Source organism: Mesoplodon mirus, assembly GCF_964341445.2.
Source record: "Mesoplodon mirus genome assembly, chromosome: 4".
Taxonomy (NCBI): Eukaryota; Metazoa; Chordata; class Mammalia; order Artiodactyla; family Ziphiidae; genus Mesoplodon; species Mesoplodon mirus.
This window is the reverse complement of record NC_138979.1, coordinates 114,788,082-114,899,892: the sequence shown is the minus strand read 5'-3', so window position 1 is coordinate 114,899,892 and position 111,811 is coordinate 114,788,082. Positions and strand designations below refer to the sequence as shown.

At 51.7% G+C, this 111,811-nt stretch overlaps 7 protein-coding genes across 22 annotated transcripts; 1 reads left to right on the top strand and 6 right to left on the bottom strand.

Annotated features, from left to right (window-relative positions):
- Window positions 1–1,701: 1,701 nt before the first annotated feature.
- FITM1 (fat storage inducing transmembrane protein 1) lies at window positions 1,702–3,099 on the bottom strand (the record flags this gene model as incomplete). Its single annotated transcript, XM_082618449.1, has 2 exons — window positions 2,696–3,099; window positions 1,702–2,314 (listed from the first exon to the last, which is right to left on the bottom strand). Exons 1-2 carry the CDS (start codon window positions 2,959–2,961, stop codon window positions 1,702–1,704), a joined length of 879 nt encoding a protein of 292 aa, XP_082474575.1. The 5' UTR covers window positions 2,962–3,099.
- Window positions 3,100–3,905: 806 nt separating this feature from the next.
- On the bottom strand, window positions 3,906–13,719 carry DCAF11 (DDB1 and CUL4 associated factor 11). 13 transcript variants are annotated; one of them, XM_082619441.1, is made up of 15 exons: window positions 12,727–13,185; window positions 11,677–11,804; window positions 11,318–11,445; window positions 10,979–11,043; window positions 10,566–10,666; window positions 10,189–10,335; window positions 9,922–9,976; window positions 9,498–9,566; window positions 9,079–9,136; window positions 8,807–8,992; window positions 8,197–8,350; window positions 7,648–7,800; window positions 6,695–6,801; window positions 6,438–6,597; window positions 3,906–4,665 (listed from the first exon to the last, which is right to left on the bottom strand). In XM_082619441.1, the coding sequence occupies exons 1-14, from the start codon at window positions 12,879–12,881 to the stop codon at window positions 6,463–6,465; spliced, it is 1,641 nt and encodes a 546-aa protein (XP_082475567.1). In that variant the 5' UTR covers window positions 12,882–13,185; the 3' UTR covers window positions 3,906–4,665; window positions 6,438–6,462. The 13 variants fall into 13 exon arrangements, with proteins under 13 accessions (XP_082475567.1, XP_082475568.1, XP_082475563.1 ...); XM_082619442.1 differs by lacking the exon at window positions 3,906–4,665 and adding an exon at window positions 4,737–5,878; XM_082619437.1 differs by lacking the exon at window positions 3,906–4,665 and adding an exon at window positions 13,548–13,719 and having other exon boundaries at window positions 6,180–6,597; window positions 12,727–12,960.
- Window positions 13,720–21,072: 7,353 nt separating this feature from the next.
- On the bottom strand, window positions 21,073–29,864 carry PCK2 (phosphoenolpyruvate carboxykinase 2, mitochondrial). 3 transcript variants are annotated; one of them, XM_082618915.1, is made up of 10 exons: window positions 29,723–29,863; window positions 27,132–27,377; window positions 26,489–26,673; window positions 26,199–26,402; window positions 25,650–25,837; window positions 25,162–25,324; window positions 24,659–24,877; window positions 22,351–22,488; window positions 21,957–22,052; window positions 21,073–21,725 (listed from the first exon to the last, which is right to left on the bottom strand). In XM_082618915.1, exons 1-10 carry the CDS (start codon window positions 29,749–29,751, stop codon window positions 21,271–21,273), a joined length of 1,923 nt encoding a protein of 640 aa, XP_082475041.1. In that variant the 5' UTR covers window positions 29,752–29,863; the 3' UTR covers window positions 21,073–21,270. The 3 variants fall into 3 exon arrangements, with proteins under 3 accessions (XP_082475041.1, XP_082475042.1, XP_082475043.1); XM_082618916.1 differs by having other exon boundaries at window positions 21,278–21,393; XM_082618917.1 differs by lacking the exons at window positions 21,073–21,725; window positions 21,957–22,052; window positions 22,351–22,488 and adding an exon at window positions 22,536–22,698 and having other exon boundaries at window positions 29,723–29,864.
- An 11,258-nt stretch (window positions 29,865–41,122) lies between these two features.
- On the top strand, window positions 41,123–42,772 carry NRL (neural retina leucine zipper; the record flags this gene model as incomplete). Its single annotated transcript, XM_082619284.1, is given in 3 exon segments — window positions 41,123–41,509; window positions 42,441–42,741; window positions 42,744–42,772. Coding segments are annotated over 3 exon segments (711 nt in total). The 5' UTR covers window positions 41,123–41,128.
- Window positions 42,773–46,214: 3,442 nt separating this feature from the next.
- On the bottom strand, window positions 46,215–51,168 carry CPNE6 (copine 6; the record flags this gene model as incomplete). The annotated part of the gene is made up of 16 exons (XM_082618845.1): window positions 46,215–46,256; window positions 46,356–46,530; window positions 46,729–46,965; window positions 47,096–47,229; window positions 47,562–47,613; window positions 47,706–47,760; window positions 47,837–47,970; window positions 48,236–48,295; window positions 48,534–48,620; window positions 48,845–48,949; window positions 49,317–49,406; window positions 49,497–49,580; window positions 49,738–49,812; window positions 49,970–50,044; window positions 50,395–50,574; window positions 51,001–51,168. The coding sequence occupies 15 exons, from the start codon at window positions 51,166–51,168 to the stop codon at window positions 46,393–46,395; spliced, it is 1,674 nt and encodes a 557-aa protein (XP_082474971.1). The 3' UTR covers window positions 46,215–46,256; window positions 46,356–46,392.
- A 3,681-nt stretch (window positions 51,169–54,849) lies between these two features.
- Window positions 54,850–72,116, bottom strand: CARMIL3 (capping protein regulator and myosin 1 linker 3; the record flags this gene model as incomplete). The annotated part of the gene is made up of 40 exons (XM_082618816.1): window positions 54,850–55,014; window positions 55,138–55,248; window positions 55,420–55,594; window positions 55,686–55,804; window positions 57,250–57,339; window positions 57,444–57,510; window positions 58,726–58,854; window positions 59,190–59,505; window positions 60,136–60,236; window positions 60,630–60,838; window positions 60,957–61,020; window positions 61,300–61,437; window positions 61,579–61,666; window positions 62,452–62,627; window positions 63,079–63,192; window positions 63,390–63,518; window positions 63,952–64,050; window positions 64,139–64,232; window positions 64,443–64,511; window positions 64,754–64,926; window positions 65,007–65,061; window positions 65,211–65,307; window positions 65,436–65,517; window positions 65,956–66,025; window positions 66,120–66,224; window positions 66,304–66,380; window positions 67,166–67,243; window positions 67,383–67,492; window positions 67,702–67,788; window positions 68,015–68,109; window positions 68,557–68,645; window positions 68,726–68,801; window positions 69,036–69,109; window positions 69,213–69,283; window positions 69,513–69,610; window positions 69,815–69,930; window positions 70,016–70,075; window positions 70,182–70,232; window positions 70,541–70,635; window positions 72,077–72,116. The coding sequence occupies 40 exons, from the start codon at window positions 72,114–72,116 to the stop codon at window positions 54,989–54,991; spliced, it is 4,113 nt and encodes a 1,370-aa protein (XP_082474942.1). The 3' UTR covers window positions 54,850–54,988.
- Window positions 72,117–72,989: 873 nt separating this feature from the next.
- LOC309803223 (dehydrogenase/reductase SDR family member 4) lies at window positions 72,990–84,808 on the bottom strand. 2 transcript variants are annotated; one of them, XM_082619200.1, is made up of 8 exons: window positions 84,499–84,808; window positions 83,173–83,350; window positions 78,806–78,895; window positions 76,463–76,533; window positions 76,316–76,367; window positions 75,878–76,012; window positions 75,376–75,431; window positions 72,990–73,517 (listed from the first exon to the last, which is right to left on the bottom strand). In XM_082619200.1, exons 1-8 carry the CDS (start codon window positions 84,627–84,629, stop codon window positions 73,403–73,405), a joined length of 828 nt encoding a protein of 275 aa, XP_082475326.1. In that variant the 5' UTR covers window positions 84,630–84,808; the 3' UTR covers window positions 72,990–73,402. The 2 variants fall into 2 exon arrangements, with proteins under 2 accessions (XP_082475326.1, XP_082475325.1); XM_082619199.1 differs by having other exon boundaries at window positions 78,794–78,895; window positions 84,499–84,802.
- Window positions 84,809–111,811: the final 27,003 nt, after the last annotated feature.

The following is a 111,811-nucleotide window of genomic DNA, read 5'->3' as shown; positions in this document are numbered from 1 at the left end:
GCTGGAGCAAGACCTGGCCTCCCTTCCTTTCCCCTAACAGCGGGGACTTCTGGCTCCACAGGCATCGTCTGGCTCAGTGACATTCAGACTCTGGCATCGCCCCTTCAGAGGGTCATAAGAGAGGGTCAGCTCTCTTATGACCCTTGTGGGCTCCATTCCTCTGTAACCCACTCTCCACACAGCAGCAGGATTCCACCTTGCTCTTGCTTAAAACTTTCTCAGCTTCCTGTTGACCTTAGGATGAAATCCAAAGGACTTTCCTGGCCCAAAAGGCTTGTCTGGCACCTGTTCCCCTTCAACTTCACTTTCCACTGCTTTCTCCCTCTTCATTTCAGTTATAAATACCTGGACTTTCCAGCTGTTTCTCAAACCTGTTTGCAACGTGTTCATTCCTGCCTCAGGGCCTTTGTCCTTGCTAATCCCTTTGCCTGACACACCCGGTCCCCTGCCTCAGGATGTCATTCCGTTCTCAGCTTAAATGTCACTTCTTCAGAGAGAACTCTATCTTCCTTATAAAGTAACTCCTTCCAAGTCTATTAGAAAGCAGCCTGTTTTAGTACCTTCATAGCGCTCTCTCTCTGATATTAGTCAGTTTATTTTTTGGGGATAGTGTGGTTTAGACCAGGGGCTGGCAAACCTTTTCCATAAAAGGCCAGATAGTAAGTATTTTAGACTTTGTAGTGCCAGTAGGAACTACTCAACTCTGCCATTGTAGCAGGTAAACAGTTAAATGGATTAGCGTGGCTAGTTCCCATAAAACTTTATTTATGGACACTGGCATTTGAATTTCATGTAATGTTCACCTGTCATGAAATATTCTTCTTTGATATTTTTCAAGCATTAAAAAATGTAAAACCATTTCTTAGCTCTCAGGCCAAACACTGGCCACAGGAGGGCTGTTGTTTGCTGATCCCTGACTTAGAACACAGACAGCAGACCCATACTGCCTAGGTTAATAATTCTGGCTCCGATATTTACTAGTTGTGAAAAAGTTACTTAAACTCTGTGCCTCCATTTTCACAAGTGTACAATGGGAACACTACCAGCCCTAGCTCATAGTGTTGTTGTTGTGAGGGCTAAATATGTGAATTTATAGACACTTAGAACAGTGTCCAACACACAGTAAGCACAAGTGTTTGCTATTATTATTTGTGAGTTTATCATCAGGCAGTAGTAACCCATGGGCCCCCAAACAGCAGAAACCTTGTCTTTCTTATTCACATGGCAAGGAACTATGCTTGGCTTAATGAACATCTTTTAAGTAAATGAGCACATATAGACCCCCTACGGGAAGACAGGGTAGGAAGCGTCCGTGAGTAGGGTGCCCAGATAGGCAGGCCCCTGAGGATGGCAGAGGGGGATTCAGTGTTGGAGGCAGGGAAAACAAATCAACCAGGCTGGAGATGGAGCATCTGCTCAGTGGGAATGCCACCCATACCTAAGGGCACTGCTACTTGACCTGGCAGTGCCAGTCCTTGACATCAGAGCCCCAAAGAGCTTGATGTCTGCAGGGACTAGGAGACTGAAAGAACAGGAGGGATAGCGACCAAGCACAGGACATTCAAGGTCAGAGACAGCAAGGTCTGGCTGAGGAAACCTGGCGACCATCACACTCTCTTCTTACCCTTCCCACCCTTTGCAGGTCCCGCCAGCCCAATGATGAGCGGAGCCAGAGCCAGGCCTAAAGTGCCTTTATTTCTTTCAGTTATGCTTGTGGCTGGAGTGGGGGTGAGGGAAGAGCCCATGGCCTGGGATCCCAGGAGACCAGGGCTGATGATACCAGCTGCCGTAGGTGAGGTACCAGGCAAAGGTCCCCACCGCGGCGCCCACCACCTTGTGAGTGTATTGGTGGAAATAGATGACGGTGCAGAGCAGCAAGAAGTTCCAGAGGCCCAGCAGCAGCACGTTGAGCAGGAAGACAAGGCGCAGGGGTGCGCCGGCAGGCAGCCCGTGGGCCAGGTATTTGGCGAACACTGCTGCTTCCTCAGCCATGAGCAGGCAGCAGAAGGTGAGCAGGAAGGTGTGGGAGGAGACGGTGTAGCCCCGCCACTGGTGGCCGGCCGCCAGGCAGCTGCGGCGGTCCGGCAGCTCGCGGAGCAGCAGGCCCTGGGGCAGAGGCTCGAAGCAGGAGCCCGTCAGGTCCTCGATGAGCAGGAAGGCCCGGCCGGCACCCCGCCACACGGCTGCCCCAACCACCAAGCGGCTCAGGTGCCGGGCAGTCACTGCCACGCGCCGTGTAGCCAGGAACACCACCAGCAACACGAAGCCCCCCAGGAAGGTGCACGTCCAGCCCCACGCTGAATTCACAAACTTTCTGTGGCAGAGAAGAGGGAGGGCTGCTGAGACCCCCTCAGCCCCATCTCCCCACCCTGCTCTACGTTCCCATCATGGCTCTGCCTCCAGTCGCATCTGTTGTTCCCGGTTCTCTGTTTCCTGGGCCCTCTCCCCTCTCTCCCCCCATCCACTTGAACTTGGCCATCTCCTTAGCGGCCCATTCAGCCTTCTAGGGCCCATGTTTCCTCTTTGGCGCTGCTCCTGTACCCCCATGACTCTGTTCCCCTCCTCCTCTGACCTTCTCCTCAACCTCCTAGCCTATTTTTAGTGTCCTGGACTGGCAAGAGCACAGAAACCTGGAGGAGGGAGCTGGGATCCCAGAGCCCAGGGAGCCAGCGCCCATGGCCTAGAGTGGACTCACATGTTGAAGAAGTTGCCATGGCTGGCAAAGATGGTCCGAGGGTTGACATGGAACTGCAGAAGGGGCCCGAAGATGACCACTGCTGCCAACCAGGCATGGTAGAGGCGCCGTAAGCAGGGGCTGCCCAGGAGGCGGGCAGCCTGTTCGCTTCCAAAGTACAGCAAAGCAGAGGCCACCCAGAGCAGCACCCTGACCAAGCAGCCCAGCAGTGCCCAGATCTGGGCCCCGGCCCCCCGCCCTGCCCCCACCGCTGGCCCCCGCTCCATGTTCCCTCCCCTCCCCACTAACCGCTTGCTCTGCTGGGCAGCTGAGGAGGGGCTGATGGGGCTCCCCCTGGACAAGAACAGACAGTGACAGGTGTGGCAGATACAGGGCAGAGCCCTGTTGGCAGCTGGCAGGCGGGGGAGAGGGGCGGGGGGCAGTAAGGGGCTGTGGCGGAGGGCTGCCACGTCAGCAGTGTTCTCGCCTTGGGTGTGTGTCCTGACAGCAGCCTGTGTCCTTCCCTGTTAGTCCTGTGCCTCCTTGACCCTCTAGGCTGGAACCATGTCCTAGTTCATGTTTCAGGGCCACGACCGAAACATGGGATGTTTTTAGCCACAGCCTGTTTGGGTCTGCCCGTCTCTGTTTGGTCAAAGTCACCCCCACCCCGCCCAGGGTGGGGCTTCAGAGCCCCGAAGATCAGGTTCACCCCCTGGTGATAGTGGGTGGTGGAGACCCTAGAAGGAAGATCCCCAGCCTGGAGTCCATCAAATCCTAAGGTTGTGTCCCCCAACCAATTACCCTGGGACTTGGCCTCCCAGCCTGACCACTGAGGCTGGACCCATAGGGCGGTGAGCAACCTACCCAAGAGAAGTCCCTGATATTCAGTAACTGTTTGGAGATCCCTTTTTGTCTTCCTTCCTCATTCCTCAAAACTGGTGGTGGGATCTCAGAGCACAGTGGAGGCCCATGAAGTAGTGGAAGGAATGAGCAAGAAAGGGCACCTGGGTTCTGGCCCAACTCTGTGACTTTGAGAAAATCAACTAACCATCCTTGGTCCTCAGTCCATCATCTGCAAACTGACCGAGATGGATTAACCAATCAGGATCCTTGCAGATCCTACAGCCCATACCTTGACGTAGTCTGTGCTCAGGGATCCTATACCTGAAGACCTACAGAAGCACTCACACGTTTTTAAGTTGACACAAAATTTTACATTGTAATTTTAAATAGTTACAAAGGACATAATTTCCAGTGTATCGTATATGTTGACATTTCAAAAATAAAGCTATCTTTATCACTCTTTTAAATATATCCAATGGAATCTAAACACTACAGTGATTATATACCTCACGGTTTTTCATTTAAAAACATGTGACAAGATCTTAAGACTCAGAAATAACATTTCCATTCTTTCCCCACAGAAATTATCCTAATGTTTTTATGCCTGAAAGTCTTTCATTGATCACACTTCTCTGCCAAAAGGAGTAGATAATTTGAAACAATTTTTACACATTTCCTGTGATCACGTTAAACTTTTTTTTCTGTATTGAATTTCCTATTTTTTACTAGTACAAATTTCAAAATTGTTAGTACAAAATGTATTATTTGTACAAATATTTCACACAGTTTGATAATAATAAACTAAAATTGTATTAGAAATGCATTTTTTTCAAATGGAATTTATAGTTTTCTTTTTTAAAAAAATTATTTATTTTTTGCTGCATTGGGTCTTCGTTGCTGCACATGGGCTTTTCTCTAGCAGTGGTGAGTGGGGGCTACTCTTCATTGCGGTGCGCAGGCTTCTCATTGTGGTGGCTTCTCTTGTGGAGCATGGGCTCTAGGTGCACGCACTTCAGTAGTTGTGGCATGCGGGCTCAGCAGTTGTGGCTCGCGGGCTCCAGAGTGCAGGCTCAGTACTTGCAGCGCATGGGCTTAGTTGCTACACAGCATGTGGGATCTTCCTGGACCAGGGCTCGAAGCCGTGTCCCCTGTGTTGGCAGGCGGATTCTTAACCACTGTGCCACCAGGGAAGCCCGGAAATGCATTTCTTAATGAGAAGAATAGATAGCCCTTGGGGCCTTGACTAAATGAGGCTTTGAGGTCACTAATAATTTTAATTGGCCTCTACCTTTGGCATCCTGGAGGTAAAACAGTTCTGGGTGAGACAGGTTGGCATCTCTGGGTGAAGAGGCAGGGGGGAACGAAAAGGGCTGGTGGGAAAGGAGATCTGCATGACAGTTTCACGCAAGCGGATCAACTGGAGGAAAGAGAGCATATGGAGGCCAAGCATCTGGACAATTTATTCTTTTGTTTTTAAAAATTTATTTTTTTATGTATTTATTTAGGCCACACCGTGAGGCATGTGGGATCTTAGTTCCCCTACCAGGGATCGAACCCGTGCCTCCTGCAGTGGAAGCTCAGAGTCCTAACCACTGGACCACCAGGGGAGTCGCTTTATTCTTTCAAAACTACCTGCTTTGCTGCTGAATAGGTACATCTTTTAACCCCTTGCTGTGTCTTTAAGACCCCCCTGGAGGTGTGCATCCAGGTTCCTTAGAGATAATGGGGAAGATCAATCCAGAGCTGCTCCCCTACTGACCATACCATGGGTCTGCCCTGGGGCATGGTGCCTGACCTCTGCACACCTCCATTTCCTCACCTGTAAAAAAGGGTGGCTGTGAGGTAGATAAGGTTCTAAGTGTGAAGTGCCCAGATGGGACCTGGCATCAGTGCCCACCAGGTGCTCTCTGGCTCTGGGCTACTTCCTTCCATAGACTGGACCAGCTCCAGGGCAGAGCTGATGTGGGTGTTCCAGGTTCTCATCTAAAACGTGTTTATTTCCTGTTATCTCGATTTCTACTTGTTGGGAAGTTTCTGAGGTTGGTGAGGGACTCCCTGTTGCAAAGCTCAGTCAACTAATGATTTTGGTATTTTCGTTCATCTTGGGGCATCAAAGCAGTGTTTTCTCCCACAGAGAAGCATATCTGAAGGCTCTGTTGAAACTGTTTTCTTGAAGTGAGAGGATAAAAGATCTCAGACAGGAAAAAGAGAGAGACAGACGGACACTAAGCTAGGTTCCCACAGAGAGTTTATTGAGGGAGCCAAAGCCAGTGAGAAGACGAAGGAGTCCTACTTCAACATCCCTCCTCGAAGCTGCTGGCCTCCTGCACAAGGGAACACTCGGGGAGGGGAGGGCCCGCCCTGTGTGGGGTCACACGGAGCCTCTCACACCACAGCCTGCCTACCCCAAAGACCCAGACACGTGAGAGAGAAAACGTAATTCCCAGCCAGGGAGGGTGCTGAGGACACACCTTACCCATCCCCCCCTCCCCTGAGGGGCTAGAGCTCTAGCCATTAGGACCTCTGGAAGAAAGGCCAGGACACGTGGCCCTGACTGACCAGTTTAGTCCTCAACGTGAAGGCCTGGGCAATGGGCCTGGTTCAGTTCAGACCTGGCCCCAGGCATCTACTCTAGGAGCTAAGACTTAACATCCAAACAAGATTAAAAACACTCGGGACTTTATTCCTGCTGACCAGATAATGGCAGTCCTGCCAGACCCTGACCAGAGACAGAGACCCAAGCTGATGGGTGTGAGCATGTGAGAAGACCACTCTGCCCCAAGGGGAGGATCTCCCTCCCGGGGCTTAGCTAGAGGGCCGAAGCCTGGGCTTCTGTTTCTCCCCACCCAATGCCAGTGATTCCCCAAAGATCCCCCAGAAGGGAGAAAGGGAGGAGGCGGAGAGATGTCAAAAGGCTCACCCATGAATGGGGCTGGAAGTCAGATCTACTGGGGCGAGGAAAAGGCTGTAGAGGGGTGGGACACTGGGGCAGGGGTGCTCGGGTGTTCCTCAGACTCTGGCATGTCATCCTGGAAGTACTCAGCCTGGCGGTACTGCCACAGACGCAGGTTCCCGTCCCACTGCGGGGCAGAAGGTGGCAAGTAGTCAGGGGGCACTGCCCCCTCCTGGGTCCAAGTCCCAGACACACACTGGCCCCCCTAACCCCAGCATCCTCACCGAACTGCTGACAATCTTCTCCTCAAAGGGGTGCCAGCTGACGTCACGCACACAGGCCTTGTGGTTGGTCAGCTTCTTCACGATGTGGCCACTGAGGAGGTCGTACACTGTCCAGGAAAGGCCAGAGTGGACAGGGGCTGCCAGAAGACCTTCGAGCCACCCCTCATCTCTCTCTGAGCAGCACCACTTACCTGCCTCTCAGGCAACTTCCCATTTTCCCAGGGGAGCAAAGCCCATGCCCGAGGATGGTGTTAGTTTCTTTTCCCTACCTCAGGTTGAGGGTATGGTCTAGCAGAGCTTGGGTATCTCTGGCCCTTAGCTAAATGTCACAGGGTCTACAGTTAAGAAAATGAAATGTGGCTTTAAAGTAGCCATTTTCTTAAAAGCCCACAAGATATGGAAGACACTACAAAAGTGAACAATAGCCTGTCTCCAGACATGTGAACGTGCTGTTCCTTTTCTGGACGTGGGTGCACCTTTCTCTCTCCCTGGATAGGCCTCCATCTCAGGGCCTCCCTAGGTTTGGCACTGTCTTAGGCTCCTGTGACTGTGTTTGTGACTGTGTGTTTCTTTTCGTGCATTCCTCCTACTTCAGTGGCTGTACATCTTTTACTACTTGCTGCTGTCTTTTTGTGTCATTCTTTTTGTCTCTGTTCCCTCCTACCTTTCATCTGCAATCTCTTCCCTTGACTGGCTGAAAAACAGAACCGAGTATATTTTTGGTAATCTAGTATATTTACTGACTAGAATTCTGTGTTCCTTTTCTTAATTTAAAATGCTGATGAATAGAATGTTTTCTCTTTCTCCCTTTAAGCCTCCCCGCTCCAGGCTAAATGAAATTTCACTTGTAATTGTCACTGGGTTTCTTAAGGTAGTCACTGGTGGTTACAGGTAGAATGCCAGGGGAACACTGCTGCCCTTCCCGAGGCCCCCTGTTCAGACACAGTCCTTACCGACCACTTTGCCAGTGGAGCAGCCACTGTAGATGAACTGCTGGCCGGTGCTATGGGTGGGGGAGAATCGGCAGCGGATGAGGGTATGCAGCACCCCATGGCCCCGGTAGGTCATCAAGGAGCTGTCCCCTGGGAGCTTCAGCTTCCGCCAGGCTGGGGAGGGATGCAGGGTGAGCCCTGGGTTAGGGAGTCTGGATTCCCCTGTATCACTGGTCCTCAGCAAAGACTGATACTCAAAGACAATCGCCTTTCCGATTCCCAGCTGGTGGCTCTTTCCCCATCTAACGGTCAGCTGATACACACCAATATGGCTCTGCTGATGGTCAAGACGCTGAAATACTTTTGCATTCGTAGGTTTGGAGGGATCCCCAGCCCCTACACTGGGAACCCCTGGCTCAGCAAATGAAGAGTTAATGCCTGGCAAGGGGGAGGGCTCCAGGCTTTGGCCCATCCACGGTGCCCATGCCATGCCTTGCCAGGGGTTATATGTTTTAACTATCACCCCCGACCCTTCACTCTCCAGATCTCGGGTTCTACATCTGCTCTCACCTTTTTTGGGCACCTGCTGCCAGCGGTAGTCCCAGTTTTGCTGTGTGGCAGCCTGGCGAGAGGCTTCCATGCCTTCCCGGCTAGAAAAGCGTCGGATATCCCAGAGCTTGATGGTCTGGTCTTTGGAGTTGGAGATGAGATACCGGGCATCTCCCTGTGAATCCCAAGATGGATAATGAAGCATCGGAGCTTGCAGATGTCAGGTCTGTCAGTCCAGCTCCCCCTCCCCAGCTGAGGACTATGAACCCTGGTCTTTTGACTTTGGTTGCCTCTTTCTTCATCCAGGTGGGCCTCACCATTGGTTTCCTACCACAGACCCCACACCCTGGCTAGGTTTCCCCTTCTTTGCCTAGGGCGCTGGCTGGGCTCCTGTTCTATACTGGGTCAGATTGTCTTCTACTCTTCTTGTACAGAAAGCCCTGCTCCTTGAGGAATGGTGGGTACCGATGAACCTCATGTCTCGTGGCTTAAGCCTCTTCCCTAAACTCCAGCTCTTGCAAACCTTGGCTAATGAGGAGCTTGGCGAGTTCCCACACCCATCTACTCTGACGCCCTCCTGGACAACCACAACCTCAGTCTCCTGGCTATGCGGTCCTGACTCCACGCCCACCTTGCTGTCAATGAAGGTGATGCCATCTTGATGTCCAGCCAGTGCACCCACGGGCTTGGGGTCATCCTCCCGCATGGTGCGTCGATCCCACACTTTGCAGATGGCATCGTCACCCCCGGAGAACAGGATTTGGGAGCTGATGTCAGCAAAGGCCACCGCATTCACATCATCCTCATGGGACTCAATCTAGGGGAGAAGGGGGCCAGGTCTTTCTAGGTCTTTCAATAGGCCAAGGACCAGGAGGCAGAGGCTTGAAGTCTCAGGAGCAATACCTGAAGGGTACGTCGGTTCTGTTCTCGATCAAAGACGTACAGGCAGCCATCATTGGCCCTGAAAGGGAAGGGAAAAAGAGGGTTCTGGAGCCAGGACCGAGAGGACCCATGCTACGTGTGCTGTGGAGAGACTGTCGTCTTGAAGTCCTGCTGAGGGGAGAGCCCTTCTCTCTTCTTATACAGGAGGTGGGAGAAGAGTTAGCTGTGTTTGCAAGGAGGTTTGAGACCTCCCATCTCATGCTGAGGAAATGGTGAGTGAGAAGTGAAGCAACTCATAAGCCTTGGCCCCGGAGAAGGCCTGGTTGTTCTCCACAGCTGCCTAGGTACAGGTGTCCAGTGCAGTCTCTGTAACGGCAGAGCTGGTCTCTGGGAGAACTCCTATCTCATTAAATGACAGAGGCATCCCCACAAACACTCACCCTCCTAGCACTTCTCGCCCATCTGAGGAGACAGCGATGGAGAACACAGCAAAGCGACGCTCATCTGGCCTGAAAAGAGCAAAGGAGGAGCTGCGTTAAGTGGACTTCCCTTTAGCCCTGGTTAATCTATACAGAATCTGATGAGGGCCGTGGGGCACACTGCTGAGAGAAAAAGAAGTCGTGCCAGCACGTGCCAGAACGTGGAGCACCTCAGTGAGAAGCCGGGAAGAATCCTGCAGCCATCTATTTTACTCTGGTCCTCTGGCTGACAGGCTGGGTGATCCCCTCCCAGGAATCCACCAAGAGAAACTTGCAACCAGTGTACTTTCCCCTCTAAGCAGGAGTTCCAGTTCAAGAGGTTTGCTCCTGGAGAGCCTCCCTTGAGAAGTTTCTGATGAGTCTAACCAGGAAAGGAAGCCAGTACCTTAGATCCAGGGCAGTATGTGTGTCTCCCTCCCCGTAGATGTTGCAGATATGAACTAAGAGAAGCAAGAGAAACAAGAATCTTTCAGGGCTGAGGTTAGGAGGGTGGAAGTGAAGCTAGGGAGGAGACGGAACAAAAGGGAAGGATGTTGGACCCTGGGAGTGATCTGCCCAGGAGAAGGCGTGGAGTCATGGCATGGAGGAGATGGGCATCTGGAGACCTCAGGTCCCAGGCTGAAGAGATGATGGTGGTCTGGGGCACACTCACTGTAATCAGACCAGCTGGAGTAAAGGAAATGGTTCCCATCAGGGGTGAAGGCCACATCCAAGACGCTCCAGCCTACATCCCGGGCCTTGATGCTCTTGAATTTATGAAAGCGGCCATACCGGCAGTCATACAGTCGGATTGTCTGGTCTGTGTGAGTGGGGATCAGGCAGAATTAGGGAACACCCTCCTGGAATCCTCCCTAGATCAGACCTCTCTCACTCACCACTGATCTGTGGAATCTTCCCTTGATCATGGGACGTGTTCTAGCTAAGCATCCCTAAGCCAGGGTCTGAGCTCCCTGGGTCTGGGGCTTTCTAGCCTCAGTCAGGGAGAACGTCTGTTGTTCTAGGGCAGTTGGTAGGACTAGGGTCTGGTACCTTGGCAAGCAGACATGAAGATTTGACCATCTTTGCTGTAGATGCCACAGAAAGCCTTCTGAGAGTAGGTATCAGTGAAGCCCAGATCATTGGGCAAGAAGCTGGGAAGCAGAGGGAAAGTGAGGGTAAGGGGAGCTCAGGATGGGGAATGTCCCAGTTTGCAGAATCCTAACAGAGCTGGATGTGAGTACAAGGGCATTCTTCCCTTTGGCTTTGGGTATAAGCCCCTTTCTTTGAATCATCCTATCATCCTCTCAATTGCTATACTTTTCCACTTTGTTCACTCTCGAAGCCTCAACCCCACATAACCTAAACTTAATATCCCTGAGGATCCTTTAACACTGATCCCTTCACAGTTTAGGAAATAAGACCTATCTGGCCCTTGGAACCTCTCCACCAAGCCCCATACTCACTGAGACATCATTCGAGACCGTTCTCCAAGGGAGAAGCTTCCCTGGTGGCAGAGGCCCCGTTCTCTCTAAAGGAAGGGATTGGGGAATATTGCTAGCAGAAACAGAGGGCCACTTCAGCCACACCAACCCCCGTCCTCCAAAAATATTGCCCTTGCTACAGAAACGAACCCCACACACAGTAGTATGTCCCACCAAACTCCAGCTCAGGCTGGCTAAGAGCTCTCCAGCTCCAGCACTTGAGGCGTCCTTGGGAAGTTTACTTCCCTCTTCTCTGGGATTGTAGCTTCTGGCTGCATTGATAGGCCTGCGGCCAGGCTGGCTGGAAGTAGAGAGGCCTACCTGGTGCAGCATTTGAGGAAAGCTGTACTCCCGGGCTGCCCGCCTAAGCCCCAGCCGCCCTGTGGCCAATTCCACTTGTGTCTTGATCTCATTGCATTCCAGCTCCCGGGTGTCAGGGGTTGCATCCACTGTGAGTACCAAACAGAAGTCTCATCCTAGGTCTTTTCCAGCCTCAGAGGACAGTTAGCAGAGCTGTGCTCAGTCTACTCAATGTGGCTGAATACACTGGACTGCAAAGACTCCCTCATTCCCTGAATTATCTCATCTTTTTCTATCAATTTTTGCCGAAGTTAGTTTTAAAAAAACGCTTTCTAATGGAAGTCCTCTGATATTAGGTCTCAGTCTGCCTTTCGTCTTACCGGGTGGGTTGTATCGGTCTCCAAGACGACCATCCCAGGCACTGTCATGCTCTTCCTCCGAGTCCGAGAGGGCCTGGATGAGCTGTAAATTTGCTGCACCTCCTCCCTGCACCAACCTCACTTGGCCTCTGTGGAGAGACCCCCCCATGATAAAGGGGAGGATCCCTTCCCCAAATCAACCAAATTCAGAGTCAATAGCTATGTAATTCTTAGACCACCTTGTCCTCAAACCCTCATACTGTCCCCATTTTGAAGTTTGAGGCTGACTAGACCTTGGCTGTTATTTTGTCTCCTATAAGACACACTGGGAAACTAATTCTCACTCTTACAGCAGGAGTAGAAAACCCCAACATTGCATGCATGTTGACAGATCTACTAAATTGACTTCCCAGAGAGCTAAAAATTCTGAGAGCATTTCCTTCTGAGCCTCTGCCCAAGGAGTCCAGCATAGAACGTGGTTTTCTGAAGGGATTCCCAAGCTCGTCTTCTCCTCAGGGAGCCATAGCTAAGAACCAAAGCCAGCTGCACCCCTTTCCAGTCAACTCCTGGTGGTCACTTCCCTCAAAGCATTCTTTCCTCAAGAACAGGATTAGAGTTAGGTTAATTTAAACTTGTTTTTCAAGTAAATCCACGTGGCCTCATATCATGTGTCAATAACTTCACTTAAGTTCAACACCCACTTCCCTAACTCTTTTCTTCACCCCTCACATCACTCCCTTCCCACCAGGGAACCCCCCCCACCTCCCCCCCTTTTTTTTTACTTACTTGGAAAATAGGTTACATTTGTGTAGTCATAGGTAGAGAGACTCCCCTGAACAGTCCCCTCAAACATAAGAGCCAGACATCCTGTTGACCCTCCCTAGGCAAGAACCACTCTTACTGGGTATGAAGCTGAGTGCGGCGAGTGTCCAGCAGGGAAAGCTGTTCTGCTCAAACAGAACAGCTGTCCTGGGCTAATCTCATTCCCTATTCTCTGTAACTCCCCTGACTGGAGCTGGGATCAAGGGGCTGTGGTGGCACCTGGTGGGGAAACACCAGGGGGTAAGTTACCTGCGTAGGAGATAGGCCAGTACCTGGGCCAGATCCACATCTTCATCCTCCTCTTCCTCTTCCTCACTCCTACGCAGGCCAGTCCCTCTTCGGGGCAAGCCCTCGGAGGGGTCTCCGGACCCAGTTCCTGCGCTGCTGCTGTTCCGTGATCCCATGTCTGGTCACAGCATCCTTAAGTCCTGTGCAGGGACTCCTCCTGTCACCTCCTTGGATTTGGTGAAAGCAAAGCCTGCTCTAGAAACACCACAGACTCCTGAGATACGATAGTAGCTGTCTCTAGGAGGGCGACCCTTCCTAGAGACTGAGATCCCTTCTCCTTAGCCTGTAACAACTCCCAAGGCTTCGGGAACACAAACCTTTCCCGATCCTGTGAAGCAAAAAAAGCAGAGTGAAGCCTAGGGCACGACCCTAGCTCACCAGTGAGAATCCTTTGAAGAGGAATTTCTGTTTCTACCTCAAACTCACCTATCAAAGTCTCTGGGGTGGGGGTGGATTCCCAGGTAACCTCTCTGGCCGGCCAATCAAAACCCCTCGCGGAAGAAAGCGTCTCATTAGCTTACCCCATCTAACCAATCAGAAGCCTTAGGAGTCAGAGCCCCCCCCGACGCCCCCCTTACCGGCCAATCAGAGCACTCCCTTGCGAAAGCCGGCGGCAGCAACAACCAATGAGGTTAAAATTCGGCCTACACCCCCCCTCCTTCCTTGCCTAACGCCCACGTGGTGTACCGGGGGTGTGTACACTAAGCGGGGGTAGGCAGGGAGGAAGCCGAGAAGCACCTCCCACAAAGCCGGCGGTTACCGCCCCGCGCGAGACCACCCACCAGCCAGGAGCGGTCGCAGGGCCCGGAGCGGCGCGAGGCCTTGTTTACAACGACTGCCGCCGCGGCGTCGGCCAACCGCTTCTCCGTCACGCGCCTCCTTCGACACTCATCTCCCAGCTCCGCGGCTGGCGGACTGCAGACGTCACGCGACGCCCCTGATGGCCCCGCCCCCTTGGCCCGCTCACTGGACAGCTGAGCGCGGTGATTGACAGATGGGCGGGAGAAAGTGCGCAAGGGGTTTGAGGGGAGGAGAAAGCGCGCGACCCAGTAGGGGCAGTAGCTCCTTGTTGTGGGAGGAGTAAGTAGGGAACCGGCTGCTTCCTGAATCAGAGACAACGGAACTAGACTTAATGGACGAGGGGCGGGGCTTACAAGAGAAGTTGGTTTGCTTCCGAGAGGTGTCTTAGCAAGGGGTACAATTTGCTGTCAGTCCCTTAGGTTAATTGGGCTTCGCACTTTTCAGGCGATCTCTAAGGGCCTACTCTTTCCTCCCCTGGTCCCTGTCCGGCTTTAGCTTTTCTCTTTTCGCCGGCTGCAGCTACAGCCGTCCTTGCCCTAAGGGGTGCCCGGGGCTTTTGGAATGTGCTCAAGTCACAGGCCTTTGCACCCGCCCTTCCGGGCTTAGCTTCCGGAAGCCTTGTTCTTGTGGGGACCGCCCTTTCTAGACCGCCCGTTAGCCGCTTTGGCAGCCTTTTAGATGACCCCTGGCTTCCCTCCGCGCTCTTTGCAGACGCTTCCTAGTACCCCCAAGGGTCTCCGCCCGCCTTCCGTCTGTTCCACTCAGACTCCTCCTGGGCCTTCAGGGATTTGCGGACTTTTCTTAGACCATCTGTCCTTGGGGTGCTTCTCCGCCCCGGGCCGCTGGTCCAGGGTGTCACGCGCGGCGCCTCCTACCCCCTCCTCCGGGTTTATGAGTAACCCGGCTGAATCCAAGGCCAGGATTTGTGTACCTCTGGATCCTCGCCCGTGCTGGGTGGGGTGGCGGGGATGGGTCGAGCGACCGTGCCCGGAGCATAGGCCCAGGGTCCAAGCTGCACCTCAGCGCCCCCAGCCCGCACTCTCTTAGAAGTGCTGGTTGGGGGAGCGGGGGCCCTTGGATTGCCTGGCATCTCCTTCTGGGGCTCGCTCTCCCTCGGAGGGAGAGGGTGTGGTTAGTCCTTCGGGTGATGCCTCCTGGTTTCTAGATCGCTAGATCGGACCTTAGTATCTGTGGTTACCAGGGCGGCTTCAGGGGCCCACACTTGCCTTAATGTTCTGCCGTCACCCTTTGAAATTCTTAAAAGTCTTTGAGCAAGCGCCCCACATTTTCCTCTTGCTCTGGGCTCTACTAATTAGGTAGCCGGCTCTGCCAGTCAGCCATCTCCTATTGCCAGGTTACTTACTATCTGCCCTATAGTATTGTCTCAATAAATCTTAGCTTTATTTAGAAATAAATAAATTCTAAATTTATAAATTATAAAATAATTCTAAATTATGAATCACAGAATCTTAGGAGTCTGGTTTCTGGGTTGTCCAGCCTGGAAAGTATGGAATCATTTTCCAAAATGATCTTTCCCTCCTCTTTGCCCTTTTAATTCAGTTCTTCAAGTCCTATGGATTCTTAGCTGATTAGTTGAGGTGGTTTTTCAGGGTCATCACCCAACATCAAATTTTCATTATTTCACGCCTCTCCTAGTTAGTTGATCTGCTAGAAGTATTCTTCTCTAATAGCATTTAGTTCTTAAGAACCTACAAATGGTTCACTATTGTTTATTGTTTCAAATACAAATACAAACTTCCAAACGTGGTTGTCTTTTTTACTAGCCTCATTTTTTTGTTACTTCTGCCAAGCAAATATGGCCATAAATTCCTTGCTTGTTCCCCCTCTGCACCTTCCCAGGAGAATTTCTTATCTGGGGGAAGCTTTATCTCTACCAGTCAGACTCCCTTCCTTACAACCCAGTGGTGTCACTTCTAAGAAATCTAGCCCTGACCTGTATGCTAAGTCTAGCAAAAATGTTTATGTTCAGCAGAGCAATTATTGATAGTAGTAAAACACTGGAAACAAAATAGATCCAAACACACTGCTACGGGATGGGACTGGTTAAATAAATGATGGTCCATATGGTAGACAAAAATGCCAGGGAGCCATTAAAATGATGTAGTCTTCTATTTTTACGCTGTGGGAAATTGTGCAAGTTACATTTTTAGGTTTAAAAAAGGTGGTAGTTCTTCTGGTGACATGTGGTGGATGCAAAAACAATATGGTTTAAATTTGCATTTAAAAAGTATAAAAATACCTGGGCTCATTACATCATTAAACAAATAATAAAATGGAGAAGGCCTTGCATGAACTAATGACAAAGAATCAGTATGAACAAAACATCATGGTTAACACAATTCGACCACCTGAGGTCCACAGAAAACAAAAACTTCTGTTACACTCATGTTAACTCATTTTTATTATTTATTTTTAAATTTTTAAAATAAATTTATTTATTTTTGGCTGTGTTGGGTCTTCATTGCCGCACACGGGCTTTCTCTAGTTGCAGCTAGCAGGGGCTACTCTTCGTTGCAGTGCGCGGGCTTCTCATTGTCGTGGCTTCTCTTGTTGCAGAGCACGGGCTCTAGGCACGCGGCTTCAGTAGTTGTGGCACGTGGGCTCAGTAGTTGTGGCACCGGGGCTCAGTAGTTGTGGCTCGCAGGCTCTACAGCTCAGGCTCAGTAGTTGTGGCACACGGGCTTAGTTACTCTGTGGCATGTGGGATCTTCCCAGACCAGGGCTCGAACCTGTGTTCCTTGCATTGGCAGGCGGACTCTTAACCACTGAGCCACCATGGAAGCCCTTAACTCATTTTTTTTTTTTTTTTTGCAGTATGCGGGCCTCTCACTGTTGTGGCCTCTCCCGTTGCGGAGCACAGGCTCCGGACGCGCAGGCTCAGCGGCCATGGCTCACGGGCCCAGCCGCTCCGCGGCATGTGGGATCTTCCCGGACCGGGGCACGAACCCGCATCCCCTGCATCGGCAGGCGGACTCTCAACCACTGCACCACCAGGGAAGCCCCCCTTAACTCATTTTTAAATTAACCTCTTTCCTCTTCTCCTCCTTAGCTTACAAATCCTTTTAATTTACAAATGCAGTTTAAAACTGAATAAAATCTAAATTCAATCCTTTGAAATATGGAATTTGTATATTATTGAATAAGACATTTAAAAGTAATGGTGTTAAAAAGAAAAATCTGAGGTTTTATGGCCAAAACGAGTCTTTAACATCAAATTCTAAAGAATATAGGATTTTATCTCTGGATCCATTGGTTGATTTTTGAATGTAAAAAAGATTTTTAAGCCTATGAAGTTGATTATATCACTTGTGACTTACATTATTTTAAAAATGTATATGAGCTTTTATATGTTAGGCTATACTATGTGTTTCATTGAAAGACAATGGTGTTTCTTTAAAAATAATGAAGTCATTTTGATAAACTTTATTGGCCTTCCCTCTCGTGATTTTGAAATTTGGCATGTTGCTTGGTGACAATTTGTAAGTGCTTTTCATTTGGGCAGCCTCCACTCTCCCCAGCTACACTTAAAGCCACTTGAAGCCACAGAGAGGTTTTCTACCTTTAACACCCATTTTAGGACTGGTTCTAGTAACTGCTCTGTACATGTCGGCTAGTTGACTTCCCATCTGACCTGCCTTGGGCTGTTCCCGGCTCATTAGCATCTCCACCAGGGGGCGGGCTGAGCTTGAGAGGAGAGAAGGAAAGCAAATTTTTCTTTCTCTGGCTACCCCTGTCCTCTCTCTCCCCGGTCCCAGCTCCCAGCCTGGTGACTGCACAGAGCTCCTGGGACACGTGTACAGCTTCAGGCAACACAAGGGAAAGTTCTGTCTTCCGAAGTGATGGATGACGTGTTTATAACTTATTTTCTTGCAGCATGTTCGATGTAGAAGGAACGGGGGAAGTATGCTAATTTGCCCAGGACTTAAAATGTGTTGACTATAAAGAAACTGAGTAATTATGGGATTTCGAATACTCTTGTCTCCTATGTCCTTGGGAACCAGAATTTTTTGTGTGGTGATAGGAGTTACAAACGTGATATAGAAGTTAAATACCCTTTAGCCCTGAGTTTGAATAGGAACTATCAGTATAAACTCATGAGGTATTTTATCTTCCTATCCCTATTCACTGAAAAGATCTAGAAACAATCCAGTAGCAATAAACACTCCTACCACCTAAATCTTAAAATACCATTTCCCATGGAAAGAAACCAGAGCTTGGGGTAATGGTTGATTCTAGGTCTGGGGTAAGAAATGTACAAGATGAACATGGAACAACTTACCATTCCGGGTAGCAAAGAAGCAAGTAAACATCATCAGGGTAATGTCAAAAGGACTCAGAAGCCAAGCTTATGGCCAAAGATGGGATAATTTGAGCATTATAAGGATAATTTAATAAACATTAAGTATGTTTAAACCCATGAGTTCATAATGGGTGTGTGTGTGTGTGTGTTACTAATCGGTCACCTTTCTGAAGAATGATATGAAGCCAAATCATTATTTTGTAGATGGTAAATAAAGGAAAAGAATCAAGCAGTTACTTGCTGTTCTTATATAAACTGTACCTTTGAGTAATGAAATAGAAGATAAAAGGAGTGTCCCTTTGTAAAATTATTCCAACTATTATGACAGAGTTTGAGTACAGCTGTTTTGAAATCCCTAATAAATGAATGAATCTAGGCATTGAGCATCTAGGCCTGGATTCTTCAATGGTTAAACTGAAGGAAAATTAAAGAGTGGAGGGGGAACCTGTAGATTGAAAGAGACTTAAAAGGCATATACATTTTCTTTTAAATGTGCAAGACTATAACTACAAAAACTATAATGTCTAGGGATCTGGATTTGGGTAATACAACTCCGGGGGGGGGGGCGGGTAGAAAGCAAGGATGTGACTATCATGAACCATGGTGTCCATTTCCACCAGGAATGAGGGGCTGTGATGAAGATGAGGAGCATGGCAAGGGGGTGGGGGAGCTTTTAGTGTTTGGCAAAGTTGTTTCTTTTTCTGGGTAATGGTTTCAAAGTTGTTCCATTTATATTAGCTTATTAAGCTATACTTTTGTTTTGTATGGTCTTCTTTATCTGTGTTTTATTTTGAAATTAAAAGGTTAACTATATTTTATCATTTATCTGGAGCTGCAGGGCATGGAGCCCAATTTTATTCTCATTGACAGAATCACTTTTACTAGGGTTTTTCCAGACTTTTTATTTTTTTTTAATTTTTAAATTGAGGTGTAGTTGATTTACAATGTTGTGTTAGTTTCAGGTGTACAGCACAGTGATTCACATACGTGTGTGTGTATTCTTTTTCAGACCCTTTTCTTTTATAGGTTATTACAAAATATTGAGTATAGTTCCCTGTGCTATACAGTAGGTCCTTGTTGGTTATCTATTTTATATATAGTAGTGTGTATGTGTTAATCCCATCCTCCTAATTTATCCCTTCCCCCCCCCCACTCCCCAACCTTACCCTTTAGTAACCATGTTTGTTTTCTGTGTGTGGGTCTATTTCTGTTTTGTAAATAAGTTCATTTGTATCTTTTTTTTTTTTCAGATTCCACATATAAGCGGTATTATATGATGTTTGTGTTTCTCTGTCTGGCTTACTTCACTTAGTATGATAATCTCTAGGTCCATCCATGTTGTTGCAAATGGCATTATTTCATTCTTTTTTTATGGCTAACATTCCATTGTATATATGTGCCACATCTTTCTCCATTCATCTGTCGATGGACATTTAGGTTGCTTCCATGTCTTGGCTATTGTAAATAGTGCTGCAATGAATATTGGGGTGCATGTATCTTTTTGAATTCTAGTTTTCTCTGGATATATGCCCAGGAGTGGGATTGCTGGGTCATATGGTAACTCTATTTTTAGTTTTTTAAGGAGCTTCCATACTGTTCTCCATAGTGGCTGCACAAATTTATATTCCTACCAACACTGTAGGAGGGTTCTTTTTTCTCCACACCCTCTCCAGCATTTACTGTTTGTAGACTTTTTGATGATGGCCATTCTAACCGATATGAGGTGTTACCGCATTGTAGTTTCGTTTGCATTTCTCTAATAATTAGTGAAGTTGAGCATTTTTTCACGTGCCTGTTGGCCAGCTGTATGTCTTCTTTGGAGAAACAAAATCTTTTCTTTTTTTTTTTGGTTGTGCCACACGGCCTGCAGGACCTTAGTTCCCCACCAGGGATTGAACCTGTGCCCCCTGCCGTGGAAGCGTGGAGTCTTAACGACTGGACCACCAGGGAAGTCCCCAAAATCATTTTTAAGGCTAACACCTTCCTACCCCCTGTGCATTTAGTTACCAGAGAGGTGTCTGGAACCCCAGTTCCCTGCCTCTTACCAGGAAGGACTTATTTCCAAACCTATTTTTCTTTCTCCTCTAAATTGTGTTTACATTGCTCGTTTTCCTCTTAAACTGTGGAGCCAGCAATGTATAACATATGCCTACGGGGCCCACTCTAATCAGTGTAGAGTGGAAAGGTGAGGACAGCTGACATATATTCAATGGTTATTCCTTGTCAGGCATAGTTCTGAGTGCCTGGCTTCACTGACTCTTAATCCAAACAACACTGTTAGATGTAGGCACATCCCCATTTTACAGCTGAAGAAACTGAGAGGCACCCCTGGCCTGAGTCTACTAGGTGCCTAACATCTATACTATGCTGCCTCTGATCATATTGTTTCAGTTATCACATGCTATTTATGAAGCTGAGGATTTGACTAGATATTTTTAAGTGCAATGGACTCCACTGCTGTGTTTTAGCATGTGATCCACTCTGACCTTTAGATTCTTTGCTGCTGTTACACATTGTAACTGGTTATTGGCTGTTTTCTATGAGAACACTTGGTGTTTCCTCCTCCAGTGTTTTCTTCTGAGGGAATTCCCCATTTTAATATTCCCATTTTTTAAATGGTAATTTTAATTTTGTTAAAATTTGTCCTGATTTTCTGGGTACGTACTTCCCTTGTACCCATCTCAGTTTATACATTCACTCAGCCTGATCTAGATCCCGGGCGAAGTTATTCTCAGCTGACACCCCTGAACAGCACCTGGCACACAGAAGGTACTATGGAAGCTGCCTTAATATTGAATAAGCTTTCATGAATACTTTGCGGGTCCCAATTTCAGGTCAGGCAGGAGGAAGAACAGGTTTGAGAATCGACAATGCAACTGCTTCACTGGTGAGTGGGGTTATAGAGGCTTCTGTGTCTCTGATGGGAGACTGGGAATTTTAGGCCTGGAGGCTGTACTGAGCAGCTCACAGAGGCCCCGCCTTTTTAAGACCTCAGGACATGAGTAGTTACTGCCTTCTCCCAGTGGTGGTAGAGATGCCTGTGAGAGAGGTCCTTATACAACCAGGCTGTGCCAGGCCAGGCTGCACTGGGACACCAGCTACTTGGAAGGGTTGGAAGAAGATTGTGAGATTGGTGTTAAAGGGAAGCCTGTGAAGACAGGCAGGAAATGAAAACAGCACAGATGTTATATTAAATAAATGAGCATCTCATTATTGGGCAGCATGTGGGGGAAGGTCTGTGGCCTGGTCTCATGGCACCCAGAAGATGATAGTTATGTCAAGTTGCTCATATTTTCCGCAAGTCTGGTAGCTTGCTTATTCCTAGGAGGGTTGGAGCGGGGTTGGGGGGGGGGGCATGCTCTCTCGCTAGCTGTAGCCTCAGGTCACATTCTGCGCACGCGTCCCTCCAGGGCCTCCAGCTCAGCTATCACCTCCTTGGGCAGATCCTGGTTGACCTGCTCTGTCAGGTAGCTCCGAATGTCACGAACCTCCTGTTCCCAGAAGTCCTTGGGGAGCGAGAACAGCTGGGTGGTGTCTATGGCTCCCAGGCCGCTGAGATCCAAGGCACCTTCCTTTGGCACCAGCCCAATGGGCGTTTCTCGGGCACTGTCCTCCCCCTCTAGCCGCCGGCAGATCCAGTCTAGCACCCGAGCATTCTCTCCAAAGCCTGGCCACAGGAAGTGGCCTGCCTCGTCGCGCCGGAACCAGTTGACATGGAAGATGCGGGGCAGCCGGGCCCCCTTGAGCCCCTCCATGCTCAGCCAATGTTCAAGGTAGCGCCCAAAGTTGTAGCCAAAAAAGGGCCGCATGGCAAATGGGTCATGCATGATGACCTTCCCTGGGGAGGGGAGCAGGATGGGTAAGGAACCTCCTCTTACTGGAGAAGAGAAAGGTACCCCACCTCCAGCCGGAGGAAGCTGTGAAATGTTGGCGGTTCTGGAACATCCTCAAGGCAGGGTGAGGGGAAGGGAATGGGGAAAAGATACATGTGGGAAGGGGTGGGCAGGAGGAAGGTCTGGTTCAGGAAGGGAGAGAAGAGGCAAGCTGGGCACACAGGAGTGGAGCTCACCTTTGTGTTCAGCCGCGGCAGTGGCCTCCGAGCGCATGGCGCTGCCCACAAACACCCCATGGCGCCAGCTGAAGGCCTCATATACCAGGGGGACTCCTGGGACACCAGTGCACATGGTCAAAGGCAGCCCTTATCTTTGTACGATCACTCCATCCCTTCTGGTGATCTTGACTCTTACTCTCTCTCTCCTAGGACCTCAGCTGCCCATTTTCAAACCCCATGCCTCCCCACTCCACCTCGATTTTGCATTCTCCAGGGGGGTGCTCTAGAGGCAGACAGCTGTAGTTGGCGATCCAGGCTTAGGCTCTCTGAGCTTTAAGTACAAGAAGGAAGTGGGCCCTGATAGAGAGCCCAACACTTAACCCAGATGGCATGGAGCCCCCACGATGTTTACCTTTGGGTCTGCGGCCTCCAAAGATGATGGCGTCAATGGGGACACCCTCAGGGGCCTCCCAGGCTGGGTCTATGATGGGGCACTGGCGAGCCGGGGCACAAAAGCGAGAATTGGGATGTGCACAGGGCTCCTTGTCACCTGGCAGAGCAAATACAAATACTATCACTTCCAAGGGCACGTCCACCCCCAATACACAGAGACATTTGCAGACACTCTTGCACAGCTTCTTTTTGCATCATCAGCTCCCCACAATCTCGGGTTGGAGGTTGGTAAGGAGCAGGGAGAAGGGAGCCAGGACATCTCCCCTGAAGATCAGGTTATTTATCCATAATGGTACTGCCAGCTGAGCTATGGGAGAAAAGAGTGAGAGAGCAATTTGTGTTTAGCAGGACACTAATGTTTATGCCAAGCTACAGCCACTTGGCACTGAGCAGTGCTCAAGGGAATGGGGTTAAATATTGGCATAGGGTTATAATGGAAAATTTCCCCCAGGAACTCTTCTTTTAATTTATGGGATTATTATTTAAATAAACACTCAAACCTAAAGCAAAAACTGAAACAGGTCAGTATTTCAGACAACCGACTTTCTTCTTTGCTATTGTCTTTGTTGTCATGTTGTTTCTTCAGTTTACAGACAACTGACTTTCCATCAGCAAATGGCGGAAGACAGAATCTCCTGAGCTATCAGAATGCAAACAGGAACTGATTTTAAAGCTAGCGAGGTTTTGGTGGTTTCCCTGGGTCTGCTCAGACCCGGCTAGAGTGATAGGGCTTGAAGAACTCAGACAAGGACATAACCTGGGCAGTCATAACCTGAGAAGCCCAGGTCATTTGGCCCCTTCAGGTGCCTGGAGAGGAGTTGGGACTGAGTCAGTGGCATATGTATAAAGCACCATCACGGGGGCCCTGAATGGACACAGTGCTTTCTCTGCCAGAGGTTACTGGTTGGACCTGGGGGGCAAGGGAGTCTCGGAGCCAGCGCCCCCGCCCCCCTCTGACCCCCAGCTCCTGCCTCCACTTTCATGTAAGAACCATCCTTATGCTTCTCTCTTGCACTTTCATCAGCCCCCAGTTGAGGACCTAGCACAAGGTATTATTCTGAGAACTGAAGCTGGGCACAACATGCCCTCGTTACACCCCTGAATCCAGAGGTGATGAAAGGGTTGGGCAACTAGCCTGTGGTGAAATATGAAAGTTTCTTGGGTTTCTCAGTTGGGTGGGGAGGCTAAGGAGGGCTTAATGATGGTGTTAAAGAAAATGAAGGATGATTAAATGAGGGAGGTGACTGCTAAGCCAGCCTGGAAAACTTGAATGTAGGCTTCAGTGACCACAGGCCACCCTCCCCTGCTAGGCTCCTCTTTGCTCCCACCCCTAGGTCTGGGCTCACAGAATGCCAAGGGCCACTGAAAGCTGAAGGTCCAGAGTGCAGGGCTGGAGGAAGGGGCAGGGCTGCAGGGCACAAGGGAGTAATGACAGGGTTGAGAAACTAGCTTCTAGGAGAGGCTAAAGAGCTGGTCTGATTTTGTTCGGAAAGATTGGCATGTATGTGTTGGAGGGGCAGGGGAAGGGTGAGGGTAACAATACTGACCTTTAGACAATGGTTATTACATGGGGAGTCGGGGTGGGGTGAGGGTCCAAGTGGCAGGGGGAGGGGCAGGCTTCTTCCTTCCTAATGGGTCAAACTTTATGACTGTGCTTTGAGTCCAATTCTTTCTGTAATAATTTCCAAGACAACCCCCCCTTTAAAAATATCCAGCTTATATTAATTGAGAATGTACTATGTATTCAGCGCTACGTTGAATCCTTTGCATGCATTTTTTTTTTTTTTTTTTTTTTTGCGGTACGCGGGCCTCTCACTGTTGTGGCCTCTCCCGTTGCGGAGCACAGGCTCCAGACGCGCAGGCTCAGCGGCCGTGGCTCACGGGCCTAGCCACTCCGCGGCATGTGGGATCTTCCTGGACCGGGGCACGAACCGGCGTCCCCTGCATCGGCAGGCAGACTCTCAACCACTGCGTCACCAGGGAAGCCCTGCATGCATTATTTAATTTAACCTTCCAACACCTTATGAGATCAGTACTATGAAAACTACCCCCATTCATGTGATGGGGAAACTAAAGCTCAGGAGGTTAAGAGAGTCAGCCAGGCCACAAACTGAACTGGGACGTGAACTGAGATCTTGCTTAGGGTTGCATAACTCCCTTTGAGTCCCAGAGGTCCTGGCAGATGGCTGCAGGTTGAGGAAAAGGCTTTTACATCATCAAGGTGTTGAGCCCTGGGGGCTGACTTACACCCCCTCCCTGCCCCATACCAGGTTTCCAGGGTTTGCCCAGCCAGGAGGTCACGGTGACGCCGGGTGGAAGAGGCTGGTCAATGCCCTCCCAGTATACGCCGCCATCGCTGGTCTCAGCCACGTTGGTGAAAAGGGTGTTACTCTGGATTGTGGCCATGGCATTGGGATTGGTGGTGGCAGAGGTGCCAGGGGCCACCCCAAAGAAGCCGTTCTCAGGGTTGATGGCCCGGAGTCGACCTGTCGGGAGGAAAAGTGAAGAAACGGAAGGACTAACCAGGAAGAGTCGAGGGGTTCAGCCTCGGAAGGTCCTGCTCAGCCCCTCCCTGCCCCGAGCTGGACCCTAGATCTGAGGGGAAAGGTTTTGCATCTCCAGGGCAGCTGGGCTGCCAGGAGGCATGGGGGAGGGGTGGCTGTTCAGGAGAAGGTTCTCACTGACAAAGTTCACGCTGAGGAGTGGAGGCAGGAATCCTACACTCTGGTAAGAACCAGAACGGCGAGTACACGATCCAAGGGCCTCTCACCATCACTGTCAAACCTCATCCAGGCGATGTCATCCCCCACACACTCCACTCTCCAGCCTGGCAGTGCCGGCCGCATCATGGCCAGGTTTGTCTTGCCACAGGCGCTGGGGAAGGCAGCTGCCACATAGCGCTTCTTCCCCGCGGGGTTGGTGATACCCAGGATCTGCCAGGTGGGGACAGGGAGCAAGGAAGAGGTCACCAGAGGTTAGGCATGGTCTGCATGGGAAGGACAGCTAGGGGTCAACAGGGAGGACCAATGTTTATTCATGAAACAGGTGCACTGCCTTGCTACAGGGCCTGGGGTGGCAGCAAGGGGAAGCCCCCCCGCAACCTTCAGCAGCCTCGGCCCAAAGCTTCGGGCATTTGCGCAGAGTCCCTGGCCCGCCCGTTGGGCACCTGGCAGTGGAGAGGCGAGGCTGAGGCTGACTGGCCAGGCCCCACCCTTGGCCTGCCCCCCGAAGCTGCCCAGATCCTCACCAGGCCCTCACCAGCATGTGTTCCGCCAGCCAGCCCTCATCCCGGGCCAGCCGAGAGGCGATGCGAAGGGCAAAGCACTTCTTGCCCAGCAGGGAGTTGCCACCATAGCCGCTGCCGAAGGAGACGATCTCCCGCTGGTCGGGCACGTGGCCAATCAGGGTTTTCTCTGGGTTGCATGGCCACTGGCTCACCGGCTCCCCTGGGGACAATGGGGTCATGGGGCTGCTGGCAGGGGCATCAGGCACTGGGGTGTCAGGGGCCGGAGGGGTCAGGGGGTGGCAGGAAAGACACTCGGTAGCAGTGGTGGTGTCAATGGGTGGCTAAGGCCTCCTACCTCATAATATGCATCAGCTCCTGTGCCCCTATTCTTGGACATGGATCATTCACTCTTCTCAATCTTGAGCAAACTGCTTTGCCAACTCAGCCTCACCCCCAGCGCACTGCTGCCCTAGCTCTTGGGAATTCAGTATCTCACTAATCAGGATGGGTAGGATGCGGGGTTCCCTCTGAGTACAAGTAGGCCTCTGTGTCCCCCGGCTCCGGGCAGAGCAGGCGCTCACCTTGCCCAGTCAGGGGCTGGCCCACGGAGTGCAGACACTTGACAAAGTCGCCATCTCCCAGGGCCTGAAGCACGGGCGTCCCCAGCCGGGTCATAATCCGCATGCTTGCCACCACGTAGGCGGAGTCCGTGAGCTGCACTCCGATGCGGGACAGTGGGGAGCCCATGGGACCCATGCTGAATGGCAGCACATACATGGTTCGGCCTGTGGAGGAAAACGCCACCTGGCTGAAGCGTTCCAACCTGTTTATTCCTTCAGTGCCCCTGCCTCTGTGTCCCTTCCCTGGTTACCTTGCATGCAGCCTGGAAACCTCTCATCCACGGCTTGCTGGAACTCAGCTGGGGACATCCAGTTGCCCAGTTGCCCACGGGCCCCGCCAGCCGGGAGGGGCACCGTGTCCCGTTGAGAAGGAGTTACAATCACCGTCTTGCTCTCTACTCGTGCCACATCCTTGGGGTCTGTGCGGGCCAGCCAGCTGGGGGAGAGCGGATATCAAGAAGATAGTGGCCAGTAGATCTCCCTCAACCCAGACCCACTCTTTCAAGTCCAACTTTGTCTCTAGGTCTTCTGTTGGTCTTATTTTTTCCCATCCATTTGCATCTCAGTTGCTTCCTCCAGATTTTGTCCCAGTCTAAGGGGTAGTTCCCTTGGCCCCAGCCCCCTAATGGCCTCTGCCCTGGCAAAAACTCCCTGAACTTATAAGTAAAAAAAAAAAAAAAAAAAAGGCAAAAGCTTTTATTTGTATCAGCTTATTCACTTAACATAAAAATACAGACCAATCCCAATAATTCCTGATTGTTTCCTCCAAAGCTCCCATTCTCACTCATTCCATTGGGACGGTCTACTTAAATTTGATTTTGTCTTGGTAAACCCAAAGTGGCCTCTGTCCCCGCAGCTGCCCCCATCTCGCAGGTCACTGGGCTCAGGGCATACCAGTTGTTGTACTTTGGGAGCTTTCGGATGAGTCCCTGCTGTTCCAGCAGGGTTAGTGTGGCAGTGTTTTCCGCCTCGGTCCCATCACAGATGTGGATGCTCTCTGGTTGGCACAGGCGGGCACTGTTTTCCACGAAGTCTCGAACCCTAGCAGGCAGCTGGCCCAGGTCTCCACTCAGTACTCGCAGGGTCTGGATACTGCGCCGTGAGGGCCAGCCCCAGGGGTTCAGTCCACGCCATCTAAGCCTGCGAGAGAAGAAACAGAGAAGTAATGGGCCAGGTGTTCATGGAAGATGGGCAAGTCAAGGGGACAGAAAGCTGGGCTGCTGGGGATGTGCTAAAGTAGGTCTGGGTACAGGCACCATGAAGAGGTCGGAATAGGTAAGAAAGATGGGTTCAGGCCACGTCTGTCTTGTGGCCTTTATGAGGCTTAGTGAGGGTGTCTCCTGATTAGCAAGGGACAGGTATCACCAAACGAGCATAAAGACATATGCCTGGCTGTGTGGCTGTATGTAAAAGGCATGCTGATGTTATTGGAGGCTTAGCTCATACCCATTTTTTATTATGTCTGGTCAATGTTTGGAAATGAGCAGGTGTCCTATGGTCCAAATGTCAGTAAACTGTGCCCAGTTGACAGCTTCATGTGTCTGGTGTCCTTTTCATTCTCAAGTATAGTTTTTATAAGTCAAAAAGGCAGCTGTTTTCATTCTTTTCTTCTGATGTGCATGTTGTAAGACTGTGAAAGCCTCAAGCAGAGGACTAGGTCTTTGAGATGGTAAGTCCCAGGTTTCTAGATTTGGGCCCTTGCACAGAGAGTGGGTGATTGGATGTCAGGGTTCCAGGCACTGGATCTGCAGTTGCCCACCTGGGCCAACAAGGATCGCATAAAGTGCTGCCACTGGGTAGTTGTTTTTTTTTTTTTTTTTTTTTTTTTTTTTACGTGTGCCTCGCACTATTGTGGCCTCTCCCGTTGTGGAGCACAGGCTCCGGACGCACAGGCTCAGCGGCCATGGCTCACAGGCCTAGCCGCTCTGCGGCATGTGGGATCCTCCTGGACTGGGGCACGAATCCGTGTCCCCTGCATCGGCAGGTGGACTCTCAACCACTGCGCCACCAGGGAAGCCCTGGGTAGGTATTTTTGAACTGTGTAGAAGGCTGACTGTTGGAGAACATCACTGGCTGGGGTGCATGCCCCAATTCTTAGAACAGGGTCCCTGGAGTCTATCCCTTCACACCCCTAGGAGAGGGAAAAGTAAGGTCTTCTCCAGTTGGCCTGGACCCAGGGTGGAGTGACCCAGAGAGAGCAAAGGCCAAGAGAGAGAAGCTGTCCTCCTAATGCCAGGGCCTTGCCCGCCAGAAACTGTGCCCCACATGCCCAGCACCGCATGACCCTGTCCCTCCCTTGGCTCTCTTTCCTAGAGAACACATGCCTAGAACTTTGGCTTTTGGTCGTGGGGTGGAACATTAGACTGCAGGGCGCTCAGACTCACAGGGAATAAGCCTGGGGAAGGGAGGACGCTCAGACCGTGAATGTGGGGGCTGGGTGGCTTCACTGGGCAGGGCAGGGTGGAAACTCAGTGTGGCCCCAGGGGCAAAGGTGGAAGCCTCCTGGGACCTGGTTCTGTTCCCCCCTCAGAGAGAAATTTCCCGTGAGCATTAATTTTAAAGGCAGACAGCCTTGAGGAGAACCTGTCTCCAAGGGGAGGCTGGCTGAGGAAGTCTCCTAGGAAGCTCCCTCCCCCACTCCCCCCACCCCAGCCTCCTGAGTAGGACCTTCTCCTTTACCCCTTCTCCAGAGACCACCCACAAGGGCTGGCCAAGCGGAACCAGCTGTGGGAGAGACAGAGGGTCAGCTCAGACCCTGGGACAAAAGCTGAGAAGGGAGGCTACAGAGGGAAGACAGGAAGCTGTGAAAAGGGGGAGAGGGCAGACAAGCAGGGCCCAGGGGTTCCCGTCCTGGACAGGGGATGAAGCCAGCCAGGTAAGAATGAACGCACCTTGGCCCGCTCTTCCACCTTGCCTCCCTCCTTTCCCGGGCCCCAGGCCCCTCTGGCTGTGCTGGGCTTCCCGCCAGCTTCGTCTGCCAGGATCCAGTCGCGGGGGAGGCTGGGGAATGGCTGTTTACCTTCTACCTTCTTTGGGGAGCTCTGAGCTCAATCCCCAGGGGCTCATGCACCCTTGACCCCAAGGCCCTACTGCTCCTCACCGCAACCTGGGGCACAAGCGCTACATCTGTAAAGCAAAGGAGGAGACACGGAGACCGGGCCCAGCGAGGACGAGAGAGGAGGGGAAAGGAAGTTCTGAGGGTGGCAGACAGAGACGGTGTGGTCAGGGACCAGCAAAGCGGGGGGTGGGGGGTGGGGGGTGGGGACGGAAACCGAGAGACCCGGAGCGGCTGAGGCCGCGCCGATCTCCAGCGAGATGCACGACCCGAGAGGCCGTGGATCCAGACGCACTCGCCACCTGCCCGCCTCCTCCTCCTCGGAGGCGAAACCAGGCGGAGGAGGGCGAGCAGGAGAACGCAAATGGCAGCCCCGAGGGGGCGAGCGCGGCGGAAGGTGCGGGTCGGCCCCGGACTGGGGGTCACTCACCGCAGGCCGGGGCGGTACACAGCGGCCATGGTACCTGGGCCGGGGTTGCGGGGTGGCCGCGCGAACGGAGCGGAGCCGGGGAGACAAGGAAGGCGGGGAAGGAGGGAGCGCGGCGCAGAGAGCGGGAGCTCAGGCTAGGCAGGAGGCGCTTAAAAAGGAGGAGGGCGGGCGAAGGGGCGGGACCCAGCAGGGCCGGCGCGACCCTCTCTCCGCACGGGGCTCCAGCCTCAGGTCAGCCCAGCCATGGCCCCACCTCCTGCATCTTAGCCCCCAAACCCTTGTCTCCCATTGGAGGATTGGGTCCTCTCCTCGGCTGCCTCCTCCCCGAGGCCCCGCCCCACCGCTACGCCTCGCCCCCTGCACATGATGTAACTTTGAGGATTCTTGCTCCCGGGAGAGAGCGACTGGGAGACGTTGGGTGACAAACAAGCTAAGAACAAGGGGAGAGGCCAGGGGCTGGAGCCCACGGGGCGCTGGAAGTCTAGAAGCCGGGGGCTGGGCATTGCCTTTCCCCTTCTTCCCGGGGCTTGGGCACTCTTGAGCCCAGGCTCTTCTGTTGTCCAGGGCCCTAATGCTATGGTTCCCTCAGTCCCCAACTCCCAAATCCCTGTTTCTTCTCCCCGTGATGAGGGCTCTTTTCTGCCTTACCATGAAGTGGTGATGTCTCTCCACCCCAGAATCTCTTCTTTGGGCTTCTGGCCTGGTCATTCTCTCCACATTCCCCTGGAGAATGCATCTGCCCCACCCAACCACCACCACAAAGTCCTCTGGTAATTTCTCAAGTTATGTCTCCAGCCAGACATCTCTCTTCAGCTTGAGACCATGGGTATCACCCCAAAGGCCATAGCACCTCAAACTCAATGTGGCTATGGTAAGCATTGGCCCAGCATCCAGTCCCCCTTTCTGGTAATAGCACCCCGATGTTCCTTTGGGGAACCACCTCCTCAGTCTGTGTGGTCTTGTGGGTCTCCTACCAGTGGGCTCTTAGCTTGGCCAATTTGTGTGTCCGTCACTCTGGCCACAGCCAGTGGAAATGTTCAGGAATGGGCATGAGGTCTCTCTCTGGGGCTTTTTCTGTCAACTTTCAACATGAGATCTCCTTCTGCTGGTGTTGCTGGGCTGGTAGAACCTAAGCCTGATGCTGCTGGGTGTCAACTTGGCCCTGCAAAACAGGAACCTGCCTGAGATGGAAACCAGGCTAGAGGAAGCAGGCTGAGGGGTGGAGAGTGACAGATTCCTAATTCCGGGTATAAGAGTCAATAAATTTCTTCTCTTGCTCAAGCTAATTTCAAGTGGACTTCTGCTATTTGCAACAGAAACAACCTTAATTCTCAGATTTCTCAGAGTTCTGTACTGGAACATAATGGGACAAAAGAGTTGGCCTCCAGCCTTGGGCTTGCTGCTGACCCTCATCTCTTCCACCCAGGCTCCATCCTGGACTCAACCTCATGTGTATGTATTTGGGACTCTTCCCTCCAGTCCCTACACCCAAACTCTGTTCATACCCACTCCCCTGCAAACAGCTCCCCTTTGGTCACTCTCTGGGCCTAAAGATGTGCACACCAGTGGCATCATGGCCAAGCTATTGAAGGTCATCATCTCTTCTGTGATCCTGCACCTGCTCTCATGGTTCCCTATCTCAGCAAATGGCACCACTATCTAGCCAGTTGCCCTAGAGGAACCTGAATCAGTCTAGACTATTCCTTTCTTATCGTCCAGTCAGACACCAGGAACTTTGGATTTGTATTTCACAATTAGCTCTCAAGTCTGTGTCTGTTCCCCCTGGCCACTGCCTTAGTTCAGGGTTTATCTCTCTCTTGGCTTCAAACAATAGCTTCCAAGCACCTTGGCATCCCACCTCTCCAAATGCCACCCCCTCTCCCTCCCACCAAGTTATTCTCCAAACTCTGCGCATAAGTTCACTTTGGAAAATTAAGAGAGAGGAATATTTATTGTATGGACACCAGGTGCCAGGCTCTGAGCCAGTAGCTTTACATGCATAATCTCATTCAGTTTCACAATAGCCCTGTTTTACTGATGTGGACACTGAGGCTTAGAGGTTAAGTCATTTCTTCAAAGTCACACAGCTGATCAGCAGGAGAAATGGAATCTGAATCCAAGTCTTTCTGACTCTAATTACCAAGTTTTTTCCCCCCCTGCAATCCTATACTGTCTCCTTGATTTGTCTTTAAGGAAAAAATGAGATCATACCACTCTTAGGCTTAAAATTCCTTCAAGGCTTCCTACTACATGGCAACTGATGTCCTTCATAATCTGGTTCCCATTTATCCAATGGTATCACCCCCACCTCCCTACGTGCTGCCTTCTGTCCTATATATCAAACTCTGCAGTTCCCAGAGCACTTTTGTGAACCTTTCTGCCCTTCAGATTTAAATTAAACATCACCTTCTGTGTGAAGGTCAGTGTGCCCCTTAGAATTAACATCTGTCTCATCTATGTTGGTTCAATACTGTGTACATACCTATATTTTTGAATTAATCACACTTTATTGTAGTTGATTTTGTATCTCCGTAATCCTCACTGGAGTGTTAGCTACTTGAAAAAAGGACCCAAATTTCATTTTATTTTTAAAATATTTATTTATTTAATTTTGGTTGCGTTGGGTCTTAGTTGCGGCATGTGGGCTCTTCGTTGTGGTGAGCAGGCTTCTCTTTAGTTGTGGCACACAGGCTCCAGAGCGTGTGGGCTCTGTAGTTGCATCATGCAGGCTCACTAGTTGTGGCACAAGGGCTTAGCTGCCTCACGGCACATGGGATCTTAGTTCCCCGATCGACCTGGGATCAAATCCACATCCCCTGCATTGGAAGGCGGATTCTTAACCACTGGACCACCAGGGAAGTTCCAAAAGGACCCCAATTTTAGTCTTCTTTTTATTCTAGCTCCTAGAAGAATCTGGCCCATAATAATTAGGCACTTAATCAACGCTGGTGGAGTGAAAGAATGAATGAATCCCACATTTCTAATCCCCCCCCCATTCTTCCTTAACTTTAGGAAGACTGAACGAGGGGCTCCCTTGAGGGTTTCCTTATTCGATTCCCCTTATGTGCCTCACAGTTTTGCTCGGTTCTCTAGCCCTCCTCCTAGCCTGGTCCACCAGCTGGCCTAGTGTCCACAGCCACCACCAGGGGGCAGGGTGTGACCAGCCTTGCCTTGGTCTGCATTTTCTGATCCCCAGGGCCCTCTGGATCAGCCCTTGGATGTCTCACAAACCCACTGCAGTGGATGCTGGGGAGTGTGGCCCAGATCCCCCCTTCAGGATCACGGCATTCATTGAAACTGAGCAGGACCCCGTGGAGCCCTCACAGGTACAAGTCCTTTTTGTGTCCCCGGTTTCTTAGTTGTAGGAAAAAGGCTTCAGCCTCATAGACCTTCCCCGAGTACCAAAGGGCAGATTCAAACAGTTACTAATCAGGGAGGGGAGGTAAGGCAGAAACAGAGGAGGAACAGTCAAGAAACAATAGTGCAGCAATAAAGCAGGGCCCTGGTTCCTCCTCAAGGGATATACATAACAATATCTTTGAGCTCTTCTGCAGGAACTAACGTCCCCACTCAGGTGGAGAATGGTAACTTCAGGCTGAGCACAAGATCCTTGGAACACTGCCCTGTTATCTCATCACCAACCAGTCAGAAGAAAAGTCACATACCCTGCAGCTCCCACCCCAGATTTTGCCTATAAAAACTCCCAGAAAACCACTGGGAAGTTTGGGGTTTTTGAGCACAAGCCACCCTTTCTCCTTGCTTGGCCCTGCAATAAACCTTTCTCTACTCCAAACTCCAACGTTTCAGTTTGTTTGGCCTCACTGTGCGTTGCTGGGCAGCGAACTTGTGTTCAGTAACAGGGGCAGAGTGTGACCAGTTTTGCCTTAGCTTGCATTTTGTCCTCCCCAGGGCCTTCTGGGCCCAGCCATTGGACATCTCACAGACCCCCTGCAGTGGGTGCTGTGGTGTGCTGCCCAGATGCCCCCTTCAGGATCATGTCCCAGCGGCTGAGTGTTGGCTGCTGATGGTGCAAAGCTGAGCACTTCCCTGAGCACCACCTGTGGCTGAAGGGAGCTGTCTTGCCAAATGCCCCCTTTCCTGGGGCAGCTGGTATCCAACGACTGGTTGATGCAGGACTCCAAAGTCCTGGCCCCCTTGCCTCAATTTGTGACACTCTGAAGGTCCATCCAGCTCCAGAGCTCCTATGGGGTCGACTGAAGCCTCTGTTTCAGCTGTAATGCTTTTCAACTCTTCCCGCTGCCCAGTTGCACTTCTCTCACTGACTTGGAAAATCCTCCCAACAAATCACCTGTACACAAGTTTCCATCTCAGAGATTTTTTTGTTTTTTGGGTTTTATTCCAGCTTAAGATATCCCCCCAACTCGACTTGGATAACTGCATTAAACCCCTAATCTAACTCTGATTCCATTTTGGCCATCCTCCACCCTAGATCCAAAGTGATCTTTTCAGACACAATCTGATCATTCCACATCCCTGCTGAAAATCCTTTAGTAGCTTCTCATTGCCCTTTGAGTAGAGCCCCCACATCCTAAACTTGGCCTACAAGGCTCTGCATGATCTGGCCCCACCCTCAGCTACTGCCATTCTTCCCACTTTCCTTGGTATCTGCTTTCTGGTTACACTGGGTTTTTTTCAGTTTCATGAATGTGTCTACCTCTTCCCTGCCCAGAGCCTCTGCATACATTATTCCTGTGGCTTGGAATCTCCATCTTTTCCACACCACCAGGCATGGTCACTTCTTACTCCCTGACCAGTCTCAGTTTAATGTGACTTCTTAGGCGAGCTGTCCCTGCAATGCCACCCTCTCCCCCGCCCCCACGTTAGATTAGGTCCTCATGAAATAAAGTCTCATAGCCCCCTGCCCTTCTCCTGCATAGCACCCATCTTGTTATGTTAGGGGAACCACTGACCGAAACTGCCCACCCTGGCCAGGCACCACACTAACCCATTTGCATGAGCTGTTTTATGACAGGAGGTCCTGGTAAGGAACATGTAATAAACAAGCCACCACCAACCAGAAGAATTTAGGAAAGGTGAAAAGGTGACGCCAGTCCATATGTCCTACCAACCTCCCTGAATCCTCCTAGCTGGAATCCATCTTGGCTGAGTGATGCATGCACCACCAGGAAGGAACCTGTGTCAGAATGATGGCCAGAGACAGCCCAGAAACTAATCCCATCACTGTAAAACTCGAGACTGCGAGCCACGTGGCAGAGCAGTCCTCCTGGGTTCTCTTACCCTCCTGTTCTCCACCCAGGTACCCCTTCCCAGTAAAGTCTCTTGCTTTGTCAGCATGCGTGTCTCCTTGGACAATTCATTTCCAAGTGTTAGACAAGAGCCCATTCTTGGGTCCTGGAAGGGGTCCCTCTTCCTGCAACAGTTATAATGTTTTGTTTTGTTTTGTTTTTAAAAGATTTTATTTATTTATTTATTTATTGGCTGCATTGGGTCTTTGTTGCTGCATGCGGGCTTTCTCTAGTTGCGGGGAGTGGGGTCTACTGTTCGTGATGGTGTAAGGGCTTCTCATTGCGGTGGCTTCTCTTGTTGCAGAGCACAGGCTCTAGGCACGCAGGCTCAGTAGCTGTGGCACACGGGCTTAGTTGCTCCAAGGCATGTGGGATCTTCCTAGACCAGGGCTCGAACCCATGTCCCCTGCATTGGCAAGTGGATTCTTTACCACTGCACCACCAGGGAAGCTCTAATGGTTTGTTTCATTGTAGGCCCATCCCTAGCATATGTAGGGCCCGGGGAAAGAGTACAGATAGAGGCTCACAAACCTTGTGTTTAAATATTTTAAATGTATGATTCAAGCTAACAAACTATTAAACAAAATATATTCTACCTTGACAAATATACACACAGTGGTCTGGAATTTGGTTCAAATTTGGATTTTGTTTGGAATCCTCAAGATTCCACAGCAGAATGTGGTGGTGTGGAGAGAAGCAGCTTTCAGCCACTGGTCTTCAGGCCCACTTCTTTTCCCACCTATGACACCATATTCTACTTCTACACCTCATGTGCATGCATGTGGACCTCCTGTCTATACATCCCAATTCTGTACACAGCCTCCTGCAAACAGCCACCCCTTGGCCACCCACTGGGTTTAGAAATGTGTGTATGAGTAGTGTGATCTACCTTCGGGAGGGCAAACCCAGGAAAGAGGTCCATGTGGGCCCTAGAAGTGGGCTTGGGGATCTTTGGACAAGGAATTCCTAAGTATCTGGAGTGTCGTCCAGAAGGGGTTTGGGGTGTGGGCAGGGGATGCCTGGACCCCTCACTCCAAGGGACACAGCCAGAAGAGGGCCAGAGTGGAGCCTTTCAAAGCACAGGGCCTAGGGCACGGGCCACTCCTGCCTGGGCCTAAGGGCAATAAATTGACTTTTCTCTGGTTCATCAGTCTATAAGCTCCATGAAGACAGGGCTGGTGTCAGTCTGACTTACTGAGGTGTCCCTAATGCCCAGCACAGTGTCTGGTGAGTAGTAGGCGTTTAATCAATATTTGTCAGATGAATGAATGTATGAGGTAGACCAGGAAGAGGTTTGAGGATTTGGATCCATTACTGAAGATCTGGATTCCATAAGCCAGAACTAGAAATGAGAACGGGTGGTACAGGGCTGCAAAAATGGGGGTGCAGACAGAGGAGAACGGAATCCTGGATTACTGACTCTGTCTCCCGTCCTCTCCTTCCTCTTTGTTTTCTACCCCACTTCTCCAGGCCCTTTACCTGCCTGGCCCTCTCTCCCCATGATCCAGCATCCCTCTGTCCATATCCTTTGACCTTTTTGTCCTTTGTCCATTGCTCTTTCTCTATGGCCTGACCATCTATCTGTCTGTTCTTCTGTATTTGTTTCTAGTTCTCGGTCCCCAATTTATTTATTTATTTATTTATTTATATTTTTGGCTGTGTTGGGTCTTCATTGCTGTATGCGGGCTTTGCCTGGTTGCGGCGAGTGGGGGCTACTTTTCGTTGTGGTGCGCCGGCTTCTCATTGTGGTGGCTTCTCTTATTGCAGAGCACAGGCTCTAGGTGCGTGGGCTTCAGTAGTTGTGGCTCATGGGCTCCAGAGCGCAGGCTCAGTAGTTGTGGCTCATGGGCTTAGTTGCTTTGCAGCATGTGGGATCTTCCCGGGCCAGGGCTCGAACCCATGTCCCCTGCATTGGCAGGCGGATTCTTAACCGCTGCGCCGCCAGGGAAGCCCTCGGTCCCCAATCTTACTTTCCTCTCTCCCTTCTTCTACCACTTTTGCTCTTCTAGTCACTTGTTCCCATCACCTCTTACTCCCTCTTGATCCCCTCCCAGAAGCTTTCTTCTCCCTTTTAGTTCTCCATGGGCCTTTGCCCATCTCTTCCATGTGCCTATGTCCCTCTGTCTCCCTCAATCCAGATTCCTGGGGAGCCCCTGACTAGTTCTGCCCTCTCTCCCAGGTCTACACCTACAGCCTCCTTAGCTAAGTCTTCTTGCCTCCCTTCCTCTGTTTTGTCCTTCACAGAGTCCACCTGGTTTCAACTTTTTCATCCCCATTTCTCTGTCCCCAAATGTCCTTGAGCCAGTCAGTCTCAGCCTGCGTCCCCCTCCTGCCAGGAAAACCCATGAACCACTTCCTGGGTCCTCACTGACCAATGTGCTTCTTCTCTCTGTGTCCTTGGTCCTTTCCCCTGGTCCAGCCCTCACCCCTCAGACTCCTTTCCCTGGTCAGTGGTGCCTGGTCTGATCCCCGAGCAGCTCAACTCAGCCTGAGCTTGTTTAGTCTGACTCCTTCAGCCCATTAGCAGCTTAGCCCTCCCACCTCTCCCCTGAGCGCTCCAGTAAACAAGAGGATCAGCGCAGACCTGACAGCTGCTGGGGGGCAAGTGTCTGGCTAGACCAGACCAGGCCTGCAAAAGGGGCTGCAGTCAACACTTGCTATTCCTTCTTCACCAGGGAGATTCTGAGGTCTCTTTCCTGGGTATTTACCTTAGAACCACATTCTGTGTGCATGTGTTGGGCTCTGATCTCCATGGTCCCCATTCCCATTTTGTGACCTTGTTCCTAGGCCTTGGGCTTTTCGATTCTTCTGCGAAAACAGCACTAGATTCAGGCAATCACACCGAGAAGCCTTTCCACTTGAATGATGACAATGGTCTCTGCTCTATAAAATGGAGGCCAAGTGAGGGAAAAGAGATGTCCTCTGATGTTGGTCTTCTTATATGCGTGTAGAGAGCATGGTAGGAGAGACCAAACACACACATACACACACACCAAAGGAATCTGAGTTGACTATAGGCACTCTGTAGATCAGGGGTTCTCAAACTTCAGTGTTTATCAAATTACCTGGAGAGCTTAGTAAAACATAGATTTCTTTTGATCCCATCCCCAGAGTGTCTGATTCAGTAAGTTTGAGGTGAGGCTAGAGAATTGCACTTCTAGCAAGTTCTCAGGTGGTGCTGCTGGTATGGGGACCCCGGGCTGAGAACCACTGTCTTAGATCATCTGAATCTACCAGCTCTTTACCTAACACCTAAGGTTGGGACCAGGTTAATTTTTATCATTGATCCTTGGGGCTGATGGACACCCAGGTCTCTCTCTGGGTTGGGAAAGAGGACCTGTTAACCCCAGGGGAGTGTTTGGATGTCCTTAGAAAGTAGGAAATAGCTTTTAACTCCTGGAGTTCTATTCTAGTACAGACCCTATTTAAACAGCTTCAGACAGGTTTAAACATCTCCTTGGCTAATTCCTAGTATCTCTGTTCCAACTTCTACTTGGGGATGATAGCTCTAAGAAGTGTTAGGGGATTAGGCTGAAAATGTAGGTCACCCCCCAGCCATCTGGGAACCAGGAGGAGTGAGAGAGGAAGAAAGAGGGACAGAGACACACACAAGGAAAAGGTGAGGGGAAGCAGAGGGCAAATGAGGACAGTTACAAAAGTGTCTCTGATGGATAGGTGGTGATTGGATTTCAGTGTCTCGAGGTGTCCTGGAAGGAAGGAAAAGGGTTCCTCATTCCCCCTTCTGCTCCTGAAGCCAAGCTGGCCTGCCTGTCCTGGGGCTGGGTCCGCAGGAATTAGAGAGGCTGAGACTAGGATGGGCACGTCCTGGAGGGTTGTTTATCTTTCTGATGCCATAACTGTGAGGGGCATGAGGCCAGATAAGGTGGGAGTGAGGCAGGGAACAGAAAGGTGAGCGGTCCTGAAAACAGGAAACAGACCCAACAGGCCAGGTGAGAGTGGGCTTAGGAGAACTTATACTCCCCTAAAACACCCCCAGAGGATGCTGCGGAGCCTTGGAGGGTAAAGGTACTGGAAGCTTGTCTGGCCCTCTTTTCCAGTCCCGGGCTTTCAGTCACCAAGGGCTGAGGGTTGTGTCCTCATGAGGGTGCCGGCGGGGGCCAATGTGGCACTCTGTACTGGGGACCTGAGAACGGTGAGTCAGACCATCAGTGAGGCGCTTTGTTGGGGAAGATGCCCCCTTCCCTTCCTTGAGAACAGGCAGACTTGTCCTCTCCTCTCATTTCTTGCAAGCCCTCAGGCCAATGAGATATGCAAATGATCCCCTTACCTCATTGGTTGGAGGCCTGAGAACCATGGATGACCTCAGAGAGCTGGCCCTTTAAGAGTACCCAGTGGGCTCTGTGCCCACAGCCCCTTGTTCTGAGCACAGAGGCACCAGGCCCTGCTCAATGGGGCCTCCAGTCTCTGGGGAAGTTGTGCCTGCCTGGCTTTGACACTGACCAGTCATCTCTGCCATCCCTAAAGTGAGTATGTCTGAGGCCTACTTGGGTGCCAGGCCTCTCACCTAGAGCCCCCTCCTCTGACACCTGCTGTCTGCTTTCTGTTGTTTGTTTTCAGGAATCTGCACACTTCTGTCCCCTGCTCTACTGCCACCCTGACTGGCTTTATGTCCCTCACTGCTATCACGTCAGAAAGATAAACAGCCCTCCTCACTTAGCTTTTCATCCAATTCTTTCTGGACACCTCTCTCTATGTCTCACCTTCTCCTCCCTGCCAAAGATCAATTCCTTCAACTTGTGTTTTTGTTCCCATCCCCTCTGCCTTCTCAAGGGTGAGGGGCTCAGTAGATGGGGCAACACCTGGGACAGGAAGAGAGAGAGGACCTGTCCTTTCTGCCGCCTCTCTGGGCAGAGCCTGGGGGCCTGAGATGTGGTTGGAAAGTGGGTTACCTAGGTTTGGACATCGAGATGGAGCCAAACTCTAAGCCCTGGGGATGAGCACTCTCTGCCTTGTCCCTCCTGGGGCCGTTGGAACTGGGAGTTGGGCTCAAGCTTGGGACCTCCAGGCTGGGAAGGCTCTCCGAGGTCACCTAGCCAGAGGTGACTCAGGTGGGCACATGCTCCGTGGTTGATAACAGGGAGGAGGGTTCCTGGGTGACATAAGTTTGGGACACTGTGTTGAAGTTGAACAGATGGTTTACCGAAGGACTTCTCAGATTACTATGCTGCGGTGCTCTGTGAACCTGCAAGAGGCTCACAGGGATGGGAGGCAGCATTTCTCAGAATGATCTGCGCACAGACCCCTTCTTAGATATTTCTCAGACTTCATGTTTCACAGAACACTCCCTGAGAAATGTTAAAGTCTAACTACCTTCCTTGAACAGAAGGGGAAACGAGGGTCAGAAGGGGAAGGTGACCTGCTCAAGTTCATACAACATCGCAGGTCCTGGATAGAAGGAGGAAAACCAGTCTCGGTTGGTTTCTCTTGGAGACTAGCCTTGGGGAAAGATGGTCACCACTCTGTCCTGATCTTTCTAGAACTGATTCTGGGGCCTTTCTTTTTTTCCTTGAAAAGTCTCTTGCTTCTAGAAAAGGGATTCATCGATTAATCCATAGAATGAATGTGCATTGAGGGTCTACTATGTGCAAGGCTTTGGCCTGGGTGTTCTGAGAGAGAGAGATTACAGCATGTTATCCATCTATTTGAAAACCCACAGCATGTGTGCCTTTCCATTGCCCTAAAATATACACATACTCTGTCACAGTTAATTAAGCAACATTTTTTAATTGCTTGGAAATGAAATGATGCCTCTTGAGATGACAAAGATGCTCAGCATGTCCCAGAACTAGAGTTGGGAGTGCTGCCACAGTCTTTTGTTTTTCATAGATCCCAGAGGCACCAGTGGGCCAGAGGCTCTGCTATCCTCTTCTTCACTCAGGCTTTAAGCTGCATGCCCCCTGGTCAGGAGCCCCTGCCACCTAAGAAGTTGTCCCTCAGCCCGGAGGTGACTGTGCAGGGATCAGGCTGCGCCATCACCCCAGCTTTCCAGAACTCTGTCCCCAGGGCACTTGGGCTTTGGGGGAAGCGGATTTTGGTCAAGAAGGCTGGCAGGCAGCCTCCAGGTGCTCCAAACCTGTCCTCTTTTTTGCAGGTGCACCCCTCCTAATCCAGCCCCAGAATGGCACTGCCTCCCAGTCCCCTGGCCATGGAATATGTCAATGACTTTGACTTGATGAAGTTTGAGGTAAAGCGGGAACCCTTGGAGGGGCGATCTGGCCCCCCGACAGCCTCACTGGGCTCCACACCCTACAGCTCAGTGCCTCCATCACCCACCTTCAGTGAGCCGGGTACGGTGGGGGCCACCGAGGGCACCCGGCCAGGCCTGGAGGAGCTGTACTGGCTGGCCACCCTGCAACAGCAGTTGGGGGCTGGGGAGGTGCTGGGTCTGAGTCCTGAGGAGGCCGCGGAGCTGCTGCAGGGTCAGGGCCCAGTCCCTGTTGAAGGGCCCCACACCTACTACCCAGGGAGCCCAGAGGAGACCGGAACCCAGCATGCCCAGGTGAGTGATCAGCGAGCTGGTCCGAGGGAGGGCAGGGTGAGGGAGGAGGCCAGCCCAGAGAGGAAGGAGAGTCCCCGGAGAGGGTTACTGATTGGGAAAGGGGTAGAGGACAGGAGAAGGGAAGAAGGACTTTTAAAAGATATCAGGTAGAGAAAACTGTTTTCTGGCCCTTCTTTTTTCCTTTTTTCCAAATAGAGAGAAATGAGTAGGCTGAATCAGGAGGAAGAGGGAGAAGACAAGGTTAGAAGAGGATTGACCAAAAGGGGAGAGCTGAGAATTAAAGGGCGTCAGGAATGGTTGATTAAGGGAGGTATATAGATACTCAGTCTGGGGAACCACGGAAAGGGTTGTGCGTGGAATGGAGCAGAGACTGTGGGAACCGGAGTGAAGTTGGCCTTTTCAAGACTTCGTGCTGCCCCAGCCCCCAGCCTTCTCAGGAAGGATTGGGACTCATCCTATTAATTATAGACACAGACAGGGGTGTTGAGGGCATTAAGAAGTAATCCAAATCCTTGGAGGGTCACAGGGTTGCAGCCTTCAGGACAGGGGAGCGAGGTGTTCTGGAGGGGAAGGGTCTGTCTGGCCCGAGCCCACGGGACACACGTGGGCCAGGAGCCGTATGCTCATGACCCCTCTAGGTCAATGTGGGGTTCAGGGGCGCGACTGGCTCGCCCGACGGTGGTTGGGACACGCGGGGACCACCCAAAGGCGTCGGGGACCCGTGGCGGGGGTGCGGGGCAGGGGAGGGCGTGTTGGGACCTGGAAGGGGATCTAGACTGCAGGACAGATTCAGGGGAAGGCGCACATTCAGGTAAAGGTGGGAGCCGGGGGCGGAGCATTCCCGAGGGCGGGGCCGTGTGGGCGGGGCCACCCGAGCTTGGAGCAGGGCGGGAGCCGGCTCTGACTCGGGCCCTGCCCGTTCCCTCTGCAGCTGGCCGAGCGGTTTTCGGACGCGGCGCTGGTGTCGATGTCTGTGCGGGAGCTAAACCGGCAGCTGCGGGGCTGCGGGCGCGACGAGGCGCTGCGGCTGAAGCAGAGGCGCCGCACGCTGAAGAACCGCGGGTATGCGCAGGCCTGTCGCTCCAAGCGGCTACAACAGCGGCGCGGGCTGGAGGCCGAGCGCGCCCGCCTGGCCGCCCAGCTGGACGCGCTGCGGGCCGAGGTGGCCCGCTTGGCCAGGGAGCGCGACCTCTACAAGGCTCGCTGTGACCGGCTGGCCCCGAGCGGCCCAGGGCCGGAGGCCACGCCCACTTCTTCCTCTGAGCCACTGGCCCCGGAGTGGTGGAGTCGGTGGGCGGGTGGCGCGCACCACCCGGGAGGCGGCTGTACCATTCACTAGATGGTTACTGAGCGCCTTCTGGCGCCAGACACTCCTTTGGATGACCACACAAATATCCCCAAACTTCCTGGACCCTCAAGGCATGCTCCGACGTTAGATGCCAGTCATTTTCCGGAAGAGAGGTCCCCTTCCCTCACTCAGGACGTGCACAGAAACCCTTCACCTTCTGCTCCACTCTACATGACCAGGTCACTGAAGTCTGCAGGAGTCAGTGCCAGGCACTTGGGGAGAGCGGGGCGCAAGGAGGTGTGGATGATGCACAGTGAATGGGAGGTGAGGGAATGGTGCAGCTCCCGGCTCAGATTAGATTTTAATTCAAGGTTTTCAACCTGTAGTGCACTAAGGTGGTAATTAGCAATGAGGCTATGTTTTCATTCCAAGGCTTGTAACCTCCCCATTTTAGGACTACTGCATTTTCAAGATTTCAATTCCCAATATCAAGACAGACCAGGAACTCTACTCAAGAGGCTTTCTTGAAGAAAGCCCGTGGCCTGCAGGGCCCAGAGCAGCAAAGGCCTGAGGAGCTCTGGGGGTGGTTGGTGTGGGCTGGGAGAGAACCCTGGGCAGGAGTCTGAAGCCAGGGGTGCTAGTCTCAGCTCTGCCACAGGATACCTCACAGTCACCTTGAGCAAATCACTTGCTCCCTGGGTCTCGATTACCTCATCTAATCCTCATTTGAATTGGATGACTTCTGACACCTTTCCAGTTCTGGCCTCTCCGTAGTGTGGGAGCCCCAGTGGTCTCCCCAAGAAGCCCCGAATTCAGCCTCACCAAAGGGACTTTCTGTCCTGCTCCAGCTTCCTGACTGCAGCATAGGCCGCACTGGTCCTCTGTTGCTCCCTCCATGCTGCCTTGGCCTCCAGACCTGCATAGGTTGCCCCTGCTCCCTCCTGTCTCTCTGAGGGCTGAGGTGAGACTTTCCCCAGCCTGACAAGAAGCTGAGAGAATGCAGCTTTTGTGAATTAAACTTGAAGTCTAGGCACAACTGTACGCAATTGGCTAGATGTTCTTGCAATTTAAGAAGTGTTTATTCTATATCCTTGCTCCAGGCCTCTCTCTCTCTCTCTGTGTGTGTGTGTGTGTGTGTGTGTGTATGACAGAGAGAAAGAGAGAGGGAGAGGGAAAGCGAGAAGGAGAGGCTGGATAGCCCCCACCTGGGCGGAGTGGAGCATCTCAGTTCTGAAGCCCCAATGAAAATGGGGGAAGGGGTGGGGATTGGGCCAGATGGAGGCCCACCTCCACTGCATAGAAGCCCAGGAACAGTAGTGACCCAGCCAGGCCTGCCTGTGGCTATCCTGGCGGCTCACAGTCGCCATGGTAACCCAGCCCTCTAGTTCAGCAGCCTACAGAGAGAGTGGGTGAGGGCTCTGGGCTGGGAGCAGTTACCTGGGAGCAGCCTCTGTTGTAGGTCCTCTAAGGGAAATAATAAATGGGGAGAAGGAGTTGGGTGTGGGGGAAGAGCCTCCCATATGTCTCTCTTCCTTTCTGCCCCCTCTACCCACCCCCTCCCCAGCTGTCTCTTCCCATCCCCGTTCTTGTTCCCTCCTCCCCCTCCTCTAGCCGAGCTCGTCCCTCCTCCACTCAGGAGCCTGCCATGGGAGTCCTCTCCTCTATCTCCACCAGGATTTCTTTCTCTTCCCTTCTCCCTTTCCCACTGCTGGCTACTGGCCACCCTCTTTGGCTCTGGCTCCTCTCTCTGAGTGGCTCACGGCACCTTTAGCCTCTCCTCCTCCATCCCCTTCCACGTGCATTGTTGAAGGGAGAGGCTGGGGCAGGGAAGGTCCTTCTAGGAGCCCAGCTCTTCTTCCCTCACTCTGGATATCCCTCAGATCCTCACCTGCTCTCTACAGCTGTGATCCAGACCCACTACTGCTCTTGCCTGCCTTCCTTAACTGGCTGAGGCTCTGCACGGCACACATATGGGCAGAGACACCCATCCACACGCACCTACACCCGTACACACAACAGGGCTATGTTTACACACACTTGGGTCACAAGCTGAGGGTCACATGGATTCACCTCAAACAGAAGTTGCACACTCATGATTAAATGTGGGCCCTTTAGTCAGATGGGCCTGGACTCAAGTTCCAGGCTTACCAGTTCTTCTTTGACCATGGGTGAGCTTCAGTCAAGCTTCATTTGCTTTGTCAGGAAAATGGGGAAAACAATGGTAACTACCTAGTGAGAGTGAATGCATTTAAAACACACTAAGTACAAAGCTTCACACATGCTAAATGGCAATGTTTGCTATTGTTGTCAGTGTTATTAAGAGTACACAGGGGGCTTCCCTGGTGGCGCAGTGGTTGAGAGTCCGCCTGCTGATGCAGGGGACGCGGGTTCGTGCCCCGGTCCGGGAAGATCCCACATGCCGTGGAGCGGCTGGGTCTGTGAGCCATGGCCGCTGAGCCTGCGCGTCCGGAGACTGTGCTCCGCAACGGGAGAGGCCACAACAATGAGAAGCCAGCGTACCGCAAAACAAAAAAAATAGTACACAGGGAGTTCCCTGGCGGTCCAGTGATTAGGACTCAGAGCTTTCACTGCGGGGGTCCGGGTTCAATCCCTGGTCAGGGAACTAAGATCCCACAAGCCGCAAGGTGTGGCCAAAAAAAAAAAAAAAACAACAACAAAGTACACAGCTGGACTTCTGAACCACTAAAGGCCACACTCTGGAGAGTCAGGGATATGCAGAGCATGAACACACACACACACACACACACACATATGTACACACACACATTCACACACCAGGAAAACAAGGCTGCAAAGACCTTAGATACCCCCTCTGTATTCGTAATTCACTAGCAGACCTGCTGCCCTCCTTCAGTCCTGCACCCCATCCCTCCCGCCACTTCTCAGGCTGCCTCACAGCTGTGTGAGGGCTGGAGTTCAGCCCCTGGGAGGCTCAGCTGGGCTTCTCTGAAGACAGCTTAAGAGGGCATCAACTTGCCCCCTTGACAGCCCCTTATTACCCCTCTATCTCTGGTAATTAACCCTCAGGGGGCCTGGGCCCCCCTGGGGTTGGGAGGTGATGGTAGGGACTCCTCAGATCTCACTGGCACATAGTTGGGGTGAAACTGCAGAGCCACCAGGCTGTCTGGGGAGCTCTGGCTCAGAATTCAAAAGGTGCTGGTCCTCATTTCTTAATGGTGTGTGTGGGGTGCTATGGACTGCGCAACAGGCATCTGAGGCATGATGGGTAGAGGCTGAGGTGCTAGGAGTGGTTCCTTTTATTAATGGCCAGAAAGTCAGGATCACTGAAGAAAGTCACTGAGGGGCCACAAGGCTGAGGGGTATGGGGCCTGGAGAGATGGCGCAGGGCTCACCACTCACTTCCAGCACCCAGGGGACACGGCTGGTCCAAGAGGGAGAGGCACTGGTCACTTGAGTCACAAGGGTCAGGACAGGCACCTGGGGGAGAATGAGATAGTCATAAGCACCCTCGTCTACACCACACCCAGCCGGGATGGACTCCACCAAGATCCACCCCCCTAGTGTCCCAGGACTCACTGAGAGACTGAGGGAGTGTCGGTCCGGTTGTCGGCTGTCACAGGCTAGGGCTGGGCGTCGTGGCTGGCGTGCAGGACCTGGGAGGCCCGGGGCTGATGCCCTGGCTGGCGTAGTACTCCACCACCTGCCGGGGCACCTCGGCCAGGACGCACTTAGCTAGCGCAGAGGGTGCGGCCTGGGATGGGGACGGGGGTGTGGTTAGGGGCGGGAGAGTGGGGGAAGGAGGGGCTCAGGTAAGAGGCGGGGCTTCGGGTGGCCAGCTGAGCTCCATCGTCCTTCGCAGGACATCAATCAAGTGAGAGAGACGGGTCAGATTTGGGTGGCAGGAGGAGCTGAGGAGTCCTTCAGCTGGGAGGGGCCTCCGGGCACTCACGTCCTTGAAGTCCCGGAAGGGCACGAACTGGACGATGTCGCGAGCCGCGGGCACCCCTCGGGGGCAGCGCAAGGGACCGTCATCGCCGTCCAGCAGCCGCATGTCGGAGAAATCGGCGTTGCCCACGCCCACGATGATGATGGACATGGGCAGGCGGGAGGCGCGCACGATGGCGGCGCGAGTCTCGGCCATGTCGCTCACCACCCCGTCCGTGAGCACCAGCAGCACCGAGTACTTCTGAGGGCAGGCAGAGGGGGAGGAAGGGTCAGCTCTGCGGCCGTGGCACCGGCCCCAAGCCCGGGCCCGGGCCCGGGCCCTGGCCTCACCCGACGACACCAGGTTGCCCGCTTCGGCTGGGGCTCCTCACCGTGGCCTGGCCAGTACTCTGCTCCCGCTGGGCTGGCGCCGCCACGCGGTTGATGATGGGGGCCACGTTGGTGGGGCCATAGAGCTGGATCTGGGGCAGGCAACGGCGATAGGAGGTGATGACCCCCGAGATCTCTGTGGGCAAAGAGGTGAGGAGGGCAGAGATTAGCGGGAGCCCTTCCTGAACCCCCTTAAAGCAAGGAGGTGCTTCTCTGTCTGAGGACTGCCCTGCCACCAAGTTCTTCACTAAGCAGGAGAGTTGGATGGTCCAGGTGCTGGCAGAGTTGGGTGGGCAGATACTGGGCCAGGGGCTGGAAGTCTTAGCAAATGAAGGCAGGTGTTGGATGGGTGAAGGGGCAGGGAGCAGGGCCCAGGGGAATGGAGTCTGTGCTCCTACATGAGGTGTACAGGAGTAGGCAGCAAGCTGCATGCAGGGAGGCGGGGCTGGTGGGAATCTCCTCTCTTACCTTCACATTCAGGATTTTCCGGGTCAAAGTTGATAGCAAAGTCATGGGACACCTGTGAGGGTAGGGTGAGGCCAGCCAGGGGATGTTTTTCCTTCTTGTCTGACCCTCCCAACATCTGCTCCCTTCCCCTCGCACCCAGCCTACCTCAAAGTTGGGGGGGATTCGAGCCCCAAAGCCAAACGCTGGGAACCGTTTGTCACTGGGGAGAAGAAAAGTCTGTGGGGGCCCATTGGGCAAGGCGTCCCTGCCTGTCCAACACCCCGACCTCCTGCTACCTGTCGTAGTCCTGGCAGATGCCTCCCACTGCACGCAGGGCCTGCAGGTAGTGGTTGGGCTGGCGGGTGCTCAGGCAGTGCAGCGACTGGCTGCTCCTTGGGTCCCCGTTGGAGGCGGTGAAGTCAATGGCCACCTGGTGGAGACGCGGAAGGTGTTATGGTGCATCTGTGAGCGCCAACAGAGAGACTGGGCCAGAGCTAGGGCCTATAGGGAGGCCTAAGGTGAATCTAAACAAGCCCACAGGTAGTCTCATCATAGAGTCGGGTGAGGGGAACAAGCTGACCACACTAAGGCTCATGAGAGGTCCAAGTAGGGGCAGTGAGGATTCTGGGCTCTTTCTCTTCACTATGGGCCTAGCCCCTCCCCCTTGGCCACGTCCCTGTCCCCTGGGCCTTTACCGTGAAGTTGATCTGGCAGCCGCCCATGATGTAATCCAGGAAGGTGTGCACCTTCTCCACCTAGTGGGAAGAGGGGAGTAAGGTGGAGGGATGGTCCCTTGAGGATGAAGCTGGGTGGGGCTTCTGCAGGAGAAAGGGAGGGGCCAGAGTTTTTGAGGTTGAAGTTGGTGGTGGATAGGGCAAGGGTTCTCAGCTCCCAGGAGCAGAGAAATGATCTTTGAAATGAGGGCAGGGTTGAATCTGAGGTTGCCTCGGGGGTCGGGGTGGGGCAGGGCTTGAGGCGGGCACTGGAATTTACCGTGCATTGGGCCAGCACTACGGTCCCTGAGCTCTTGTAATTCTTCTTCTTGTCCCGGTACTTGGGGTTGATACAGTCCCACTGCATCTAGACCCCACATACCCCACAAGCCCAGGGTCACATCACGTGACCCTTCCTCCCCCTTCCAGCGGAGCCTCCCAGATTGAGACCGCCATGGCTCAGTCCTCAGGCTGAGCCCAGGGCTTTCCACCCTCTCCACCTCCTATCACGTGTGGGGGGGCTCTTCAGCATCACCCTCAGGATTCTCCCAGGGATCTTGGTGGGGTTCTGGCTGAGGGTCTTTGTGGCACCTCCTGCCCAGGGTTTGCTGTTCCTTCCTGCATCTCCTGGAAGGTGCTGGTGAACTCGCCGATGAAGTCATGCTTCCCGCTGGAGTCATAGTCATACACCAGGAACTGAGAAGGCAAGGGGGGTGGGGCGGTCAGGGTCAGGGAGACTTTGCAGAGGTTCCTGGGGGCAGGAGGAGGGACTCAGGGCGGTAGGGGTCCAACAGTCACTAGGCCCAAACAGATGTCCTCAACCTGCCAGAGAAGCCACTTGCTGGATTTCATCCTTTGGCTCAGTCCGGCAGGGACTTTGGCCTCTGCTAGAAGGCACACACAGAGGAACATTGAGCTGTGACTGGTTCTTTACCCGCACTGGGAAGGGGTATCACGTGGGGGAGAGGGAGGGGCTTGCCACACTCGGGGGTGGCGGTGGGGGAATGGTCTCTGGCAGAGGCCGGAAGCTCCAACAAGCCACCCTTGTTTGCGGGGGCCTCACCTTGAGAGGCCGGTGGACATCGCAGCTGCACAGCGAGTGCAGGGACAGACGGAACGGCTCCCAGCTGGGGTTCAGATTGTTCTTCACCACCTTGAAGAGGCACAGAGAGCTGGTCACCCCCGATCTAGTTTCCCCTGCTCTGCCCTTCCTCTCTCCTTCCCCCCAGCCCCAGGCACCAACCTCTGTCCTCCAGACCAGCTGGTCGCTCTGGTCCCCATTGGTCTTATAGATCTCCATGAATGGGTCAGACTTGCTGAACAGATCCTGGGGACACGGGGGAAAGCGTCCATGAGCCTGGTGAGGTCTGAGGGGGAGGCGGCTAACACCAAGAAGGGAGCAGAGCTGGACCTGGGGTTTGTCCTGAGGAGGGGGCTGGGCTCCCTAACACTAGAGAGGCGGACCTGCACTCTGGGTTTCCAACCTTGTTGTCCAGCTTGTGGGCCCTGAAGGTGAGCTGCACATAATCATTGGTGCCAGATACCTCTTCGGCCACGATCTGCAAGGAGGACACAAATGACAGGATTCCCCCGACCCACTCCCACAAGGCCCTTTCCCTTAGGTGGGAGCTAGCCCTGGGCATGATGTCACCATGGATGTCCATGCAGGGGCATTGAATGCCCCGCCCGAGGGTGAGTACAGGTGACTTTGCCTACCGTGATGGTGGACTTGCCCGCGTTCTTCCCATTCTTCAGTAGCAGCGGCTTAGTGACCTTGGTCTGTGACACAACCTGGGGATGGAGGGGGAGGGGGACCCAGCTGTGACGCCCCCCCCTGCTTTGGCCAGGGTACAAGGGACAGGGTAATAAGTGCCCTTTGAGCTCTCACAGGGGCTGCACTTGGGCTAGGATTGGACTTAATTTCCGCGGCAACCTTAACGGGTAGGCACTGTGACCCGCATTGTTTAGATGAGGGAACTAAGACTCAGAGAGGTTAAATATCTAGCCCAAGGATGCACAGCTGGTGAATGGTGGAGACGGGGTCCAAGCCCCGACTGAACTAGCTCCAGAGCTTATCCTCTGTCTTCTTTTGGCTTCCAGAGGCAGAGCGATGGGGGTGGGGGTGGGGTGGGAATGCAGACCTGGCCCAAGGTGCACTCGGTAGAGCCGAGGAAGGTGTCATTGCGGGGGCTGGTGGCTCCGTCCTCCGCGTCAAACACGTGGAACTGCAGGGGCTGCTTCTCCTCAAAGAAGTACTCGAGGGCCAGCACCCGGGAGAAGACAGGGCTGGAGCAGGAGCGCAGCACCTCTGTGCGCTCCACCTGCGGCAGAGGGGAGCGTGTCCTTTGGGAACCCGGGCTGCTTTATCTTGCCCTGGACCACCCCGGTCTTGCCTGCCTTCCTCAGGCTTCCGCACCCCAGCGACTAGCTCTTCTCTCCCTGGGCTGAACCCTAAGCTCAGGGTGCTGCCAGCCCCCAGGATCATCAGCCCGCTGGGGCTCTCATATTTGGGAGCGGTGCCACTGACTTCGGGGGCGATCTCGGCACCCAGCGGGACTCTGTGGGCTTTGGAATCTGTAAAATGGTCTGTGTGTGTAATGATGGCACCCCCATCCGCAGGGTTACCCACACAGCCTGGAAGAGGCCCCTGGGAGTCCTGACAGTCCCCCACGAGGCTGTCACTGCCCCCACCAGCCTCCTCCCTCTCAGTCCCGGAGGTGAATGAAGGAGATCCCAGCCGCTCTCACCTCCACCCACTGCTCATCGGAGTGGAGCTTGAGCAGCACGCAGGGGTGGGGCTTGGTGAGCGTGTCCCGGTCTAGGAGGCCGTGGCAGGACACCCGCAGCTCCACTCTCGAGGCCCCCAGCGTCATGGCTGGGGGCTCAGGCACCCATGCCATCTCCGGGTTGGACATGTCACTGTGGGGACAGAGCAGATGGCCTGGACGCTGGAAGGGGAACCCCTGCCAGGGGAGGGGTCTGCCTCTGGGAGCCACGGCCCCACCCCCTTGCCCTTCTCCCTGAGGCCCTGGCATCTCATGGACCTGCTTCCCAGTGACCTCGCTCAGCTTCCCCTGAGCACTGAGCTGGCGAGGGTGGAGGACCCGAGCCCCCCACTCCTGCACAGTCCAGTGCTCCTGTCACCCCTGCTGGCCTCATATGCGTGGATGGGGCTGGAGAGGGCTAGAGGGCTGGGGGGGTTCCTGGCAGCCTTGCTCCTGGGCCATCAATTGATCTACACTTTCTGCTACCTCAGCACCTTCTGCTATTTCCTGACTGATGTCTGAGTCAGCGCTGCACTCAGTCTCGGCTCAAAGGAGCTGAACTGGGGCAAGGGGTCCCTGCCAGTCTGAAGAGGATGGTCAGGAATGGAAGCTGCAGTGGGCAGGAGGAGGCAGATTGGAAGGTACCCTCCGGGGCTGTCCCCATCCACCTCCCCCGACTCACCTTCTGGTTGGCTGACAGAAAGGGAGGGATGGTGGGCTTGCAGAGTGAGAAACAGAGCCCAGTCCCTGCTGAAATCTCCTCCAGGTTCCTGGCAGTGGCTCCCACTATGACAATGCTGGCTTTCCTCCCCACCTCCCCTGTTCTCACACTTCTTGGCAGCACTGGCACTGTCTCTTAGCGACAGGATTTTTGGGGAGCCTCGGCCCCCTCCATGCTGCCCGTGGGATGCACGCACACCACCCTCCCCCAGCAGAGGCACCAAGCTTTGGGCAGCAGCAGGCAGGGGTCCGCTGGCTTGAGTTCATGGCGGGGCCATCCATCTATCTTTGTCTGTCCACATCTCAGGGTGAGGCTGTCTGATCCCATGTCGTGCTTCCCCAGCGAGTGTCTGTTGGTGTGTCTGAATGCCCCCACCCCGTGTCTGTCCCCTAGTCGGGTGTCTGTCTTCAGGAGGGTGTGACAGTTCCCGTACCTCCCTCAGAACTGGGACCCTTCCCTGGCTGGGTACTCCCTCCCCACAGCATGTGCCTTTCTGGATACGTGAGGGAGGGTCTGAATTGAAGGGGTCCTCTGCATTCCAGCCACAAGTCTCCCAGCTCTCACAGGTCCCCTGAGTTGGGCAGGGGCATGTGATGGTGAGGGTATCGGGCAGGACTAGAGACCTCTCTGGAGGCTGGGGGCGATGTTGTTATGGAGACTGGGCCAGGCTGGACCGGGCTGGGGCTGGGCTAGGAAGGAAGGGTGGGCTCACCTGGGCTCTAGTCGGGGGATCCTCTCTCCAGCTCTCTGGCCCTGGCCCTGACTCCTTTGGTGTTCCAGCCGCTGGCGCAGGCTCCGGCTCCGGCTCTGCAGCTATTTATGGGGCCTGGATGGGGAGGGGTTGGGGGGGGCCGCAGCACCAGCTCCCCCCCCCCCCCCGCACAGACCGGTTGGGAGGGAGAAGAGGGGAGGGGCAGGGCCACTGCCTAGGAGGAGCCACAGAGCCGGAGGAGGAGGGCGGGCTGGGGGTGGCTCAGACGCAGGACCCCTGCAGACAGTGACACACATCCTCCCCTTCATGCCACACCCACACCCTGCATCACAGAGATGCACACGTTGCAGTGGTGCGTGCACGCACACACATTCATGCCGGGAAGTGATGGAGACATATGCACACACAACTCACAGGCTCACACGTATCTTGACACAAACAGGTGCCAGCACATAAACTCACCGTGACACCATGACAGTTACAGCCCTACGGATACACATAGGGAAACACACCCAGTCTCACAACACTCTCTGTATCACATTTGTTAAGGACATTCACAGTCACATATAAAAGAACACTGGGCTATACTTGTCACACACAACATACTCTCATTCACGCCAACCAACCCGAATACGACAGAATGGAGATCTTCACGTGCTTCTTAAAAACCATCGTGTACCATGCTAAGGCTCATAGCTTTGAGAATTCAAAGTTCCCTAGCCACCTTTTAACAGGGAGACGAGGAAATGGACACAATTGCTTAAGGGCACACAGTGTCACATCCTGGTCGCGAAGCCCCCTGAAGATAGGGGGAGATGTGCTGGACTGATTCCTGAGGCATCTTCCTGGTACCCACAACTCCCCCCTCCACCCCGAGATTCAACTCATATGGCCACATCCTTGTGGGACGGGCCGTGCCACACACAGATCTCGAGGAAACAAGACAATCATTCTCTAGTGAGGCCAGGGGAAGTGAGCAATTGCCCGGGAAGCTGCACGCCACGCGTGAAGACATTTGGGTACGTGGTGATCTGGGATGAGTATGACAGAGGGGTCACCAAGACGTCTTCACCCGCCATCCCCAAAACTGCTTGTGTATTAAGATAGCAGCCATTTATTGAGCATCTCCTGGGTGCCAGGCACTGTGCCAGAGGTTGGGGCTACACAGGTTATTAAGACCCAGCTCCTGCCCCTGGGGGAGGTGCGTGTATATGGAACAAAAATCACACAGAGATGATCAGCCAATGCACAAATGCAATGAGGTATGACAGGTGCAAAGTATGGACCTATTCAGGATGCAGTGGGCCACAAAGAGGGAGGGCTCAATTTGGATGAGTCAGGGGAAGGCATCAGGAAGGGCTTCACGGAGGAAGAGGCTATTGAGCCCAGTCTTTTTTTTTTAATATAAATTTATTCATTTATTTATTTTTGGCTGCGTTGGGTCTTCATTGCAGCATGTGGGCTTTCTCTAGTTGTGGTGAGCGGGGGCTACTCTTCGTTGCGGTGCGTGGGCTTCTCATTGCGGTGGCTTCTCTTGCGGTGGAGCACGGGCTCGGGCTTCAGTAGTTGTGGCGCATGAGCTTAGTTGCTCCGCGGCATGTGGGATCTTCTCCGACCAGGGCTCGAACCCGTGTCCCCTGCATTGTCAGGCGGATTCTTAACCACTGTGCCGCCAGGGAAGTCCTTGAGCCCAGTCTTGAATGCCAAGCTGGTATTTGTTAGTACACTGATGAGAAACGATTAATTTTAATTATTGATCTTCTCCTGCCCTAGGCACTTCCGCTCACCTGCAGGCCACTCTACTGTTGAGATTTCTGACTACTGATGGTGTCCCCAGGATGACACAACACCATTTAATTCCACCATTAGTGAGCCTGCCTGTGCGTAAACACACACACACACACACACACACACACACACACACAGAGCACACTGCTCCCCAGTCTCTTCCTGGGACACTGGGATCTCCCCAATCCCACTGCACCTCCCCAAAGCCCCTGGTGTTTGTTCCCCCCCTTCTCCAGCCAGTTCAGCCAAGACCCTGCCCATAACAGCCACCCTGCTTGGTGACTTCTGAGTCCCCTCCCATCCAGCAGCTCTCCAGTCTTTCCTACCTCTCCCCTTAGAGCTCTAGCCCCATCTCTGGGGGGATGTTCCCCACTTTTCCCCACTGTGGGGCTTGAGGGAAGGGGAGCAGCTGGTGGGGAAAACAGCAGAGACTAGGGCAGGCGGTGGTTTTGGTTTTTTTATTCTATACAAGTGGAGAGAGAGCCCCTGGGGACAGAGGGACAGATCTGCCCTCCCAGGTGAGGAGACACCCCCCACCCCCCAGGTCTGCAGAGCAAGCAGAGCCTCTCTCTCCAGGCTGCTCCCTCCCTTCCTGTCCCCCACATCCTGTCCCCCAGGCCTCATCCTGCTGTACTGCGTCCGTGGGACAGGGGCTGGCAGAAGGGCCTGGAGGTGCGGGGATGGGTGGGGGTCTGAGTCCTTGTGAGGCACATGTTGAGAGGAAGGCTGGGGGGGTGTTGCAGCGGCTGTCACCCTGTTCCTGGCTCGCTGGCTCCTGCTGGGGGAAATCCAGGGAGTCCTGTTTTCCAGGCAGGGAGAGCCAGCCACGCCGTGTGGGCGGCCTCATCACATGGATGGGTGGGAAGGGGGACCACCCTCTAGCCCACCCCTCTGGCACCTGTGGGGTCAGGGGGCTGTCTTCTATCAGGCTCCAGCTTGTCACAGGACTGTGCCCGCCGTGTCCTCTTGGGCTTCAGGGGGGCAGTCCGGCGGCCTGGATCTGGGGGCCCTGAAATGACAGTCAAGGCAGGCCTGGCCCATGAGTGGGGCTCACAGCCTGGGCACTCATCCAGGCTATGACTTCTGGCTGTCTGTCACTCATCCTGTGCCCAGGAAGGGACCCGATGTGGGCAGCAAGGCCCCAGAGGTGTCCCACACCCCCTTTAGCCAGGTGGCAGACCTTGGACCTCAGGCTCCTCTTGGTCCTGCTGGGAGCCCAGCCTCAGTCGGGGTTTGTTCATTCCTGGGGCCGCACCCTCAGTCTCAGCCTCCTCCCTGCCCCCTGGCTCCTGGGGGAGCCGGCGGCCCCTGTGCACAGCCACCGGCTTGGGGGGCCGCAGAGCTAAAGGAGGGTCCTGCAGCCGGCACAGAAGGAAGATGCTCAGTCAGTTAGTTTGTCTTTCTGCCTCCTCAAAGTGCCCTCCCCGCCGCCTTGCTGGCTCTCACCTTGGCGTTCCTGGCAGGAACCGTCCTCTCTGGGAATAGGGCCCCCTCCTTCTCCTCCTCCCCATCTTGGGATGCTGGGCTGGGGCTCTGGCAGCTGTGGTTGGGGGCGCTCTCCTCAGCTGGGGGATGGGAAGAGAGAAGAAACTGCAGGAAAAGACGTTCTTGCCCAGCCCTCCCTGTCCTTTGTTCCTGTGAAGCCCTGGAGGCCAGGACCTTCCCCGCCAAGCCCACTTGCTCCCATGTCTCTGCCTCGGATGTCCCCTTCTGCTCTCACGGTCCCCAGGATCCTCCTGAGCCTGTCACCTCTGCAGGGGGCTCTGGCTCACCCTCTTGAAGAGCAGGGACAGAGCCAGGGCCCGCGGCCTGCCGGGTCCACAGGCATGGCTGCCCAGCCAGGGCTGCAGTGCCCCGGCGCCCTGCCAAGGCTGCAACCTGGCACTCCTAGAACTCTCTGCCAGTCTGATTTAGATGGTGAGTCTGGAGGAGAGGTGCCTGGCACCCTCACCATTCCCCCTACCCTGCCTCTGTGGCTTTAGGCACCCTGGACCCAAGGACGTGCCACGTGTTTGGGGTTGTCTGTGTGTGTATCTGTGAGGTGCGGGTGAGGAAGCCCAGGAGGGTGCCGGCGGTTAGGGCGTGTGCAGGGAGCACCCGACAATCACCGTCTCCTAAATGAAGGATGGAGCCCCTCTTCCGGTGTCTTAACTAGTCTGTGTGTGGGATGGGATCATCAGCGAAGATGACCCCGGCGCTGGGTCGGCCTTGGAAGGCGGAGCAGGAGCACAGGCACTGCCAAGCCTCAGGCCAGCCTGGCTCTGCACCGCGCCCTTATGCCCTAGCCCTGGGGTGGGAGTGGAGGAGGGAAGGGAGTGTCAACCTCTCCAGGGAGATTTGTCCCTGTCACTGTTGTTGGAGGGTCACATTCCAGACCTGGGGGAACTGAGGCTGATGCCGAGCTGACCGGCTTTCCTTTAGCTGCTCCCTAAATGAAAGGTGCTCTGAACCCAGCAGGAGGGAGGTGTCATACTATGATTCCCCCGCCCTTTACTCTGGAAGGTGAATAACCTGTCAACACTGTGGGTGGTGACTGAGCCAGCACTTAACACCCAGGGTGTCTGACCTCCGAGGCAGGGGGCTCTTGCCCCTGCTGTGGAGTTCCTTTCTGCATGAGCAGAGGATGGCCTGGTGAACTATTTTTGGGGGAGACTGGAGTGTTGGAGGTGGGCCTGGTATGGCTGGTACTGCCCACCCTTTCCCCAGCTGGGGTGCAGAAGAGAGTCCTTCCTTACAGAGGGTGCCATTCTGCTGATGGCCCCCGCTCTAGAGAATTCCCTGAACCACCCACAAAGTGTTGTTCCTTGTAGGCTAAGCCTGGCAAAGCCACTTCTGTTCCGTGGGACCTTTCTTCGGATTGGGTTGTTTGTTTCTTTTGGATGTAGTTTTGTAGCTATCCTAAAGCATTTGCACAGTGTTGACATTCTACTGCCCCCCCTTAGTTAGCTTCTGTCTCTTTGGACACAACCCGGGCCTTCAGAGCTGCTGCCAGAGAAGAGGCTTTCCATACCTATATGCCACGTGGCCTCTGCTCGGCGCATGGCACTGAAGCTCGGCTTGGTGCTTTGGGGTGGTGGCGGGGGCTTCCAGGCTCCAGGCCCTGGAGTGGAGGGAGGGGATGGGAAAGGGAAGAGGGGAAAAGGCATGTTAGCAGGGGCCCTGAGAGACGGGGCAAAGGAAGGACGTGAGGGCGATCATTCTCACCTGCATCGTCCGAGGAACGCCGTTTCTGCCAAGGCTGGACATTGCCCTCCAGGTCTGGGCCTGGGCCCTGAAAGGACAGTTGAGTCAGGTCATTAAAAAAGTCCCTTCTGCATGGGGACTGCAGTTAGCAAGGGGCTTCTGCTCTAGCATCTCATTAGTCCCTACACATTCGGACTGTTTTCCCCAAAGAGTGGCACTCATACCACCCCTAGGGGCATAAGAAATGGTTTACACGAATGAACATATGGTTATTTTAATATGTGTTTATTTTATGTGTAGTAGAAAAAACATGACTAGTACAACAATCCTGTGATTCTAAAGATGATAATGCTTAGGTAGGTCCAGACTGAGTTTAAAAAGGTGAGTTGAGGGATTTCCTGCTGGCTCAGTGGTTAAGAATCCCCCTGCCAATGCAGGGGACACAGGTTTGAGCCCTGGTCCGGGAAGATCCCACATGCCGCGGAGCAACTAAACCCGTGCGCCGCAACTACTGAGCCTGCGCTCTAGAGCCCACAAGACACAACTACTGAAGCCCATGCACCTAGAGCCCGTGCTCTGCAAAAAGAGAAGCCACCGCAATGAGAAGCCCGCACAGCGCAACGAAGAGTAGCCCCCGCCTGCCGCAGCTAGAGAAAGCCCGCGCGCAGCAACGAAGACCCAACGCAGCTATAAATAAATAAATAAATAAATAAATAAATAAATAAATAAATTTATTTTTTAAAAAAGGTGAGTTGATTTAAATAAAAATATTATGTAAATAATGTTGTGGGGGCTTCCCTGGTGGTGCAGTGGTTGAGAGTCCGCCTGCCGATGCAGGGGACATGGGTTCGTGCCCCAGTCCGGGAGGATGCCACATGCCGCGGAGCGGCTGGGCCCGTGAGCCATGGCTGCTGAGCCTGCGCGTCCGGAGCCTGTGCTCCGCAACGGGAGAGGCCACAACAGTGAGAGGCCCGCGTATCGCAAAATAATAATAATAATAATAATGCCGTGATATGTGGAGAAGGTGAAAAGCAGTCATAAAAGTGGTAATCAAGTCACCAAAATTTGGGAAACAGCTCTAGAGGTAAGTATTTTTAGGGCCACACACTTTATGAGGAAGCAGAGGCTCCAGAGTGACCTGTCCAGGGTTGCACAGCAAGTGTAGGGGCAGAACTGCAGCTGACACTTTCCACTCCAGAGCATCGCTCTCTCCACTGACCTGCCAACTGCAGGGCCGTGGGGAGGGGAGGGTGGTATGCAGGGACCCATGGACCCTCAGTTCGCCTCCCCAGGTTCCGCTCACCTCTCGTTTCCCATCGAAGCTCCAACCCTTGGCTCTTCCCAACCCAGGAAGGGCGACACTGTGGACCCTTGGCTGCTGTGCTGTCCCAGGGGCCTGGTCCCCCTCCCCAGGCTCTGCCCCGTCGGTGCCCTGGAACAAGGTTTCGGGTTTAGAATCAGTTCCCGATGGAGAAGGGGCTCCACAGGCAGCAAGGGAGCAGGGGAGGGCCCCAACCCCTCAGAGCCCCCTGCCTGGGGAAGCCCTATCCAGACCCTCTGAAGAGTCCTTCCACTGCCCTTATTTGCATGGTGGACTCCCAGCATGCGCTGCGTCACCAGGCTTAGCCCAAAAAGCCCAGGAGCGAGGAACTGGAATGACCAAGTTCCCGAGTCCTAACAGTCTCCCGTTAATTGCCTAGGGTGGGGTGCATGGATGGCCTATGTGTGGGGCAGCAAACCAGGACTCAGCACCCCTGCCTCACTTACCATCTTCCCGCGGAAGGAAGGCCCCCGGCCCCCGCCAAATGCAGGGAGGAGCCTGCTCTCCTCTTCTGGGCTCCAGCAGGGGGAGGAATTATTGCCGAGGCTGGGGGGATCTGGGCTAGGGGGGCTCTCCTGAGTCGGGGGCGGGGGCGGGGGCGGAGGGAGGAGGAGCCCGATGGTGGGGGACCCTGGACCCCTGTCCCCCTTGAAGCTCCGGGGCCGGCGAAAGTGAAACAAGCCTCGGCGCCTCTTCTTCTGGAGTGGAGGGAGTGGCGGCTCCAAGAGGCCTGGCCGCAGGGTCCTCAGAGTCCGGGGGTAGCTGGGTAGGGTTGGGGTGAGTTAGTGACAAAGTCGTGGGGAGATACCTAGGTCAGATGCCGAGGTCGTTCAGGGCCCAGGGTGGTGCCGGTGTTAGGCCAGTCCTGGCTCTCCAGAACCTCCAGCTGTCCTGTCTCATCTAGTCTTTCCTGCCGTTCCATAACCCTTTCCACCTATTCTCAGGGGATGGTGTCCTCACCTTCCCTGTCACAACCCTCCAGCAGCCTCTTCCCTCCCAGGCACCCCTCCCCCCATCTCCTCTCAGCCTCTCCAAGTGACCCAGTTCCTTCTGGAGAGATGCCGGGGAGTCTGTGCATGACAGTGACAGAACACACCCTCCAGGCCTGGTTCCACTAACTGTCACCCCATTCCAGGGCCTGCTATCCCCCCAACCCCAATCCCGCTGTGGTGGTTCACTCTGGCCCCATTCTTTTCTGCTGTTATGAGGGGATTCAGAGAACATGGGGACTAAGGGCTCGGTGTGGAGGAAAGAGAATGTGGGGGAAATCTCCCAGAGAGACTGGCTTTGGGGCACTGCCATTGGAGAGGCCTCTCTGGGAGATGGGTGGACACAGGAGCCCTCCAGGGCCTTGCAGCCTGCTGAAATTGGGGGTGTGCCTGGTCACCACACCTGGAGCTTTCATCCATAACCCTTCGGCTGAAGAAGTCCTCCAGCCCCTCATCCAGGCGGGTGGCCGTCCCGTTCTCCTGACGGGTCCCAGGTACTGGCGCCTGCTGGGAGGAAAGTCCTGTAGGATATACCATCTGGGTGAGGAAGCCCTCCTCCCATCCACTCAAGGCCTTCCCCTTTGGACTTGGACTTGCCTCTTTTTGGCCCCACGGAAACTTAGACTTCAGGACACCTGGGCATTTCTTAAACTTGGTGGCTCTTGACTCTCTCACCAAAATGAGAACTGCCACTGTCTAGCAGACAGAGATTTCCTATCTGTGACAAGGTCTAGCTCCATCCAATCCGGATAACTCCTCTTCTGTTCCATGGCCTGCCTGGGCCCCTGCCCGATCTCCCAAGGCTAGTACCTCTGGCATTGGTGTCCTAGAGCTAGAATCTCTGGCTCTGGCACTGCTAAGTGAAGTTGGTCCTCTTGTGAGGCTTTAGGGACTCACGCTGGGCCGACCAGGTCCCGGAGGGGTGGTCCTGGGGGGTCGGGGCCTCCCTTGTGTTTGATGCCTTAGTTTGTAGCCGTGAGTGGGCAGCTCAGATAGACCTTCCCAGGAGCCACTAGCTGTGGGCTGGCTGCTCCCGAGTCCTGAGAACCAGCCAGGAGGGATCCCCAGGCTCCCCAGCTGGCTTTCCACGTCCTGAGGGCTCCCACCTGTGGGGAGAGCAGCGTTTAGAGGGACTAGCAAGAAGGACAGGGAGAAAGCAGGCTGGAGAGGCGGAGATAAAAGCAAGGGAATCAGGGCCATCAGCGCGGAGGCTGGAAGACTCACTAATGAAGGCAGACACCGGCCGGATCTTGCGGCAGCGTTTCTGCTTTTTGATGGCCATGGTGTCCTGCAGAGATGGAGGCATACGGTGGGGCCAGGTGGCAAACCCCAGGAGCCTCGCCTGGAGCCTCCCATTCCTCATAAAGCCTTCTCTTTAGAGTCCATCCCGCTTCCCTGTCCTTAGGCGGCTGAGGCAATGGGACAAGGGAAGAGGCTGGGCGGGATCGGGGTGAGGGGATGAGACCCAGCGAGGGGCAGAGAGTGGAGTCCAGGGAAGTAGAAGGGGACAGCGTTTTGCAGGGTCAGGGGCAGGACCAAAGTTAAGGAGGGGAGTGGGGGTGCTCACGATGTTGGTCCCAAGTTCATCATCTGTGGTCTCGTCACGGTCATGGTTCCGGCCTCGGCCCCGGGAGGACGGATCCTGTCCTTGGCACGGCCCCCCTGGCGGATCTGACAGTGTCTTTAGCTGGGCCAGGTGTCGGGCCTAGGGAAGGACAAGTGTGAACAGGATCCCAAGGAAGCCGCCCACCGCCCAGGACCTTGACGGGGAGGGCTGGTGGGGGGAGATGTGGGTGATGTGGGGTGGAGGACATGTCTGGGCCTGGCTGAGGCTCAGAAGTCTTACCAGGCTCTTGTGGGAGTGGTACAGCTCCTGCAGGATCTCGTCTACTATGGAGTTGGTCAAGTAGGTGACGACTGAGAGCTTCACTTCACTGTGGGCACAGGGGGGTGGCTCAGCTCCTCCCTGTCGGCCCCTGAGCCTCTGCCCCAGCCTTCCCCAGACGCCCGAGGGAGCTGGCCAGCCGCCCTGGCTGCCCACGGAGAACACAGCTGCACGAGGCACCTGGGATCCACCACCCAGCTCCACCCACAGCCCTTCCAGCCTAGGGGTGTGGGGAGGGGGAGGGTGGACGAAGACGAACTGAGGGGGAGGGGCAGAGGGGCTCTGGGTCCGGCCCCTGGAGCTCCAGTGGAACAGAGCGAGGTAAACTGAGGGGTTGAGTGAATTCTGCCCGTCTCTGCTGTGAGAGCAGGAACCAGCACTTCTTGAGCCTGGCCATTTCACGGGTTTGTGTAATAACTTTCCTTCATTTTAGTGAGAGGTGGCACCCAGACTGGAATGAGAGAGAGCTCTAGGGGCCATGAAAACTTGGGGGGATAGGCAGCACAGTCCATGCACCCCTATTCTTTGTCCACACCTCCGAGGAGGCCGTGCTCTGTTTTTAGAGGTCAGTTCCTGGGCGTATGTGCGTGGCTGTGTGTACGTGTACATGTGTGTGCACTGTTCGGACTCCCAAACCCCAGCTCAGCATTTAGACTGCTAGGGCAAAGACGAGTCAGACCCCAAATAGCAAGGTTGCAGTTGTAAAGATTCATCCCTTGTAATGTAGACTGTGTCATTCATTATTCATTGCTGACGGCTGGGCCCCCCCCACCAAGTCCCTAAGTGCTCCAGGCCAAGTCCAGCCTCCCCTCCAGCCCCACCCCCGCCTCTCACTCCAGCTTGTTCTGAATGTCCTGCCCCGCCTGCTCCAGCAGCGCCCCTCGGATGAAGTTCCGGGGCACAGTGACGCGCTCAGCCACATTGCTCAGCATCTTGTTGTGCCCTTCAGCCACCCGCATGGCCACGGGGCATAACTCTTGCGTTAGGCTGACCATGGACTCCAGGATCACCTAGTACGTGGGGAAAGGAGGCCAGAGCCCCAAGGAGGGCAGGGTCAGGGCTGGCACCACAGTGGAAGAGACTCCAGCCTGTCTATTCCAGCCCCCCGTGGGGAGACTGAGGGGCCAGCCAAGGTCACAGGGCTGGTTAGCAGCAGAGCCTTGGACACTTGGGCTTCCCCACATCCTGGTCAGTGTCCTTTTCATCCTACCACATGGACACATGGACAGGGGAGGGTCAGTCCAAGGATCAGAGTCCAGAGGGAGAGCTCAGAGTTCAGGGGCTAAGGTTGAAACAAGCAGCAAATATCCGAGGCCGGTTCTCTAGCAATGCCTTGGCACAGTGGGAGTGTAGGTGGTCTCAGCTCTGCAACTCCTTCTTGCCCACGGTAATCTTCCCGTGCTGGCCTCGGCCCTTGGCTTAGGGCCTTGGTCAGCACCGGGCTCCCTCCCCAGGACTTGCCTGCAGCTCCTTGTCCACAGCCTTGGACACCTCACTGGCTACTGACTCCAGCCTCTGCCTCACGGGACCGTCGTTGGCCAGCATGTGGCCCAGCTCATAGAGGCTGGGAAACAGCTGGGGAAGAAAGGGGCTCTGATCAGAAGGTCAGAATCTGGCCTCGTTGGGTCCTTGGCCTAGGAGGCCATGAAAACTTGGGGGGATAGGCGGTGCCGTCCATGGGCACTCCTGGACCTGGACACTCCTGGGCTGGCACGCTGGCCTTCTTGGGCTCTCTAGACTGCCAGGGGAGGGTGGGGCTGCGGAGGGCTCACCGCCCGGGAGTTCTTGGCATCCTTGATGAGGTCCCGAGCATAGAGCAGCTCATCCTGCACGGGCTCCAGGGGGCACAGCCTCAGCGCCCGAACCTCCTCTTGCACCCGTCCGCACAGCCGCTGCAGCATCTGCAGCACAGGTGGCAGGGGTGTTAGCGGGGACTCCCGCGTCTCCACCTTCCCAGGTGGGCCCCCAGGCGCCCCATTTCTGGGCCCCCTTGGGCAGTGCCACTGGTGCTGGCACTGACAGGGGTAAGGGGGTGCCTCCCGATGGCCTGTCTCCTCTTCTTCTTGGGACGCCCTCTTGAACACTCAGTGGAGCTCCCATGGTCCTGGGACCCCTTGTCTGGGACCCCCGCTGTTTGCCCACGTGTTCTCTCATGTTTGGGGCCCACATTCTGCACGTCCTGTCTTTTTGCTCTCCCACATGCTCAATCCACTTCTGGGCACCACACGATGCCTCTCTCATGATCCCTCCCGCCCCGACCTGGGCTGAATCACATCAGCCCTGTGCCCTGCGTGCCCCACGTGTGCCCCCTGTGTCTCGGAGGGAAATGTTTACTTGCTCGGCGCTGCTGGTCACCAGGCCCTGCTGCAGCCTGAAAGCCTGTTCCTGCGGGCACGTCTGAGAATGGTTGTTCCTCACCAAGTACCACTGGATCTGGAGATGATGATGGGTGGGTGGGGTGAGGGCCAGGGGATGTGGGCTGGCCCCTGCCCCTCGGGTTCCACCCTGCTCAGGCCGCCACCTTCTGCCAGACGTCCTCGGTACGCTCCGGGGCGCTGCGGTAGGCTTGGGAGATGTCGCTCACGGGGAAGGACATGAAGCGCAGCGTATGGTTGCTGTGGGACAGAGTGGCTCAGCTAGGTGGGATAGAGCCTCCTGCTCCCCAGACCCCACCTCTTGCTGACCATTTCCCTCTTCTGTGGTCCTTCCTGACGTTTCTATGCAAGTAAGTCAGGTGGGCTGGGGTGGGGCTGGTGTCGTTCAGGCCTGGTCCAGGTACAGGGAAGCTGGGGGCTAGGATCAGGGCACTGCTCTGGTCTACTCACCTCTCCAGGGCCCTTGCAATGTCCAGAAAGCCTAGGGCAGATGTATTGTTCCGATCCCATAGGATAGTTCTGGGGAAAGGGTGAGCATCAGCATATTACCCCTCCCTCGGGGTCTCTCTTAGAGGCAGGGGACACATCCCCCTTGGGAGCCTTCCCTCCTTTCCTGGGTAATGAGGCTGACTCAGAGATGGTCCTGGGACTAAAGGTCTCCTGGAAGCTGTGGTACAGAGCAGCGAGGCAGCAAGGAGGGCATGTATGTGCGTGGGGGAGGGCTGGGGCTCCAGGTGAGAGGGTCCAGGTGTGGGCCCCACCTGAGGGAGGAGTTTATCTGCAGGGCCTTAGAGAGCATCTTGGCCCCGATGTCCTCCATGCCATTGCCGCTCAGATCCACCTTCGCCAGGCAGGTGTTGCTGCCCAGGGCATTGATGAGGATGCTGGTGCGAAGCTTCAGCCGGGAGTCTGCTACTGACAGTGACTGCAAGGACTGTGTGGGCAAGTGGGGGGTTTGGCCCAGTCCCTGCAGCCCCTGTCACTGCAGGTCCCCTCCCAGGCCCAGGCACTCACACAGTCCTCTTCCTGGATTAGCTGCACCAGCTTGTGGAGGATCTCCTCCAGGGTCCTGTGGGGAGTCGGGGCTCAGAGTAGGAGGGGAGGGGGCTGGGGTCATGTTAGTGGAGCAGCAGAGAGGCGGTCAAGGGTAACACAGTGAGCCACGAGGATTAGGTGGATGATGGAGTGAGGGTCTGTGGGTATAGGGAGGGGCCTCACTTGGCCTTGACGTTGAAGTTCTTGCCCAGGAACAGGTGCTTGAGGGACTTGTTCTTGCCAAGTGCGGGCACCAGTGTCAGGAGGTCCGAGTCGAACCCTGGCCAGTAGATGGGAGAGGCCTGGCCTTGAGGCCCGAAGCTCACTGGAGTCTCCTTAGGGCTTCTCTCTCGTGCTCTAGGCCCCTGTCCCCACCTGGCCCCCAGGAAGGGAAGTGCCCCCACTCACCATTGTCTGACAGATCCAGGCTGCCCACACAGGTGACAGCCCACAGCTGCTCCTGCAAAGCCTGGGCTCCAGCTGAGCGGAGCTGCAGGGACAGGGTGTGGGTGGAAGACAGGGCACCTTTAATGCTTAGAGATAAGAGGAGTCATGCCAGGATTCAAGATCATACCAGGTCTTCTCAGGTGTGAAATCTGGAGGCCCCTTCTCTACACCAGATCCTTCCCTAGGGCTCTCTCCCCTCCCTTCAGCCAGAAAAATCTCCAGGCCGCTGCTCTGGAGACAGCTTGCTCCTGCCATCTGGTGGGAAAGCCTGGTATCTCCCACCCCAAAGCGGTCAGCGAGGAGATCCTGGAGACTGAAAATGACCTCTAGAAAGAGGGCCGCAGACCACAGATGGAGAGGGGAAAGTGGGGGTGAGGTCAGGGCGGGGTGTTGCTGAGGGGTAGCACGGAGGCAGGACGGAGCCAGAGCTTGACTTAGGGAAATGAAGGGTGGGGTGATGGGTGGGGGACTGAGGGCTCACCTCACAGCTGCTGAGGTCCAGGTGCAGATCGCTGAGGTGACTGTTGAGGGAGAGGCCCTGGAGCAGCGCCCTGTGGGAGGAAGGTCAGCAGGCCCGCCTTTACCCCTCACCCCCTTCTCCCAGGGTTCCCCCTCGGACACCCCCCAACCCTGCACCCACCCGACCTGAGGGCCTCCAGGGGCAGCCTCGTGGCCGACAGGTTGATGTGGCTCAGAGTGTAGGTGCTGCTGAAGAACTGCTTGAAGGCAGGCGGGGCCTCCCGGCCCTTCCTACGGAGATGCCTGGGGTCAGCAAGGGAGGGGGTGCCCACGACTTGCCCTGCCCCTCCCTGCACCCCTGTGCTCCCACCTGTGGGAGCAGCTGTTGCGCGCCAGGTTGAGGTAGGTGAGGTGGGAGCAGCAGCCGTGGAGCAGGGCGCCCAGAAGCTGTGGGGTGGAGACAGGGTGCGTCTCACGGGGCTGGGAGGGCTGCCGGGAGGGGCGACGAGGACTCCCTCCTCCCCCCAACCAAGGTCCTGGCGCTTCGCCCTCTGCGGTCGATCTGTGCGAGCCCCGCTGTGCCTGCCCACTTAGCCTCTTCAAGCCTCAGTTTCCCCTCTGTAGAAAGTGGGTCTACTCCCACCTGCCTGGCCCCCAGGGTGTGAGAGGCTCATAGGCAGTGGATGTGTAAAGCCAGGGTGCCCACAGGCTCGTAAGGTGCCTGGTTCAAGTTAGGGAAGGAGTCCTTTCCTCCGGTGGACTCAGCGCTGCGCTGGGGCTCACGGCTGAGCGGCTGAGGAATGGATCCGGGCTGGCTTTTTTTTTTTTTTTTTGCGGTACGCGGGCCTCTCACTGTCGTGGCCTCTCCCGTTGCGGAGCACAGGCTCCGGACGCGCAGGCTCAGTGGCCATGGCTCATGGGCCCAGCCGCTCCGCGGCATGTGGGATCCTCCCGGACCGGGGCACAAACCCGTGTCCCCTGCATCGGCAGGCAGACTCTCGACCACTGCGCCACCAGGGAAGCCCCGGGCTGGCTTTTAGGCACAGCCAGCACAGCCTTGGCGGCACACGGATAAAGTGCTGCACAGGTGTGAGCTTTGGCGTTGATTTGTAATTCAACTGAACCTGAAGCCATGCTGCCAGCTCTGCCCACCTCTGTACTCAAGGAGGGGGTGACCCACCCCAGCCTCCCCAGATCACCACAGGCTGGCTCCCCCGTCACCAACCCCTCACCAAGTCGATGGCGCAGTCAGTCCCCGCCAGGTCCAGGTGCACCAGGGCATTGGGCTGGGCCAGGAAACTGTAGAGGGCCTGGGAAGGAAGGACAGAGGGGTTGCAGGTGAAGGGGTGACAGAACCCCTCCCCTCCCCAGGGCTAAAGGGCAGAGACCCCAGGCCCTGAAGCCCGAGTGGGCCTCTGCAGGGGCTTGAGGCTATATTCGTGGACTCACGTTGGCCTCATCTGTGGCGAGCAGCCCAGGGTTCTTGCTCAGGTCCAGGTATTGAAGGGAGCTGGCAAAGGCCGGATTGGCCCCGAAGGTCTGGCCCAGTGCCTGGAGCCCTGAGCACAGCGGGCACTGGGCTGGGTTGGCCACCCCCCAGAACTCTTCCCCTTGCATACAACTCTTCCCCACTCTCCAAATGTGGCTCCTTTCCCTTCTTTGATCCCTGGGATGCTGTGTGAGTGTACGGGTACACCTCTGGGACTCGACACCCAGGCAGTGCTGGGGGAGGGTCAGAGTCAGAGGTCAGGGGTCCCGGGGCAAGTACCTCGAGGGGAAATGGCAGTCTTGGCCAGGCACAGTTTGGTGAGGCCAGTGGGGAGGCAGAGGAGCTGCTGGCTCAGGCTGAGGAACCCTGGGGAGTAGAGAGAGAAGGGGGCCACTGAGAGACGGGCAGTGGGGGCAGGTGGTGCAGAGTCAGACTGGGCGCTTGAGTGGGGTATGGGCCTGGGGTCAAGGATGGCATATTGGGGCAGGGGCTGGCATCAGGTCGGAGAGCCCCTGTTCAGACCGGGTCGGGCTCTGGGCTGGGACAGGGGTCTGCGTTGTGATGGGGGGTAGGATTCAGGGCTGGGGCTCACCCTTGTCCTCGATGGGGTTGTGGGACAGAGTGAGGGCATGCAGCGCACAGCTCCCGTTCTCCCCAAATACCCCGGCCAGCTTCTGGACAAAGTCCCTTCAGGGAAGGGGAGGAAGGATGTGTTTGTCCCAGGCCCTGGGCTTCCCCTCCTCCTCCACCTGCCTGCCTGGCTGGGGCTGCAATGGTCGGAGGCCCCCGCAGGTGGGAAGCAGCTCGGGGCCTGCCAGGGAGCTTGCCGTCACTCCAGAATACCTGGGAAGCTGTGCTGAGACAAAGCCCAGCTTAGGGTCCTCGAGACTGGAGCAGCGCACTCTGCTCGGTGGCTGACGGCAGGAGGGGACGGGGCACGGAGGTACGGGGGAAGGCTGTGGAGCTGGGGGCCAGGAGGCTTGGGCATGGCTTGCTCTGTGCCCTCTCTGGGCCTCTTCTGTACGGTGAGGAGCTGGATGAGATGGTTCAGAGGCCCATATCATGCTCTGAGGTTCTGGGGCCCTAAGACTACATCAGGGGGGTACCACTGCCCAAGGAGGAGGCTGGCCTCACGTCTTAAGCCCGGCGTTGTCCAGCACCAGCTCTTCGAGGCTCCCCGACTTGCTCAGGGTGTGCAGCACCTGTTCTAGCACTTCAGAGCCCTGAGGACAGAGGGGGTCACGTGACCAGGAGCCAGAGAGGGCAGTACTCTCCCCTCCCCACCGCCCCTCCCAGACCCTACCAGCCGCAGGTCCTTGCAGTAGAGTTTGGTGAACCATTGGTTGTAGGCCAGGGCTGCCACCATTAGGGCCAAGTCTCTGTGGGGAGATTGAGGGCGGCAGGAAGGTGGTGAGCAGGTGGCTAGGGCCGGGAGGAAGAGACTAGGGCTGGGGTGGTTGGGCTGGGGAAAGCCTAGATGGGTGGAATGCAGGGTGGGTGGGGGCTGGGAGACAGAGCCGGGGCTGTGGGTGGGACCAGAAGGGAGAGCCTAGAAGGGCCAGGGCTGGGCTGGGGCTGGAATGGGGGCTTGAGTCTCTACCCCATCTGCTTACCGGCTCTCCAAGTGGCTGAAATCCAAAAGATTGAACTCCCGGTTATCCTCGGCATGATAGATGGTGTCCACATCCTTGGAGAGGTGGAACTGGCTCACACCTGCTTCCCTCCTCCTCCTCCTCTGCCCCCTCCCTCTGGGTCCCACCTGCCCGCCTGCCGGTCCGGGCCCAACGCACCCATTGCACCTCCTCGCGGCAGTGCAGCCCATTGTAGTCGCACAGGGCGGCGTAGGTCTCGGAGAAGCCACCTGTGGGGCAGGAGATGGGCTGGCTCCTTGAGCGGTAAGGGGGTGGGGAACAGGCTTGGAGTTCAAGGAAAGGTCAAGGTCACTTTATACACCAGTGTCCTGGGTTCATGAACCTCTGAGGTCTGGGAGCCGTGGAGTCTCAGGGCAGGCAAAGGCCCATACACAGAGGACTCTGAGCAAGGGGCAGGGTGGTGTAGGCCCCACTTTCCTCAAGTCTGCCCCTGCTCACCGCAGACGCTGTGAGCGGTGGACGTGGAAGTCTCAGAGTTAGGGGACGTGTCTCGGGGCCCTTCTGGGGTATCTGCATTTCCACGCCGGATTAGACTCCTGGAAAACGAACAAATCCATCCCAAGATGGGTGGAAAGAGGCTCTCAATTCTCACCCTGTTATAGCTTCCGGATCCCCAGGAAAAGCAGGAATAGGGACACAAGAGCTCTTCGCCTTGATGTCTCGGGGGCCCAGGGGAAGGAGGGAGGGAGGAAGGAGGTCTCCTTGTCTGACCCCTGAGAGACTCCTCCTTTGCCACTCACCCAGGGCCAGGGCAGACCTTGGAGAGGGCAGAGCTCACATGTCGTGTCACCTGGTCCACGCTCTCAGCCGATGGCAGCCGCATGCTCACCATGCCACGCTCTGTCTCCACTAGGATCTGGGGGAGAGGGAGCAGCAGGGCCTCAGATGCGGGCTTCCTCCTCCCGCTGGCCCAGGAGTGGGGCCCGAGCCCTGGCGCTCACCTGGTTCTGACTGAGCGTGTTGAAGGCACGGATCTCCAGGACATTGAAGGAGCTCTCCACCTGGGGGGAGGGGACACGGGGATGCCCAGCTCATGGTCAGGGCCTGGCTGCCGGGCTCAGAGGGGAGAGCACGCCAGGTGCTCTCCGGCTCATCGGCCTAACTCACCTTGGCTGGGACTTTAAGGGGGAAAAGGTGGAGGCGCCAGGAGGTCAGGGCCTTCAGAGAAGGGAAAAGAACATCAGCAGCAAATGGCAGCTTCCTGGGCCCTAGTCACCCTGCCCTCTGTTAGCCCCCGCAGCCTGTGTGCACCCCCTGCCAGCTGACCCTCTGCTCTGGAAGTCCCCCCTCTCTCACATGCCTCACCCTAGGCTCCTAGGCATCCACCCAGTCCAGCCTCCCCCTGCCCCCAGGCTATGTCTTCTCAGCTCTCCCCCCACTGTCTCCCCTGTCCCCCCAGGCTCCTTGCCCTCACCAGCCCAGGTGCTCTTGATCCCCCCTCCCCTCCCCCAGCCCAGTGTCCTCACCAGCACTCGGTCCTCGAACTTCTTGGGCTTCGTCTCCAGCTTGACACGATGTTGTTGGAGCACAGCCGCTTGGCTCAGGCACCTCCGGATGCTGTCTGCAGGTGGGTGGTGGGCTGCTCAGAGCTCCCCTGACCCTGGCCGCCCCCGCAAACCCGAGGCTCTCCAGGGGCAGGGGCAGAGGAGAGGAGAGAGAATCAGAGAGAGACCGAGAAGGACAGGGACCGAGACCTTTCCTTCTTGGGTGACTTTTCTCTCTCTATTAGAAAGGCAGTGGGGTGTGGAGAAAACTCTGGCTCCTGACGTTCCTGAGTCGGGGGACAGTAGCTGAGTGACACCGTGGGAGAGTGTGAAGGATTTTTCCAACCCGTGCACTCCAGCAGCTGTCAACACATACAGAGTGAGTCAGTGTGTAGGGGTGTGGAGGGTATCCCTTCGGCTGCATTCTAGGTGGTCTGGGTGTGAGTGTCTACCTTTTACTACGCATGTAAAGAAGATGCCGGGGAGCCCGTGTGTGGCATTGGTGGGGATGGGTAAGTGTGAATGAGTATGCTGTGTCTGCAGTTGTGAAAGGGGCACAGAGCCAGCCAGCTCTGGTGTGGGTGGGAGCTGTGGGGTAGGAAGGAGTTAGTGTTTAAATGAGTTCCATACCCATCTGCTGGCAGAATCATCCAGATATCCCAGTGTGTGTGCGTGCGTGCGTGTGCGCTTTCTGTAAAGATGTGTGTACACACATCTCATGATTGTGCTTGTGTGCCTGTGGAGCTGTGGGAAATCGCCACGGTGCAGCATGCCTCTGAGTATCCTTGAGCGTCCCGGTCTCTGCGTGGGCTAGCCTGTGCTCCCGCCTCTGGGGGTCAGGGTTGGCAGTGCTGGGGGGTCGGGCCTTGGTTTGGTCTGAGTCTGAGAACCAGGCAAACAGGAGAGGCCGTGAGGTGTGGGTGTGGGGTAGAGAGAAGGGGGTTAGGCTGGGCTGTGGGCTGTGGTAGATAAGCTTCAGTAGACCCCGCTCCTGGTTTTAGCTCCAGTCCAGGCCCTTTTCCCTGACTCCCTTCTTTGCCCCACTGGCCGGGGCGCTAGGGGGGCTCTCAAGCCAGTTCCGGGGCCGGGCCCAGAGGAGGGAGGGTGTTGAGGCCAGAGGAGGTCAGGACCTGGGGCAGCTCCCATCACCCGGCACGGCTGGCCTGGCCCCGCCCGGCGGGGAAACGGGGATTCTCCGGAGGGGACACTGGATGCTTCGCCGAGGGGTGGGCCAGAATCGCTGAAAGTCAGCCCCAGGGAGCGTGAAGGGACTGCACCTGTCACTGAAGATCAGGACGGGCGGCTCTGGGACACGTAGGTCCTGACGGGGTGAGGCGAGGGGGGCAGCAGAGGATGCTCTGGGACAGCGATGCCCCGAGCTGGGATGCAGGGGCAGGGAGCTGCCTTGGAACCGGATGCATGAGGGGCGGGAGGCACCGGGGTGTACCGCGGGGAGGAACGCACTGGGTCTGGGAGGCTCCCGGACGGGGCGTCCCGGAGACCACCGCAGCCTCGTACCTTGCAGCTCGCGGGTGAGCTCCGCGCTGGACTTGGCCATGGCGGCCGTTGCTGCCGCTGTTGCTGCAGAGGAGCCGCCGTCGCCACCGCCGGGGAGACGCGGCACATGCTAGACCCGGCTCCGGCAGGGCCCCGGCGCTGAGCGCTGCAGCAGCCGCTGAGCCCGCTCCTGTGAGGGGCGGCTGCGCGAGCGCTACTCCCCCCGGCTTCGGAGCGCCGGGTCTCCCACCCCGCCCGGGGAGGTGCCGGACTGAGCATGCGCGCCGCGCCTCCGAGCCGCGTGAGACCCTGAGAGCGCTCGCGCCCACCCCTCCCGCCGGCTCTAGCGTGCTACGCCCTGTGCGTGTCGCCTGCAGCCCGGGCCATCTCCCGGAAGGGGGGCAGCGTCCGCACTTTCCGTGTCACCCACTCCTCGGGCACCGTGAGCAGAACCCACTTCTTTTGTTCGTAGGCCTGGGTACCCCTCGCCGGGTCATCCTTGCAAGGCTCCTCCCTTTTCACTGCTTGCTCGGGACCCGTCCAGCGCGTCCTCGCTGACCCTCGAAGGAAGGAACTCTAGGCCGAGGGCGATGCCGGCAGAGGACATGGTTGAATGTGGGGGACGTCGTCCTTCGTTTTCCGCTTGCCCAGCCTCGGGGATCCCTGCGGTGTTCTTGGCACCATCCCCGCGGGTGTGAGGCCAAGAGCAGCACCTGGGAATTCCCGTGCCACCTCCTCCCAGCTGGCAGCTCTGCAACACCTCCACACCCAGCATTACGCTCAGGTCCTGGAGACAGGGAGGAGGGTTAGGAGGATCCAGACTTAGTATCTGGGGGGATCTTAGGGGAATCCAGTCCGCTCAGATTTATGCTCTCTGCTCGGCTACCACACCTATGCACCCTACACTGAAAAACGAACACATTGATTCAAAGCATCATGATCATCTGTATTTTATTTGGACCTCATTTGCGAGTTGTTAATTTCCAACCCTGTTCCTTCCACTCCAGGTTCCTTCTCTCCCATCTCCCTCAAATTCCCCTGATGCCCAGAAAAAAAAAAATATTGGTCTTTGCCGCGGTAGACTAAGCCCTCTCAGCAGGCCTGCCCTGTGCTCTCAAGGGAAGTCTTTATCCAAGGCCACAGCAACAGTGAGAATCCTCATAAGACCACACCTTGACCCCAGAGAATGCTGGAGCTTTTCACAAGGCAGAATTGATATGGGGGGGTGGTTAGGGTGTAAGGTGAGCAGTACGCTAGGCAGAGGTGGGAAAGGCCAATAGATGGATGCTGGAACAGGACCCAGGAGATGGAGCCCAATCTCTGCGCTGGTGGATGTTCTCCAGGTCCTCAGAGGCGGGATGGCATCCCTCCAGCCACCACCACTGTCTCCCCAGTGATATAGCTGGCGTCTTCAGAGCAAAGGAAAGATACGATGCCTGCACAGTCCTCTGGCTTGCCTATCCTGGGGAGGAGGGGAAAAAAGGAAGGGAGTAAAAATCAACCAGGGAATGAAATTTGCTTAATCAAGAAGTATCAGGTGATTTTTCAGGACCAGTGTACTGCCCATAAAATAGGGTTACCATGAATATAAGCTGTTATAGTTCAGTATAAGCATTAATACTGTACTCTGCAAAAACCACTGCACATTATATTCATATAATATAGAGATACTTTGTTTTTTAGAGAACTCAGGACACCAAAATCCAAAGTTATATAGATAACCTGGTGAGCAGCTATTTCATTCTTCAAAGAATTTGTTTCACATGTGTGCATACTATTCAAATGTCAGGGAGTCTGTGAGAGAGTAAATGATTTGCTTAAAATGATGCCATTTGTACAGCTTCAATTCACAGACACCTTTTTTCAGGAATCTATTTTTGTCCCTTAAAGTCATTTTGTGAGACTGTGCTAATTCTCAGTGTTTGTATCAGTGATTGCATAGTTAGGGAACACTTTAACCTAACTGCCATAGAATGCTCTAGAGGTGGGTAGAGTGGGTACCTCAAACCTAGAAGGCCTGGATTAGTGGTTCTCCATCCCAGCTGCACACTGTAGTTGTCCGAGAGGCTTAACCATCCCCACCCCCACCCCCGCCAAAGATGCCTAGGTTCTACCTTGGACCAATTAAAAAAGAATCTCTGGGAGAGGGGTCTGAGCATCTGTGGTTTCACAAGCACCCCAGCTAATGTGCATCTGAGACTGAGAAGCATGGGGCCGGATCATTCACTGTGGCTCAAGGGTGACAATACCCTGACTTATTAATGAGTTGTGAACTAGGCCAGCAGCTCATGCCTGACATCAGAATGGCTTTGGGAGCACTTGAGGGTGTCTCCCTCCTCAAGTAGGCATTGCTGGTATGTGTCCTTGAGGAGACAAGGTGGAGGAGCTAAAGACAAGAGAGTTCCCAGAAGCCAGAAGCTGGGGAGAGGCAGGGAACAGAGGAAAGAGAGCCAGATGAAGGTACCTGAACAGTTCGGCCAACCCTTTGGGGAAGAGGCTAGTTTTCTTAGGCAAGGGGAGTTGTGGGACTTGGTAAAGCTCTTCATTCCTTTTATTTGGATTGTAGGATCATTAACCTGAGCTTTGGACACATGACTCTTTTTATTCAAGGGGAACTAACAAAAGCATGTTTTGGTTTTGGTTTTGGTCCCTCATCCTTAGGGATGCCCAGAGGTGGAGGCAAACACCCAGGTGGAGAGGGGGGTCAGGGCCTCCCCCAGGGCTCTGCTCTGCTAAACCTGGATGCCTCTGTGTTTCGTTTTTGCAGTGGAAGCAGACTCCTTGCACACGCCACTGTAGTGATGCTGTGTTCAAGAACTTGTGAAATCTGTGTGTTTGAAGCAGAGGAGAGCATGCCTGTGTTGTCTTCAGGACCGAGAGTAGGCGAGCCGTGGGCTGTGGGGGACCATCTTTATCCCTCCTCGCCCTCCCCTGTGACAGCCTTACCTTTTTTTTTTTTTAAATTAATTTATTTAATTTATTTATTTTTGGCTGTGTTGGGTCTTCGTTGCTGTGCACGGGCTTTCTCTAGTTGCAGCGAGCGGGGGCTACTCTTCGTTGCAGTGCGCAGGCTTCTCATTGCAGTGGCTTCTCTTGTTGTGGAGCACAGGCTCTAGGCGCGTGGGCTTCAGTAGTTGTGGCATGCAGGCTCAGTAGTTGTGGCTTGCGGGCTCTAGAGTGCAGGCTCAGTAGTCGTGGCGCACTGGCTTCGTTGCTCCGCAGCATGTGGGATCTTCTTGGACCAGGGCTCGAACCCGAGACCCCTGCATTGGCAGGCGGATTCTCAACCACTGTGCCACCAGGGAAGCCCCCAGCCTTACCTTTTGATCTGCATGGTTTCTTTTAGGCTCTCCAGTCTTTCCTGGTCATCCCACAACTGCAGGAAAAAGGGAAATCTCTTCCTGTGAGGGACAGCGAGGGGAGAAACTGCCTGCCCTCACATCAATTGAAAGGGCGATGGAGAGGCACCCCCTTCACTTCCTAGTCCTTCCCAGCTCCCAGTCTCTACCCACTTCCCTCTTCTGCTCCATTCTCTTCAAGTTCTAGTGAGGCATTTTCCTGGGTCGCCCCAGGTCTCACCTACTTAAGGAGATAATGAAATGGCCTGAGTGATATCTGAATTCCTCAGTCTCACTGTGCACCTCAGGATAGGATCATGTGGGGGTCTGGTCTGGACACATGGCTGGTATGGAGCGGGGATATGGAAAAGTGCAGAGATGGGGTGTAGAAGTGGTTGGGAGCTCAGGACCCAGGAGCTGGGCTTTTCAACCTGAGAAGATGCCTTTTAGGGTCCCACTGGGATGCAGGAATCCCCTTCCTCACCATACGGCTGAAGCTAGTCTTGATGAGTCCAGGTGCCAGGCAGTTCACCCTAATGTTCTGTTGGGCCAGCTCTAAGGCCAGGTTCTTGGTGAGGCCCAGCAAGGCTGTTTTACCAACATTGTAAGGACCCAGGCCCTGGGGAAAGGAGAGAATGGGTTAGTCTCTTCAATTCCAGTTCATTCTTGGTTCTTAATATAAGATATAAAGGGTTATAAACAGATAATAGGGTATCTCTTGTAATGGAGGGTCCCAGTTAGAAAACTGTCTTGTGGTTAAACATCCCCTAGGTTAGCGTTTGTGGAGGCAAAGCCTCTATTTTGTTGGAAGGTACTTGGTGATGTGATTCCAAAAAGGGACACAAACTTCTTAGGGTGACTGGAAGGGTAGAAGGTACAGGATGGAGGAAGGGATAAAAGTAGCAGAAAAGGAGGTTCTTACAGGAAATGGTCTGTAGGCTCCTACGGAGGCCACAATCACCACTGAGCCGCCTCTGGAAAAAGAACAGAATGACCCTCTTCTCATGGACACCCTCCCCCCAGTCTGCATGGGGCCCATCGAACGCAGGCTCCCTCTTGCTCTCTGTACCCTCGTTTCTCCATCTCTGGCACCACTGCCTTTGTCATCAGGGCTGTGGCCTTCACATTAATGTCCAGAATCTGCAATAGAGAGAAGAGGGGGAACAGCATGAGGGAAGAGGGCTGCAGAAGGCAGGGCAATGGGGAGTTAGAGTGCGGTTCCCAGGATCTGTCTGTTAGGGCTGGCAGAGATCCTAGGGATGATTTACTTGGCCTTACAAGTGAAGAAACCGAGGCCCAGGGAGAGGTGGCTTTCCCCGGTTTATTCAGTTAGAGAATGACACATTAGGTTTGGGTGAGAAAGAATGGAGCCTGGTTCAGCTTGTTTCCTAAGTATGATTTGACCCAGAATGGGCCTGAACTCTCAGGGCTGCCTTGGACTTGAGCTGGATTTTCTGTGTGTCTTCCAACTAGGGAGAGCCTGGAATTGGATGGCTTCCTGGACCTGCCCCAGAGTGCGCCGTGTTTCTCAGGGGAAATGTGGCCTGACCTCAGGCACTTGGGGTTGTTCCAGCACTTTTCTGGCTTCTGAGCTTAGGGAGTGAGATGCTCTTGGCCCTCCAGGATGGATTGTCTGGCTGGACATGTATTGGCAAGTGGGATCATGAGGAGGCACTTCTGGGGGAGCTGGAACATAGTCTTCAATCAAAACCCCACATCTGTAATTTAAAACAAATGCATGACCCTTGTTTACATTGTTCCAGGCACTGCTGGGATAGTCCCCTCCCATACCCCCCGTGCAACTTCTTATTTAGAAAATTTTCACTCTTACAGAAAAGTTGAAATAGAAGGACAATGAAGATCCAGATATTCTTTACCTACATTCACCAACTGTTCACATTTTGTACCATTTGCCCTATCTATGTACCTATGCAGTTTTTTCCTTACCCTTGGAAGGTAAGTTGCAGACATTCTAATTCTCTAGCCCTAAAGACTTTAGCATTATTTCCAAAGACTAAGGATGTTCTTCCACACCACCATCCATTATCACACCCTAGAAATTTAACATTGATAATCATGATTTCACCTAATATACTGTCTATAATAAAACTTCCCCAATTGTCCCCCAAATGTCCTTATTTTTTTTAAAGTCCAGGGTTCAATCAAGGATCAACCATTGCATTTAGATTTGATATACTGTGATATTTAAAAAAAGCCAACTAAACCGGTTTGCAGGGCAGAAATAGAGCACAGATGTAGAGAACAAACGTATGGACATCAAGGGGGGAAAGTGGCAGGGGGGTGGGGGTGGGGGGGTGATGAATTGGGAGATTGGGATTGACATGTATACACTGATGTGTATAAAATGAATGACTAATAAGAACCTGCTGTATAAAAAAATAAAATTCAAAAGTTGAAAAAAAGCCAACTTAAAAGAAAAATTACTTGTTTTATAACTGATTTTCATGTGGTCTCTGTTCAGACTGCGCATGAAAGATGTTTCTCTACTTTGAAGAATATCAATCAGGAACTGATTCACTGAAGAGCATTTTGGCACTTTGGTCTCTATGTCTGTGAAACACTGATAAACTAGAATATTCTAGTATCCTTAAACTTCAGTGTTGAGAAATTATGGATGACGTCAGGGTAAAAAGCAAAACCATGGGAGATCATGAAAAATTTACCATTTTCAAATCAGGTGGGAATATTAACCTCAGTAAAGAAAGACAAATATTTTAATTAAGGCTTTATAATTAAATAATGTAGGTGTGTGAAATATATTATAAATATAATGTAATTGTACACATTCACATGAAAACTAATATTCTCGTTCTTGAATTTAGACATCTGGATCTCAGATGTTCTAGACACTGGAGTTAAAAAGGAAAAGGCACAGGTCTTTTTAAAAGGCTGTATGTTATAAAGCGGCAACTTAGTTAATTTCACCAGAATTGATATTTCACTTAACTAGCAGCTATTAAAGTTTTCCAACTAATGAAAAATCATTCTTTTTTGGCAGCTGAAAAGGGGAGGGGTGGTGTGTAAGTCTGAGCGTACTAGTTATTGGCATATTAGCTGCCCTGTCTGCTGGAAATAAACCAGGAAGAGGAGCCTGGATAAGCCCATGGGGTCTGGGGTGGGGTAGATGGGGGAGGGAGGCAGAAGACGGTTAGCAAGGAGCAAATGAAGACAAAACTGGGAAAAAGCAGACATGAAAGAGAAGGGCAGGGACAGAGGAAGCCCCCCACCCCACCATTCGCCCTTTACCAGGTGCACTGCAGGCGTGCGGCAAATTGCAAGGATTCCTCACATTTACACTGCACTTGACAAATACATTCTAAAAGCAGACTGCGTGTGTGTCTTCTGAAGCCCACCCCCTGCTGCTCTCATCCCCTCTCACCTTGTCCCATACCTCCTCGGTGACATCCATTAAGTTTCCAAAGAAAGGCATGACGGCAGCATTGGAGACCAGGATGTCCACGCCCCCGTGAAGGTTCACAGCCTAGAGAGGAGTAAGGTCTGAGTTAGGGCTGCAGGACAGTAAGGGAAGTGCATTTATCAGTGTCGATAAAGAATTCCTTCTTAGGAACAGTTGTCAAAATGATCTCTTTTCCTTAAAACATTTTCTCTCCAAAACACCCCAAGCTCTGCTGCTAAGACATTTAAGGTCGTCTCATTTCTTTGGCAGTCTTTTTTCTTGCCCCCACTTCTGAGGCTGTCACTGACCCTTTTTTCTTTAGACTTTCCCTTTGGGAGCTCCTTTATTCTCATGGCCTCAGCTCTCACCTCAAAGTCCATTTCTAGACCCTTCCTCTTTTTTTCCCAGCCCCATTTCTCCCAGTGCTTACTGTCCAGTTCTCCTTGAATGAGTTACCATTATCTCAAACTCAGCCTGTCCACACGTACCTGAACGGAGAAACAAGTTTAAATAGACCTATAGGGACTTCCCTGGTGGCGCAGTAGTTAAGAATCCGCCTGCCAATGCAGGGAACATGGGTTTGAGCCCTGGTCTGGGAGGATCCCACATGCCGCGGAGCAACTAAGCCCGTGCACCACAACTACTGAGCCTGCACTCTAGACTCCACGAGCCACAACTACTGAGCCCGTGTGCCACAACTACTGAAGCCCACGTGCCTAGAGCCCGTGCTCTGCAACAGGAGAAGCCACCGCAATGAGAAACCCATGCACCACAATGAAGAGTAGCCCCCGCTCGCCGCAACTAGAGAAAGCCCGTGCAGTCACGAAGAACGAACGCAGCCAAAAAAAAAAAAAAAAAAAATTACACCTATAGAAAGTTGCCACTCGGGCCTTTGAGATCACCTCGCCCAATGTCCTCATGGTGAAGGTGATGAAACTGAGGTCCAGGGAAGTTAATTCCTCAAGGTCATATAGCTCAGTAATGACATATCAGGGCCAGCAAAGAAGAGGAGGCCTGCTCATCGGTCTCTGGGAAGGGTGAAGTGATTTGCTCAGGGCACAAGGCTAGTTAGTGGTGGCAGAACTTACACTCTAACCCAGAGCTAATTCATAAGAGTCCTTCAAAAGTGAGTCGGGGTCACTATGAAACTGGCTACCCAGGAGAGCCATGATGGAGAGGATGCCGACCTGGGCTTAAAGCAGTTCCACACTCGGTTATGATGCCATTTCTCCCTTCCCCCCCACCCCCTGCTTTTATTTTTTTGGCCTGGAGGCATGGAAGATTTAAGGCAGAAACTGAGATTTAAACTGGGAAAACTAAGAGAGGCAACATCTCACCTCCTTAATAAATTGTAAGTAGGTGGTGAAGGCACGTGCTGGAGTAACGAGTAGCCAAACAGAATCTGCCAACATTATGCCATGCTGCAACCAGACTTCGCATTGGCTCAGAATTGGTAATTTTGATGCCTTGGGCAAGCGGCACTAAATGGGCCCTCAACCAACTTTGTGCTTCCGGATTTGGCACACAGAGGTGTGTTGTTAACAATCTGCTAGCTCCTGTTTTAACTAATTATTCTTGCTAACTAGGTGCTAAGCTCAGTTGCTTCCACACTGCTGAGGGGATGCCTGGGCTGTCAACATGTAAATTTAACAAATTTTAAAATCACATAATCTTTGCAAACCTGTATCAATAGTCTCTCGCACTCTCTAAATTTTGATGTCCCGGCACAAAGTCCCAGTCACCTGCCTTGGCTCTGTGTAAGTTTCATGATGAGGAAAACATGGTATGCGTTAAGAAAGTGATGTGTGCTGGGCCGTGTGTGGGTGTGTTTGGGGGTGGGGAGATAGTGGATTGCAGCAGAACCGCCTGGAGCGCTTTTCCACTTCTGCTGTGTATCCTGTCCCCTTCTTTTTCTAGGCCTATCAGCATAGAGATGAGGGAAGGCTGGCTTTTGCCTCAACAGACAGAGAACCCTGGAAAATTAATGGCAAAGCTACTATGACCACCCAGGTGTCTTCTAAGGCTTGCTCTAAATTGTGTGATTGCTACTCTGTGTTCTGACAGGTCTACTTTTTATTTTTTAAATAAATTTATTTATTTTTGGCTTTCTGGCGTCTTCCTTGTGGTGCACGGGCATCTCATTGTGGTGGCTTCTCTTGTTGCGGAGCACAGCCTCTGGGCGTGCGGGCTCAGTAACTGTGGCCTGCGGGCTCAGTAATTGTGGCACGCGGGCTGTAGAGCGCATGCTCAGTAGTTGTGGAGCACCGGCTTAGTTGCTCGCGGCATGTGGGATCTTCCCGGACCAGGGCTTGAACCCGTGTCCCCTGCACTGGCAGGCGAATTCCCAACCACTGTTCCACCAGAGAAGCCCAGTTCTATTTTTTTTAAAAAAAAGTAGAATCAAGTGGAAAAGCAGCTAATCTGGTTTTGGCTCACGACACCTTTGAGAAGCTTTGAGGTGCAGATTAGGAGGCCACTGGGGAGTAACCATCCTCAGGGCAGCAGCTTCCCTCATCACAGGTAGTGGCTGGCAATAGGCAGGATGCATCTCAAACTGCTAACAAGTATCCTATCATTCTCCACTTGACATTGGCCATTCAAACTACTTGAGAGTCCATTTTGATTCATCCCTCCTATTTCCCATTTCTTGACACCGGCCAGGAAAACAAAAATCTTGGTTGGTTCCCACTAAATGTCTCTTGGGCGCATGTGTTCTGGTCCTACTGCCACTGCTCTTACCTAAGTGACACCATCGGCTTCCTCCCTGATGTCCTTGGCTCAGAGCCTTCTTTTCTCCAGTATATCCTTCCTCCCAGTGCCAGGTTAGTGTCTTTTAATAACCATTTTCACCTTGCTCGAAACCTCACATGGCTTCTTATTTCCTCCAAGAATGTCTAAACTCCTTTGGGAGGCCACGGAGGCCCCTGTCCCCCATCCTTCCCCCCCGGCCCATTTCCTACCAGCCCTCTCAAGCCTGTGCTCTCTCTCTGCTGTGGGTTCACAATGCTCCCCTCTCCCCTTCCGTCCCTCCTTGGCTGTCTGCTCATTTTGCAGGGTCACCTGGAATCCCGGCCCTATGCCATCTGCCCAGCCCTACGCACTCTTCAAGGTCTAGTTCAAACCCCGCTTCTGGGCCAGAGCTGCAGGACGGGTAAAGTGGACCTGGTGAGGGTCCAGAGGTCATTTTCCTAGCAGGATTTTGACAGTAAGTGGCCACATGCATTTCATACAGCTAGTCACTAGTTGGCCCAGGATCCCAGGTGGCTCCCGCACCCTCAGGATCAAGGTCTCAATCTCAGGCTCTGTCCAGCTGCCTATGCCAGGCAGGGTCGCTTTCTTGGACCCCCATTTGGTTCTCTCCAGTGCACATCTGATCATTTGCCAAATGACTCCTGACAAATGGAATAACCTTATGCTGTCTACTATACCACCACCTACCATCATTTCATGTCCTCCTTGTCTAAGATTACCCAAATTATTTCACCATCTTTCATCCTGTTAGCACAATATCCTTTGCTTTCCATTCTTGGGCAGATTCTCCCTTTTACTCCAAGAAGTAAAGGGTGTGCCCTGAGCTTAGGGAAGAGCAGCCTCCTTTGCAAAATGTTCATATTTTCTTGTGCAGCTGGAAGACTGGTGACAAGCACCAACTCTGACACTGGCTTAGACACTGTCTTTGAGGCTAAAGTCCAAGTGGGCACCTAAGGCCTGACCTGATGGGGAAATGCCTGGTAGTCTGTAGGTAGCTTGGCAATTCTGGGTTGGCTCACAGCTATTCTCTTACTAACTGTGGGACCTTGTGATGTTGATCCAGCTTTCTGAACCAGTCTTTAAACAGGGAGACTAATCCTGGCCTTGCTTGGGTTGTTGTTTGGAGAGAACCTGTAAAAGGCTCAAAACAAAGTGCATGGCACACAGTAGGTGGTCGAAACCTGATGGGCTGCCTCCTGTAGGTTCCCAGAGACTCGACTTTATAAGCTGAAAAACAGGGATTGATTGTTTATTAGCTCAGAGTGGGAATACCTATTTCGCAATTGTATTTACCCTTTTTATCTGCCCAATTAGATTGGAAAGCCAGGACCAGCTGTTTTTTTTGGGGGGGTGCCCCAAGGCACAATGCAGTGTTGAAACAGTAGAGTCGTTTTTTGATTCTCTGACTGAGATGGGATGATTCTCGGAGGCAGAACAGAAAGGCACACAATAAAAATATGCTGGTGGACTGGAGTGCGTATGCAGATCGCACTGTTGTGTTTTAGTTAACAGTGCTGGCTTGGATTACACCCGTGTTGTCCAGGAAAGCCAGCTCAGGCTGGCTCCCTTCTGCTACCTCCTGGCTCTGCGCCCATATCCTTGCTGCTCACCGTGGCTACCAGCCGCTCTCGGTCTTCGCCCTTCCCCACATGGCACACGGTGCCTGTCACACTCAGCCCCTCCCCGTGCAGCGTTGCCACTGCCCGATCCACATTCTGCTGCTTCCGGCTGCTGACCACCACGTGGGCCCCATCCTGGGCCAGACGCCGGGCGATGGCGAAACCGATCCTGTGGGCAGAGAGAGATAAGGACTTTTAAGTTGATACAGGAAAAGAGGGTGAGAGCGTGGGCTCCTGAATCAGATTGCCTGGGCTTTGAATTCCAGCTTTCTCTCTGTAGGACCCCCATGTGTTAGATAGGGTTAAGGACACAGCCATTACCATACAGATGGACATGCTTAGCATATTTTTGGCACTGGTTTACTTATTTTTCTTATGGTTTTGGCCTTCAGTCTAGGTTCCCAGGAAGTGATATCACCTTCCACAGGTGCCACCATGGGTCACAGTCCCCATACCCTGTAGGGACTGAGGAGAGAGAGATGAGCTAGGCGTATAACAAGCAGCAGTTATTTCCATGATTGGAGGGTCTCACTCAGAAAAGCCTCCACCCTCAAATATCTTCCTTACTAGTCTACATCATCTCAATATTCTATCTTTAGTTACGTTTGGGGGTACATGTGAAACTGGGGGTCTCCGGTTACAAACGTAAATTTTTTACATACTCCCCTGGGAGAAAGGGTTACACATTTTGCACTTAGCCATTAGCATTTCCCATTCACTTGTATTTTAGATTTGTGAAGAGCTGGCATCTAGCAGGGTTCTGTGGGAGTGAGAAACAGGGTAGACAACAGTGGTTGGTGAGACACGGGCTGGGCAAGAGAGGCCAAAATGTACTGAACTAAACAGGAATGTGGACACATGGCTTTTGTGTCCCCTCTAGGTAAGGGCGCAGTTCTATGAGACTAGTGGGCTGCCAAAAGGGGTGTCTGGAACATTTCCACCGTCGGTGCAGGCAGTGGATAGGACTTTTGGAATCTGGACTGTCTTGGATTTCTGGTGTCTGGTCTTCCCAGACACTAGGTGGGGCCAGTTGACCCGGGCAGCCCAGAACCCTGGGAGATGGGATTGATTGGGGCGGGCAGCACCCAGGTGGCACAGCCGAGCCAGAGGCAGCAGTGACAAGAGGGCTGGCAATTGCAAGGCTGGGGGAGGAGGCGATTCCGAGGGGACTGCAGGCCAACCACGTAGTTCCTTTCTTCCCGGGCCGACTCTGGCCACACGTGAGGCCTGAAGATGGGGCACGGGAGGCCAAGGACAAGGGGTTAGTACATGTTTACAGACAGCGGGGGCCTCCGAGACTCGGGCTCGGGCACTCACCCGTCAGTGGAGGCCGTTACTAGGGCCACCTTATTCTCAAGCGGGTTCCGGCGCGCCACCGCGGAGCTGGCCATCCGCACCGACTTCCACGTCCGCGCACAGGGACCCAACAGTAGCCCTGACTTCTGCATGGAGGCGGCCGGTTCAGGGTTCTGCGCCGCCTAGGGGAGGTGACAGGGGGGCGGGGCGAGGGGCGGGGCGAGCCCGCTCGGAAGCCAGATCCCCTACCCGCTCCCAGCTCCCTACCGGTCCTAGAGCGGGACAGCTCGTCCTGCTTCGCGCGGGCCCTTGGCGCAGGGAGCCGGCTGTGGCCGCGGCGCCCCTCAGTCCCCTGCTCGCCCCGGCCGGCCGGTGTGGGACGGTTCCGTCGGTTCCGGTTCCCTGTAGGGCTGCTCCCGCCTCCGGGAGTCCGTAGACTTCCCTGTCCTCCCTCCCCTCCTTCCACATCTGCTTGCCCACGTCTTTTCTTGGGGGAGAGGGGACTTTGAGTTGGTTGCTTTTCCTTCCCAGAACCTCAAGATGGACTTTGTTTTCCAAGAAAGTCTGGGTCCACATTTGTGACAGCCCACAGGAGGGCAAATATTTTGAGATTGCCCATGGGGGTGAGGCCCATAGCCCCCATGGAGCCCACCACGTGAGGGTCTCAGGTGAGCCTGCAGGAGCCTGGGAGAGACACGAAGTGGGGAGCAGCTGGGTAGGCCTGCCCTGCCCTTCACTCTGGCTCAAGTTCTCCTCCATCCGCACAGGCCTGGAGGGCAGATTCTGATCACCAGTGGTAACCAGTGTGCAGAATTAAAGATCCTGACAGGACAGGATCTCTTATACACTCCACTGCAAGAGGACTTCTCCATTTTCAGGCCTAAGTGGTAGCAAGGAGGCTAGACAGTCCCCAAACAAGTGGTGGAAAATCGGAGAACTCAGGAGCCCTCGAGTTTTCCATAATCACTATGTCCCCAGGTCTTAGCCTCCATCCTAGTTCAATAAATATTTGTTGAATGTAAAAGCACGTTATAAACTGTAAACTACTAAACACATAAGCAATTATTGCCACCATAAAGTAATTATTATGGCCGCCACAGGCCAGGCTCTTCATTTGTAAACTGAGGGTGCTGGAGTAGATAATGGATAAGGTCCTCTCCAGCTATAAATTCTGTGTCCGAGACTTCAGCCTCCGCTTCTGCCAAGTGGGCTGAAATGATCTCCCTCCCGGATTTCTGGGAGAATTAATAAATCTGTATGGCTTATGATACACTGTAGAAAGGCCCCGACAGACCCAGTGTCAGCATCTGAATTGGTTTAACCCAGTGGCCTCCAAACGCCAGCCTGAGAAGTTGTGCAGATCCATGGCAAAGTTTTCACTAGTTCAAGGCAAAAAGAGAAAAAGACAATATAGTGTTTCATAAATCTAAGCTTATTTAACTTAACAGGTAGTCCTTTATTTTGGGATATGCTTTTGCTCCTTTTTTTTTTTTTTTTTGGTGTTAGTCTTTTTGTTAAGAGAAGATGATGAAAGCAGATGGGTAGGTTGAGAAAAGTGTTGTTAGTTGGTGAAATCACCAGTCTGGCAACCCGATGTCAGTCCCTACAGTTAGAGGAGAGAGAATCCTGGTTTGTGAAATTCAGTTCTGAGGATCGCTGCTTAATAAAATTCATACTTGCTAAAGATTCGTTTAGTATACGTGTAGGTCAACTGAGCAGCCAAAAAGGATTTCAGCATTCAAAAGGGGGTGCATGAGTAGCGAATGATATAACAAGCATGCACTGGATCTACAGTTTATTCCTCAAACTAGATGTTACAGCTGTGGTACTCAGCTCCTCCTGATGAGATAAGAGAGCTTGAGTATAATTGTCCCCATGTCTGGGGAAAACTGACTCTCTGACTGGTGCCCCTCAGTCTGAACCTCATGAATTATTGACAACAGAGGCTGGATAGCATGACGCTCCTCTTCCTGACCTGCTCGGAGCTAATGCACAGTGGGAACCCTTCCCAGTGCTCTGCACCTGCCTGCGGGGCTGGGGAAGGGGATGCAGGAGGCCTGGAGCAGAGCCTCTCAGGGCTTTAGTTCAAAGGGACAGGCCTGCAGGGTGTATCTGATCTCTCTTCACCTCCTGTCCAGAGGTGGGCAGCCAGATCCAGGGCTTGAGGTTGGCAGTGGGAGGCTGAGGGAGACCACACCCCAAAGAGCAAGGGGTTTGGGGAAAAGAGAGTTCTGGCCGGTGAGCTCGTGAACATCACACGGCCCCTCCCTGTCTGGGCGGGGTTGATATTTGGCCTCCAGCACCATTTCTTTTGGGAGAACACAGGGGACATTAGGGAGGGGATCTGTGAACAGAAAAGGGTAGAGGGAAGGCAAGAAGAGTGGGAGTCTCCAGCTCCGACGACCCATCAAGCTGGTTTGTTGGAGATGAGGGTAGGAAATCTTTGGGGGAAATACGTATGTGTGTAGGAGTCTCTTTGAAATGGGGATTTTAATAGGTAATGGGATTGTTCTTGTATGGAGGTGGTACCATCTGCAGATCTTGAGGAAATGCCTCCATGATTGAGGACTACACTCCCATCTTCTTCAAGGGCTGTGTTGACTTAAAAAAAAAGCACAACGTGAGAGTTGTGAGTTAAGTTCTATTTGGGGCAAAATGAGGACTGTAGCCCAGGAGACAGCGTTTCAGATAGCTCTGAGAAACCGCTTCAAGGAGACGAGTGGAGGAGCCAGGATATATAGGAGTTCTGCAACAAAGGGCAGGTAGTCGGGAATGTCAAAGGATTATTGTTAATTAAAGAAAACCAGATATCCCAAGTTAAGTAATTTAGCGCTTTTCTATGTATGGGAAAATGCAAGAGTCTGGGCTCACTGAAATCATTCCTTTGATATGCACCTCAGCTATCTGGGGCCGGTATCCTGTGTTTTCCTCAGGTCTCACCTGTAGGGAGTGGCTGCGGTCTGTTGGCTGCTAGATGGTATTCTTTTCAGCCCTGAGTTTCCTCAGGGCTCACCGGCTCATGTTGGAGGGCTACAATCGTTGATGACTGTGACATCCTTTGTTTACTGATATGGCTGGAAATATTCCATATATAAATATTCCATTCCATTTATCAGCTGACTGCAGTCTGGAAGGAAATTCACCTGGGTTGGAATTTAAGTCTTGCATCTTGCAATAGCCATTCCACATTGGTCATTTACTCATGCAATATTGACACAAGTCAGGCTTGGGTGGTGTAGGAGGGCTGTGTGATAACAACGACTTTTATTGAATACTTACTAAGTGCTGACAACTGTTGGGTGATTTTTATAAATTTTATTGAATGTGTCTAATCCAGTGAGGTAGGCAGTTTTATTTCTATATATGAAATCAAAGTGAGTTATGACAGCTTGACCTGCTGTCAATGTTGAATAGCTACTTTTTTTTTTTACATCTTTATTGGAGTATAATTGCTTTACAATGGTGTGTTAGTTTCTGCTTTATAACAAAGTGAATCAGTTATACATATACATATGTTCCCATATCTCTTCCCTCTTGCGTCTCCCTCCCTCCCACCCTCCCTGAATAGCTACTTTTAATTTTTCTGACGTTGTTAGAGAATGACAGTTTTCTTGGAACTTAATTTCCTCTTAATTGGAATTTTACTTTCTGCATCAATTCATTTTTGTTTTAATCATTATTTTTTAAATTACAAAAATAACACATGTTCACAATTTTTAAAAGAGACACAAGGTTATAGAGTGAAAAGTAAAAAAGTAACTCTTCCCTATGCTTCCTTTACCTGCTCCCCATATAGCTCTTGGTCTTGTGCATCATCCTTCCAGAAGTTTCCTATGCATTTACATGCATATTTTCCCTTTAAAATGTTTCCCATGAATGGAATGACACTATACATAATGTCCTTCAAATTGCTTGTTTCTTTTCTTTCTTCCTTTTCCTCACTTCTCTCTTTCATTTCTTAAAATACATTCTTGGAGATTGTTCTGAGTGGTATACAATAGATCACCTTTAGTCTCTCTCTCCCTTTTAAAAATAGCTGTACAGTATTCCATTGTGTGGATATTCCATAATTTATTTAGCCAGTCTCCCACCGAAGAACATTTAAGTAGCTTCCAGTGTTTTGCCATTTCAAACAACACTACAATGAACAACCTTGGATGTATATATATTTTGTATTTGGTGCAAATACATTTGTATCCTGGATCAAATGTTTTCAATTGATGGCTGTGGTCAAATGAACTTAAAAGAGATTTAACTGGTTCTGATGGAACTGGTTTTTCTGAACTGAATTTAGGGACTTCCCTGGTGGTCCAGTGGTTAAGACACTGAACTCCCAATGCAGAGGGCCTGTGTTCAATCCCTGGTTGGGGAACTAAGATCCCACATACCACAACTAAGCCCGCACACTCTAGAGCCCCTGTGCCACAACTAGAGAAGCCCGTGTGCTGCAACGAAGACCCAGCGCAGTCAAAATAATAAATAATAAATAAATAAATAAATAAAATAAACTGAATGTACCTGCTGCCCTACCCTCTTCTACACTGTATGTATTGATAGAATGGTTTAAACTGTGGGTGATGGTGTAAGCTCGGAGTGATAAGAGGTAGCGTGCCTTGGCCTCAGTGGCTGGGAACCCATGGGGATCGGTGGGTACTCCTGACCTGCAGCTTGCAGACCTGAGGCGCACTTAGTTTCACTCATGTTTGTCATTGACAAGGCCAGCCCAGCATTGCCAGATCTTAGGAATTTTATTTATTTATTTTGTTTGTTTGTTTGTTTATTTTGGCCATGCTGTGCAGCATGCAGGATCTTAGTTCCCCCAACCAGGGATCAAACTGGTGCCCCCTGCACTGGGCTCGTGGAGTCTTAACCATTGGACTGCCAGGGAAGTCCCGATCTTAGGAATTTTAAACAGAAGGTAGAAATCTGGGTTTTAATATGAAATATTTAATTTTTAAATGTTGGCAACAAATTTACTAAAACAAACAAACAACAAAACTAAACAAAAACAGTGAATGTATCTGTAGGTGCCAGAGACTGACACAGTCTTTGCCTATTTACAGGTAATGGATTATTAATTTTGTGAGTATTGCTCTATCTAGAACCTCATAACTCTATTGTATAGCTTATTCAATTTCTAGTTTTTCAAAAGTTTTCCCCAATTGCCCTGTATTTAGGCAGTTGTTTATGAACACTGTTCAGAAATCATCCACCCAGTGTTTGTACAGGTTCTTTTCAGGAACTCTGTACAGAAGCAGGCAGAAGTTCTTACAAGACAGGCATTGGCTTCTCTTTTCCCTCACGCCCAGGATTGCTTCCTTCTGTTGTATTTGGGAAGGGGTGGTAGTGGTGGTGGAGTTTTCCCCTTTTCCTCACTCAGAGGCAAGCCCTGTGGCAGATGTGGAGATGCAGATAACAGCTCAGATCCTCCTTCTAGAAAGGACTCACTCTGGCTGCTGGGAGTCTGATTAGCTGTCAGCTGCCAGCTGGCAGTTAACTCCTTCCAAGGGTGGTCCCAGCCAGTGACTGAGCAGGATGGTGGTACAAGAACCTCACCACTTCTGCCTAACATGGGGGTTCCTCTAAGGGGCCATCTTTGCTTTGGAGCTTCCTTTTGGGCTGGCGTTGGTCAGATCTGCGTCTCAGGGTCTCACAGATCCTCCTTCTCAATCCTGCTTCCTCCCTTTTCCTTTCACAGATGTTACTCCTGAAACCATGCACCTCAGATTGGGACTTGAACCCACGCAGCAAGGACTTGAACCCGGCCCAAACCCACAGTCTTCCAACTGACATCACACACCTGGTTTCAAGACTTAATGAAGCTCAGGTTCTTGATGTCTCATCACAGAAAGAATTCAGTGAGAGACAGTGATAGGTAAGAAGTGGATTTATTTAGAGAGAAACACACTCCACAGACACAGTGTGGGCCATCTCAGAAGGCAAGAAAGGCACCAGGGTATGGGGTTGTCAGTTTTTATAGGGGTGGGTAATTTCATAGGCTAATGAGTGGGAGGAGTATTCCAGCTATTTCGGGAAGGGGTGGGGATTTCCAGGAATTGGGCCACCACCCACTTTTTGATCCTTATGGTCGGTCTGGAGCTGTCATGGCACCTGTGGGTGTGTCATTTAGCTTGCTGATGTGTTACAGTGACCGTATACTGAGGCTCAAGGTCTAGTGGAAATTGATTTGTCTGCCATCTTGGGCCCACTTGGTTCTAATCAGGTTATGTCATGCCCTTGGGCTATGTCATTCTTTCAAAGGTTGTGTCCTGTCCCCTTTCCCTCTTGTTTTGCTCCGACTAAACCCTTTGGTCTCCTAATTCCATCTGAAACCGACAGGTGCCATGCTGGGGGGCCTCCAAGGAGCTCCAGTCCTTTATGTCTCAACGCAGAAAGAAGCCAGAGGGAAAGTGATTTATTAGAATAGACTCTTGTGAGGCTTACAAGTGGGTGGGCAAGAGGAGCTGCCTGAGAACTTAGTGGGCTACAGTTTTATAATCAAAGGAAAAGTGGGGAGGGGGAAAAGACCACCTTCTTCCTCATTCTTAAGTAGACGTCATGCTTCCATCATCAGCTCCTCCTCCAGGTTGGGCAGGGGAGTTTTCTTGTCCCTACATGGTCAAGCTAGGACTATCATGGCACTATGAAAAAATTATTTTAGGTCTCAGTACAATGAGAGCCTTTCACTTTGAAATGTCACCTTTCCATAAATTATTGCTTTTTTTTTTTTTTTTTTTTTCTGCGGTACGCAGGCCTCTCACTGTTGCGGCCTCTCCCGTTGCGGAGCACAGGCTCGGGACGCGCAGGCTCAGTGGCCATGGCTCACGGGCCCAGCCGCTCCGCGGCATGTGGGATCTTCCCGGACCAGGGCACGAACCCGTGTCCGCTGCATCGGCAGGCGGACTCTCAACCACTGCGCCACCAGTGAAGCCCAATTACTGCTTTTTATGTGTACAGAGAGCATGTCTTAAGGGTCATTAACTTACTGAGCTCACTGGGCAGGATGTGGGTGTCATGCCACCATTGTTTTATTGCTTTGGGGCATGTCTTGTGCTTCTGTTGCATGGTTTTGTTGTTAAGCAAGACTGTTTGGCTTTGCGCTTAAGCAAATCTGCTTTCTTGAGTAATCATTAATTTACAGGGGTGTCCCATACTTTTTTCTGCTTACAATCCCCTAGTGAGATTAACTATTTAATCACCTACTTTGTCCCTTTACTCTGTCCCTATCACAACCAGGCATCTGCTTTGCTGGGGACTCACAGTTTCTTTCCTTCAGAATCTTTCCAGTGCAAAACCCCACTCTCAACATACAGGGGATGTTCTCCTAGAGGATTTGTCCCTTCCCCCCCAAATCAGAGCATCAGGCCACTCTGAAGCAAGAATCCTCTGTAACTGCAGTTCCTGCCAGTTTAAATTTTTCTGTGGGGGCTTGAGTAGAAAATTGCAGGGTGGGCTTTGGCAGTGTCAGGCCAGCACAATAGTGCAAGCCCAGTCCCGGAACTCCACATGTTTTCCTTGAGATCTCTCCACTGGTATGAGATGAAGAAATGTTCCCTGCCCGCCCCCTGCCCCCCACCCCCGAAGTATTTCATTTTCCTGTAAATTTCTGGATCAACTGAATACACACACACACACATACCCCTTCCAAGAACCATCAACAATTCCTAGGGACAAGGCAGTCTAAATCCACAAAAGAAAGTGAACCATCTCCCTAGAGGTGCCAGCCTGCCCTCTCTGGAGATAACATTTGCCATTATTATGCAAAGCAGTTTCACTTACCCTGTCCTGCTTTTAGAGCAGCATAAGAGGCCTGTGGTATGAAATGAATAAGGCCTATCACAAACCTTGCTGAAAGGACAGAGCAATCTGCTTCTGAGGGCTCTCTCTTTGTTGGGCCAGATCAAATTCTTGAGCAGCATGCATTCTTTTTAATCTCTGCAAAGGAAGTAGGGGCACTTTAAGAATTTCTTATCCTTCTGTCTCAAGCAAACCCTTAGAAGTGAAGGGGGTGGGTGGGTTTGTCCTAGTTACATATGCTTTTCTCACTCATTTTGAATTTAATGACAAAGGGACTGTTCTTATTGTAAAAAAAACCAAGGAATCACACAATACACACTTTCTGCACCTTTTTTTTAAACTTTTTATTTTGAAGTAATTATAGTCTCACAGTAATTATAAACTCAAGAGTAATACATAGAGTCCCTATGTACCCTTCCCCCAACTTCCCCCATGGTGACATCTTACAGTGGGAACATATGTAGTACAATGTCAAGACCAGGACACTGGCATTGGTGCAATGCTGTTAACTAGACTATAGACCTTATTTGGTGTCCATCATTTTTTATGGGCACTCATTTGTGTGTGTCAGTGCATGAACGTTCCCTAGCTTGTTGGCATGTGTTGGAGATCTTTTTTTTAAAATTTTTATTATTATTATTTTTAATTTAATTTTTAGTTTTTGGCTGTGTTGGGTCTTCATTGCCGCGCGCGGGCTTTCTCTAGTTGTGGCAAGCGGGGGCTAATCCTAGTTGCGGTGCACGGGCTTCTCTTTGTTGTGGAGCGTGGGCTCTAGGCATGTGGGCTTCAGTAGTTGTGGCACGTGGGCTCAGTAGTTGTGGCTCGCAGGCTCTGTAGTTGTGGTGCACGGGCTTAGTTGCTCTGTGGCATGTGGGCTCCTCCAGGACCAGGGATCGAAGCCATGTCCCCTGTATTGGCAGGGAATTCTTAACCACTGCACCACCAGGGAAGTCCCTGTGTTGGAGATCTTTGATCAGCAGTCCATACTTCATCATTATTCCTTCTTTCATTATCTGAAGAGACAATCATTTATCAGTTACCCATTGAAGCCCACTTCAGTTGTTTATGCCTCTTCTCTGTCGACTTAAGAAATATTGCACAATGTGAGAGTTGCGAGTTGAGTTTTATTGGGGGCAAAATGAGGACTGGGAGACAATCCTCAGATAGCTCTGAGAAACTGCTCCAAGGAGGTAGGGGGGAAAGTCAGTATATATGTGATTGTGGTGAAGGGGGAAAACATGCAATCAAGCACATTTTTTTTTTTTTTTTTTTTTTGCGGTACACGGGCTTCTCACTGTTGTGGCCTCTCCCGTTGCGGAACACAGGCTCCAGACGCGCAGGCTCAGAGGCCATGGCTCACGGGCCCAGTTGCTCTGCGGCATGTGGGATCTTCCCGGACCGGGGCACGAACCTGTGTCCCCTGCATCGGCAGGTGGACTCTCAACCACTGCGCCACCAGGGAAGCCCCAAGCACATATTTTTTGTAGAAGTTTTCTGCTAGTCGCATGAAGGTTACTGCTAGTCATGAGGAGCAGACGTCACCACGAAGGATTTTAGTGTTTTTCTAGGTATGAGGAGATACAAGAATTGGGCTCATAAAATCAGCTCCTGAAAATATCTAACTATCTGAAGACCTGTTCTGCCAGTTCTTCTCAGAGCACAGGGGGCCTCATCTCTGCTCTCCACCTTCCACACTTTGCAGGGGGTGTTGAAAGTCAGCAGCTGCAGCAGCGCATGAGTAATCCTTGTAGAGGTGGATGGCGAGTGCCCATGGTGAGTGGCAACTCTAGTCGACATCGCCAATAAATATGATGTTGCAATAGCATCTTTGTTCACTGAGGTAGGAGAACTTGTCTGTACGGACCCAAATAAATAGTTGAAGCAATAGGGCAGAGGGTATGTGCCTTTGACATTTTGAGAGAAATTGCCAATTGCCCTCCAGACAAGCTGTGCCCTATTCCAGTCTCAGACGCCCATCCTGAGAAGGCAATTCTGTGTGATGATATCCATTTCATCACACCCTCATAGCATTCAGTTTCACCAAACATTTTAACTTTTGCCAATCTGGGTGAAAAAACTATTTTTGATTTATATTTCTTTATTAAGATTATTTTTTCATATGTTTACAGGTATTTGTATTTCTTGTTTCATAAACTACTTGTTCATGTCCTTTGTCCACTTTTATTGTTTTCTTATTTATTCTTATAAACACTTCCTGAAAGGAAATTAACTATATGACTGTCACGTATGGCAAATATTTTTCCCAGTTTGACTTTGGAGTCTATGTCTTTAATGTCATGTAGATGTTTTAAATCTTTATGGAATCAAACTTATTTATCTTTTCTCTTATGGCTTCTGAGTTTTATGTCATGCTTAGAAAGGCCTTTTTTACTCCAAAAATATAAAAAATTCACTCATGTTTTCCTATAGTTATTCAATGTGGGTTTTGTGTGTGTGTGTGTGTGTGTGTGTGTGAGAGTGTGTGTCTGTTAAAATCTTTGGGCCATCTGATATTTGCTCTTGTATGGGAAGTGAGGTAGAGATCCAGGTTAATTTTTTTTCCTAAAGGGTTAATCAGTTATCTCAGTACTGTTTGCGTTATCCCTCTATGCCTTGATTATTTTTATTATTCCCATATGTATTTGAGCCTATTTCTGGATTCTATTTCATTCCATTGATTTGTCTATTTGTTCCTATGTCAGGATTTTAATGGATACTGTAAAGAGGTAAAAGGAAAGTGGAATAGAGGTAAAAGTTTTATAGAATAATTTCAAATAGAATAGCATGTCAATTCAGAGGATTGAGGAGGGAGAGAGTGTTTTTAGTTGGGGTGGTCTGGAAAAGCTTCATGAAAGAGGGACATCTAAGACAAAGCTTGGACAATGAGCGACATTAGTCAAAGGGAATAAATAGCTAAGGCATGGAGTCAGGAGGTGGTGAATATTTGTGCAGATGCCCGTTGTATCTCTGCAAAGGAGCCCATACTCCAACACTTGTGTTTTTATGCATGCATGTCTTGAATACGTCAAGAACATACAGACATTTTTGTATTACTTTTTCCAGGTATTTTGAAGATATATTTTTTAATAATAATAGCTACAAGTGGAGCACCTACTGTTTGCTAGGGATATCTATATCGATTCTGATTTTCACCACAATGAACAAAGTTGATAGTTATTCCCATTTTAGGAATGAGGAAAAACCTCCAACAGGTTAAATAACAGCTCATAAGTGGCTGCACTGATATTCAAATCCATGGCCAACAAGTTAAAGAACAAAACAAAGCAAAACCAGAATAGAAAACATCTCAGATTATCACTCATGCTTAGGGTGTTTGGAGCAGGTGCTGTCCCTTCTGCGACCATGTCACCTGGGATTCCTTTAACCTTTTCTTTGTTTAAATATTTATTTATTTTCTTTATTTTTTTGGCTGTGTCAGGTCAACTGCAACTAAGGTTGCAGCACACGGGATCTTCATGGAGGCATGTGGGATCTTTTGTTGCTGCGTGTGGTCTCTTCATTGCAGCACTCGGGCTTCTCTCTAGTTGTGGTGTGCGGGCTCCAGGGCACGTGGGCTCTATAGTTTGTGGCACGCGGGCTCTCTTGTTGAGGCACGAGAGCTCAGTAGTTGTGGCGCGGGCTTAGTTGTCCCACGGCATGTGGGATCTTAGATCCCTGAACAGGAATCGAACCCCCATCCCCTGCATTGGAAGGCAGATTCTTTACTACTGGACCACCAGGGAAGTCCCCCTTTACCTTTCTTAAGAAAAAATTTTTTTAGAGTTTGGTCTAGGAGAGAAACTTTTTTTGTCTTGCCAGGGAATTCCTGGAAAGAATTATTTTTTTAAAAAAAAATTTTATCGAAGTATAGTTGACTTACAATGTCATGTTAGTTTCAGTCTCTTTATCCTCTTTGTGCGCATCAGCTGAATTCCAGTGTGCGTGGCCCTTGGCCATTGACTGTTGGAGACGGGGATGTACACACTCCAGCTCTATTGCCCTCTCATTGGGATGATTTTGACTGAAAGTCATTGTGACCCACAGTACCCCCCAAGCCCTCTGTGGGAATGAGTCAGAATTATCCTCCGTGTGACTTGGCTTGATATAGCACCCTTACTCGGCCCCTTCCTGGTCCAACTTCCTCATTCCTCTCTTTCCACTGGAAATATTTCCTAATAAATTACTTTCACATGCATCTTCCTCTAAGGCAGTATTGTTTCAAGAATCTCTTGTTTCAGTTATGTGGAGGGGTGTGCGTGTGTGTGTGTGTCTGTCTCTCTGTGTGTCTGTGTATTGAGTTGCCATAAAACGTGCATTTCTTACTATGAAGCTAAAAAGTTTGAAAGCCACTGTCCTTTACCACATTAAACTGTCTTTCTATTTGTGTATGGTTCGTAGAGATGGAAAGTCTCCTGGGCGCCCCAGGATCAGAACTACAGATCAGATTCTAGGTCTTATTGCCTGTTTGAGCACAGCGACTGAAAATATACTGGATAAAAAATATCTTAGTCACGTGTCTAGAGAATGCCATCAACTTTGACACAACTGGCTAAGCTGTTCTTTGAACTTCTTTGGGCAGTCAAGCCTGCCAATTAGCTTTCAAAGTCCAGATTTCCCTTTGCTAAGGTTGATAAATGTGGTATAAAGGTCATGATGGTTGATTATTAATTTTTTGTGGACTAGCAGAAGCAGGAAGACCAAGTTTGTCTTGTAGCAGAGCCAGATGGTGTGCCTGACCACGTGGCAGGGTTGCCATCCCAGAACTCTGGCTCTAGGCTTGGCTTAGATGGAGAGAGTGGGGTGTTCAGAATTGCTCTGCATTTACCCCCAAAGACAGTGCAGTTAAAAAGGAAAGAGAGGGCTTCCCTGGTGGCGCAGTGGTTGAGAGTCTGCCTGCCGATGCAGGGTACACGGGTTCGTGCCCCGGTCCGGGAAGATCCCACATGCTGTGGAGCAGCTAGACCCGTGAGCCATGGCTGCTGAGCCTGTGCGTCCGGAGCCTGTGCTCCGCAATGGGAGAGGCCACAACAGTGAGAGGCCCGCGTACCGCAAAAAAAAAAAAAAAAAAAAAAAAGGAAAGAGAGCACAACACACACTCACTAACAACCAATGAGACCTAGCTGGGAGGCCAGGCAAGTCTCTGTCGGTCAGATCTGCAGGAATCCTGGGGCAGGCCTGGCTGCAGGAATCCACTGGAGGCCATGAGTGGAAGGCAGAGAGCACCAATACCCAAAGTACGGTGGCAATGAGTTCTGGAAGGAAGTGCAGGGGAGAGGGCAAGACGCCCATCTTCCCAGGAAAACATTTCAAGCCCTGCCATCATCGTGTCAGCTGAAGATCCTTATTTGTCAGTACATATGATGTAAGATTGGTTGCATATTTAGAAAGCAACAAAAATATGTTGAAAACCCAATGGCATGATTAAGGAAAAAGGAGGTGACCTCAGCTTATCAAGTTTAGGATGAAGACTGCTGTGAGTTAAGGATTCATAGGGTCTCTAGTGTTGTCCCAGGGAAGAGCCGTGCTTTCTGGTCATTGTGACATTCTGGTTACCCCGAAGGTGTGCTTCAGTGTGGGGAGTGGTTGCTCATCAGCACGGTCAAGGTCTGGTTGGAGGACCCTCGGACCTCTCCTGATTCCACACTCACTCCGCTGCCTTCTGATTATTATTCCAAGTAGGAGGTACGGATCATGGACAACTTTTTCTTATCACTGCAAGGGCTTGTTCCCTACCCAGACTGAGTCCATTGGCTTTTGAGACTAAATCAATTTCATGTGTGTTTGGGGTATGAGAGTCAGTACCACATCCCCCCGAGGTGTTGACTCTCCAAGTTCCTGGCTGACCAGTCTGAGAGCCACGTGGGGCTCAGGACCCTGTGGGACTTAGACTAAAGTGGGCAGTCAGATCTCACAGGCTCCAAGACCATGGAGGAGTGCCAGCTCCTGCCTCATTCTGAGGCTGAGCTGAGACCCCGGGGTTAGGCAGTACATGCTGATTCCTGACTGGAAGTAGCAAACCTGGACTGTTGGTGAGACTCTGAAGTCCAGCACGAAAGGGGTGTTCACATGGGGGTGGGTGAGAGAGACCTTTGACTCTTGGTAGCAGAGCAGGAGTGGAAGGAAGATGGGGTGGGGTGGGGGTCAGTTTTGTCCTCAGTTTCTGTCTGGTCTGCCGTTCCTAGAAAGTTAGGTGAGAAAGAAGTCTTTGGGCTCTGTCTCCAGGGGAAACTCTGCTCAATTTCAGTGGTGATGAACTTCTCCCTTATTCAGGCTTCTCTGTCAGATGTCCAGGGTCAGGTGGGTGGCTCCTATGAGGCCCAGTACGGGGTGATGTGGGGAGATCCTTGTCTCGTAGCACACAAGTAGTCAATGTTTCATTTATTTATTTAGGGCTGTGCTGGGTTTTCGTTGCTATGCGTGGGCTTTCTCTGGTTGCAGCAAGCGGGCGCTACTCTTCATTGTGGTGCGCGGGCTTCTCATTGCAGTGGCTTCTCTTGTTGACGAGCATGGGCTCTAGGTGCACAGGCTTCAGTAGTTGCAGCACACGGGCTCAGTAGTTGCGGCATGCGATCTCTAGAGCACAGGCTCAGTAGTTGTGGCTCGCGGGCTCTAGAGTGCAGGCTCAGTAGTTGTGGCACACTGGATTGGTTGCTCCGTGGAATGTGGGATCTTCCCGGACCAGGGCTCGAACCCATGTCCCCTGCGTTGGCAGGCGGATTCTTAACCACTGCGCCACCAGGGAAGTCCCATATTCAATGTTTTAAATCTTATCATATTCATCCAGTACTTTCAAATAAACCTTACACTGTAATTGTTGCAAGGATACACCATTTTTTTCCCCACCAAAGCAGATTCTAATTAATCAACAGTATGCTGATGAAGCATCCGTAGGAGAAGCACTGCGCTGAACACTGTAGTAGATTAAAGATTTACAGCATAAACTTAGTCCTTGCGCTCAAGGAATTTACAATCTAGCTGCAGAGATCGGACATGTCAATGAAACACCTAGAAAACAACAGTTTAAAAAAGTACTCAGCTAAGTGTTATTTGCATCTCCTTTCCACCTTTTCCACTGCATCTGCCCTATGGGGAGGCTCTCCCTTGCCCCAGGTGGTGGAACCCTGGAGACAGTGGGCAGATAATAAGCATCTTCCCTCTGCACCCCACCCCCTCCTCATGCTGTGGGACTTAGTCCCCTATCTTCCCATTGAGCTTAGCACCCATGGCTGAGAGTAGGGTTTTGTGTGGAGATAATTCCAGAAAATGGACCCTGCAAAGGGGATCCTGCCCAGATGAAAATAGGTTTAATTCTTCGATCATTTTCTGTTAAAATTGGATGGGTTAGGTTAGTTGAATGGTCAGAGGGACAATAAAAGGCCATCAGGAGACCCAGGTGGGGACTTCTTGGGGACTCCTCTGGTTGTTTTGCCATATTCTCTCACTACGCTTTAATACCCATATTCTTAAAATTAACATCCCCCCTCCCCCACTTGTGCTAATGCTTGTGGGTGGAACCTTTTTTTTTTTGGCCACACCCTGTGGCTTGTGGGATCTGAGTTCCCATCCAGGGATTCAACCCGGGGCCCCAGCAGTGAGAGTGCCGTGTCCTAACCACTGGGACGCCGGGGAATTCCCCTGGGTGGAATCATTCGTGTATGATCCATTGAATCAGACAGGTTCAGGAGAGTGACCAAAGCATTACTGGGACCAGCTTCTGCTGTTGGGCCAGGCTTTCTCAACAAGGGTTCCAGGAGAGAATGAAAGTTTATAGAATATTATGAGAGTGACTATTTTCTCAATTCTCCCAAGGACGGTACATAGCTGGTACCATTCCGGAAGCATAAGAAATACAAGTTAATTCATTACATATAATAGAAGCCTTAGGGTTTAGCTCTCTCATGGAACCCAGATTGAGAAGGGCTGCTCCAGGCCCACGTGCCAGGGTCTCAAGCAACACCTGAGCTCCCTCCTTTTCTTGGCCTGCTTTGGTTGCCACAACTGACCCATAATGGCCTCTTGAGTCATGAGTTTTGATGGTGTAGACTAAGTATAATTGGAGTTCGAAGGAGAGACCAGAGACCTGTGGGTGGTAGTATGCTGAGTTACAACGTTTTTAGGTGTGCTAAGTTCCAGTATTGACCTACAGTAGGCAGTGAGCTGGGAGTGGGGAGCAGATCCTCAAACTTTGCTCTCTCCCTCCTTCCACACTGGGAGCTCCCGCAAGGCAGGGTGGCTCTGAACGGCTGTGCATTTGAGTCATGATTTTCCTCTATAGTATGAAATTGGAAAACCTCCATTTAAAAAACACACTTTAGGGCTTCCCTGGTGGTGCAGTTGTTGAGAGTCTGCCTTCCGATGCAGGGGACGCGGGTTTGTGCCCTGGTCCGGGAAGATCCCACATGCCGCGGAGCAGCTGGGCCCGTGAGCCATGGCCGCTGAGCCTGCGCATCCAGAGCCTGTGCTCCGCAATGGGAGAGGCCACAACAGTGAGAGGCCCGCGTACCGCAATAAATAAATAAATAAATAATAATAAAAAACACACTTTAGATCTGGTAAACAGTGATTTAAGTGGCAAAAGTGAAGAGAGTATGCCTCTCCCATCTGATACATAAATCCAGAGCTTTTATGATTTGGCAAGAGGAGTCCAGGTGTTGAGTAAATCTGGAATTCTTCAGGACGGAGGGGTAGATGGAGAGGATAAAAGTGCCATGAGCTCACCAAGGCACGAGTAGAAACCTGTTGGGACAAGAGAGCACAGCTGGCTGGCCCGCCTGCTGGGGGCAGTGCTAGGGTGGGAGGAGGCCCGGGAAATACTGGAATGTTGGAGCTTAAATCTTTGGGAAGGCATTTTCTCTGAATCAGGCTTGGCCTGGACATTGCCTTACTCCTGTGCTTTGGAGGTTGCCAGGGGGACAATACATTCCCCCAAGATTCTGGTTTCTCCCCTGCCTGGACCAGGCGGAGCCTAATTTTCTTGGACCCCGGAAGGCTGCCGGAATAACTCCATCTCTGCTTCTCTGCCACTACTGTGCACTGAATCCTGCTTGAAACCCCTGACTTTCTTTTTTCACTAGGGACCCTTTCTTTCTCCCCTGCTGGATCCAGGAAGGGTGAGAGGTAGCATTAAGACTTTCTGTGCTGTAGCCACAGCTCATGGGGCTATGTCTTTGTGTAAAGACCCATTGACTTAGGGTTTCTAGTGTCACCTATAGAACTATTCTTATTCTAGGTTAGGTCTCTCTGCTGTATTTTCTTATATACTTCTCTTTTGAAATACTTATCATGCTACTGATGGTTGGTTTAACATTTGTTTTCCCTGATAGACTATGAGCTCCATGAGATCTGGAATGGAGCCTGTTTTGCCCACTGCGATATCCTTACTACCAAGTACAACAAGATCATCCTGGGCATTTCAAAGAGGGAATTTAAAACAGGGAATTGACTACACAGGAAATGCACAGAGGTGAGAAGCTGAATGCTACTACCACGAGGGCTTGAAGGACACAGGAGAGGGATGGTGTCACCAGAATCAGAGGCTGAGGCTGTCCCATGGCTGGGACTGGCAAGAGTGCTGGAGGGAAGGTCTGTCTGATGGGGAGCTGGAACCACTATAGGAAAATGATGCTCAAAACAGAGAGAGAGGGCCGGCAAAAAGAATCTGGCTTCTCCTTACTTCTCAACCTCCAGTCTCTTGCCAGTGCCTCCTACTGGCCATTCTTGCTGGAAGATAGTTGGCAAGGATAAACAGGAAACTGTTTTTAGGAGAAGGACAGGGAAGAGATCTGAGAGCAAACAGGCAATGACTGGTACAGTAGGAACTAATAAGTATTGGTGGTTTGCATGAATGAATAGGCATAGAGACATGCATTAAACATTGGCTGAACAATAAAGTTGTCACAACTCTCCCATTCTAAGCCTGTCAAAATAATTCCATCCCTCACTTTTCTGCTACTAGTTGCCACAGATATCTTCTTGAGACATGAGTTTGGACAATGTAAACGAAGTGTAATTGAAGTTCAAAGGAGAGACAAGAGCCCTGAGGCTGGCAACTTCATTCTGAAGCACTTGAATTTAAGTGTTTTTCTTCTGCTGGGAGTAGCCAAAATACTAGTAAATATGTAGGCCATTTAACATTACCCAGTTTGAAATCCAGCCTAGTTTTCTTGAGCCTCAGATCTAAAGGCTGCAGGGATAGTGTGCCTCAGAATGACTCGAGGCACCGTTAGCAAGGCAAAGACCTAGGGTTTCAGGTCCTGGTGCCTTTCTGGATGCAGAGAAGGCTGCAGTTCCACAGTGTGTCCACGAGAGGGCCGCAGGACCTCCCCTCGCAGAGTCCAGAGTGAGCTGAGACTTGGTGCCCCATCCATGCCTTGGCTGCCTGTGGTGTCTACTCTTAGGTACCTCATGTGCTGGAGTACATCTGGGGATGCAGAGGCTGCCCTGATTCCAGAGGGAGGAATTTCCTATTTACTTCCCTTATTTTCCCTTTCACTGGTTCACTTTATGTTTAATAACAGTTGATTTGAAAAATGTACAAGTGGGGAAATCGAAGTAGGCCTGTGGGGTGTGTGTGTGTGTGTGTGTGTGTGCGCGCGCGCACATGCACACAGACCCATATGTACATTTTGAAGGTGGGGTATCAGGAAGTGGGGATAATTCTGGTTACCAATTCATGCTTGAACCTGCAGCTTAAGTATTATTTAATGTAGAAATTCAGAACTGGAAAAGGACCTTGGAAATAATTTAGCACCCCCCTCATTTATAGATAAAGAAACCAACCAGCCTTTGCTGCTTGCAAGATGCCTGGAAGGTTCAGAATGCAGTTAATAAGTAGAGTTATTAAGGGGTTCGTGGTAAGATTTTATTTCAATATTCCATCCTTGATCCCCCTTTCTTGGGCCCAGCCTGAGCCTTGACAGCAGCACCAAAGCACAAAAAGGCATCTTCCAGTTTTCTATTAAGAATGCTTGGCCCTCTGGTTTTAATCCCATCTTTCGTCTGTGGAGTCTTTCCAGACTCTATTGAACCAGAGGATAGAAAGATCAGACACGGTAGGAAAATTATCCAGGAAGACGGTTGAGCGAGTAGAAACCCAGTCAAACTCCTAATCACAAATTCTATCGAAATCAATCAGAAATTTTACTAAAGAATTTTCAGTAGCTGAGCAGACATCAGTCACTAAGGTAACTTAAGGGAGAATGCAGTAAACTGGAAAAATTAATGTGGACTCCCTGAAAAAGTTTCATTACTCCAAAAAGACCAAAGAGTGTACAGAAAACTTCTTAAAAATTAATTCTGCAAAAGAGCAACTGCAGGGAAACATGCAGAGAATTCAGAAACTGGTTGGAGCCTTTTTTCAAAGGAACAAAATGGACTCTACATCCTCTCAAGTGAGTGAAGGTCAGAATGAAAAAGAATGAAGGTGAAGATCAATGCAAAAGACAGACTGAAAATATTGTTTCAGCTGCACACAGCAGAAGTGGCACTTAAATAAGTAAAAAGAGGGGCTTCCCTGGTGGCGCAGTGGTTGACAGTCCACCTGCTGATGCAGGGGACACAGGTTTGTGCCCCGGTCCGGGAAGATCCCACATGCTGCGGAGCGGCTGGGCCCGTGAGCCATGGCCGCTGAGCCTGCGCGTCCGGAGCCTGTGCTCCGCAGTGGGAGAGGCCACGACAGTGAGAGGCCCGCATACCACCAAAAAAAAAAAAAAAAAAAAAAAAAAGTAAAAAGAAAACCTGAGCAATATAACCAGAATTTTAAGAAACTGAGAAATGAAACATTTCGGGAAGGCAGATCTGGGGAGTAGGGTTCAGCATTGCAATTTCTGAATAGTTCAGCTTCCTGACTAAGCAATCAAAATCAAAGGCACGAAATCAATAATTAAAGATGCAATAATACATTTTCCCAGAACCAGTAAGAGATTGGAGCTGAAATAGAGGAGCCATATGGTCTAATAGAACACGTATGAACATTTGAAGAGTGACTTCAATTTACAAGACAGTTCTCCTGTTGCAATGACCATATGGTTTTTTTTTTTTTTTTTTTTTTTTTTCTTTTTGCGGTATGCGGGCCTCTCACTGTTGTGGCCTCTCCCGCCGCGGAGCACAGGCTCCGGATGCGCAGGCCCAGCGGCCATGGCCCACGGGCCCAGCCGCTCCGCGGCACATGGGATCCTCCCAGACCGGGGCACGAACCCGTATCCCCTGCATCGGCAGGCGGACTCTCAACCACTGCGCCACCAGGGAGGCCCGACCATATGGTTTTTATCCTTCATTTTGTTAATCACACTCATACATCTTTTCTTTTGATCTTCGCAACAACTGTGTGAGGTGGACAGATACTATTAATCTCTCATTTTACTGATAGAAAATAACCTCCGAGTGGCTAAATGATTTGCTCGAGGGATAGAACTAGTCAGTGAAGAGCCCTAGGTCAGGTCCAGGTCTTGCTCTCCAAAGTGTGAGGGTCTTATACACATTTTAAACAATACGGAAAACACATCTGCGATAACAAACAAAAAGAGAAGAGTACTTTTAAAAGTATGAAAATTAGAAAGACTATTGCTTTTTCTAGTAACAAAAAAAGAGCTTGGTGGATATGGAACGTTAGCACCAAGAATGAGAAAGAGAGAGAGAGAGAAAGAGAGAGAGAGAGATGGTTCGTTCTTGACCTTGCCGAACTGCCCTTCATGTGGGATGCAACAAAGACTCTTAAGCTCTTCAAGGTCTTAGAAATCTAACCAGTCACTCACCTTATTCCACTTGGCTCTAGGGACTGCTTCTAACGGAAGTCTGCGTTAAACACAGAAACCTAAGTAGATATGGTGGCAATTGATGCACCTACATTGACACATCATCGCCTAGAACCAAAAACTACTCTAAAAAAATAAAATCTGGGCTTCCCTGGTGGCGCAGTGGTTGAGAGTCCGCCTGCAGATGCAGGGGACACGGGTTCATGCCCCGGTCCGGGAGGATCCCACATGCTGCGGAGTGACTGGGCCCATGAGCCATGGCCACTGGGCCTGCGCGTCCGGAGCCTGTGCTCCTCAACGGGAGAGGCCACATACCACACACACACACACACACACACACACACACACACACACAAATAATAATAATAAAATAAAATCTATTAATTAATCTATTAATTATCCCCCCACCTGCAACTGTAGACTTGTGTATGTTGTGTAAGGAAGTATGTGCAACTGTGTACTGCTGTGTTTTGTGGAGACAAGCAGCTCTGTATGGAGTGTGACTCTGACTCTGGGCCCCTCCCTCTGAGTTGCCTGGCAGTGAGCCAGCTCTCAGACTCACTGTCCCACAGGACTCAAAGTCTCCAAGGTCTGGAAACCGCCGAGGCATCCCAGAGAATCCCCCTAGACAGTGGGCACCTCAGATAAGAACTGCTTGGTGTACATAAATAAAGTGTCTAATCCCCAGGTGAGGCCACTTTCATACACATCTCATAAAACAGAAACGTCCCAGGGGTGTGTCCGAGCCCTCTGAGGCTCTTCTCCATGGCACTTGCCTTTCACTTGCCCCAGCACACCTCTCCACAGAACACGGGGATGCAGGGACCTGGCCCCGCTGACCCTGCTCCCGTTGAGTCCCACCCGCACCAGGGGACACTGGTGGGTGTCCATCCTGAGCCCTTTACAGAACAGCTGTGCTGTCTTAGTTCAGATCCTGAGGAAATACATGATTTCTGTAGGTAAAGGGACAAACTCTCTCCTGTGACTCGTGGTGTGGAAGTCCAATTCAGCTAGCAGAGGAGAATTTACTGTTTCATCTCATAACACATATATTTTAGTTATTCCCACTACCAAACTGAACAAAGCCCTAGAGTTAAAGTAGAACGAGGATTTTCTGAAGACCTTGTATAATAAGTGAAGTGAAATATTAAGTGAAGTGAGTCAGACAGAGAAAGACAAATATCATATGATATCACTTACATGTGGAATCTAAAAAAACAATATAAATGAACTTATTTAAAAAACAGAAATAGACTTGCAGACGTAGAAGACAAACTATGGTTACCAAAGGGGATAGCGGGGGTTGTGGGGGAGATAAATTAGGAGTTTGGGATTAACATATACACACTACTGTATATAAACTAGATAAACAGCAAGGACCTACTGTATAGCACAGGGAACTATATTCGATATGTTGTAATAACCTATAGTGGAAAAGAATCTGAAAAAGAATATATATATACATAATATATAAATACATATATATATAACTGAATCTTTTGCTGTACACCTGAAACTAACACAACATTGTAAATTAACTATACTTAAATTAAAAAATGGTTAAAAAATAAAGTAGCACAAGGATTTTCTGAAGACCTGTATAATAAGTTCCAGCCATATCACCCCATTCACAGAATCTGAATGAAATCTAATTACTTTTCTTACTATTTTCAATGGGAAAATTTTTTTAGATATCTTTCTCCTCAGGTATACTGAATAATGGGGGTGTATTTTCTCTCTAATAGCATGGAGAGGGCCCCTCTTCTGCTGACTTCATTGATTGGGTTTGAGCTAATGGTAGTGGTTTGTTTGAAGTAGATTTTTGTGTGTGTTTGTTTGAGGTGAAATTCATGCCAAGAGACAGGTGGAATAGTCCTCTGGGTTCTCGCTGTGACCAAGAAGGTTTTATCTTTTTTTATTCCCCTTTCTTTCCTTTGGGAATGAAAATAACACTTAGAAATCTTAGTTGGCTTTGTAGCTGGTCCAATTATTGGAGTTCAAACAAATCTCATCAATGACATTACTGGGTTTAATATGACTACATTTATATGATGACAAGGACCAGTTGTATTTAAAAAACATTTATTTTTGATGAAAACATAAATACTTTTTAAAGCACTCTGACTTTCTTTTTTCTGGTAACTACTACCTGAAAATATCTCTGAATACTATCCGTAAGGAAAAATATTTTGAAAAAAGTGAAAAATTATGTGAGAAGGTATAGAAATCACATGCAAATAAAAAAGAGCCAAATATATATAACCAGTATGTGTGTGTGTATGTTTGTGTATCTATATATAGATATACACACACATATAACTATATGTATATATAATATGCCATATACTTTCTTCCTTCTGCTCTGCAATAGAGAATATTATTCTTGTCTTGTATACTCAGGAACATAATTAGTAATAACATATTTCTAATGATCCCCTAGAAATCTTGATAAGGTTGACTAAGTGTAGGAACCTGTAATTAAGCTTTGTGTTGGTGGCACGAAATAAAGAAGGTGGCACAGGAAGCTGAGGGCAGGATCCACTCTCTCTTTCTCTACACTGTGATTCTATGTGATTCTTGCAAAGCCACCCTTAGGCTGATGACAGTAGTGACAAGGATGTTGAACCTGGAGATGAATCAGAATGAGGCCTAGAGACTGAAATATCCAGAGCTCTGCACCCAGTAGAACAAGGAGGAAAATGCCAGTCAACCCTTTCTTTTTCTTTTTTCAACTTCCCCACATTAAAAAAAAATATTTTTTAAGTGTTTTTCTGGGAGGAATGATTAGAATGTCTAGGGTGGAAATGGGTAGAGAAAAGTGGTAAAAAAGGCATTTACTATAAAGGGAGATGCAGAAAAAAAAAAAACGGAATTGCTCTGTGGTTGGTGGAGATCTTCCAGCTCTATGTATGATAAAGACAATGGACAATTGGGGATTTTCCTTCCGGACAATTATTACTACGCTACCACTCTGATCAGAAGCATTGCCTCTGTGGATGCCTTTGAAGAGAGTTATTATTGAGAATCATTTGTAATGGGATTTTACTTCTAGTTATGGAAAACTTGATAACCAAATTTATAATACAAATGATTAAAAAGGCCAAAAAATCTTTAATGGCAGAATTTGTTAAATGATGTATTAATCATAAATACCAGTGTCTTTCTAACTCATGTGCTTTGCTTGGGCTTATTGAATGTGTAACCTGTGATCTATCTGGACTGAAATAGGCCGTGTTAAGACAGCATTCTGGAAGAGACTTTTTTCTCCTGCCCACTACTAACCTGAAGTTTTACTGTAGTCATTTCTAGAAGATATTCAACAAAATTTCTTATATTGATTGCAAGCATAGTTCAACATTTATTAATCTGTTAGCAGGGAAATTAAGGAGTGTGCTGGTCCAGAAAGGGTATGAAAATGGAGGGTTTTTAGATTTGGCAAACAATGCTTATGTAAGCAGCTAGTTTAAAGAACTATGAAAGGTTGCAGTTTCATTTCAAAGGTCACCAAAATATCTAGTCTGCATTGTTTGTTGGAAAGGAAGCCCACACAGGATGGCCTGAGATGACAAGCATGCAGACTCCCAGGCCCGGTGAAAGTAACACATCTCAGAAGCAAATGACAAGGGGCTGCAGTATGGTCAGTAATGGAAAAGCAAGATTTCACCCCCAAGTTACATTAGGGCTAATAACCAGCAAGCATGAGTGGCATTGAGCCTCCAGGGGAGCCACCAGGTAACCAGGTCTGAATTTTGAGCTGCCCGAAGCCAGTGGTTTTTCTCAAATGCAGACAAATATGTCCATTTCTTAATTTTGGGACACTTTTATTTTTTAACTCCTTTTGACAAAAGGCTTTTTTTTTTTTTTGATTTGGGGGTAGGAGTTTATGAATTTATTTATTTATTTTCGCTGTGTTGGGTCTTCGTTTCTGTGTGAGGGCTTTCTCTAGTTGTGGCAAGCGGGGGCCACTCTTCATCGCGGTGCGCGGGGCTCTCACTATCGCGGCCTCTCCTGTTGCGGAGCACAGGCTCCAGACGTGCAGGCTCAGTAGTTGTGGCTCACGGGCCTAGTTGCTCCACGGCATGTGGGATCCTCCCAGACCAGGGCTCGAACCCGTGTCCTCTGCATTAGCAGGCAGATTCTCAACTACTGCACCCCCAAGGATGCCCCGACAAAAGGCTTTTTGACTTGAAACTGATTGAGAATGACTAAATTCTGTTTCAACCCGCACTGGTCTGACACCACCCGGTGTACTGCAATCCAATTCTGATACTAACCCCCTGGAGTTACTGCAGACCACACCAGGTGGGAACTCAGTCCTCCAGAAGACGGCCCCCACTTCAGATGCCAGGCATACTTCAGGGGTTCCCAGGTTTGTTTTTAAAGCCCAAGGGAATCAGGACAGGTCACCCTCCTGGCACATTGATGTGTTCACCAACCAGGATGCTCCCCTGAGCTTCAGTGTTCAGCTTTTATTGGGGCTTCATTACATAGATATGACTGATTAAATTGCTGACCAGGCGACTGAATGCAGTCGCCAGTCCTGCTCCCCACCCGGGGAGTAGGGCTGGGCTGGTCGCACATCATTTAAAGACCTAACCTTCTAATCGGGTGGTTGGTCTCTCGGGTGACCAGCCCCCATCCTGGAGACCCCCTGAGTATCTTAGTAATATAAACTCAGGTATGGTCCAGGGGCTCAGGAATGACAATATCACTTGGGGAATTCCAAGGGTTTTAGAAGCTCTGTGCCAGGAACCTGGGACAAAGACCAGACGAATTCTTCATTATACCATAGCATGGGAATATAGGTAAGGTGAGCATGTTTTGACATAATGAACTTTAAATGTCATATAGGGGGTTCTGATACATTTCCCAAAATGGAACCAGAATGATCTTTTCAAGCCAATATCTAGTCATGTCAGCCCCTGCTTGAAACACTTCAGGGGCCTCTTAACGATCTTAGAATAAAGAATAAAATCCTTAACCAGGTCTCTGAGGTCCTGTGTGCTCTGGCCCCTGTCCTCATGGCTAGCCTCGGCTACCACAACCCTCTCCCTTGCTCTTAGGACCTGGCATTTTAGTTTCTTGAATGTAGGTTGATTGTTAGGTCTAATCATTCTGCTGGAAAGTTATAGGAAACAGACACAGAGAATTAAGTAAAATTTACCTGAGCACACACAGCTAGTTAGTAAAACAGTGGAATTAGAATACCGAGCTCCTGACCTCATAGTTAATGGTGCTTTCTAGTCTTCCCCTGAATTGGCTCACATTTGTGAGCAAATGAGTAGAAAATTGTGTTGACGATCTTTCTACCTAACAAAGTGTGTGGAACCACAGCAAACATTTTCCTATTAGTTTCACCTCATTAGATTCTTGGACTGCAGGAATGGGAAGAAGCAATGAATAGCAATAAACTCAACTTTTCTTAACTGTCCCCTTCAGAGGTTCTGAGCAAAGAGACAAAAACCCAGCTCACCCGAGAGCTCCAATTAAAGGGAACTTGACTGCGTACCCAGATGTTAAAATTGCTGCCAATCACTCCAAGTTTCCTCTTCAGTGTCCACTTTGTGAAAAGTGGCTGGTGAATTCATCCATATCAGACACTGATAGGTTCATACCTTCAGTTTTTATTAAAATCAATGCGAAAAAGACCCCGATTTACCCACCTGAGATAAGAAAGCGTTCTAAAACTATCTTTTTATGAATGACTTGTTTATGGACACCCAAAAGGTTCCATAAAAGATGAAATACAGATATAATTTAGGGAAGATGGGAGATGAAGTTTAGGGTTTTATGAGATTAAAAAAAAGGATGCAGAGAAAGTTTCCAGCTTTTCTAGTAGATCAGACGGATGACTGAGGTCTCGATCATCTTGATCTATCACCAGCAGTCCTCATGTTGAAATGAATAAAATAGAAATGATTAACCCCAAAATAGGCAGGTCATCTGACCAAGAGGAAGAATAACCATCTGCCGAGAGGACCTGTCCTACTAAATCTTCTGCATCTCCTCTAAGGTTTAAAGACATTTGTCTTTCTCATCAAGCTTCTCCGGTGTCCTTGCTCAAGCCTTCCTGCCATAGACACCTGCTTCCTTGTTCCACATTCACACAAATCCACCAGTACTGTGTTTCATGACTTAGAAGAGTTTTTCCCTTTTTAATGAGGATGCACTCAGGATGAGATCTGCAACAGCAGCAGTTTTAGAATTAATCATTCTCCTTGTTTGTTTTTAAAGCCCAAGTTAATAACTCCTTCAAAATAAATCTCAAAACTGAGTAAACCAATTATAATCAAAATTCTGGTGCATAGCCTTGCACATCACAAACCACTGCCTTCCCCAGGTGTGCTTCTTAATCATTATATATTGTTTTCTCAATCCGTTCACGTCATTAATAGAGGCAGATGGAAAAGCAGCTTAGCTCTTTGTCCTTTTCCTCTGTTGGCTCCTGCATTAGTTGTCTTCTTTTTGCCCCTTCAGACCCACTTTCCACCCAACCACTCCCAGCCAGGGAGGCTGGCGCATATGGACATTATCAACATACTCTGATGCCTCCAGCTTCTGGTTGGGATCGGCTGGTGGAAAGCATCAGCAGGACATGGAGATGGAGGGCTCAGAGGAAGGTGCAGGTATTTACTACACCGGTTTGTGCCCTTCCAGTTCAAGAGGGATACCTGCATCCCACTTCCCATGGGTGGCCCTTTTCTTGTAGCTACTCTCTGGGTTCCCCCAGAGCTCCCTTTCTGAGACTCTTCAAGCCAGAGGTGGTATCCATTGCAGTATCCATT

Excerpts from the sequence above, each read along its gene's own strand:
- DCAF11 (XM_082619437.1), bottom strand. The coding sequence starts at position 12,881 with ATGGGATCACGGAACAGCAGCAGCGCAGGAACTGGGTCCGGAGACCCC. Across the intron at positions 10,336-10,565 it reads CTTCATGTCTGCTTGCCAAG|ACCAGACAATCCGACTGTAT; the intron begins GTACCAGACCCT and ends CCACTCACACAG. Across the intron at positions 7,801-8,196 it reads GCAGCAGGTGCCCAAAAAAG|CCTGGCGGAAGCTGAAGCTC; the intron begins GTGAGAGCAGAT and ends ATCCCTCCCCAG.
- PCK2 (XM_082618915.1), bottom strand. The coding sequence starts at position 29,751 with ATGGCCGCTGTGTACCGCCCCGGCCTGCG. Across the intron at positions 25,838-26,198 it reads CCAGCCCCTGACTGGGCAAG|GGGAGCCGGTGAGCCAGTGG; the intron begins GTGAGCGCCTGC and ends CATTGTCCCCAG. Across the intron at positions 21,726-21,956 it reads TGCCGCGGCTGAACACAAAG|GGAAGGTCATCATGCATGAC; the intron begins GTGAGCTCCACT and ends TCCCCTCCCCAG.
- LOC309803223 (XM_082619199.1), bottom strand. The coding sequence starts at position 84,629 with ATGCAGAAGTCAGGGCTACTGTTGGGTCCCTGTGCGCGGACGTGGAAG. Across the intron at positions 76,534-78,793 it reads CCGAGGAGGTATGGGACAAG|ATTCTGGACATTAATGTGAA; the intron begins GTGAGAGGGGAT and ends TCTCTATTGCAG. Across the intron at positions 73,518-75,375 it reads GAAACCATGCAGATCAAAAG|GATAGGCAAGCCAGAGGACT; the intron begins GTAAGGCTGGGG and ends CCTCCTCCCCAG.